The 142,277-nt window shown below is 43.0% G+C and overlaps 5 protein-coding genes and 1 long non-coding RNA gene across 10 annotated transcripts; 5 read left to right on the top strand and 1 right to left on the bottom strand.

The window, feature by feature from the left end:
- The first annotated feature begins 251 nt into the window (after nt 1-251).
- LOC109641056 (nuclear body protein SP140-like protein) lies at nt 252-5,497 on the top strand. Of its 2 annotated transcripts, XM_069524784.1 has the most exons (16): nt 252-560; nt 1,454-1,628; nt 1,782-2,018; nt 2,202-2,321; nt 2,459-2,592; nt 2,687-2,743; nt 2,834-2,864; nt 3,172-3,285; nt 3,363-3,476; nt 3,609-3,745; nt 3,850-3,918; nt 4,081-4,211; nt 4,542-4,653; nt 4,733-4,807; nt 4,914-5,057; nt 5,139-5,497. In XM_069524784.1, exons 1-16 carry the CDS (start codon nt 417-419, stop codon nt 5,229-5,231), a joined length of 1,887 nt encoding a protein of 628 aa, XP_069380885.1. In that variant the 5' UTR covers nt 252-416; the 3' UTR covers nt 5,232-5,497. The 2 variants fall into 2 exon arrangements, with proteins under 2 accessions (XP_069380885.1, XP_069380886.1); XM_069524785.1 differs by lacking the exon at nt 1,454-1,628 and having other exon boundaries at nt 259-560.
- A 551-nt stretch (nt 5,498-6,048) lies between these two features.
- On the top strand, nt 6,049-8,516 carry LOC109646333 (uncharacterized). The gene is made up of 4 exons (XM_020112068.2): nt 6,049-6,505; nt 6,653-6,721; nt 7,138-7,430; nt 7,550-8,516. Exons 1-4 carry the CDS (start codon nt 6,304-6,306, stop codon nt 8,420-8,422), a joined length of 1,437 nt encoding a protein of 478 aa, XP_019967627.2. The 5' UTR covers nt 6,049-6,303; the 3' UTR covers nt 8,423-8,516.
- A 1,574-nt stretch (nt 8,517-10,090) lies between these two features.
- On the bottom strand, nt 10,091-13,413 carry ccdc97 (coiled-coil domain containing 97). The gene is made up of 7 exons (XM_020112069.2): nt 12,134-13,413; nt 11,864-12,040; nt 11,428-11,587; nt 11,216-11,304; nt 10,931-11,126; nt 10,720-10,843; nt 10,091-10,324 (listed from the first exon to the last, which is right to left on the bottom strand). The coding sequence occupies exons 1-7, from the start codon at nt 12,299-12,301 to the stop codon at nt 10,216-10,218; spliced, it is 1,023 nt and encodes a 340-aa protein (XP_019967628.2). The 5' UTR covers nt 12,302-13,413; the 3' UTR covers nt 10,091-10,215.
- Nucleotides 13,414-13,541: 128 nt separating this feature from the next.
- Nucleotides 13,542-40,126, top strand: LOC109641051 (myocardin-related transcription factor A-like). 3 transcript variants are annotated; one of them, XM_020105359.2, is made up of 19 exons: nt 13,542-13,967; nt 15,047-15,198; nt 23,614-23,679; nt 27,834-27,889; nt 28,768-28,843; nt 28,965-29,123; nt 31,358-31,509; nt 31,730-31,846; nt 32,345-32,407; nt 32,873-33,075; nt 33,232-33,412; nt 33,731-33,992; nt 34,236-34,369; nt 34,587-35,489; nt 35,602-35,790; nt 36,916-37,065; nt 37,187-37,267; nt 37,722-37,770; nt 37,871-40,126. In XM_020105359.2, the coding sequence occupies exons 2-19, from the start codon at nt 15,072-15,074 to the stop codon at nt 38,431-38,433; spliced, it is 3,531 nt and encodes a 1,176-aa protein (XP_019960918.2). In that variant the 5' UTR covers nt 13,542-13,967; nt 15,047-15,071; the 3' UTR covers nt 38,434-40,126. The 3 variants fall into 3 exon arrangements, with proteins under 3 accessions (XP_019960918.2, XP_019960917.2, XP_069380884.1); XM_020105358.2 differs by lacking the exons at nt 13,542-13,967; nt 15,047-15,198 and adding an exon at nt 19,264-19,529; XM_069524783.1 differs by lacking the exons at nt 13,542-13,967; nt 15,047-15,198 and adding an exon at nt 23,319-23,381.
- A 12,008-nt stretch (nt 40,127-52,134) lies between these two features.
- LOC138407788 (uncharacterized) lies at nt 52,135-57,047 on the top strand. The gene is made up of 3 exons (XR_011241124.1): nt 52,135-52,609; nt 53,044-53,378; nt 56,437-57,047. It is a non-coding gene; the product is annotated as an uncharacterized lncRNA (long non-coding RNA).
- Nucleotides 57,048-66,937: 9,890 nt separating this feature from the next.
- LOC109643574 (protein shisa-8) lies at nt 66,938-142,071 on the top strand. 2 transcript variants are annotated; one of them, XM_069525163.1, is made up of 6 exons: nt 66,940-67,688; nt 67,883-68,997; nt 69,420-70,055; nt 99,781-99,896; nt 128,083-128,199; nt 135,980-142,071. In XM_069525163.1, the coding sequence occupies exons 3-6, from the start codon at nt 69,493-69,495 to the stop codon at nt 136,474-136,476; spliced, it is 1,293 nt and encodes a 430-aa protein (XP_069381264.1). In that variant the 5' UTR covers nt 66,940-67,688; nt 67,883-68,997; nt 69,420-69,492; the 3' UTR covers nt 136,477-142,071. The 2 variants fall into 2 exon arrangements, with proteins under 2 accessions (XP_069381265.1, XP_069381264.1); XM_069525164.1 differs by lacking the exon at nt 67,883-68,997 and having other exon boundaries at nt 66,938-67,688.
- Nucleotides 142,072-142,277: the final 206 nt, after the last annotated feature.

Raw genomic sequence — 142,277 nt, 5'->3', positions numbered from 1 at the left:
ACTTAGAATTAGGACTTAGAACTGTGTTTTCCTCTGGGCTGCCTGTCTTGTCTTGTGTCCCCTGAAAAATAACTTCAGCAGGAGCTTCCTGGTTGAATCCAGTTCAATAAAACTACGTTCTGTCAAAGTTTCTGAACTGTTGTTTACACGAGCTGCTTCCCTTTGATGAAAGCCTTTGAGGTGTGCTGTGAAGTAGTGCCCCCTGGCGCCTCTGACAGGAACTGCGACTTCACATCACCATTAAAAAAAGTACTTTCACTTTCCAAACGTCACTGGAAGACGGAAGTGGAGAAACCCTCCTGTGGGCACATCCTCAGGAGAAGATATGAAGCGCTGGATTCAATCTTCACACCCCCAGAGACTTTTGATCTGTCTCACATCTGGTTGCACATCTGGAGTTGTGGATTCCTTCAGTGATGGACCCGCTGTTCTTCCTGAATTCGGAGCAGCTGCTGCTCTTCTTCCACTGTCACAAAACCGAGATGTCGTGCATGGAAGACCCGGACACCTTCCTCCGGCAACTGCGAGACCACAACCTGCTCCCAGAGGACAAGTACACGGTGAGAGAGGCTGCACACACACACACACACACACACACACACACGCACACACACACACACACACACACACACACACACACACACACACACACACACACACACACACACACACACATACGGGTCCTGTTTGGATGAAACGCGCGCCCACTTGTGAGAGCGGGAGATATTATTATTAGCAGTAAAATCCAATAGAAGAAGAGGTGTGTGTGTTTGTCTTGTGTAGGTGTGGTTCAAAAACACTTCCCATAAGAACAAATGTATTGTGTTGACATAAATAGCTAAACATATGAAATGTATTTAGAACAGAAGTACAGTGTGTGGACACAGTATTTCAGGCCTCTATGGAGTCTTATATGCAATAGGGAAGTTTCCTATTTTCCCCAGTTGCTACGCCAATATATATTTTTTTACTGTATATCTTCTATCTCATGTACAAATAAAATGTCACAGACTTAAATTATTTCAGTCCCTGACCCATGTCTGATTTTTTTCATCAAGATTCATGAATTATATTGTGATAAATCAAGGACAATGTTGAGGTAAGTTAATGAAAGTTAGTGGAATCCTGCATCGGCCTCCTGATCCGGATCTGCATCAAAATGTAATGGATTCTTTCCAGACTCACACCACATCCTTCCACCAAGGTTTCATTTTAACCCATCCTGTAGTTTTTGTATAATCCTGCAAATTAAAACCAAACCAACAAAATCAAAGGAAAAGATAACAGAGGTAACTATGACCAACATTTAACTTGGACAACAACTAGTCACTTAACCCACAGTCTGCAAGTGGTTACTGTACATACACTAAGAATAGAAAAATATGAGTTTATGAAATATGAACTGATGCATTGCTATATCACAATTGAATCATATAATTGTGTGTGTGCGTAGAAATTCAATAGCGTGAGGAAAAAAGAAAACAAGAAGAAAGCCCTTTATGACATCCTGGACTGGTTGGAGAAGGAGCGATCACAGCACATCCGCCTGTTCTGGACATGTGTCTTCAAAGACATCATCCTGAACGTCTACCCAACCCTGCAACTATTGCGTAAAAGCCTTGTGGACGGTCAGACCCTCTTTGATTTATCTGTGGTCAGCGTGTCAATGTTCATGAACACATTCTATACATTGTCCCTGACTAATTACACCTTTTTATTTGTTTTTACAATTGTCCTTATTTGATTAAGGATTGATTATTTTACCTTTCATGGAATTGCAGGACCTTTCCAGTTTTACACGGAACTGCCCGAGAAGGAGGAGAAGGAAGAGACAGATGAAAGGAAAAGGAAGGAGCTTTCAGAAGATGAGGAGGAAGAGGAGGAGCAGGTGAGCTCAGTGAAAAAGAAGAGGAAGCTGTTGAGGAAGAGCTTGTGCGAGGATGATGACGAGCAGCAGCCCGGTCCTTCCTGTCAGCTGACTCCACGTCGGAGGAAAAAGTCCGGGAAAGTATGCCTCTGTAAGTCACCTCTCATGTATGTTTCACTTATAGTACCTGAAAGTCGACTGCTGTAGAGTGCACTTTGGGCCTCCTGCAAGAACAGGTTCATGTTCTTATCCTAAATTTCTCCCAAGTAGTTTTCGTACGGTGAGTTTGTACGAGTCAGATTCAACAAAGGTTTTCTGTGTTCAAATTCCTCAGATTCTCCCTTGAAGAAAGGAGAGAAAAGGGACATTTGGACTTGGCCCATTTTTAAGTCTCAGCTGCCCGTGACCTGTGGATCCCAGGAGGGGATCCTGAGCAGGGAGCGACTGGCGAAAGGTCAGAGGTTAAAAAGGAATAATTGGGGGAAAAAAGGGGGGTGGGGGTGGTTGATTGAGGACATGATTTCAATTTTTCTGACTGTTAACGATGACATATATTTCATGAACACATTTCCTTTCCTCTGTGTGTTTCAGGGGAGTCGTGCATTATGTTCCAGAAAAAGTGGTTTACTCCAGCTGGATTTGAGAAGTCTGCAGGGAAGGGAAGCTCAAAGAACTGGAAGTTCAGCATTAGGTGCATGGGTACCCCACTGGCAAGACTTATAGATGTTTGTTGAAAATAAATTATTTTTCTATATTAAACACAAATCACTTCACATGCTATTTGCGGTATAAAAAAAACCAAAACGTTTTTCTCTTCAGGAAGGGAACCTGACATCAGCAAACTACAGAAGAGGCAAAAAAGTGAAATCAAGACAGGTGAAAATATTATGAATCAAAAATTCAACATAATTCAGACTCAGTATCATCTTCTTATCACTTATCATCGGGGTTGTTTCTTCCTTGCAGGCCAAGAGATCCCTGTTTTCATCTGAGACAGGTTTGTATTAGTGCAAAACACTGATATTGAAAACTGTAGTATATTTATAGATACCAGAGCATCTGCTAATCTCAGGTAAAAAATTTAAATGTCATAATTTTATATTTGCATATGTATTTTTACCTGGGCTTAAATTTCGACTGTGGATTTCATGAAGTTCCTTATGAACTTTTGAGCTTCAAATATATTTATTTGAGAGAAGTACATATAAATATATATATATATATATATACAGGCAGAGTGAGCATCTGTATGTGACTGATATGTACATGTAAAAGTACCTCAAATTTGCTTTGTTCTTTTTTAGTGTCTGAGGAAGAAGAAGATGATGATGAAAATGAGGATGAGGAGGTGGAGGACCTGGAAAACCAGACGGACAATGTTTCTTATAGCGACAAAGAAAATTCTTCAGATGTCCCAGGTGCTTGTTTATATGAAGATACATTTATGCTAAGAAAAGTTTAAGTTTCTCAAACTCTCAGCATGTGTCCGCTGCAGATGAAGACAGAGAGACTGAGGAACAGACAGAGCAGGAGCCAGAAGTCCACAAAGTCTTCAAAGTGGCATGTGGAGATGCAACTGGGACTTTACACCAAAAACGATTTGGATCAGGTAACGTTCGCTGTGAATGAGGCGCTCGAGGAAGTTGTATTTGCTTTGTTTTTGTGATACTGTGAACATGTAATGCTGTGAACTAAACCGACCAAACCAACGTGTCCCATCTGATCTGTCTGTCTCCACCAGGGACTCGTGGGAAGTGTATTCGAACAGAGAGAAGCTGGTTGACCCCCATGGAGTTTTTGAAGGAGACATCAAGTCAGTCAGACTTATGGAGGAAAGAAATCATGTTTGAAGGACAACCACTCTGTGCTCTCATAGAGGTATAGTGTGTGTGTGTGTGTGTGTGTGATTTGTGTTTTGGATGGATGGAGCTCTGAACAAAGAAACAAAGAGGAAGACGATGTTGATTTATTTTTGATTTCAGGCGGAGGTCTTGAAGATCCACTCACTGCTGTGTAAGTGCAGACTGTGCAAACCAAATAAAAAAGATCTGGTAAGTTCCTTCATCCGTACAATTTCTCCACCTTTCATTGGCCTTTACTCTGCATGAAGAACACTCTAACTTTTTTATCTCGGTGGTCCAGCGGTTGTGAAGAAAGATGTAGTCGAGCTGCGTGTTAACAAACTTTCTGTCATGTGCTGTGTGTCCCGCCAGGAGGATCAGATAAACGACGATGAGTGTTGTGTGTGTAAAAGAGGAGAAGCCGACCTGGTGTTGTGTGATTCTTGCCCTTGTTCCTTCCACCAGAAATGTCACCTGCCGCATGTAGACGACAACCTTTTGAAGTAGGAGCAAATCCAGACATAAACACCCTTTAGAATCTGAAGTACCTGTCTTTATGTAATAGTGTTTACATTGTGATGCATACTAATTTACTCACATATACTTCATTTTATGCGATATCAATCAGTATTTTATTGACCGATACACATGCTTGACTAATCTCAAGTCCGTCTCAGCTGTCAAACGTGATGTTTCACCACGGTTTTATGGCATTAAATGACTAATTAAAACTGGATTTACCAGAAAAATTAACATCAGTGTGACATGAACTACCTACGATGACAATTTTTGAAAAAAATTTGTTTGACGTGTGTGTGTGTGTGTGTGTGCAGGGACAACAGACCGTGGATGTGTACGTTCTGTGTAACCTTTCAGGAGTGGCGGTTCGGTAATAAGCTGGAAATTACAGCAGCCCTGTCCCACCAGATCTCTGATCACATACTGGTGAGCTCACCGAGCAACTCTCTGTCTTTGTCCGTCTTCACGCCTGTGTCTCTCACTCATGCTTTTCTTCCATCAACAGGAATGTCAGTATCTCGTCCTGCATCTGTACAGTGCTGATGACCAACAAATATTCGGTATAAACCCAAGCCTCTCTGTAAGTACGCTATTTGATGTCCTCCTTCATGAAAAAGTAGTGTTAATCACTAAGTTTATGTGTGACTGTGTTGAGCATTTCTTTCATTTCTGCTTGACATCCACAGTTGGAAAATTACTCCACTTATGTCAAGACTCCGATGTGGCTGGAAAGATTAGCAGAGAAACTCCAGGGGAAAGAATACCGAACAGTTGGAGATTTTGTGTCTGACGTCCAACTCATATTCACCAACTTTGCCTCGTACAACCAAGTGAGAATCATGGAAGAACTCTTATGTAACATTAAGATTCATCACTATGTTAGTGACGGGAACTGTTCTGTTCTTTTACAGGCTAACCCTGATATCCTCGTCGTGGGTGACAGACTGAAGCAGTTATTTCACTCAGAGTTCAGAAGAGTGTTTAACATCAGCGAAGAGAGTTGACTGACGAACAGCGTCAAGTTTTCAAACTCTGCAGAAGTTACAGAGATGGAGTTTAGTTGGATTTAGTGACTTGTCCCTTTTATGAATTAAATATCTGACGTGTCTTGCAAATACCCGACTTGACTGGGGAAAGCATTTTAAAATGTAAATTGTTTTTTTTATCATTGTAATTGCACATTTTATTTAAAGTCACAGTAAACCTAATTTTCATGTAATGCCACTTCTTGTGAACGCTATCATGATATTCTACTAAAATTAAATCAAAAGAGTTTTTGTTTTATTTGATAGGTGCAGCAGCGCTTGTTACCATTTCGCCTTCACTTCAATGACCAATGTTTTCATGTTTATGTTTTCCTTCTGTGCAAAACTAAGTGACTTGCTCCTGATGTGTTTCTGGTGTAAATATATGTCATTTAAAATTAATTTGCATCCTGAATAATATCAGGATTTCCATGTCAAGCATCCACATGCTTTTATACAAGTATATGATGTATCTGTTTTTATATAGTGATTTGATCTCAAATGAAGTAGACGTGAATTATTTTGAACAAAATCTACAGTAAGAACATACGTATGTACTATGTAGTATGTATGTACTGGATGTGTGTGTGTGTGCTTCATGTGTGTATGTAGTTAATGTGTACATGTGTGTACTGTCAGTATGTATGCACTGGATGTGTGTTTGTATGTATGTACAGTATTTGTACTTTATGTATGCGTGTACCGTGTGCGTGTTGACGTCACAGTTGCCAGCAGCCTATCAGCGCGTGCAGCTGCGCAGTCGCTCTGCGCATTCGTCAGCTGCGGTGAACCGCGCAGCCATTTCTCTGCTCCCCATGAAAACACGCAGCGGACTCGGCTGGCGTGAGTCCATCACGCACGTTACCACGTCGCCGTGCGGGACTCGATCCTCGTAGCGGCGCGTATCGATGCAGAAGTCGGCTTCGGCTGCCTGAGACCCGCGGCCTCCAAACTTTGTCCACAGACCAACGCCTGCGCAGACGAAGCACGCGGCTCCTCCAGCGCTCAGGCCCATGTCGGTGCTCGGGTGTCCGCAGCAGCAGCAGCAGTCATGGAGGAGAACCTGCAGGGAGGCCTCATCACCACGCATGTGAAAACTGAAGCGGTGGATGAACACACATCTGCGCCGGTGCCGAGCAGCCAGGAGCCGCCTGTCTGCGGAGGAGCAGGAGGGGGAGGAGAGGGAGGAGGAGAGGATCAGACTGCGGAGGAGCTGCAGGAGGCAGCCGCCTCTAAAACCTCAGTGCTGCTGTGTGAGTGAGGAGCATCAGCATGTAGACGTGGCTCCATCTGTCTGTCTTCATGGTGCAAAGAGACTGAATAACATGTCACATTCACACTGTCACAAATGTTGGGATTGAAAATATATAAAACAATGACTCATGTTGTGTGGCCATCAGATCCTGTGAGCACTGAGCGCTTCTTCACCACATCAGGAGATGGAAAGACCTACCTGAAGATAGCTCCAGGTAATGAGACATCACGAGACCAGCATTTTACCATTGAGCTGCATCAACCACGTCACCATTACTGCCTGTGTTTATTTTATTTCATATTTTTGATATCTTGTCTTTTGTTTTAAGTTTTACTCTTTTACAGTTTTCACTTTAAAAAAAAAAACACTTACCACAAGTGTTTCTTAGTCTAATGCACAACTTTGTGTAGCTTCAGTTATTTACCTTTGAAAGTCTCAGCGAGACCTCGGTACCACAACTTCACTTCCTGTGCAGAGTCTGGCTCCAAAAGGACGTCATCAAAACAAGATGGCAGCGCCCGTGTCTGGGATATTTTGGCTTCATTTTCTAAACCAGTTTTAATGCTGTATTAATGTGTCGTTCTTCTCTGAGATCGTTTTTTAAACAGAATCCATTGTGTCCTCCCCCAGCTTCAGTGATGCCTCCGGCTCCGTCAGACAAGACGCTTCCCTCTGGCTCAGATTTCTCCTCCAAAGCTGTTCTGTGTCTGATCGAGGCCGTCGGGCGTCGCTGGGGTCTGTACGAGACCCGGGAACGCTCACAGCTCTTCCAGAGCGTCCAGGAGGAGATGGCCTCCAAGGGTCACGTGCTTCCTGTTGAGAAGATCCGTCGCAAGTGGAACAACCTCATTGTCACGTACAAGAGGGTTAAAGACCGCAGCCGGGAGACGGGACACGCGAAGACATCCTGGGAGTTCTTTGATGTGAGTCTAACATGTAAAAAAACACTGAGGATAGGTTTTTCAGTGTGCAAAGTTCCTCTGGGTAAATTCTGTCTATACATGTCTTCTTCTCATTGTTGTTGTATCGGTCTTTTCTCCAGTTGATGGATGCCACACTCTGCGACACTGTTGGAACTCAGATCAGCAACAACAAAAGACACAAAGGTGGCAACGCGGCCTCTACGCTTCCCTGTCCTTTGGCAAAAATCGCTGCAAAACCCCAGCCCCCCACCATTGTCTGCCCGAATGGTGACTTTGCCCTGCCTGGTGGTTTGGAGTCAGTGGGTCAGGGAGCCGCCACCAATCAAATCATCAGTAGCACGGGCACCATTACCTCAGTGGCTACAGCGACCATCAGCCCGACGAATGCTCCAGAGGTCAAGCCCCTGATCGTCCTCAACGGTGACATTGTTACAACCAGTATTCATCCCGCCACCATTGTGCCGTCTCCATCTTTTATCTCCTCGCCTCGTTTTACGGAAACGGCCTCGACTTCCCCCTCCCTTGGCTCGCCCAGTAGCACAGACCTCAGCGCGTCACACCTCGTAAGCCGCAAAGCTCCCTCCTTCTCGTCAGGCGTCATTCCTTTTCGTCTCAGTGCGGCGCCAGTCAGCAACAGTCAAAACCTCCTCGGCCTCTCGTCGTCTTTCTCCCCAATGTCCTCCTGCCTCATGTCCTCTGCCGCCACCTCATTGTCTGCAACAAGCCTGTCCGAAAGCGAAGCGCAGAACCAGAAAGGACACGAGGAGCAAAGCAGCATAGCTTTGCTCCAAGAGCTTCTGAAGCGGCAGGAGGAGCAGGCGCACATGGATCGAGTGGCTCGCCGCAAGGTTGATGCCAGAGAGAAGAGGCGTGAGAGGAGGGAGGTGCGGATGGCGGAGTCCCTCGGGAGGATAGCCACGGCCCTGGAGCTGCTCTCCTCCAAACAGGACACAGTCATCGCGCTCCTGCAGCGACTGGCTGACAGGAAGTGATGTCAGGTGAAAGGCCAGCAAACAGAAGCTCTCTAAAAAACCTTTGGTATCAAACGACCTCGTACTCGACATGATGGAAAACAACTTTTGTAAATTAAGAATAATTGAAGTGTAATGTTGCTGTGACATGACGTTCAGAGCATTCAAGGGATAGTTCACTGAAAAATGAAAATCCCCTCATTATCTCCTCACCACTGTGCAGATGGAGGCGTGGGGGAAGTGTTTGAGTCCACAAAACACTTTCAGGGGTAAACTCTGTTGCAGCAGAATCCAGAGAGTCCTTCTTCATACGTGATAAAACAGAAAAAACATATCCTGCCTCCATTCTGCTCCTGTGGTGTCATCAAGCGTCGGCAAGCCTCAGTATTCATATTCGACTCGAATCGACGTCATTTTTATCCTAAAAGTCTTCTGACATCTTCCTATCTTCACCGAGCATCGGACATGCTAACATCCACTAGCTTAGCACCTTCCGATGGACTGTTAGCTTAAAGCCTAGTTTATGCTTCTGCGTCGCATCGACGCCGTGGACCCCAACGCCGTAGCCTGACGCGCACCTCTCAGAAATCCTAACTACGCGTCGCATTGACACGGATCGCAAGTGCTGTGATTGGTTCGCTCAGAACTTAAGTTCCTGCAGTTGCTTTTTCCGGTCTTTCTTCCTCGTCGTAAAACCACCTCTGCAAACGTCTTGTCTGTCGCCTGCGCTTCAACATTTGCAATATAAGCATTTGTTCTTCAATATTGATGAGCTCCAACTCCAAATACAGCTGCTCCACCTCGGTCACCATTGTTTACTGTTTACTTTACGGATGAAAAAGCGAGGATTCGGCTATCACCACACAAACACACAGCCCAACATGGCGGTGAATTGCAGAGCAACACGTTCCCTCGACGCAGAACTTCGAATGCTCAACAACTGCGTGACACAGAAGCATAAACTAGGCTTTAGGCTAAAAACACGGTGTCATTCGCCTTGTTTCGATGTGAACCTCACTGTGGTGGTTTGCTAACCAAGTGTCTGCCTCTCACAGATTGTTTCATTTTCCTACATCCACTTCAACAATTAAAACCTTCACACATCACATGGTTGTGTCGTGTTCCCTGCTGGAAAGTAGCTGTGAATGAAACTCACACTGAGTCGTGGATTTATGAGACAACCTGGCTCTTTCCCTTCTGACAGTAACAAGATGTACTTTTGTACAAGTGTCAATCTCTGCAGTAAAGAAACGGTGATGCAGAAATCTTGGAGAGGAAATGTATCTTTTGAAATTGTGACATAAGCTTAAAATCTAATGATTTCAGAACATTTGTATTGGGACATTTTCAATGTAACAAAATGTGGAAAGATTTTCCTGTTGTGATACGATCCTCGTTCTTTGTTCTGCTTCGGTTGAAAATTGAAGATTATAAGAGAAATGCTCTGCACAGCTGCACATGTGATTAAGTATACTTAAGTTATACAAATGAAGAGCGGATACACTTGACCGACGCAGAAATTAACGGTAATGCAGCTTAGTTCAGCTCCAGTCTGATTCCCAGAGGAAAACCCCACGTGTCTCCTTCTGTCTCCAGGCTGAAGAGAAATCCAGGTGGTGTGTGAGACACATCGTAGTTTGAATCCATCGGATGTGTGCCGCCAATGAATTTCTCAAAATGCCAGAGAGCTACAAGCTAAGCTGTATTTATTACCAGCTGTGTTTGCATTCAGGTGAAACATTGAAAAACAGAATCGTTATTTTGTACATGTGTATTCACAGTTCAGTCCGAGAGGTGAAACACGACTGCAGCAGCTAGTCGGTCATATCCTCTTCATCATCGTCATCTTCATCAAAGTACTTTTCCTCAGCATCTCTGTTGACAATGTCCAAGTTGTCGTAGTCTGGGTTTTCATCCACTTCACTAAAATGGACAAAAACAAAAAATGCACAATTACTATACTGTACTATTAAGAGCTAATTCAAACACTCACAGAAGTTATAATATTCTGGACATGAAGACCAATTTAACATTCAACATCCCAATTAGATTCCAATTTAATTTGCAGACTTCTGCACACAGACATCTACAAACTGGATTTGACCAATTAGACTTAGCTTCCATTTGTTATCATTGAAAATTGAATTATAATAATATAATAATGACACAGCAGGCGCATATCAACCCTGTCAGGAAGGTTTTCATCAACGTTTCTTTGTTGAAGGATAAAACAACAACTATGAAAACCAGCAGCTTCTCTTTTATGTCCATGTGTAAATAGAGAATATAAAGGCCCAGTGTGTGGGGGTGTGGCTGACCTGTAGTTGAAATCTTTGTCTTTGCCGTCTAAGAAGCGCTGGTGCATCTGACTGATGAACTCCTCCCGGAGCAGAGCCTTCTCCTCAGCTGTTGGCTCCCTTTCACTCTCCTGGACTCTATTATCTTCAGTTTGAACACAGACACAAACACATGCTGACAAAAACCACAGAGGTAAAAGTAACTTCAGCACCAACTGTAGCCCACTCTCACCATCATCTTCCTCATCTTCCTCCTCCTCCTCCAGTGCACCCTCCTCTCTCTCCTGCTCCTCTTGCAGTCGATTCTGGATGAGACGCTCCTGGTAGGAGTTGAGGAGGAGGTGGGCGAGCCCTCCGGCGCCTCCTGCTGGGGCCCCTGGTCCCCCTGGTGCACCGTCCAACATGGCTTCCTGGGAGCGCTCCAGCACCTTAAGCAGATGACACTCACATTTTTATTTTATTTAGAGAAATTTCTTTAAACCTAAACTGAACAAAAATTTTACAGAATGAAACTCACCTCCTCATCTGTCAGGTACTGGCCAATATATTGCTCATACAGGAGCGGCTCCCTGATCCGCATCTGTTCTTCACTGAAATACTGACCCTCTACGAGAGGAGGTAGAGCAGGAGAAGAGATGAAGACAGTTTCAGTTCATCTATATCATCAGATCTATAATCTTTAGCCCAAAAAGTCTGCATGATACAACTGTGGGCGAGTGGAGCCCCTACCCTTCTGCAGGGCTCTGAGGGCTGCGTAGCGCTGGTTTCTGACCCTGGTTCTGTTCGTGCATTCTTCATCCCGTTTCTGTATCACGCTGCTGTAGTGTAGAGCTCGAGGGTCTGAGCAGACGTGGGCAAACGCTGACAGATCCTGAGGTTTCAGACACGCCTGGAAACAGAGTAAACAACGACACAATGAGATATATTTCATTCTGGTCATGTCGGCAGCAAGATGGATTTCTGTAGTGTGTTTAATCTTGGATTATCTTTTTGTTTCTAGCTCATTCTAATTGATTTTGCACTTTGATGGTGCGGCTGATGTGTATAAATGAGTGAACTTGTCCTCGATGACGCCGATAAGATTGTGAAAGCTTCTACATTAATGTGACGAGTGTGTGTGAGAAGGTGCTGCGTGAGTAAACATGGCTTTGCTTTGTGCACATACATGATACCTCTCCAGGAACACCAGCGGTCTGTGTGTGTACTGAAGCAGCAGCTCGTGGCGGCGCTGCTCCAGACTCAGCTCAGCGTCTCCGACCTGCTGACTCTTCACCAGGCTCCCGCTGGAGGCGACAGCTTCCAACATGGCGTTCACACAGGTGGACTCGGCGTGGCTCGAGAACTGGGAGGTGCAGACATGTTAGTAACAGAGAACAACACACACACACACACACACTCACACACCAGGGTTTGTATTAAAAGCTGCTGGTCTCACCGGGATGTCCGGCGGCGGCTGCTCGGTGTCTGTGCGGGGGGTTGATTCATATCTCCGGGGCAGTGTCACCGGCTCCTCCGGTGATCTGGTCGGTTCTTCCTCGCTCTCACGCGGACTCTGTTGTTGTTGTTTTGGTGTTTTTACCGGAGGTTCGATTTCCCCCCACATGCTTCTTTAGCTAACGTGTTTCCAGCGGTTTCCGGTAAATAACTGTGATTTCAAGCTTAATATCCGATGTCAAGTTTCCTCCACATTCGACGTGTTGTCGATATTGACACCGAAAGACTTTGCAGATTTAACTTTAACGTTCTCGCGAGAAAATGATGTAAAAAATTACATTACATTTGATTTGTTTAGTTTAACTTTTCGCCGCCGCCATGTTGGTCCGTCATGTTTTAGGATCCCCCTGCTTTTCCGCAACCGGAACATTGGTTCCGCCCTACTCACCTGGGCGCGTGATTTTGTCGCCCTCTGGTGGTAGAATCTTAGATTAAATTATACATTTTAAATGACATCAATTATTTGAAATTTATTCATCTCTGTGAATTAACTAATCAACAAAACATAATAATAATAATAATACATCTGTGTATTGTCATTACCTTTGTGCCTTAATTTATCTGATCATTTTATTACAGCTTCTGTCAAAGGTAGCGTGTTGTTGTGTTCTGTAACAAGTATTAATATTCTATAAAGACGTTTGATATCAGATGTAAGAATCAAAAAGAATAAAACACATCAACACATTTGATGTTAAACCAATAACAACATCACAAAACCAACAAACTTGATAAAAAGACTTTAAATAGTCAATAATTTTATGTACAATTGAAATCAAATTTAGATTCAAGAGATATAGATGGATCGATTGATTGATTGATTGATTGGCTGATTGATTGTCCTGCTCTGAACTGATCCCCCCTTTCCACCTTTAAATACGGAAGAGTAAAATTCATGATGGCGCCTCCCTGTGGAGAGATGGCCACACAGCAGCTTCCAGGTTCACTCGTGGGGGAAAAGCTGAACAGAAGTTAAATAACATAACATTAAACATAAGACTAAATAAAAGTTTTCACAGCGTCACAATTAACATGTTGAAAAAGAGCCACTGAATCATTAAGGGTTGTGTTTCACACTGAAGTAACGTGTAATAGATATCGTGTGAGTAGGCCGACAGTGTCACTACTGAGTATTTTAAACTCACTGAGGAGAGAACTACCATCGTTGCAGAAGGCGACACACGTATTTTACATATTTCACTGTTAATCCTTCAACTTCTCTGGATTTAGACAATAAAGATACGTTTGTATGAAACGAGGAAGTGAACGAGGAAGTAACTGAGGAAGTCACTTTTGAAAGGAAACCGCAGAGGCCTCACCTAAAAAAAAAAAAAAAATTCCAACTTCATAAACCAGCTGGTAAATGAAAAGAATCCAAATGTGTTCGGTCTTAGGTGCTTTTACATTGAGGTTTTATTAAGTTATTTACTGGCTTTTTAATGATCTTTCACTTTTAAAATATTTTATTATTATTATTTATAAATTATTTATTTTACGTTTTTGACTTTTTTTTTTATCTTGAAATGCTTAATTTTCTTTTTTAACACTTCACAAATAATACTTGACACTTTAGTTTGAAATGCTTTATTGACATTTTATTTTGAAATGTCCTCCTGACTTTTTATTTCCAGCAGCTCATTATTTAAATTCACCTCCTGTTTGCTCAGAGCCTTGGTGTCATCCAGAAACTCGAGCGGAGGATGAACCTGAACCTGTGAGTTTACTCATCTCGGCTCCTGTGAGAGGGAAGTTGTTGAACAGAAGATAAAGAGCAGGTATGTGACCACCTCTACATGTGTGTGTGTGTCTGTGTCTGTCTGTGTGTGTGTGTGTGTGTGTGTGTGGTTGTTGCTCTCCTGCTCATGAGTGTTTGCTTTGCTCCGAAGTTCTTTCCTTGAGTTTGTATAGGCGGCCCTCAATATGTTGTTATATGTTAACACAAACACTCTGGGATATTCTGGAGCTTCATTAAACCAACGCTCCCCCTCCTGTCCTGCAGCATAATGTCATATAAATATAGTTTGAAGCACAGTTCCCTGTGAGGAGGAGCCCCTGTCTGAGTTGCTGCGTTCATCTTCTGTAATCAGACTCGTGGCTGTGCTGTGGCCACGTTTATATTACCGCCACCAGCGAGGACCTGAAATGAGTCACAGACCTGCTGCCCAAAATAACTGCAGCGGCTTTTTAATGATACTGTCGCTTAAAGCCTGCGACTGTTTCTAATTTGGATCATTAGCTGCACCGTGTTGTTGGCAAACAAAGTGTTCCCCCGGGGGAAACACTGGGCTGAGACACGCTATCCTGTTTCAGATCCAAACTTATCCTCAGGTGAGAGAAATGGTTAAACAACTGCACCACAAGGAAGACGCGATTCAGAAAAAATGTTAGGATTCATTTGGGAGGATTTACTTTTTAGTTCATGTCTATCTGCTAACATGGAGGAGGCACCTATACTGCAGCCAGTCACCAGGTGGCGATCGAGATGCTTTGGCTTCACTTTTAGAGAACTGTCACGTCAAACGAATAACGGCTTCAATAACTTGTTAATTCAAGCGATTAACTGTTTGTGTATTACGTGTTTGTGTTCGGTCATCGAGGGGTTTCCTTGTTGTGCTGGTGTGGGTTTTTGTTTTCTGTGCTATGACTTCACTGTAAACTCAGGACTCACATAACTGTAGTGAGTCATTCAGACTGAGGGAGTGAGTTGGAGGGAAATGTTTAAAATGCATGTGATGGAGCAGCGAGAGGGAGCGGGGGAGGGAGAGAGAGGTAGAAGTCAATGGGGTAATACAATAAATGCCATTGGGTAACATCAGCACATTATTGAGAGTCGTGTTTTCTGTCCTCTTTGTAGGTCTGTCTCTGATACTCGGGTAACCATGGAGACCAAGTTTGGCGAGAGACCAGATGCCTCCAGTCCTCAGAGTGAAGCTGTAGCCAGTGAGCTGCAAGAGTTGTCCCTGCAGCCCGCCCCCAGCCTGCTGCCACTCACCGACAGGAGGGGGGGTGAGTCGAACCAAGAACCAAAAATAAAAATGCTGTTGCTTAAAAGGTTCAGTGTGAAACATTTAGTGGCAGAAATTCATTATGAATAATCCTGGTGACGTTTTCACTCGTGTGTTTCATCTGAATTGTAAGAATCATTGTTTTCTTCACCCTGGAATTAAACCTCTACATTTGAATCTACGGAGGCCACCATGCATGCAACTTCACCACTAGATGTCACTAAATTCTACACACTGAGCCTTTAAAAAAAATGTTTTCCTGTTGTGGACAAAGCTGCTGCGATGACAGTTCCTCTGTTAAACATCACGGTGAGCGTCTCTGTGTTTCAAGAGCACTGTGAGAAGATGTTTCAAGCAGAGGGGGTAAAGGTTTTAGAGTTTACATTTCAGACATACTAGGTCTCCCCTCACATGACCTCATTGTAAACAGCGTCTTCTCCAGGCATCGAATCCACTCAGACACGTTTCACACATTGTTCATGTTTCAGTGAAGTTTTGTGTGGATCAAAAGTTCAGAAGAGTTTATAAAGTACGATGCTTTGCTGTAAATTAAACAGACTAAACAATTGTTGTGAGAAAGTTCCACTAATTCAGCCTTTGTGATTTATTTTAGTCTTCACCCTCTGACCATCACAAGTACTGCAACCAGCATTTCTCTTTCAATAACACAGAAACAAATGTGAATCCACGATATCTGGTTGAACAGTTCAAGAAACAAGAGCATCTGATAGTTTTATCCAATATCAAATCCCATCAGCCTTGAATAACCCTTCTATACATAGCACTGTGTGTGTCCATGTGTGTGTTCATGTGTGTTTGCAACCCTAGACCCAGTGTGCGCAGATAAAGAGGTTCTGGATATAGCGGTGCAGCCAGCTGGTCCTGCTATTTAAACCAGGAAGAGTGAGAAGTTAAGAGGAAAGAGAGATATAATATCCGAGGAGAGGTTGGTCGGGGTGAGGGAGGTAAAGAACAAGTGTTGGCTGTAGATTTTCTCAATCAACAGATGATTAAGAAAATAAACGCTCTTTACAAAATGAAAGCTTTGGTCCAAGTTCATATTAAGTTGGTGTTATGTTTGTAAAATAACATTTTAGAGAGAACGTTTCTTCTTCTGAAATGCAGAAATAACAGTAAGGGCGTGACAACTCCACCAGGGGGCGTAGGAGTAAGAACATGAGATGATTTTGAGGCTTGTTTGCAGCTTTCTCTTGTTTTAAGAGGAGTGATGGAGCTAGAGACGAGGCACATATGGAACAGTGGGAAATATAAAAATGATAATTCAGTTATTATGAATCTAAATTTTCTCCGGCTAATTTTAATCTTTCTTCGCTGTAAAAATATAAAGGCGACAGTTTTTCAACCTTTTCATGTCCCATCTGCAAAACGTCCCAATGAATTGTCAAAACAGCTTCTCTGAAACACCCACACATGATATCAGACCCACGTCCTGAGTGTTAGAGATCATCTGTATCCAGCAGCCAGCAGCATAATGTCTTGAACTAAGGAAAACTAATCCTCTGCAGCCTCAGAGCCAAACTGTAATTTCCTCTCAGTACTGAGCAGAGGGTTGTTGAGTCAGGTTTTTTTAATGAACACACGCTGAGTTTAAAGCAGCTGCATTTGGCCGTGACCTTTCTCGACCTCCGCTCTCATCATGTGACATAACAGCGAATCCTTTTAATAGATCCGTGAGCTACGGCCACAACAGAGGACAGTGAGTATTGATGGAACCAGAGCCGCACTTAAAAAAAAAAAAAAAAACGAGGTTAAACACGAGGGTCCATCGGCGTCTCGGCAGAAACCGCTTCTGTTTTTAGGAGCTGAATGATTCAGACGCCGTGCTAGCTGCACAAACTCTGCACATATAGACACACACATTCTGAGAAGAAACAATCGCACACAAGCACATGCAGCAGAGCAGGATTATCTCTGCCAGCTCTTTGGTTATCTGCAGTAATGGTGGATCAGAGTCCTGATTCGTCTTTCCCCTCTCTCAGGCGTGATTTGCCCGGGGACACCACATCTTGCATATTAACACACTCGGGGCCGAGAACGCAGACACGTCATCCTGCACATTCATCACCAACACACAATCCTATTCCAGTCAGTCTCTGATCACGTAATTTGAACCCGACAAGCACCGTCGGTTCATTGTGACACTAACTGACAGCTGAGATGAGGGCGCTTGGATTTGTTCACCTTGAAAGGGCCCCCGCTCACCTTTTAACGTCATGTCATATTATCTGATGTCAGCCAGGACGCGGCCGCAATAATGGAGATGAATGAAAGTGTGTCTGGACGAGTGCAGGTGTCCTACACTGATATGCAGGCAGCCGGGGGGGGGGGGGGGGGGGACGGTCGAGCTGAAAGAGAGATAAAGGCTGTTTAAAGACGAGGTCACTGACTCACAGAGACACGCAGCTGCTGTTATTCATTTTATTTTCAATTAGAATCCACCATGGCCAGTTTATTAATGTTTACAAGATGCAGAGGTTTTCTTAGATACGTGTTTGCTTGACTGACAACTTCAGAAAAGAAGTTTGGTTGATTTATGAATTTAATTTGTCCATTAACGATGTGATTAAGTTTTTCAAAACAAGAGAAATATCATTCAAATTGAGGATAAGTGTTGAATTCCAATCTGGTTTTAAAACAATTCCTGAAAGATGAAGTCCGATTGTGACCAGACAAACAATAACATACAAAAACACAAAAAACATTAAAAGCTGTAAATAAATACTGTTTAGAATCAATCATCTGTTTGTGCCAGCACGTTCACTGCACATAAAGATTTTCACTATCCTGAAAAGAAGACGTCAAATTAAAATGGTTTGGGTCGATTTAGGTTATTATCACTCTGATGTTAGTTCAAGTATCATCAATTAGTTATTTGATGCTATAAAAAAACAGGGTGAAATGTTTCTACTGACAGCTGAGACTGACTGCTCAGACTCTGGCTACAAATGTGCAAGATGGCAGCATTCGCATCGGGGAATAATCTGGCTTCATTTCTGTCGTGGGAGGAAGTTGAGACGCGTCGGCCATCTTTATGTACAGTCTACGATCTGACTCGTGAATGTGAGCGTCGATTCTACTTGAACTGGTACAAATCCACGAAGAAGAAGAAGCTTTCAGCACATGGCTCGGACTGAGCTGCCCTCAGTTCATTCTAATGCTGAGCTGTTCGTGCACGAGTAGCTGCTGCCTATCAAATGTCAGCATCTATCTCTGTACAGCCATAAAACTCTGTAATTTCATGTTGCTGAATCAAGCTGCGTTCATTTCAGATGCCTTCCCGGGTCGTTCCTCGATGTCACGGTAAACAAATTATAATCCTGAGCTGTAATTGACAGGGTAAAACTCTGTAAATAGTTAGACAGGTGGGAAAAAGCCACACGGTGACAGCTGACAGACTCGATATCTGGTGCAGAGAGTCAGCAGGTGTTTTTTTCTGTGTGTGTGTGTGTCTGGATTTTAGGGCCTGAGGGCAGGATGGAGGAGAGCTGCTCACACAGGTGCATATCAACCGCACCACACTGAGCTCAGATCAGTGGTTTAAAGCAAGAGATGTGTGTGTGTGTGTGTGTGTGTGTGTGTGTGTGTGTGTGTGTGTGTGTGTGTGTGTGTGTGTGTGTGTGTGTGTGTGTGTGTGTGTGTGTGTGTGTGTGTGTGACTCGTGTGCGCCTGTTTGTGTCTGTCAACAGCTGAACGACTGAATGCAGCAACAGCTGTGACGGACTTGCTTGATCACGGATTTACGGACACTTGACACACACATGAACACACACACACACACGCGTGTCGGTCAGTCCTGTTGCCGCAGTTGAAGCTGAGCAGAAGCTCCGGCAGCTCTGAGGTCACACAGCGTTCCTTGTTTTACTATGTGATACTTTTACAGAGGACACTTGTTTTACTCTAATGAAGGAGTTTTTCTAAAAGTTGGGGTGGACGTGTCTGTGCTGATGAAAGAGAGAACTCTCCTTTAAGGGTCTTTGATTTTTACAAACTGCAGAACCCTTGAAGAATATTTCTTCATTTCTTTCAATATAACTGAATCCAACGACTCTCCTGCTTTCAAAGAGGAGTTCCTCGCTCTGCTCTGTGGATGTACCGACTGGTGACAGCTGCGGTCGACCACCGGCGTCTCGTTGCTATTTCATCAACGTCTCATTCAGAATAATTGCTTGATCGTGCTCGCCATGCTGGAGCAGCTGCCCTGCGTCTGCATCGAGCCTGCCCCGTTCAGGCCTCAGCCAATCAGCAGCAACATGGATGAGAGAGCCATTCGGTTTGAGTTAGAGCGACAGGCCTGTCAGAGCCTCAGACAAGGTGGGATACCTGCACACATGAACATTTACAGAATCACTATGTGGTAGTGTAAAGCAAAATTTAGCAAAATGTACATGCAAGTGATATTCACATGTTTCTGTCCATTTAAAAAAACTCATATATTGCACACTTCAGTGACTGCGTTCTAGTGTAAAGGTTAATTTTCTGGGCGGAGGTGTTAAGTGGATCGTATTCTCTGTAAATGGCTGAATTACAGCTGGGGCTCGGCCAGCCTGGGCACACACACATGAACCCACCAACCTGTTGACTGTAGCGCCAAGGACCTTGCACCAAAGTAGCTGGACAGATTTAGGAGATGTCAAACTCTGCGAACTCAAAGACACTTCACAAGGAGTCATAAAGTGTAATGACACAGTTTGAGCCAACCCCTTAAAAGTCATTCTTTATTATAATGTTTTAAAAACTTGGAATCGTAGAGGAAAGGCTTCCATGGCCTCAGGTATGTGTAGGTGACAGTATATGTATGTTTAAATTTAGATTTCTACATACAGCGTCTGTGGAGGTGAAGGGGCGGAGAGAGCACCTTCACCTCCACAGCGTCATTTTCTGTCTTTTAATTCAGCCTTTATTTTTTTTTATGATTTCATAGAGACATCTTATCACAGGATTGTTACAAACCTGAGCTTAAACTGTCAAACCAAATAAAGATTATGCACAAAGACGTCCCCCGGCTTCGGAAGGCAGGAGAGACTCATCTATGGTTCTGCAATGACTGAAGTTCTGCCAGTAAACGAATCCTGTGACAAAACAAACATGGACGACAACCTGCGGCGTGCACGACTTATATGTGGAGACGTTTGAGCTGCAAAGGTCAAAAGAGTAGTTTAAAAAAGGTTGGAGTTCTGATGAGCTGCAGGACGGAGAGGGAAGTGTAACTGTCAACAACAGTGTACAGAGGGAGAAGAAGATGAATGAACTTTGTAAAAGAAGCTGACGTCAGTGCACAAGAGACATCAGCGGTCGGCAAACATGTTTTCATGAGAATGACCGGCAGCAGCTGCATCTGAAGGTGTAACTTAGACATTGAGAGACATTTTCACACCTGAAGCTCTGAATCTTCAGGTGTGAAAATGCTTTGTTCCACTTTCTTGGTTTCACATTTTAAATTAGAGAGCGAGCACTAGTTTGAATGCACCCAATGAACGTCCTCAAGCAACACAGGCAACGATCCTGGGCAACCCATTTCTGGAGAGACCAAGAAGTTGATCGGCCAATTATCCTCAAAAGGAGTTTTCGCGCTGCAAACAAATCAAACCATGGTTCAGTCTGATCTGGACCCAGACCAGCTCTTAAGCTCTGGTCTGTGGTCAGAGGCACCTTTCACTCCTTTTATTTTCTATAGACTCAACAGAAAAGTCTGAAGGTCCGCACCAAACAAATCTCCCTTAGTTAATTGATCTGCTGACTGTCGGGACCTGACGACCCAGAGTGTCATGGTCCTTGTCCGTGTTAGTTCGTTCAGTCGTCACAGACAAATCAAGTGTGTATCCTCCGCCTTCAGAGGGAAATTGAATTCACACAGTAACTCTTGATGAGCTGGGACTGGTTAGATCTATCGACGTGCCATCCATATACAAGTCTCTTTCATTTCTGCACCACTTGAGCACGACTCTTTTCAACTGTCCTGTCTTTGCATGTCAGCAATTTACAGTCATGATCCTTTTTAATTCATCCGCCTGCCCAGAGAGATTCAGTTCCAAGCAGAGACTGGTGGAGAGAGAGGACGACCACAAGTTATAACATTGTTTGATATGTCTTGAGTTTACCAGTAATCCAAGATTTATTTCAAATGCGGCATGTTTGCATCTTGTAGGATCGTTACAGTCGCTCGTCATTTACTTTGCACTGCTGCTACACATGCTGTAGCAATGAGCACACGCTCCCAGAATAGATTCTGTATCAGCACATTGCATCACTGGCCTGTCATCTCTTGGCACACATCATCGCCCCAAAAACAAGTGTTTGTTTGTGTGCCGGTGCCTGTTTCATGATTATGTGCTTATTATCACACCAAGCTGCCACGAGTGTAGGCATTAAAATGCTTATTCACCGTGCGCTCCCGTGTATATTCCTGTTTCCAAATATTAGGTTATGCATGCTTTGTAATCGGTATCTGTGTTAGGGTTTGTTTTGTTTATCCGCCTGCAGGAGCCGGTTAAATCGCTCCTGCTGCCAAGGCGTGAAACTGCACCATCCTGCGTCAGCCGCATCCTCGTCGCCGATATCAAAGGAATGTGAATGTTTTTATCTCAGGACACAGAGAGGGGCTGTCTGCAGATTCTGCACCAGAGCCTGCTCTCAACATTTCCAATGCAGTGGCCTGGAAACGTGGGCAATGCTCAAACACTATAGGGCACATGCAGTGTTTTCAGTTGAGAGAGAGGCAGCAGCTTAAAAGATGTTTTGACAACAAGGATGAAGACGTTTGAGGCAAGATTGAAGCTAAAGCTGGGGGATACAGATTCCTATTCTGTCTGACACCTTTATTTATTCCATTTAACGTGATCTCAACCCTCTGAGTCACCGAGTCACCTTATTTCTTCACGTGTAGAAGAAAAAGTAAACCTCCAGTCGCTGTGAGTGGCTAAACTATTAAACAATATGACATTAAATCACATTTTATCCACCAAACCTTCAGACATAATGTGAAAGGAGTTGCACCTGGAAAAGATCGCACATCTTTGCATCTTTTTGCATCTTTCAGCTCATTGTTTATGTTTTCAGCCCTGAGATTCAAATGTTTTTGGAGACAGACTACATTAATGACTGGCTGGAGAACATAGTGAAGCATTTAGCAGGTAAAGAGTCACTAATTCTCCCAGGTGAAACCAAAACAGAGCAAAAAGTCTTCAGAAACATGCAAATAAATACCAGTGTTTTGTCTAATTAAAATGTAGCTTTAGATCTAATAATTACTTATTGATTTATGCTATAGTGGGACATTATCTGCATTTATTTACAAACTAAAACATTTTACACATTGTCCCGGAAGGTGTTTGTGTATCAAGCTGTTTTTCAAACTCAATCATATCAATCGTCAATTATGCAGATTTTTCGGGTTCAAGTCCTGAAAATAATCATGTGAAATATGACTTTGTTGGCTTTATGAACTGAACCTGACTGCTGATCAAATGACAACATCTGGGTTCTCGGCCCATGTCGCAGGAACGCTGCGCTGAGGAAAGATGAGCTACGGTTTGAATGTCATTTGGGTGGATGACTTCAGGCCACAGGGTCCAGCAGTAAATTCTGACTTAATGGATTTGTCCTTTTCACATCAGCTCTGATCAAACATAATGACCCGGCAATGAGGGAAGGAAGTTTGAACTTCTGTTCATCAAGACTTCGATAAATGAAGTTTGAACTGTGTTAGTAGGAACTGTCTTGTCGAATGTTGTTGTGAGCATGCAGCTCTTACGGTAGTTCACACTTAACGCCACCTCTGCCACAGCTCTGCAGTGCAGCGGCCCCTGGCTTTTCTGGACCGACTCCAAAATGTAAATGTCAGGTACCTAAAGAAGTTAAATATGTTGTGAAGAGCTTCCAGGTATGAATTATGAAAATTAATGTAAAGCAGGATAATTAAAGTCATCTTCAAATATGCATGTAAATGTCTTTCTGGTATCTCAAACTTTCCGACGTCTCTGCGGTGATGAGCTTTGCTGAATTCAGTTGTATTTGCAGTGTGACTTTATCAGATACTTGACACAGGAAACTGCGTCTGTCTCTGCGTGTTTCACTTCCCTCGTGAGGTGTGTGAGAGAACTTTTCAAGTGTTCTCACAGGGGACCAGACATTTGATCACCAGCAGCAAAGCAGAGCATCTTCAGTGTAACACTGCGCCATTATTACTTACTTTTATTGCCTCGATATTTCATTCACAGACGTTTTCCTTTTCTAAAACTTGCATCTAAGTTACGAGCATTGTTGACATTTTTGTAGCTTCCTGTGGATGGGACCTGATGGAGGGAAGATGTATTGTGGATTTGATTTGATGATGTAATGCTGCTCTCCATTCATTCTGCAGTGACTGACTTTCTTTCTTTCTTGTTTCTGTCTTCAGTTCTCCAACTAAAGCTGCAACAGAGAAGAACGAGAGAAGATTTGATCAACCAGGGAATCATGCCACGTAAGTCCACAGCCAAGTATTATTAAGAAAAATGTTATCATGTGAAATATATGTAAACGTTTAAAATCAATATTGATCCTGTACCCGAACTATTCATCAGTTCAGATCTGCACGATGACAAAAGCTTGTCCCTAAACATGACTCGGATATAGGACATGCACTTAATGGTTAAAACTGTTAAAACCAATATTTATTCCAAAATGAGGGGGGGTCACATTTACATGATTTAGCACATGAACTTGTCACCAAATTATAAAAACACCATCAACACTGTGCAGCGGACATTGATGTATTAACATTTTAAATGCAACGAACTATCAGGTCAATTCCAAAGGATATTAAAGTTTACAGAGAAATCAGTCAGGATTCAAACACTGAGTATGTCTGAATAGTTTTATTCAAGAATAAGGAACAGAAGAATATCCAACATGTAAAACGAGTAACCAACTGTAAAGAACATATAAAACTAAGTACATAGCACACTACAGATATAAACATTCAAACATAACGGTGTGTATTGCAAATGAGGATTTGTGATTTAGCTCTTTGAATGAACAAATCTGCAGTTTTAGCTTCATAACGACAAAATATTATAAACATCTCTCAGCATAATGATGATATTCAATATTATCCAAAATAACAATGAACGGAACACGTTGCCTTCATGAGGAGAGGATGTGTTTGCAGGGCTGCTGTGTAAAGATGTACCTGTAACCTAAACTGAGGTTTTTGGTTCTCGCCTGAGAATCTGTCGTGCCGCTCTAGTTTTAGCCTCATCGTTTGCCGCACAGCCGTTACAAAAGTGATTTGTGGTTCAGTCGGTGCTATCCTCTCAAGACAAACAGACAGTTTCAGTCTGCAAAGTAAAGTGAAGCGAGGTCAGATTTTCAACTGCCAGCGTAAACATCCGTTAGGTGCATTTTATCTGATTCAAAGATTTTCTATTGTACTATTGTCAAAGTTAAACTGTTTTAGTTGTGTTTACATCCCTGTGACCCAACATGAATTAAGTCAGTGTAACATGCTTTTCCACTCATGAGTACAAAATCTTAAGATCTGAATTTAAACGACAACCACAAAATCGATGTCAGTAATCCCTTGTTGTCTGGAGCTCATCACAGCACCAACAGTTTATTTCTATTCATTTATAGTGAATCACACAGCACACGACTCTCACGGGGTTTTCAGTTTCAACCGTTCCTATGTCCACACACAGTTAATGTTCTGTGCTGGGCATCTTATCTCCAGGTATAAGATCTGTTCTTGTCCTGAGTGCTTTAATAATCTGCCTTCACCAGGGTATTTGTGCTCTGCATCACAAATTCATACTTCCCCTTTCCTGTGTATATATAAATATATTTATTTATATAAATATATATATATAACCATTGCAATACAATAACAGGCTCTTATCTTTGTACACAGGCAGCTTGAATAATGAGCACGGTTCAGACCTCATCTGGCCACAGAGCTGCATTAGTATGAAAAGATGCGAAATAAAATCTACCTTGTCAACAATGAGGCTGTACTCTACCATTGAGTCTCTTATGTAAGAGAGAGAGAGAGGGACACTGAGAGGAGACTGAAAGTTGTTTCATTGAGTAAAAACTACCTCAACTGCTGAGCCCTGTGTGATTTACCTCTAATGACTCCAGCTAATATTTGTCATTTTCTCTCAGTCTCTTTTTTACTTGTGCTGTTGGCTTCAGTATATTTACTGTCTTCCATGTGTTCCTGCTCCTCTGTCCTCCTTTCATTGACAGTCCACCTCTCTCTCTATTTATTCTATATTAGTCTCTATATTTACCTCCCTGTCTCTTTACTCATTAACTTTCCTTCCATTCTTCCCATCCTCTGATGACTTTTGTAAAAGTAACGCTCCCTCAACTTTGAACGCTCTCCATTCCTCTTGCTCTCTCTTAAACTTTTGTCCCTCTTGCACTTCTTTGTGCATTTGTCGTCAGAGTTCGGCTCATGACACCACATCCTCTTCATTTCTTTAATAAAACTTCAGATGACACCTCAGAGGAAACTCCTGCCGCTCTAGTTTTGAAGCGTCTCACAAACCGTCACTATCTCTCTCTCTCTCTCTCTCTCTCTCTCTTTCTTTCTCACTCTGCCTCAATCTCTCTTCATCTCTTCAGCTCTTTTACACTTATTTGCTCTTTTATTTCCCTTCTCTAATCTGCTCAGCACAATTTCTGCTTGTTTGGAGCCTCTGATTCTTCTTCTCAGATGACACTGATAGAGCTGTGGAGTTTCTTTGTTCTTCATGATAATCATTCATAGTGCAAATTGTCGACTGTCATGCATGCATGTTTGGTTTCGTGAGGCTGTGGTTTGTGGTTGTGAACACAGTGTGACCCACGCCTTCTCAGAAAAACACAACGCATTAAGAAACATACTGATTGTATCACTTTAAACTTATGGTTACAATGGTTATGGTTTTTTGCCTTTACTTAAAGCCCCTAAAATAAACTTTAGGCAGAGCAGAACATTTTAAGCACAAGTAAAAGCACTTTTCAGTCGGGGACTAAACTTAAAAAGATGAGCACCACTGGAGGAAGTGATGCTGTTCCCAGTGTTTAAAGGCCGGCCATGCTGGTTAACTTTAGCTGGATGGCAAGAAGCCATGATGGAGCCACTCATGCACATAATGGGGTCTTTTCTCCCTGACCTCATCCCACCAATCTCTATTTCCTCCCCTTCATTTGCCCTTCGGCCCGTTGTTCCATTTTTCTTCCAGCTGCCTCTCTCCATTTATCTCTACTCCCTGTCTTCCCTAAATTCATTTTATGATTTTCCATCCTCTTCCTATCCATTTCAATCATTTTCACTTTTGCCCCAGCTTTCAAAAACCTTACTCTGTGCTCATCCACCCATCCATGCTCCCCCTCCATTCCACTGATCATTTCCTGTGTAACTGAGTGATAGGCAGGTTCTCGCACCCACAAGGAGGCCACATGACCCCGCTGTGGACGGGTGAGAGGTCTGGGGGGGGTGGATGTCCCCCCAGGGTGTGTAGGGGTGAGTGTGTACCAGCAGTGTGACAGTGCTCAGCGACGTGAACTGAGGCTTGAGCAGGTACCAGCAGTCTTGCCCCCGGGGTTACTAACCTAGTCACACCAGAGATGTGTATGTGCAGCCTCTGCATGTGTGTGTATGTGTAAATTTAGTTAAATGCAGTTCAGTCAAAGTGTTAAGACTGCGACACATATCTTCACCGGTCTGGTTTTCACTGCAGCCATGTTTGAACCTTGATTCTTTAAGGACCTTTGCCATAATTGAAGGACACCTATCCTTTACCTTGCTTCTGCATTTTGGTGCCACCTGAACACCTCGACCTTGCAGTCATCACCAGTTTGTTCAGTTTACCTCAGCGGTCCACCTGCCTCGTCCTCGCCGCTTCATTCAACGATTCAGAAAACCAGTCTAACCAGCCTCACTCGCCACATCTACCTTCACTCCATCTGAGTTTGTTAAAAATCCCTTTAAATCCTAAAATAAATAAAACAGGACACAAATCTACACACGAGGAAAACGTCTACAACAACAAGTGTTCAACAAAATCCAGAAAACTCTTCAGCTCAGCTCAGTGTCATGACAGATACAATCTTCAATGAAGTGCAGGCTCCACGGACATTTGTGTACTCGGCTCTCTGTGTTCTTACATATAGAATATATTATATAATGTCTGTATTGATATGCTGTATTTAATGCTGGTGTCCTTTAGGTTTTACGTTTCCAGAACCACTCATTCCTGGGCTTTTGCATTATCATAGGGCTACAGGAATATATTCCATAAATGTCTCTGGCTCATTGGACGGGAGTAACTCTCATTACTTTTCCTCCTTGACCTTGTGAGTTTCGACCCTTTTACAGTGTCTGGTGTGGGACCACTGCCCAGGCTGCTATGCATTTTATTCTAAGACGTACGAGCATGTGACACTGGAAACACACTCAAATGTGAGAAAGGAAAAGATTTGTCGATAAAAGAGCAATAATCCTCACCATCAGTAAAGCTATTCAAGCTGAACTGAAACTGAACTGTAGAAGCAAAGAACCATTCAAAGCCATTTTGCTCTCCATTTCCCCTCGATGGAGTGAATGTACACAGCCATTAATGCTCTCTCTCTCCATCTTTATTCCTTAAGCACTGAAAAGTTCAGCTGCCTTCCATGAACAGAGACGGAGCTTGGAACGAGCACGGGTGAGTATGTCACCCTCGAGTCAATCACGGGGTCAAAACTGAGAGAGTTTCAGCCGACAGTTGTCCGTGCAGGCCGTGTGTCATGACACACCATTACAGCGAGAGGGTGGCAAAGAGAAATAACAGCTGAAATTAAGACGTGCACTGAAGACGAATATATCAGACTGTAAGGTCACGTATAAAAGTTTTAACTACACCAGGGATTCCTTGTACTCCTCGGATATGAAGGGAGTAGAAAACTTTACCATGTTGGGAAAGATATGTACATTTCAAACGACGTCACCATCACTGCCCACATTAATCCATGTGTCCTTTTCGTTGACATACTTTTGCGATAATTAACTTTTTAAAGAAAGAGGCAGAAGTGATTGTGTTGAATAGTTGTCCAGGAGAAAACCCCAGCACGTAGGCCTACGTTCTCCCAGCACAGATTATATTTTAATACCAAGTCTTGTTTTGATCGTTTGCTCTGATCGTCCGTCCTCTCCTCCTGGGGCCAGGCTGCACATTACAGCACATACTGCGCTCGCTCGTCACACAAGAAGCCGGCAGAGCGAACGTCAGAACTTGAAAACATCAGAGCTGTCATAGCAGTCCTTTTTTTTCTGTCTAGGGGTTTTCTCCATCACGATCAGACAGTCAGACAAACAGATGGCAGAGAGCCAGGTGGATGTGAGGGAGAAAAATAGGTCATTAATTATTCTAAAGAAACTAGCTTATGGACTTTGTATTGTCTAATTTAAATTGAATTGTCCTAATCCACATTCTTACAAATAAATACCAGTTTAACCCCCAGGCAAAAGTAATGAATGTTAATGAGAAAACAGATTATGGCAAAAAGACAATGTATTTAAACGTCTATTTCTCTCATTCTCCAGACTGAGGACTATCTCAAGAGGAAGATCAAGAGTCGACCGAAGCGATCAGAGCTGATCAGGATGCACATCCTGGAGGGTGAGAGCTACAGAGCGCCCCCTGCTTGTTGGTTTTGCAGCTTTGGGTCAGTTTGACTAATAACATCTAATGAAACCAGCACGCTGTTAAACATTTCCCCATTCGTGTTATTTGCTTCCAGAGACGTCTGCAGAGCCGTCACTGCAGGTCAAGCAGCTGCAGCTGAAGAAAGCTCGTCTCGCTGATGATTTGAACGATAAGATCTCCCATCGGCCCGGGCCCATGGAGCTGATTCACAAAAACATCCTTCCTGTTCACTCCAGTATTAAACAGGCCATAGGTCAGTGCTGTTTCTCACATCTTTTCTGTGTTACTCATCTGCATGTTTTTTAGGGGGCTGCACACGGAAGCAAATTAAAATCCTCCCGTCAACGTGTATCAGCTGTAACAACAGCTGAATTCAGAGTAGACAGCTTATTTGTTGCTTTTTCTGCCCTCTAGTGGCCAATACATTCTGAATTCACCTTTAAATAAAATGCTCTCTGTATATACTGTATGCTGTAGAGGAGCTAAATAAATAATGTAATTCTAATGTGCAATATATCACAGCACACCCACACTTTGAGGCTCCTGACAGGAAGTCCCTCTTGGTCCTCTCCTCCAGCTTTTATGAACACACTGATGTTTCCTCTCTGATGCCTCAGCTGCACACCCCTCCCCCCCCACACACACACACATGCACCCACACAGCTGCATCATCACACACAGTTAACACACACACACATATTTACATCCAACATACACTGCAGCGTGAGTGTTCATGCTTCAAACCAGTCGCTGCTGTGGGTTTGGAAAGGTGAAAGTAGGATAAAGTAAATCATGCATGCCCTCTCATCTCTGCTTGACAGACGCACAGTTAAGACGTGTCTCCTTTCTCTGCTGTCAGCTTTAAATAGCCATGCTGGCTGCAACCAGAACACATTATCTTTCATTAGGACAATTACATACCTATTGACGAGTTGAGGGTCTAAATGAGAGAAAGTGATTTCTCTCTGATGTCATATTGTGACAGGTATAATGACATCATTTACACAAGGGACCAGTGCAAAGTAGGACATGTACATGGTTGTAATGTGCAACCAGAACTAACCTGATCAAATGTAAACAACGTAACGAAGAAGTGAATCTCGGTCCAAACTTTCAGGTGTGGAAACTTTCATTGCCCGACAGAGAGATCAGAGACGTTGAGTCCAGCTGCTTGATCGATGTTCAGAGGGAAGATTGCCGAGATTCAATAAACTACAGTGTCAGTGGATTATCCGTCACTGTCAGCGTGTCACAATAATAACCACAATTACATTATCACAACTCGTAGCAGGAGCTCCTGGGACACGAGTGTTACACAGAGTTAACATGCAGTGATACACACATGCAGACACACACTGGCGCAGCACATCAGTAGGGAAGTCATCACAGTACTAGATCAGAGGGTGTTAAATCTGCCCCATGTTGTCTTTTCATCATCGCCTGCTGATGGTAAATTAATGGCCAGTGGTGTATTTTACATAACTGTCTGCTGTGGCCCACAGCAGCTCCAACATCCAACAGCAAAAGTAAAGTCTTACTTCCAGTCCCGGGGATCCTAGCAGGTAGCTTCACTCCCTAATCCCTGTAAAGACTCATAAATCTGCATAGTAATGAATTGATTAAATCATATCCCTTTTGGGAAAATTATCAGGAGAACTATGCTTTGATTCTTTTCTATGCATATTTCTTTTTTGCATACTTTACTTATTGATGTATATTTTAATTTTAATTTCGGAACATTTTGTAGAAAAGAGAATAATTAGAAGCACAGGAGGCGCGGCTGGAATAAGCACAAAGAACAATGACTTAATGAAGAGTTAATGCACTCGCAGCATAAATGACACAACCCGTCCTCGCTGTTCGTTAGAGAGACGCCATCTGTCACGTAAAAACTTGGATGAATGAGGTGCTGGATTTATGTGGCGGCACTGAGAGTGAATGCAGATGAATGCAAGCGATCACAGAGATAAAGCTGGGCTTATCCAGGCCGCAGCATGGACGAAATAGAAGATATCATCTCATCCTGTGCACACTGACTTCCATGGGCATGATGTGAATGCAGACACAAGAAGTTTTTAAGTCTCTCTGCAGCTGCCGTCACACTCTGTTCAGGGATAAACGCTCTGGGTGACATTTCTGGAGCAGACACTGGAGAATAAGCTTGTGGTGTGAGAAGCTTGTTGTAGTATTTCACACAGTCAGAGAAGCATTAACACACACATGCAGGGACGTGTCGCTGGTTCTAATAGAGGAGGCGCTCAGGATCTTCTTTGTTGGCACAGTGCTGAAGGTTTGGATTCTCGATTCGACACCTGTTGTGTTGACCTGTCCCTGTCTTGTCTTGTCTTGTCTTTAAAATGAAATAAATGAGTCACTCACTATCAGTATTAACAATAAATATACCAATTCATTTGTAGCTGACAGTTGGACATATACATATAATTGTCCCCTCATTTAGAAAAATTCTTCCCTTTCTCCCTCTCTCAGAGACACAGTTTCCAAAGGCTTCGGGTGATAACCCATCATGTGATGTGGACAGCAGGGACAGTTTGTCTCCAGTAGGACAGGAGTCGCCTACGACCGTGGGAACCCCGCCCTCTCCTCCAGACACTGAGAGCTGCATCCCCTCTCCTACACAGGTATGAATCCTCTGGAGGGAAGGTGGCGATGAACTTGACATGCCGTGTGCCATGGATGCAACACTGGAGCAGTTTGGCTTGATTGAGTTCCAGGGGACGGTTGGGTCTTGGCAGAGCGTTGTGCTTTGTGACTGCCAGTCTTTGTAGAAGGGTGCTTTACTTGTCTCGTGAGGCTGTAGTAGTAGTAGACGGTTGAGCTCAGTCTGTATTCGTCCATCAGGACCCTCCTTCAGCTCCTCGACTACCGCTGCTCTCTGGACACAGACCCTCAACGAAGCTGACCAATGGGAAGACAACACCATCCTCCCACAGGATGGGAGTGGCCTCTCTGATCAGGGTAAGTGACGAACCAAACCTCACCAGACAGTGCTCAGATATAAAGATGGAGCAGTCTAATGTTTGTGTTACTAACAGAACAGATGAAGTGTGATGTGACGGGGGTGGCACAACCTGAGACTTGTGAAGCAGAGCATGAAACATTTGCATCAACTACAGAACATGAACAGCTGCTGCTCCCGTTGGCACCATGGGGCCAATTGTCATGGTTTTATTGTCAAGTCGTTTTCAGCTGCAGCTGAAGAGACAGAAAACTTTAGAGTCAAGAGATATAAAAATAAATGAAGAGCAGTATGTGCACATTTATCAGGTGGCCACACACACGACTTCAAATGCATTCAGCTTACAAACTTGTGTAGGTTGGATTGTGTTATTTGTGTAAACAGCTTGCTGCAGTGCCCTAAGTGGTAGAAATGTAATAAATACTGCTGTACTTTGTCATATTACAAACAAAAGTATACGTTTACAATTATCAACATCACTTCTTTTCTTGTTCCAGACTAAACCAAACTCTGACCGCTCCAGCCAGAGACACAAGAAACCCAAAGACAACCAGCCAAAGGTAGATTTCTGTTCCTGTGTTCAGACCATAGACTTTATATAAAGATGGACGATCTGACAGCATGCCCTGCCTCCTCCACGTCAGCAAATGGGACATGGGCCAAACTAAAAAGCCAAAGTACCTGTTTCTGTCAGTTTAGGTCATTCTAATCACATGTATGTTCAAGTGCTCATATTTGATGGTGAAATGTCATGACTGACAGCTGAGACGGACTCACGAAACGATAGAGCACGTGAATGGATGAGACCTCGGTACTTCTTGTCCACCCCCGATCGCTATACTGTGCAGATGGCACCGTTCAAATTTTGGCTTTATTTCTGGGCAGTGGGAGGAAGTGGAGATGAGTCGTTCATCTTTATTTCCAGTTTATAGTTTAGACTAGAAGAGGTAGTAAACACGAACAATAATGTTGTTATGAACCAGTTTATTGATTTGTGACGTTGGTCATGATGTGTTTCGTTCCAGATAAAGAAGTTAAAGTACCATCAGTACGTCCCTCCTGACCAGAAGGGAGATAAAGAGCCTCCTGCCCTACTCGACTCGTCTTATGCCAAAATCCTGCAGCAGCAGCAGCTCTTCCTGCAGCTCCAGATTCTCAATCAGCAGCAGCAGCAGCAGCAGCAGCAGCAGCACTTGAACTACCATGCCATCCTGCCCGCACCACCCAAGTGAGTGTGGAGTTGGATCTCAATGTAAAGAAAAAGAGCCACGCTGTACTCTTCAGTTTAAAATCAACTTGGTGGTGCAAAGGTTTTATTTGCATTTACCATTAATAGTGTAAAAATCACTATCTTCTTCCTGCCTCTGTATCTCCCCCCGAAAAGACCTCAGAAAAATCAGCAGCCGTCTTCCTCCTCCAACTTCATGACCAGCTCCTCCCCACCGCCGCCTCTCGCTGCCCCCTCAGCCGCCCTCTTTGTCCTGGGCCGTCACAGCGGTCAAAGTTCAGCTCCTTTAGCTGGGACCCAAGTGGCGTCTCTACCTCCAAACCTGGATGAGATGAAGGTTAGATCATATTTCTCCTCATGACATCACTTAAACTAATACATGTGTAGAATCAACAGGTCTCTGCTGTGAGGCGATAACAGGTGGATAGAACCTGAATTTGTAAAATATTCTTGTTGTCATAGCAAAGTGGCTCTTCAGCTCAGAGCTGACAAAGAGAGAGACAGTGACAGATTATTCCGTCTTTATTTTTGTCTCCTCTCCTCCTTTTTCTTTAATCCTTTTTCAATTTTCCTCTCATGTTTTATCCTCATCTCTTCACTACTTATCGCTCTTGTCCTTCATTCTCCATTTCTCTCTCACTCCATCTTCCGTCAGGTCGTGGAGCTGAAGTTCCAGCTGAAGCTGCGTAGCTTGCCCGTCTCTGGCACCAAAACAGACCTCATCGAGAGGCTGAAGGCCTACCAGGAGCTGAACGGAGGCAGTGGCACTACCTCCTCTCCAACAGCAGGGGGTAACACAGGGTCGGGGGCTGAAGGAGCAGGAAGATCCTCCCATCCTGCTGCAGCCGTCTCCGACAGCACATCACAGCAGCAACAGTTCCAGTGCTGCCAGGCATCCTCTCTGACAGATCAGCGAGGTGACTGCAGATGATTTCCACCGTGCCACACTTACAGTCACTGCATGTTTGTGTGGTTTTTAATGAAAAACAATCAGAATTATCAATGATGTATTAGTCGGAGGGGGGGGGGCTGCTCTGCTGAGTGTAAACTGCCTGTGGATAAACAAGTTATGAAAAATGAAATAGCAAACAATATCACCCTTTCATGATCGTGTGTCTGATGCGTGTAACCCCCCCCCCCCCACTTCACCTCACCTGCAGCCGCTGCTCAGCAGCTTATGACCTGCAGTGGTGCGGTGTCACCACCTCCCGTCTCCATCACCCTCTCTGACCGACTGTCGGCCACCAGCAGTCCAGAGGATTCCAGCATCAACAGTGATGCTTTGGAGGAAATGGTAAGGAACTGGTTCAATGTGATCTGTTGAATTAATTTTGTGTGAAACCCCAGAGGCATCTTTACATTTGTTTTTCATCTCACACACACACAACATGTATTTAGTGTTTGAGTAGTCGAGTGTAATTTAAGTGGGACTACTTAAGTTGGACTTAGGTGTTGAAGGTAACTTATTTAAAATGCATATGAACTGCCTTTATTTCTTATTTTCTGTCTAGATGAGGTCACCTCTCTCCCAGTCGAGTCTTCAGCCATGTTCAACTCCTCGGCTTCCAACGAGTATTAAAGAAGAGCCCTCATGTTTTGCCCCAGCTCCATGCCAGTTCTCTTTAAAGCCAGCGTCTCTGCAGAAACACTGCCCGGTCCCATCAGCTGTTCCCACAGCCACACGGACTCTTGACAAAGACAAGATGTTGCAGGAGAAAGACCAGCAGATAGAGGAGTTGACCAGGATGCTGAGGCAGAAGCAAAGGCTGGTGGAGGTGCTGAGGATGCAGCTGGAGCATGGGAACAGAGGAGCACAGGTTTCTGAGCCTGTGGTTCTCTTAAGAGTAAAACAGGAACCTCCTGATAACCCTGGTGTCCCCCTCAAGTCTGTCCATCCTCCATTCCCCCCTCAAACATCATCTGTTTCATGTGACACTGACACTGAAGTTACAATCAAACAGGAAGTCCCTGAGAGAGAAGAAGTTCAGTCACTAGCCTCCCGTGGATTACCGCAGTCTTACTTACAATCTCAGGAAGCCCAGGAGCAAATTCAGCTACACATGGAGCCACAGAAAAAACAAGAGCATCATGACTGTCTGCAGCAGAACGCTCTGCAGCACGTCGTGCACAAACTCCTGCTACAGCAGCAGCAGCAGCAAACCATCCACAACTGTAACCAGGCGCTGGAGAACCAACAGAAACTTTCTCTGGAGAAAAATAAGAAATCTCACAAACGGCAGCAGAAGCAACAGTCGAAACTCCATCAACAGATTCTAATGAAACAACAACTGAAGCCGCTGTTTCGACAGCCGACTAAACAGCCGCAGCAAATCCAGATACACACCAAGATACATCTGAAGCAACAACAGGTGCTAATACAAAAGAAACATCAGGTGCAGCAGCAGGCCCCACAGGTGAGGACGGGGTTCAGGGTTGAAGCTGTGTATAATATTTTGGACACCAAAGAAATAGAATGTGCTTCTTCCTCTAAAGGTTTTGTTTGTTCTGGTATTGTTTCTTGTGCAGGTGTCTCAAGAGTGCGTGAAGGAGCAGTCAGGCTCCGCCCTCTCTCTCCCGCCCTGGTCAGACTCCACCCCAGCCCTGCTCACAGACGGGGACGGCAACCACTTCCTGATCGCACTGAGCAATTGTGTCACTGAGAACCACAGAACTGACACACCCAAGGGAAAAGGGACCAATCACATCACTCTCCAGGTACATGACATCACTTTCAGATCCCAGTTCAGCAGGGGGGTTTCTGTGTATGTTATTCCTGTGTCTGTGGGGGTTTTCTCTGGGTAGCTTCCTCCCACAGTCCAAAGTCATGCAGATTGCGGATTCTGAGATTCTAAATTGACCGTGGGTGTAAATGTGTGTGAAGGGGCGTTTGTCATTGCATGTGTCCTGTGGGCGACCTCTCCAGGGTGAACCCCAACTAATGTCAGCTGGGATTGGCTCCAGTGTAGTGGGATGATGTGATTGTAAGATGATATAGACTTATGTTATCATTTTGCATGGATCCCTGTGATACTCCTCATCCTCAACCGAAGCCTGGAGCCTCCTTCCTCTTAAAAAGTGCAACATCAGCCTGCTCTGTTAGTGTGTCGTTAAAACAGAGACAGAAACATGAGTGAAAGAACTGCTCCAGTGAGTCTGTGAAAATTAATGACTTATGCTGTTTCACACAATGACAGCAGTCCTTGATAAGAGTGTCTGACTCAAGCCAGATGCTGATTATTATTGCTTTGCTAATTACTCTAACGACATCCTCCATTAATATGATTCATGTTGTTAACGGGGGAGGAACAAAGACTCCGTCGCATCTTGGCTAATTGAGATGTAGAGTATTTCTGGTGGAGCGCAGGTGTGCTGGCTCTCTTTGTCTGCGGGGTGAAGCCCGACCTCAAAACATGTCAAGATTTGTTGACTGCACATATCGCTCTTGGTGGTTGGCGTAAGTTTAATACAAGTATAAGAATATATCTGCAGGAGAGAGCTGTGGGGCGGTGATTCCCAACCCAGGGTACGCATCTCAGGGGGGTCGCTTTGAGGTTCATGGAGAAACTGTGGAACTCCTCAACCAAGTAAAAACAAACACTGAGTGAACGCCACATTTCAGAGTGTGTAAAAATGAATTATCAAGTGAAATGGTTATGTAATAGATGCTGAAGTTATTAAAGGTAATGGACGAGTGGTTGGAATACCCACGTGGATAAACAGAAATTATATATGGTTAATATATAGAAATATTTATGGATTAACATAAACCAAAATTGAGTTAAAAGCGATAAATACATTGCTACAACAAATTTCTTATTTTTACTTAACATCTGAAAACAGGTAAAGAACAGGGGACTTCATGTGTCAGTGGAGCGACCACAGCAGGAGGCCGCTCAGTGTTTGTCTGCACCGCCCAGTCTGCAGCCTCTCCTCCAGAACCAGGAGGTCGCTCCCTCAGGGGAAAACATCTCATCACCTTCCTCTCACGCTGTAAGTAATCTGCACACGACACTGGGAATCCTTCAAGGTGATCTGGAACTTTCCCAAAGACTTTTCCCATCATCTTTTCCTTGGAGAGTGAAACCTTTTTCTTCTCCTGTTCTGTTTCCAGCTCAGCTCCAGTCCGGAGGTTTTATTTAGTCCTCTGTCTCCAGCTTCTGTTCAGACAGCCGCCTCCTCGCCTGATAACAAAGTATGACGCACTGCATGCTCCAAATGTGTCATTGCACAAATCAGCTGTTTAATGCAGACCTTGACACACCAGCCAGCAAATGTTCAAAATCAGGATTTTATTGATCGTTGCCAGTTTGTTTATATTTATGGCTCCGCCCCTTCGACAGTCAGCGTTCCACAGGTGTCAAGTGTTTGTGTTGTCCATCCGTCCGTCACATTCTCCTTGGCACAGATGGCCTGAAGGAATTTATTTAAATTTGATTAATGCACAGTTGGACTCAACGATGAACTGATTAGGTCAAAAATCACCAAAAGTCAAAATCTCTGTGACCTCACCAAAAACATTTCTTGCCTTGTGAACATCTCACATCAAGTGCTCATGTCATGAAGTAACACAATGTGTGTGTGTGTGTGTGTGTGTGTGTGTGTGTGTGTGTGTGTGTGTGTGTGTGTGTGTGTGTGTGTGTCCTCAGCATACAGAGCATGAAGAGGATTTTATCGACATCATTTTGCAGACAGGAGGTGAGATGTAACATCGTTTGTTCTTAAACTTATCCGTCACACTCAGGTCCAGTTACCAACACATCAGTTTGAAATATTAACTTCCTCTTTCTCTTTGTAGAAATGTCGACCCCCTTCAACACAGCTCCAGACTCATCTCTGGATCGTCTCAATCCAAACTCCCCTGCCTCCTCCCCCTCTCCCTCCCCATTCCAGCTGATGCTATCTCCCCCCGTCGCCCCCAGCTGTGACTCCCCCCTGCGCTCCCCCTTGGTGCTCTCCGAGCTTCAGACTCTGGTCGACGCCACAGGAGAGGAACAGCTCTTCGGTAACACTGGAAGTGGACGCCTGGAGGACTTCCTGGAAAGCACCACGGGCAAGCCTCTCCTGGGGGTGGAGCCTGGAGGCCTGCTGACGCTGATTGACGACCTCCACAGCCAAATGCTGTGCACCCCCAGCATCCTGGACAACCCCCCGTCTCCCATGGACACCTTCGACATGGCACCAGAGGAGGAGGAGCACGGCCTGGACAGTATGGATTGGTTGGACCTCCCAATGGGAGTAGAGACAGGGGAGGAAAGCCCCACGTTTGCCCAGCTCGGCCCCCAAACTCCCCCTAGTATCTTCTCCACAGACTTCCTGGACAGTTGTGACCTGCAGATACACTGGGACTCCTGCCTGTAGGAAATATGTGCAGCGGTTAGTACACATACACAAACATGGAACTGAGAGCTGAGGCTTCAGTTTTTGATGAGAGCACTTTCTCTACATCTTCACACACACTGGGTTATTGACTCCTCAAGCACTTTGACCTTTATTTTACCTACACACTGAAGTATTGACTGTATACAAGTATTAGGCAGGTCCTACATATGTACTTACATAGTATATATATATATATATATATATATATACACTTACTTCTGTGGATTTGGACCCACTCTGTGCTGAGGCTCTTTATACTGGGCCATGCAGCTGTTCCGTACATAGAGACGAATCTACCCGCTGTCACAGACGTTGTGTTGTTGTGGAAAGTTCAATCGGTTTTTCTGACCTTTGTCTAATTAGAATGCAAACTCTTCCTTAGCTGCCTTTCGTAGTAAAGATAATCCATATTTGACCACTGCAGGAAAAGATACAGACAATCGATAAGATTCGGTCAAAGACTGATTTCCCGGCAATACAACTGTATATATAGGTTGTTTGAAGACAAGCTGCTCTCCATAGTTTTAAAATATTAAAACTATTCAGGAGTTTTTTTCCACTGAAAACGAGACATAACACAAGTGAGGGAAATGAAGCTAATTACTTTGCCTGACTTGATGTTAGTCTGGGGACAAAAGACATGAAGTATTTAAAGATGTGGTCTAATCAGAATCATTTATCATTTCATTCACAACTTCCTCCAAACAATTCTTATGCAAAACGTTTTCTGCAGCTGGCGACTCTCAGGTACTGAGGTGAGAGATGGTGACTCCTGCAGATAAGCACAACAAAATAAACTTGACTTGTCTTATTTTATTTGCAGAATTACAGAAAATGACATTGATATTTAAAATGTTTAGTGTTTTTAGAGTATTTGTCAAGTGTCTTAAGAGAATGGCACTTTAAAATGTTACAGGCGAAGCCAGCCGTATTCTGTGAACATTATAAACACGTACACACATTTTGTATTTATATATTTGATGTATGTATTTGCTATGATGCCCTCTGAATGTGGGACTAAGGTTTATGCACCTTATATGAACCATACAGCCGGATGTTGACTCTACATGTATCTTTAAAAACAGCCCCACTGTCGTTTCTCTCCCGTTCTGTTTGCACCTAATAGACAGATGCACATACAGGATAATATAAAGGGAAGGAAGTTGGTTTTAATGGTGATAATTGGCTGTGCTGTACTGTATCAGTACTATAGCCACTGAGGTTTTTATTTCCCTCTGAGATTTTACAGTGATGTTTAGGCACTAAGATTTATTATAAGACACATTTGTTTGTATATATGTTTTTAAATCTATACACCAGAGTGTAACACTCTGTATATAGGTTGGTGTGTACTGTGACTTATTACTATATTTTTTGACAGAGGCCTTACATACAGCTCTTCCTCAGTTGTCTTAAAGAGGAAATGAGTAGATGTCAGGGGTCAAAGGTCACATAAATCTAGAAGAAAGAACCAAATATGGCAACTGAAACTATACTGGTTTTCAAAGTGATGCAACCTCAGGGCAGTACCGAATGTTACTGGTTTTGTGAACATATGTAACGTCAAACCTGTGATAAATGGCTGTTTTACAGATCTACTTATTGAAATGATCATAAGACTCTGAACTGTGAATTAAGCTGGAAAATTTAGATTTAAAATAACTGAATAATGTCTCTCGAGGCCTTTGCTTTGTTTGATGCTGATGAAGCTGCTGACATTGAAACACAAAGCTGAACATAATTCTATGCTTCTGTGCAAAGTTTTGTTTATCGTCACACCCGCAACCTTGCTGCTTATCTTTAAAGATCTATAAAAAGCTCAAACACACACACGCAGACATACAAGCCGACGCTGTTATTAACCTACATAGGTACACAAGAACATACACAAGTACTTCAACACTGTCACATTGATTTACAAACCTTCAACCTTCAACATTGACCTTCACCTCTACTCTCACTCTAACCTTCAAGTCTTCACATTAAAATGTAATGATTTATCTTATGTGGATTTTTTAATCTGGTGACTGTTTAAACTTATTCATGGCTTCACAACATGAGTAATGCAACCACACACACACACACACACACACATTTGGGTGGGTAAAATGTGCTTTGAGCAAGAGGATGACAGAAATGACGATGCGGTTACAGCTCTGGGGCGAGGGAGCAAAACACACACGGACACACACACACACGAGTAAACGCAAACATATTTCTACATGTAATAAGGACTCAGCTCCCCCAGTTGTATTTTTGCCCGTTCTGTTTCAGAGAGAGCTGCGAGCCGGCGCCTGCTGGTTTTGACAGTGAGTTGTTCATGAATTCAAACAACTAGCGTGAGAGTACTGCTTCTTTTTCATGTTATTGTCACGATGCTGTTATTTAGCAATGATTTTTATTTTATGATAAAAATTGCTCCCTCGCAATCTGTAACAGCCCCGATAGTCACTGCACCCCGGCGCCACGCCTGTTCTCCTCTGATATCATCTCACAGATTATCACAAGTTATCCTTTACTCCTCAATCCAGCTGATTACGTCACATTTGCTTCATTTGTGCTTAGAAACGTCTTAAATCAGCTGTTTTGCACTTGAGGAAAAGTAGAGTTCAAGTTTTCATCTATTTTGATGAGATATCAAGTGTAAGATAAGGGCTACAAATAGTTGCATGCAAGCACTCGCATGTTCATTGATCTACACACACATACACACACACACACACACACACACACACACACACACACAAGAAATCGCATTTGCATTTCGACAGCCTGAAGTCATTCTGCAGAAACTTTGATGCAGCTGAACAGCGGGGGTCCTGCCTTTGGTGTGGAAGCAAATAGCAACATAAAGAAACGTGTACGTGCAATAATAAAACAGACATAAATATAGTTAAAAGATAAGAAGCAGGTTATTCATGCTGCAATCATTCATCTGGTCTATTGAGATATCCTCTGACGTTTTTACTTGTTTGTGTGAAGGAATAACGTTATTCACCGTTGCATCGTTAAAAGCTTTTGCCAGTTTGTATGTTCAGTAAAAACTTAAATTCACCTCTTCATACTTCTTTCTTCTCCTCTTTTATCTCCAAAGTGGTATTGACAACTTCCTCAGTAGTTGGATCTGAGGAAAGGTTCCTGTGTTCTCTCCGGTGTCTTGTTACTGCAGTGGCCCAACAATAATATAACAAACTCACCCAATTGGTCCGATACATCTGTACACATGTGATGTAATGTGACGTCATTCAGACTCTGGTGCCGAAAAAACAACCGAGTCCACCTTGAAACACACTACAACTACATTTCCCCTCTTCGGTGATGACTAAGCCAGGAAAAGCACGGATGTGAAAGCGCCCACAGAGTCGGGGCGTGTGACATCGGCTGTGGAGCTGCTGCTGTTCTTGATTAGATGTGACAGTCTTTTGAAAGCTCGGGTTATTTCAGACCGAACATCATGACACCTCCGCCGTGGATGGGAGAGTAAAATGAATTCATGGTTAGCAAGGGGGTGAGAATATCTGGCTCCCGTAGCATCATGTTTTCAAGCTGAGAGAAGAAACACATGTAGGATGAGAGGAGGAAGAGGAGAGAGGAAGAGCAGTGAAGAGGAGCACCACAACATATGTTCTTAGTGAAATCCACAAGGTCAAAGCAGCTTCAGTCCAGATGACAGATAATATTCTAAATCTGGAGCGTTCTAATGGAAACCTGCTGCGGTTGAGATGTTCATACTGACACACACATAAAAACACACATGACAGACTTCAGCTCCAGCTGCGCACACACTCTCAAATGCTGACAGAAGCTGTCAGATACACATGTGAATTTCAAAAACATGCCTGGATGTACATGGACACCCCCCCCCCCCCCCCCCCCCCCCCCTGTTGTTTTCTCTCTCTTAAGTTATGTTTGTTGGTTGGTTTGTTAGTTAGCAGGATTTAGTGGTGGTGTGTGGTTCAATTGATTCCTCAGATAATTATTTGTGGATCTTTATTTCTTTGCATCAGTCTGATGATTACGTTTGTGATCTGTATCTAAATGTGGTTTCACGAGGGGACCTCTTTGACTGTACTGTTTACGTCCTGTACGTCTTTCAGTGGCTTCTGGATTTTTCCCTCCAGTCTTTGTTAGAGGTCGTCAGTCACCTCAGTGGTACGGACGTGACGTCCACACTCTGCTTGTTATTACCTGTTTGTCTGTTTGCTCCGTCTGCCTGCGCCTCAGGTTAATTACCCAGCCTTCCTTGTAACCTGCCACATTCTGCTAAGTCCTTGTCTATCTGCCTGGTCTGGAATTTCATTTTTTTTTTTTTTTTTTGATCTGCCATCTGCCTGCATGGCTTCGCCAGTCAAATCCCTGTCTGCAGCCCAGCACCTCTGCCAGACCGCCCTCACATCATTTGTAAGTTTTACAGAAAATAACCTAAAACTTTCCGAGTCTGTATTCTCCCCTTAACAATGCAGCATTTACACATTATTTTTTGTGCTTCTTTTTTTATTTCCTGCATCCTTCCTCCTCAGTTTGTTTCTGTCTGTGTGTGTTTGCTGCCTCGTCCAGCTCAGTCATCATTTGTCGCCTGCCTTGAACCAGTTTCAGACCCTCTTCTGCTCCGCCGCCATCGCCAATCCTAATCTGGTTCCAGTACTTTCCCAAAAACCTCAAACACAGAACAAACAGTTATACTTCTTTAGTTTTTGTTCCAGACAATATTTTGGCTAATCTGTCTCTCTATCTCTATCAACTTCTGTCTCCATATAAATGCAGATACTGAATGTTTATCTGCAGGCAACCAAACCCTGCTCAAATGTAATCGGTCAAACTAGAAATGGAAAAAACCTGAAGGTAACCAGTCCCCAAATTCTTTCCCCTCGCCTACAGATTCTTCAGATTTACATGCAGAATCTGTTTATAGAGATTATGTCACCTACAAGTAAAAACAAACAAGTAGCACGGAGACTAACTTATTTTCTGGCTGCCAGAATAGACAGTAGAGGCTGTGACGTACATAACAAATGTAAACAAAGGCAGCAAATCCAGGAGTATAACCTCTCCCTCAAACCCTGAACAGAAGATTCACGTTTTTACCTTGTGTCTACCTTCCTCCCGCCACATGGAGGGACGGACTGAATAATGTAACAACACCGGAGGAAACGCTGACATCACGACAAATTCAACACACAAAGAGAACAAAGAAAATGTAGTTAAGAACAGTGAAACAGCGAGAGATAAGGTGTGAGAGCATTCAGGGGGAGGGGAAAGGGGAACGAGGGAAGAGAGCGGAGGATGTGTGTCAGGAAACAGGCGTGTGTGTGCTCTTTCCACCTGGACCAGAGCGAGAGGAAATATGTGAGCAGGAGACAGGGGAAGAGCGAGCGAGAGGAAGAAGACAGAGAGGTGAAGAGTTGGAGAATGGAGAACAGAAATAGCTGCACCCCATTATCATCACCTCTACCTGTCTGACTGTCGCACCTCTAATTACTGCTGCCACAATGCTGCAAATGGCACACAATGAGAGAATTGTGTGTGTGCGTGCATGTGTGTGTCCTTGTGTAGATGGAATGTGTACAGTATATATTCATATGATGTTTTTTTTCACGTTTTCACCTTTACGAGACACGTTTCTGCACGAGCTGCTATGTTTCCTTGCCTAGAGCTGTATTTGTGTGTGTGTGTGTGTGTGTGTGTGTGTGTGTGTGTGTGTGTGTGTCCGTACATGCATGTGTGTGGGGATTATTACTCTCCTGTTAACCACCTGGAGAGAGGCAGCCTGGTGAGAGAAGCTTAAGGAGAATCTAATCCTTGCCTTAATGTGACAGCTGCATTTTCTGTGAAACTACCATCATTATTAAAACTGGTTAGCCTCAGTGTGCGTGTGTGTGTGTGTGTGTGTGTGTGTGTGTGTGTGTGCATGTGTGTGTAGGTGTGTTTGAGCAGACTAAACGCAAGCAGACACACACACATGCTGTTGAACGCAGACATTTAGCAGAAAGACACAGTCAGTGTGACTTCATGTGTCATCTTAAGCAAACTGTGAGCAGTCGATGTAGGTCAGGCACATTGCAAACTGAGCGTCTGACTGTTCCCTGACTTATGCTTGAAACCAAATGCTACCGGGGGGATTATACAGAGACAGTGGCAAGACACAGACACACACACACACACACACACACATATTAATGTGCACACAAACATAAAGGGTCTTTTAAATCTAGGTCAGTGTTGAGACGGGACTGACCTTCTCCAGCACACACGTTACCTCACAAATACTACAGGTATGAAAAAGATCCACAAGGAGGTTAAAAATAAGTCAAATCCAGTTTCACCTTGTGTTTTTGTGTTTGCCTTCAACCCTCAAGCGTCCTCCACCACAGCTCTTTCCGTCTGCATGTCCTTGCCATCAATCTCCCGCTCCATCTTTGTCTGTAAACTGCAGAGGCAGCATCATATGGCCCCTGACAGCTTCCATACTTTCTTCCCCTGCTGAACCGTTGCCAGAGAGAAAGAGCGAGTGACAGAAACAGAGACCGGCAGCTCCTCGTCCAGATTTCCCATCTGTTTACAACGATGCACAATTTTCCTGCCAGGGTCTCTGTCGCGTTCATGTGTTTAAACTCATAAATCGCTGCATCCATCTGTCCTATGGCTGAGCAGTAGGTGGCTTCAGCGATGTGTGTTACTACACCATAACGTGTGTTGCATGAAGTAGTCGAAAGTACCGATAAATACATTTGAAAATCCGACATTTATGAGTCAAAGTCCTGCATTTCAAAATACTTCATTACCAAATATTTTTCATATTTGTATTTTTGTTTACACACTGTCCCCAGTCAGAATATAACAAGTGTAGTTTCACACAATGTTGAGTTGAGTGAATATACTTGACTTAAACGAAGCATGAGAGTAATTTGCACATCGGACACACAACAAACGGATCTTCAGTGCAGCCATGTGTGAGGTGGGATGTTCCCCGGAGCTCCACCTTGTGATGAATGTTTCTTTGAGCAGGTGCATTCCTCTGTAGAAATCCTGCTCAAAGCAGCTTTAAATTTAACTTGAACTTTATTAGATTATGCAGCTCTCTGTCTTTTCGGAGCCACCGTGTATTCCCTCCACCTTCCAATCTGTAAAGTGACGACAGTTGTAAGATGTACGACTCTGATGCAGGTGTTTCCTGACCTGACTTTATTTGGGAAAAACACATGACCCCAAATTTACAAGAGGCAGAAGGAGGGCGGAGGAAGAGAAGAGCGGAAAATGCCATCAAGTGACTTCAGCAGCCAGAGTGGTGGATTTATTCACACTTTACTTGAGGAAAGGAAAGACAAAGAGGAGCAGAATGTCTTTCCACTGAGTGAGGAAGCTGATGAACATACAAACTCCACACATAAAGGCCCCGGCGAACTGGGATTCGAACCAACAACCTTATGCTGTGAGGCCACAGTGCTAGTCCTCACCACGCTGCCAGCAATCGTTCAGCTGCTGGTGATGTAGGCAGGACATAAAACTTTGGCCTGTGGGAGTCGGAGGACATCAGACAATATGAAGAGTTGAACTCCACCCTCCATCTGTCGTCAGGGGAAATGTGCGGTTGCTGAACAGGAGGAGGACGAGCTGTCCGCCTTGATCTTCATCCTTCTCTGGGAATATCACAAAGGCCTCCTAATGTGCTCGACTGAGGATACACGAGGAAAGTAACTGACTCATTGATCGTGCCGCAGGGTTTTCAAACCGTGTGGGCAGGCAGGTCTGGCTTCTGTGATTACTTCTCATGGTGGACTCTGGGGAAACGGCGAAGGTGCTGCCACAGGAGAAAGTGAGGATGTGGTCAGCAGGATGTTGAGGTATCAACTCAAGGCTTAGGGGAAGGGTGAGGGTTTTCCTGCACAACATAGGATAAGGTGGAAGCTATGTTTGTTAATTCCCCTCAAGAGATTGACGCCAACAACACATTTATTGCATGTGTGTGTGTGTAAGTGGGAGTTTGTCCTCTTGGGAAAAGGGAAAGCAAAAGGTCAAGCAGCGGAGTAATGAGGTCAGCTTCACACATGATCACAAACACAGCACCGGTTCAACTCCGCAGCTCAAATCGTCACTTTGTGCACGTCTCTCTCTCTCACACTCTTTTCCTCGCTCTACATTTAAACCTGATTTCACTCTGAGGCCGAAGAGGATCCTCTGCTGCAGATTATCTTACTTCCTTAATAGTTTTTATTTATAGAGGACATTTGTTATGATGCAGCAACGTCCAAGTTTCAGTGCATCGTTCACTCACATCTCTGGTGCTTTCACTTTTGTTATGTCTCTGTCATCATTCGTCGGTTTCTACTGATGGATTATTTAGTTGTCTGATGTTTGAGTGAGTTGAATGTTTCTGTCTCTGCAGCTGGTTTATCACCATCTGGCTCGAGGAGGGCACAGACCAGCCTGAGTCGTGAGTGAAGCACAAAGTCTCTTCTTAAATTTCCCCTTTTTAATCATTTCCTCCACATCTACCATTTAAAATGACCTTGTTTCATGATACAGAGTCGTTATCTACATGTATGTTCTCGGTCTCCCTCTTAATGTCATTATCACCACCTCTACAGCCTCATTTCCACTCTTTCACCCGGCGTTCCTGTTATCTTTTGGTAAAACCGAAAAAAATGAGTCCATCGCTAACAGGCAGGTTCCACAACAACTCAAAAAATATTATGTAGAATTCTAATAATATGAGGCGGATTTAAAATGGGATGAGAGCAATGAGAAGAAAATAAGAGCAATGAGAAGAAAATAAAGAAAAAACTCATATTAAGGTTACAACAGTTCTTTTTTGCAGCTGCCTTTTTTATATTTTTTCCACAGTTGTATGTTTCCACACGTGACGTTAACTGATACGGCCTCATCATAAGTCCCACTCAGTGGCGCTAATTCAAATCCTTCAGTTGGAGATTAGACAGAATAATACTGTCAGTGCTGGGAAAGAACGGCCGGCTTGATGAGGGGGGGGGGTGGAAGCATTAGCAAATCAAAACTCAGCGGGGTCAGTGTAATGGTGCCGGATCACGCCAGAGTTAACTCACTTGGATATGAGTGAGAATTACCTAATTAGAGACATGGGAAAATCTGAGGTTTAGTCTCTGCATGAAGAGGCCTCGTGAACACACACACACACACACACACACACACACACCCACACACCCAGTGGTTTTGACACAGAGTGTTTCCAGATAAAAAAGAAAGGGATGCAAATGTTTATGAAAGCCTACAGTAAAGAAATTGGATTTGGAGAAGGAAGATTTTGTGAAAGAGCACAAGAGCAGGGATGCCACACTAGAAGGAACGGACATCGGAGAAAAAACAGAGATACTTTCCAGCTGGAGAGGGAATATGTCTTCACCGAAGATCTTCGTGCTTCTATCACAGAAGAGATGCTGTGTGAGGACTGGGGACAGTAAGGCCATTGAGATGGACGTAAAGACGAAGGAAAAGATGAAGAAAACCGTGTTTCAGGAAAACACGGACATCCAGCTGTCAGCTGCCAGAATGTCAGACTGTTCATCTCTCAGCTCCACTTCAGTTTGGACCAGTAGAGAGGAACATGGCAACTGTAGCTGGGACCTGACCTTTTTGCACCCAAACTTTCCCGAATGTGAAGGACACCAAAAAATGGAAATTTCTGATGACCCCTCCAAAGCTTGTAGATGAATTTGCCTGCAGGCCATCGTAGATGTAATGTAATGCTTCCAGACTCTTTGCAAAAAGCAATGTGGACTGGACTGTCACAGTTACCAGCCACTGCTATTCATTCACATAGGACCCAGTTTGAAACAAAAACCCAGATCGCAGCTGTTATAGTTTAAGTTTAAGTTCTTGGCTCTTGGATTTTTTTGTATAACAAGTCAGTCGAAATTCTCCAACAGCAGGTGTAGTTCTGACAGGTGAAAATGTCTGGGAGGAGAATTTACTTGAGTGAGAGCATTACGAAATCTGAACGTGAAATCAATAAATCCTGCTCTGTAACTGGAAAACTCTGCTGCATATCTCTATTTCTAAGAGATCAATTGCATTTTACAAACTTCCTCTTTGTAATGTGGAGATAAAGTAACACTGCTCACTTACCATTTACTTCCTGAAATACAGTAAATTATTGATTCGTGCAGAATTTATAATCACTGCACTGATTTCAAATTCCAGCCGCAGTCTTTACCTCCTCAGCACGTGAGGCAGAGACACTGGAAAGCCCCACTGCAGTGCTGTCGGTCTGTCTGTGTGGTTCGCCTGCACAGAATTGATTTCCAATACATGCGTCAGCAGAGGAGGAGGGAGGAGGGGGGGGTTCTGTGCCAGGCAGCGTGCTGTTTAACGAGCGAGCACATTGTCAGCTCTATACAACAGATACATACAGTAAGAGCGTGTGAATATGATGCTGCACATTAGCAGGAGATGAAATGTAGCGTCTGGTTTGAGAACAGTGTGTTTCAGAGGGTTTCAAACATCAATTATCCCCCCCCCCCCCCTCGTCTTCTCTCTGCTTTTCTCCTCCTCCTCGTTATCCTGATTACCTCCACGACTTCGAAATACTGCGAATATACTGTCCTGAAAAACTGCTGCAGTCATGTTATAAATGGGGGAAGTTTATGCCTACGAGGAAAGAGATAAAACGGAATGAATAAACATGACCCGTCAGCATCTCAGTGTTGGTTTTACCTCATTCGTGCAATAACACGACACGTTGCCGTGAACATTTGATATTATGTCTCTCTAGGTTGAGCTTTCTTTCTCTCCGTGCGTTGCCATTTAAACACGTCCTCTCTCTCTGTTACGCTCCGTCGACTGAATGAATCACATCTAAAGCCACTTGACGGCAAAGAAAAAGTTCATGTTTCGTACTTAACAAAATTTCACATTTTAACGGAGCCTGACAGTCTGTCCTCGTTTCACTCCTTGTGCCTTTGTTCACGTTAATAGAAAACTATGTTGTTCATGCTGTTTACCGACATGTGGTAATTGCCTTGCAGACGGGGGTGCTGTTATTCTAGAAGAATCTCTGCTAAGTAGATAAACATGGCGACGGGGTGATGACATCCATTTCACCCAAAATATCTCAACAATGCGAGGAGGGCATCAAATCAGTGGAGTTGGCAGCAGTTTATAAAATAGTTTGGGCCGGACAGCGGAACGACAATCAAGCCATTACTTTCTGCAACAATACTATGATAATAGAGGAATCCCACAGATTACTGACAAAACAACGCTCTTCAGGAATGAGTGAATTCTGCAGCAGCTTCAATTGTTAACACGTAGACGGATATTGAAAGGCGTTAAAAAGTCTGTACTGTGTCAAAGTATTCATACTAGTTCTTAAATACGTTCGAATAGGTCTTATTTTAACTTCCATTCTGTGCTTCTTCTGCTTTAAAATGATTTTATTTTTGAAGATGAATGTTCTTTAACGATACAGATATTATTATTGGGTCTAAAATGAAATATATTATAGTCTTGAAAAGTCTTATATGGAACTTGTTGAATCAGACACAAGCCCTGGTTGCATCATTGACATGATCGTGTTCATAAACCCAACGTCAGCTGGGATTGACTCCAGCTCGTCCAGCGGACACAAATAATTCAGTTGTTGCCTTTTGAAATTGTTCATTCTCACCTCAGTCCATGGTTACACAAAGAAACTGAGGCAATGAGACTCCACCAATGAGAAAAGACACTGCCCTATTTTTTATTTGGTTGCTCTGGATTTTTGTCTCATGACCAATAATCAACACTGAACACTTCTACACAACAGACACAGATTCAACAGACAGATTCAACAGACACAAAGCAAAGTGCAAATGATATGCGGGTGAATCACCGCACAACCGACAAGCAATAAAACTGATCACACACACACACGCATGCTTTTCACCTGCAGATGCCAATGCGGCACACAGACGGAGGAAACTGCTGACACAGTGTGTGGTAGTGAGGGGGGGAGTATGTGTAGCAACGTGGAAACACTCATCAAAGCTATTAGCATCAGTGTGACCCCATTGGCTGCTGTGACAACTGAAGCTGAGCTTGCAATGATCTCAGCTCTGCACAAAGAGAGAAGAGAAGAAACGGCAGCATGTGGTTACAACCAGGGAACACGCGTTAACATGCAAATGACATGTAAGCATGGCTGCAGCATGCTCGGGGGGTTCACACATGACGGTCAATCATCCTGCTGCTAATAATAATAATAATAGAAATGGTAATAATAGTAATAATATCAGAGTTACAAGGTTCTATTACAAGTTCTATATGAGAAAGTGAAGGCGAACAATAGGAAACAAGTAGAAGAAATTAGAAGATCCCGCAGCATCAGAGCATTAATGCAAAAATACACGTGAGAAGAGTAAAAACCAGATTAAATAAAATATTGTAGTTGATCGGATTAGAATTTCAGAAGATGAACGATAGGATTTAATGTATGGTTGTTGTTTTTTTCAATCTATCTTTTAAATGTCTGGCTCTTACTGTTAAAAAAGGGGTGTGGTGTCTCGTCGTCATGAACCAAAGCGACGGATGTGTGAAACGATGAGTCGGCAAATCCCAGAAGTCATTAGGATTTATCCTGTTGTGATACCACAGACATTGACCCAAATTTCACGGCAGCCCGAAGGATGGTGGATGAAAGCGATGGATCCACAGACCCTGAGCTGGGTCTCTGGAAAGATGAGACTGCGAGGAAGCATCAGGAGGAGCTGTGTAACATGTTAGAGAGATGAGGGAGTGTGTTTGGGAGGAGGTGGGAGAGAAGGGTGAGGTGCAGACTTTCTATAATTAGCGGAGGAGGTATTGTTTACTGGCTTGTGAGGCTTGAGGTGTGTAGGGTGGTAAAGGCAGAATCTCTCCTAGTAAACCGAACAGCACAGTTACTCATACAGATGCACCAGACCCTCCACACACACATGTACGCGTGCGTGTGTGTGTGTGCGTGCGTGCGTGCGTGCGTGCGTGCGTGCGTGCGTGCGTGCGTGCGTGCGTGCGTGCGTGCGTGCGTGCGTGCGAGAGCACCCCCTCTAACCATTTTACGCCCAAGCAATGTCCGCTAGCTCCGTCTCCTGGCTGGAACTCATCACATTATTATGATCATTATTCAGCAGCTGACCTTATCAGTGTGTGATTTATTGCTGACTCCACCACAGTATTATTATCACCCCCCCAATCTCACAGATTTGGTGTCCTGGCACCTCTGTGTCTCTTCAGCCGTATTTAATGAGGATCCCCAGACTGCATATAAACAACATTGGAATGGGATATTGCAGAGTGTGTGTGTGTGAGTGTGTGTGTGTGTGTGTGTGTGTGTGTGTGTGTGTGTGTGTGTGTGTGTGTGTGAGACATATTGCTTGCTGTAAATGGTATCCTGAACAGGTTTCCTTGTAAACTTTAAAGCTGCTTTCAGACATGCACTGGATGTGTGAACGCAAATGTCCGAGTGAGACGCTCCACGGTTTCTACGAACTTTATTCACCTGACCTCATCGTATAAAGATCGTAGAAATCCAGAAGAACACAGCAGGGAATCTTTTAGCGAAAATAAAAATAACATAAAGAAAACAAATATCTTCAGGTTAAAATGAGGTGTCACGCAGACAAAGTCAGAGAACCTCAGAGGTCATGTCTGAAACAGCTTAAATGGCAAAAGTGTTATGTTTAACTAAATTGTTTTTATGCAAACGTTCGTTGGACTAACTACACTGACCAGTAGTGCAACAGTGCTACCGACTATGTAACCTGACACCTTAAAGAACATCAGTCTGTGTGTTGTGTTTAACAGAGTCCCGGGATCAGGAGACGTCTAAGCAGGATTCCCTGGAGTCCTCCCCTGACGTGTTGTGGTTGTGTTGCACATGCAGTGTCATTAGCGTTGATGAGAGGCTGCTGATGCTGATGGCTGGGTGGCAGCTGTGTGAGGATGAGCACCGCGCAGTCAGCCGGAAGACTTCATGGTCGACTCACAGGAATTCCCCACTGCTGCCCCAGGAGGCTTTTTTTTGATTTGATCAGTGTCGTGTGTTGAAGTAGCTCTAATGAGAGAATCAATGACAACTGAAGCCCCTTAACTTTGCTATATTTGTCTTTCCTCTTAGAAATTTGAGCTGCAAGCAGAGGGAGCGAGTGAGTGAACCACTGAGCTGCTGGTGAGCTACAGAAATGTTGTGTTTTTTCACATAGGACCCCGTCAGACCTGAGCTTAACATTCGTCTCGAGAGGTCTGATCATACATGGTTGTCACTAACACCAGGTCTGAACATTGTCATTGTGACTATGATAAAGAGGAAAAATACACAAAACACACTTCACTTATTAAGCAAGAATAATGCAGCATTATGCCTCGAGGCAGGAAGTGTATTAGAAGTACTTGTTTACAACTTGTAGCCTGAGGCCGAAGTTAAGCTGCACGCAGAGAAGCTGTCAGTGAATTCAACATTCTAAAATTATCATTTTAAAATCACAGTGATTGAACACATTACTTTTTCATCTACAGATTTAATTTGGGTCATTGGCAAAAATTGAAGAAGATAAAACCGTCGAGGGAAATAATAGTTTCATGATTGTACTTGTTTCCTCTTAGAATGCTGGTTTCATCATCCTCCTCTATATTGTCTTGGTTTCCATGGAGATGACTGTACCGTGACTTGAGGGCCACCAACCACGTCCCGGTGCAAAGGGCAGAGGGTGCCCCGCCCCCTCAGGTTGAGTCAGGAAGAGAAGAAGAAAACAGAACATGACGTCGGCCCTCACATGGATGATGCTTCACATGCTTTTCTCTATTCTTTTTTTTTTTACTCTGCAGGGCCAAGTTGGGCCAAATAGAATAATCATCAAGAAATACACCGGAAAAAAAAAAAAAAGACTTTGAGAGGAGAAGAGCTGAAGGCGAAAGAATGAAGAGGAATAAATCGCAGAGTAAGTGGACCTTAAAATGTCAGACAACTGCTGCAACACAAAATAATGTACATACTTTGACAAATAAACAAATGTTAGAGGCTGTCATGAGTTTGACTGAAGCATCATTATATAACTGCACCGGAGAGCGGATCAGCAGAGTGTGAAGAAAACTGGCTGCTGTAGTTCTTGTATATTTCTCCTGCATCCAGCAGGACTTTCTGACTGATGACACAAAATCAATCAAAGTTGGTATTTCTGTTCTGAATCTTCAGGAAAAATAAACATCCAACGTCTTTGCCGCTGAGATCATCCGATGACAGGAGCTTCTCTCTTTCCCTCAAAGGGATTAAAACGACGATTCACTCATTTTACAAGTCTGATATTATATCAGTACTGCACCCTCAGCAGATCAACATGTTTTTTGGAGATAATATTGTGAATAATTTGATATGAAATATCTCATAAACTAAAGAATTGACTGATGTCAGCTGGGATTCGCTCAGAATAAGAGCATGAATGATGGGTGGACGTTCAGATGACTTTTCCTGTAGCACCACCATGAACGTGGCATTGGTAGTTTTGAGAAGAATCTTAAGTGAAGTGACAGCCATGAAATTTGGCTTGAACACAGACGCTGCTGTAAATCACTGCCCTCCATGTTGCTTTTTGACTGAAGTATGATATTCAGCACCGTCTTAACGCCACACAGGCACCTGGATTATTGACCTCTTTGTATTTTTCATTTGCTTCCTGTCAAAATCATTATTTATAATTTGAAACATGCTTCGGAAATTCACCTCCTTTTATTTTGATCATTCCCATCAGCTGTGTGTTGTCATAGCATTGACAGGGTTAAAAAAAATATATGTCCATTTAATATGTCTCCTTATTGAAATGTGCATCGCTTGTCCGATCGATTCCACATTGCTCCATACGGCACGATGAGTTGCCAAGAGAAAATAGAAGAGGAGGGAGAGATGTGATAAAGAAGCAACACATTTTTACAGCAGTGTCTTTATGAGGGATCACCGTCGGTGTGGAGCAGCCCCGCGATGCTCGTTCAGCGCACTGTTTTCAAGCACATAAATTGAAGTGATTGCACAGTCTGTGTTGTCGATACCTGCAGGTGTGTGTGTGTGTGTGTGTGTGTTAGAAAACTAAAGCACAAACCACTTTCTGAACGAGCCTGTCTCATGTGCACTGACCCATTCGCTCACACCAACCGGGTTATGTTGGCTGTAAAGCAGCCGGGAGAAGGCACCGCAGAGTGAGAGCATGGGAAATGAGATGGCTTTAAAAAAATCAATGAGAATATCAAAGAGCCCCCTATTTCTCCCCAGTCTGCACTCCAATCTAAAGACAGAAATACCGAAAAACCCTAGAAACTTTTTATTGGTGTGTGTGTGTGTGTGTGTGTGTGTGTGTGTGTGTGTGTGTGTTTGGGGGGGGAGCCTCGGGGTAACAGTTTTTAAAATGACGTGGAAGAACAACAATGAACAAATGTGTAACACCGCTGCAAGACCAAAGACGACTTCTACTGTAAATAGCAGCGGGAGGTTTGCATTGCTGTCTCTTGATGTTGTGGAGGAGACAATACAGAGACACGAAGAATAGATAGAAGAAGAACAAATAGAGAGATTCATAGAATGGGGAATTCAGGAAGCATTTAATTGCTAATTAATAGGATCATGGTTGGGCTGTAACAAACTGTAAAGCCTTATGGGACCTCTCCAGTGGTTCCTTATGGCGCTGCCTTTAAACTGCCTTTGGAACACTAATTAATTCACACCCTGCTGCTAATTAATTTGCCACCGCTAATTAAACCGAAAGGCACCTTCTTTTCACCCAGTCCTCTCCGTCCCGCAGCTCCGCTCCTCTTTGCAAGTTTTTCCAATCTTTGTGTTTTCTTTTTTTTGTTTTTTTTATTCCCTTGATTCAACAGCCTCATCCAACAAGCCGAACGCTCTCGTTCCCCACAGTCTCTTCACGGCTGACAGCTGATGCTATTATTGTGTTAGATGCCCCGAGCTAAGAGTGAAACATCTTGCTATTTGTACCTTTAAATGGTTTCACCAGCAGGGGGATTGTTAGCAGGATGTCAAATATAATCACTCTCTAAATCCCAGCACCACATTGGGCTGATGGGATTCACCCCATGTCTCCCACACAGTAACATCTGCAGTGTTCGTGGCAAATGGCCCTCACACAATTATGCATTTATATAATCACGCAATGCTTTTAATTTTGTCCTTAATAATGAAAAACACTGCTAATCTCTTGCCTTCAAATACACAGCTGGTTCAGAGGAAATAACCACAACGGGCTTTACGTTCAGGCTTGTAATCATATTGTCAGACAACAGCGCCGGATATCTTGCTCTGAAATGCACCAGAGGCCCCACAGTCGTTGAACTGCGGGGGTCGGGACGGAGAGAGAGAGAGAGAACCTTGCAGAGGAACCTTGAATCTCCGCTGCTGATTTGTGCCGGTGCCGTACGTTGACTGATGAGTCAGGAGGCAGATGTGTGGGAATGATGTGTGATCCCGTCCTCGCACGGATGAGCTCAGTGTGAGTTCAGTTCCCTGTGTGCACACGCTGGCCTCATGACCCCTCCACCATAACTCTGTCATGGAAATGTATTGCATGTCAATTTGACCGTGGCCCCACATCCACACCGGGAACTATAATGTGCTCGACAGTTCAATCTCATGTCAACTCAGACAGACTTGTTTTTTCTACAGAATTGAATTTAGTGCGAGCTATGCACAGCAGCATGGTTCCCATTATAACCAGTTAGGAATTATTGATATACAGTATATTGAGCAGCCATAGAGTGTCTCATTAGCCTGAGGTTATCTTAACCCGGGGTTAATGGCTGGCTCAGGGGTTTGACACACAGACATTAATCCATGGTTAACTGTCATTTCCGGTCAAACGATTCCCACGGGCACATAGTTGTTCTTGTTTCTTTTCATGATCTGTGTTAATTATGACCAATAGAATACTACTCTGAGTAAGAAGTACCTATAAGACTTTCACTCTTGAAATATACTTTTTTATTCGAATGTGATTTCAGGTGTCAAATGCTGCGACCCAGAAGCTCCTGAGTCCTGGAGCTGTGGCTCAGGCCTTGGGAGTGTGTCGTCACCTATTTGGCAGATCAGTGGTTCGATCCCCAGCTCCTTCAGTTTGCATGTGGAAATGGCCTTGGGCAAGATACTGAACACCAAATTGTACCAGATGGCTGTACGGGCAGTGTAAAGATTAGATGTGTGACCGATGGAGAAATGTTTTATATGTAGGGGTGCTGCTGTCTATCTATCCATCTATCTATCTATCCGTCTATCTATCTATCATCTACTATCATGTATCTGTTGCTTAAAGAATCTTAGCTGTTTTGTCGGGAAGCTTCTGGGGACAATGTCTAGAGCTTCTTTTAGAGCCACAAAAGACTTGACATGAAACTAAATAAATGAGCTACAGCGTCACCAACTGAAACATGCAGTTAGCCTCAGGTCCACATATCTAAAGTGAAGATAAAGTTACACATATGTTTTACAGAACTGGACTGAAAACCCAGTTCCATTATAACCAGTCCTATGACGAGTGTGCATTTCCTCCTTTCTTAAATTAAATGACTAAATTGATTTTGCCAATAATTTGCCGCCTTCAATTTAAATTAAACTCACCAACCAAATCTAATTTTCGTGCGACAGTTCCTTCTCTTTGTGCGGCTCAGACACGTTTAACTTCTCTTTGACCCAAAGAAATCAAGACACAACATTGCCACAGTTTGTTCAGCCATGTAATTGAAACAGTTCTTGGAGCAGATCTTCAAAGTAAGTGATCTTCCAGTGTGTGTGTGTGTGTGTGTGTGTGTGTGTGTGTGTGTGTGTGTGTGTGTGTGTGTGTGTGTGTGTGTCTCCACTGCTTCCCTGTGCTTTAAATATCCATCCACTTACATCAGCAACAATTATGCTGATGAGTATGATGATAGAGGCTTGTGCCCCAGTTCTCTTGCACAACGATGTGATTATATTACCAATGACAAAGATAATGAAAGTCATACACTATTGATTACAGCTGATATAAACATTTACGGCAGTGGTGTAAAATTTAAGGCTCCCCTCTCTGCATCACTCTTACAGAGAGGGTGTGTGTCTGAGTGTGTGTGTGTGTGTCTGACTGTGTGTGTGTGCTTGTGCTTGTAAAGTTATTGGGGTCAATTTTGGTTCAGTACCATCACTGTGAGGACATTTTCAAGTTCGTCACTAATTCAAAGTGCTGTTTGAGGGTTAAGACTTAGTTATAGGATTAGGATGAGGTCAAGGTTAGGTATCAGTTGTGATGGTTAAGGTTAGGGTAAGGGGCTAGAGAATGCATTATGTCAATGAGTCTATAGAGAGACGTGTGTGTGAGTGTATTTTAGTAGTAAAATTAAGAGTATTCCGTATATATATATATATATATATATATATATATATATATATATATATATTTAGAAACATCGCTGTGTTTGAGCATCTCTGTACGAGTGTGAAAACTGAGAGACGCCATGTGTAATCAGATAATGAGTATTTAGGGATGTGTCAAGTACTTTACTATACATGAGGTCACGTGGTATTCAAACTTACTTACAGCTGTAGGACAGAAGTGAAGCTTCTAATAAAGTTCATCTCATCAAGTCAGGCTTTCCCAACCATTACAACACTTAAGCTCAACACCTTATCAGTTATTAGATTAAATGTAAAAACTATGCTGACCGTACTTTTCTTCTCTGGAGAGAAAGGAAACTGTTCATTCATTAAAGCAGGTGTTCCTTTTGAATGGAGCAAGTAACCAGAGTAACTAAAGACTGTGACAGAGTAGAATCAGAGTGTATAACACAGAAAGTACACAGAATGGCCTCAGCAGCTACGATAATGGAACCTGATAGGTATTTGTCCTATGGTGCAGAGTAAATGGACTCTTGAACTGTAACTTTACACAAACCTGTGTGTGAGGTAACGGACAGAGGCGGCAGATTGAATGTCTCGGTGCAGCTGTGTTAGCAGGTCAATTACAGCTTCACGTGAAGGTTCAGTGTCACAGTCCTGCTCTGAAAGAGAAATCCACTCACACTGGAAGTCTTAGAAATAAGCAGAACAACGCATTTGGGTTTTAAAGCTGAGAAAAATCATGTTTGAAATATAATTAGATCACTGATCGCTGAATTATTCTGGCACCTTTGAGCTCGTAATGTTAAAAATGACAGTAATTGTTCGTGAACTAAACCTAAAGAGTGGTAAAGATCTATTTTCCTTCCCTGGCCTCCACAGGATGATTCTCCTTTGGATTCAGAACGTCTGAGATCGTTGGAGACAGATCTGGTGATGAGCTCATTTCAGGAGCTCTTTGAAATTTGAAATGGATAATGAGGTAACTGCGGCGGGCTTTGATGATGGCGAGAAAAACATTTCTGTCGCGCTTTCAGGGCTTTTATAAGTGAGCTCTGACGGCTGACACCTTTTGGAACATAAAGAGAAAAGAAAACTAACCCTTGTTGGAGTTTAATTCGGTTAACTCCTCTTTTCAAAGATTCTTATCTGTTGGATTAAGGAAGGTAGAAGGAAGTGGTAAATGTCTAGATCAGGGATTTATCAGAATAATATGTCAGTATCTTTTGGAACAAGTACAGAATCCAGATCTACCACTCTTCAATTATAATTATCACTTTTATTATTTGGAACAATATCATCTCAGTGTTTATATTATTAATTGGGGTAAGGATTAGTGGGGTTTATACTTTGAGGGCCAAACTTCCAATGTAGAGCCTGGAGATATGTAGAGATCAGGTGTTACACAAATAAAAGTTCATTTAATTAAATACATTAACACCGAATGTGAAAATTAGTAAGATAATTGTTGACCAATGGCTGTACAGTGTAAAAATTAGGCTAAAGTATAACTTACCTCAGACACACTGCTGCTCCTGAGACGCTGCAGCAGCCTCTCCACTCAGAGTTTAATGTCCCCTTTAGATCCTGAATATGGAACCAGGGCCGTGGAAGAGCTTCAGCTCCGGTAAGAGGCAGTGAATCTCTCCTTCTCTTTCTCTACCTTCTAAAATGGAAAAGCTTCTCCTGTTTTATCAAGTGAAGAGGGAGACGAGATCACTGGATGTTTTGTGAATCCATCATTCTTTTATTAAGAAGGAGCTGGCACAAATCTATCCAAGCCTTTGAGTGAACAAGTGTTGGAAGTGCCAGAAATGTGTATCGCTGCCAGTAAGAAGAGTTTTGTTAATATTTTTTTTGTGTGAAGGCCTTTATGTCCTCACAGCACAGAGCATTCAACTGCTCTTTATCATTTCTGAACAATAATAAGCAGCCATGCTTCAGCTGCCGCTGCTCACTGACTCTGCAAAGCAGGTCCAGAATGTCTCATTATGCACATATGGTCACTAAGTCAGGGCCTATCTGACTGAATTATGAATGTCGGTTCTCTCAAAATAAATATTTGAATGGATATTATGAATTATTTTGGTTAATTCTGAATATTTCAGTGTTCAAATTATAAAATAAACCATTAAACATTCTCACATTTCCCTCCTCGGAGGATTCAGTAAATCAAGCATCTCCATAAGCCTCCATGGCTCAACTTTTGCTTTGAAGGAGTTTAGAGAATCAAAGAGGAAGCCCTGACTTTGATACTGCCATCTCAGCGTGAACATTTTAGATTAAATCAGGAGAAATATCCTCCCAGAAGCAATCTGCTCTCCAATATATGTCACGTATTTACACGCTATGAAATATACAGGCTTTTATCCCGTTTACAGCCCTTTGCGGAAGCTAAATGCTGCTCCTGGGCTCTTCATGGCATGTAGGTAATCAACTGCACAAGTTAGAATGTGTTTCTGTGAGTGTGATACGATGATAAATATAGAGTCGGATAAACAGCTCCAGGCAGAGGCACTGTGAGATGTATGGTGATGTCATCAGCGCTACTGGACCAAATATGACTCATCCACAAGTTTAGGATCCTCGGTGATGAAAACATCCGCCCTAAAGTAGGTTAATCCACTGACATCCACAGATTCAAACTGCTCACACATATATGTACAAATCTCTAAAAATGAACATATGTATGTAATACCACATGTGTTTAGTTTATAAACTGTGCACTGTGCAGCTTATTAAACCCTCAAACTTTAAGAATCTACACTTCCATGCGTGTGTGTGTGTGTGTGCACGCCCAAATCACTGAGCTGCAATAAAAAGTCGACTGGATTTTACAAATCCGCTTTGTGTCAAAAAACTTGAGCGGGAGGAGAAAGAAGGAGTAGACGAGGGTTAGTCAGGGAGTGTCTGAGCATGAAGGTCCCCTCAGTGCAACGCTACACAGCTCTGCTTCTCCGTTTGTCCTCTATCGCTCGCTCCTCTTCAGCGTTAATCTTTATTTTACAGACCGTCCAGGGGCCGAGTGGGTCAAGGGGCCGGCGTCAAAATATCAGTTAAAAGACAGAAAAAGCAAAAGGAGTCCAAAGAGACGCAAAATGACATATGCAGGACAACTACTAAGAAATATGAACTGACAATAAAGACGCTAAACGACAAGGAGGCTAATAATTGAAAACACACTGACAACCGCAAAAAGATGTAAAGGCACAAAGAATGACGACAAAGACAAAAGATTTACGACAAACACGCAAAAACAACCACAAAGGAACGTGATGCAACAACACACAAAACTATGAACAAGAGACGCACAACGAAAACAGAACAACACAAAACAACAACAACAATAATTCCTGGGTCTTCTCCCTGAGGGTTTGTTTCAGAATCCATCCACACATGATGTTTATACGCCTCCTTACGTACCTTCTAATGTTTCCCATTTCACCACCTCCGCCTCTGCTTGTTCACCTTCGGGTGACCTTTCTGTCTATCTTCCTCTCGCACACACACGCACACACACACACTCACTCTTCCTATATCTCTCTCCAACCTGTCTCGCTTTCTGGGCCACAAGTGAGGACAGATCTCATCCCTGACTGGCTGATTGAGTTACTGTGGCTCGTTCTTGTTGACACACACACACACACACACAAACATACAGACACACACAGTAGATAGCTTTGCGGGGGGAACTGGGACCGCATTAGGATGAAACTGAGACAGACAGTTGATAAAACCATAGACCTCCCACAGAGCCGCGGTGGGATAATCCTCTATTGACGTCGACTGGATGACTGCACGATTACTTAGCTGGTGGCATCACCTTGGGCCGATGGTGCTTCGGTTCGTTGATTGGTCGCTGCCTCTCAAGATTTTCTGCAGTCATGATACCACATGTAGCACATTTTCAAACGAGTAGTTTCTCATCTATAGGAATTAGTAACTTGCTTCTGTGCACTTTGATCACCATAAACTGACAGATGTCCACTTCCTCATCAAGCCAAAATGTCCTGCATACAAACTCTGCCATCTTGTGCCTTTGGAGCCAGGGTCTGTGCAGCATCGAGCCAATCAACCGAAGCACTAACTCCCAATCGCCCCTCTAGTTTCCACTTCTACTTGTTTTTGTTGCCTTAAAAGAGACGGATACAAAAACCTCTCTCTGCACATCCCTGTCTCTGCCTGTCTCTGCCAAGGATCACCGACTCTCTTGTCATTTCACACCCTATCACTCCTGCTGCAGTAACCACAGCCCTTTCTCACCTCCCGGCCGCCCGTTCCTCATTGCCCCCTTAACTTCCTGAAATACATCCTGGTCTATTTGCACAAACATTCTACCAGAGTGGTTCCCAGCTGCAGCTTTCCACTCTCTTCCTTCACGTCCCTGTTTTTGTCTTCATATTTTGACGTCCTGCTTGCCGTGTCTCCCTGTTGCTCCGTCTGCACCGTCAGTCTGGAAAGCCTGAATACAGGTGAACTGTTTTTGACCTATTTGTGCATCTGAGTCCTTAATGGGATTACGCCGAAGCCCCCATACCGTCAAGCTTCAAGGAGCAACTTTCTACCTGACAATTCAGAATGGGATCATGAGCGGCCCGGAGTCTCGAAAACATAACATTTTTGGGCTTAATGGCTGATGTGTTAAGCTGAAATGTTGCCAGATAAACTTACAATCATCAAACTAAATGTCTGTTTGCATCGCTGGCTGGAAAAACTGGATACGCTGGTTAACAATCGGCTAAAAGGAGCCATCAATATTTAAGTACATTAGCATGGGTCATCGATCTGCCCCTGGAAGGCTGTTTAGTGTGGAAAAACAAATGGACACAGGGAAACGAGACATAATATGCATCGCATAGATTCACAGAGTATAACATCACTCCAAAGTTATCCAGTCCAAAATAAACCTGAAATGTCTCCAACAGGAAATCCGAGACTCCCAGTAGATTATTTTTTTCTGTCTCATTCAAGCTGACCCATATTGTCTTACAGCGAGGTTAGAGCCCGGCTCTCCTTTCACTACAGGGCTTTTTCTGTTTTGCACTGATGTGAGGAAGAGACAGGGTGAGCGCTCTGTGTACTTTTGGACTGAAGAAGACGGAAAGTCGAGAAGGTTACAGACAAAGAGGGATCACAGTGTAGAAAGGGAATTAGACCCAGATGAGGTGGAGTGGGGTTTATCCGCAAATGAAACTTTCTATATAAAGAGAGCTGAAAAACAATGACAGTTGGGGGACATCTTTAAACCACCGGTGAGAGAGTGTCACTTTCAAGAACTTTCTGTTTTTATATTTCGCCTTTATGAAAAGATCAGACTCAAATCTGCATCTGTAGATTCAGGTCACAGTGGATTGAAAAAACATGTGTTTGGCCTGTTAAACATGATGGTTCAAGTCTGCTTTTAGGGAATTTCTTTAAATTTTGACCTGATTAGATTTCAGCGGTCAAAGGTCAAAGGTCGCGGCGAACTATAGTCTGTAAAACGAAACAAATATGGCTGCTATAGTTGGCGGAGGTAAACAACCTCAGGGCAGTTATTCTAGTTTCTTGCTCAGCTGTAGAGTTTTGTCTTTAGGGCAAACAACTCAGCAACCAAAGAAAAACCTGTGTTCCTGCAGTACAGCCGTGCCCAGGTGTGGATGAAGGTGTGTGTGTGTGTGTGTGCGTGTGTGTGTGTGTGTGTGCGTGTGTGTGTGTGTACGTTCAGTCAATAGCAGAGAGATGATGTTTTTTCTCTGCAGTCAAGGATGAGGTTGTACAGATGCAGTGTCTCAGGAAGGTGCTGAACCGTGAATGAGAAATGTCTCTTTATTTAACTTGTTTGACTTCGTCTTCATTTATATTTATTTATTTTGAAGTTTACTGTTCACCCCCTTCCTCCTCTGAGTTCTGTCATGGCCTTGTCTGACGTGCACACCTTTTTTTTTTCCTCCACCCTGAACTAATCTATAGTGAGCGACAGTCAGAGAGCAAAGGAACCACGAGCTGCTATAGCAAACGAAAGGAAGTGAAAGGGTGCGAGAAAAAGCCACGAGGCAAAATGGAGCCGGAGTGACAGGCGTGGTGTGGTGTGGCACAGACGCTGTGATCTGAGAGACACACGTGAGATAGTTTGATGAGAGGATTCCAAGATGAGGGGAGAAATGTAGACAGACAGAGGAAAGGATGGAGCGAAGGTAAAGAGGGGATGCGATTGAAGGAGGCAGCAGGTGACGGAGATGGAAACAAAGAATGAGGCTGACTTTGAGGAAAACGTTTCTACCCTCCTTGAGTTTTCTAGTAAAATTGAATGCAAGACGATTGAGTCGGAGGTAAAGAGAGGAAGTCCAGATGAGAGGACGCAGATAAGAAGAAAAGAGGCGAGTGCCAGGGTGGAGCAGTTCATTCTCAGAGAGTTTAAAGTGGATGAAGGAACACATGTAATGTAACGACAGATTTCTATTGGTGAGCGGCACAAATTTACAGTCAGTCGCCATCAAGGTTGAATCCCACACCAAAAATATATATAAAGGAAAAACACTAATCATGGAAATTCTATTAGAAGAACTAAATGACCACAGACCATTAAATGGTTGTGTCAATTAAATTAATCTGAACCCTTAAAAAGCAAAATGATAAGAGGCCTAATTGGTAATAGAACACTATTCAGTCTAGACTGTTGATGTAAGTCCACTTGGCTGAAGAAAGCAAGAGGAGAGGAGAGGAGTGGGGAGGAGAGGAGAGGAGAGGTGAAGAGTTGGGAGGAGAGGAGAGGAGAGGAGAGGAGTTGGGAGGAGAGGAGAGGAGAGGCGAGGAGAGGCGAGGAGAGGAGAGGAGAGGAGAGGAGAGGAGAGGAGAGGAGAGGAGAGGAGAGGAGAGGAGAGGAGAGGAGAGGAGAGGCGAGGAGTTGGGAGGAGAGGAGAGGAGAGGATGTGTGCTAGAGAGAAAGAGGAGATTGAAATGATTTAAGACAGATCTCCCATTCAATCTGTTCTCTCCCCCAGGACTTCTCCTCCCATCCCTTTCTGCCTCTCCATCTTTTTCATCCCTCCCTTCCTTCCCATTTCGCTTTTCAGCCAACACCCTCTGCTCCCATGTCGCACCACACGCCTTCCTGAGCACTGAGATGCGGCGACTTGTGCGTTTGATGGTACATAGACCTGTCTTCATTCACAGCAACTTTGATATCTTTTTTTTTCTTTTCTCAACGAATGGCCTATTTTCTGTTGGAGAAAATGTGCCTCTTTAATGTCAGACTGGGGCGAAAAGGGAGGAGGGGGGGAGGGATTAGCTCATTTGTGGCGCATGGCATAACTGTGGTGTGAAGTGTGTATTTCACACACGCGTTTGCATGTTGTAAACGTGCACGTATGTGTTTTCTTGACACAAGTCCTGACGCACTGTGCCAGAGAATTTAGCCTGAGAGGTTTGGACAGAGTACAAACAGTGAGCAAAGAGGAGCCGCAGGAAAAATACCACAACAAAAGAAATGTGGCTCAGACACACACAGGATCGTATTGTGTGTGTGTGTGTGTGTGTGAGAGAGAGAGTGAGAGAGAGAGAGAGAGAGAGTAGAGAGAGATTAAAAAGAGAGATGGTGGCAGAGAAAGGAAAAACATTTAAGCTTTCATGCAAAAAAAATGAGAATATAATTTCCGCCACTTTAAAACAGAATGAAATACATGAACAAAGCAGCTCTATTTTCTCATGAATGCCCAGGTCATAGTCAGACCCAAAGGCACTACTCCTTATTGTTGCCAAGGAGGATGATTTTGTTTGTTTGATTGTCAGCAGGATTATGCAAAAACCACTCGATCTGTGGATACTGGAGTGATATGATTGTGTGCAATTTGGTGCAGCTTGATTGGATTTAACGGGACCGTGGGGTCTTGGCAGACTTGGTGATATTCTGGTGATCTTGGTGTTTGATTTGTAGGAAAGGTGAAATGTAAAAACTGAACATTGTTGTGTTACATGTACATAATACATCAGTCCGTTTTTAAAATGCAGTTCATTTTCAGCATATTATTCCAAACTCATCATTGCCCTTATCTCTCTTAATTTTATTTTGGAATTCCAACTCTCTCTCTTACTCTCTCTCATGCGTTTCTCTCTGAATAATAATCCCTCCCTTCTCTGTGTTAGACCTCTGTAGGTCTAATATGTCACTTTCCTCTCAGAAAGCTTTTCTTTATTTTCCTCCATATTGTCGTCTCTTACTTATTATCTCTTATCACTTCCTACTACCCCTCCGTCACTTCCCATTCCACTTGCTATCCTTATGTTTCTTAATCCCTCCTCCCTTCCCTGCGATAACTCTCCTCTTTCCCTCTCCCTGCTCCTCTCTGTCAAGCGCCCTCTCTTTCTCCCCCTCTATTTGGCAGGCGCTCCGCTGTCCTCTCCTCCCCTCCCCTGCCTCTCTTCCTCCTTCCCTCTTCCTCTCCATCCATCCATCCATCCCTTTACTCTCTCTCTCTTTCCCTCCCTCAATCAGCACTGCAGCACCACACATGTTCCAGACACGCTCACACACACAAAGACAAAGACGTGCAGGGGAATTAGCTCGGTAATTACACACAAGCAAAAATAGAAGACACACACCCACATGCATGTACAAAAAACATGCATCACACATGCTACATGCTACTGCTGTGTCAGCACTAATGCTCTCATTTGTGGGGCTGACTGGCATTTTGGGATTGAAGCACAGAAGAGCTGGAAGCCGAGAATCAGGGAGAGGATGAAAAGATGAGATGAGAAGAGGATAAAAACTCACAAATAATGGCAGAGCTGAAAAAAAGACAGGGGAGGCAGCCAAAGAAAACTGAAAAGGTTAGACAGACAGGACATAAACAGAAATGAACAGATAAAAAAAAAAGTAAGAACCGGGGTTGGAGATGGAGAGAATAGGAAGGAACAAGGACAGGGAGACATCATGAGGAGCCAAAACAGAAAACACGCAAACGTGGGACAAAACTGAGCGGAGAGAGTGTCAGTGACACATGATGATGGAGAGAGGAGGAGAGTGAAAGCGAGAGTCAGCAAGTGCTCATTTACCCACAAAGGATGAGTGTGTGAGAGGAAGAGAAAGGGAGGAGTGAGCGAGAGAGGGAGGAGTGAGCTGGGAGAGGGAGGGAAGAGAGAGAGAGAGTGTGTGTATGTGTGAGAGAGAGACATTGTCATCCAGTCCTGCCGGAGAACAGCAGCAGCAGCAGCGAGAGCAGCAGCAGGAGCCGATGAGATTCAAACGCACTGAGCAGAGCGAGGAAATACGGGAATACACACTGAGGAAGAAGCAGCAACAAAGGGGGAGGATGGAATAAAAAAAGAAAAAGCATTTTACTGCTTCTCTTTGTTCTTCCCTCTTCTGTTTGGAGCATCCCACAAGCAGAGCACCAGTGAAAACACATACATATGATATATATATAAAATTCCTATACATATATATCAAATTATGCCTGTTTTCAAAGAAGCTGCAGCCGGACAAGGACTGAATTGACAGCAGAGTGAATCCATTGCAAAAATTGAGAGATAATATGCAGCATTTGCCTAAAAACTGTTGCATATTAATGCTTTGAGATTTTTTCTTGGTTTTTTAAGCTAAAACTGGCAAGTGAGTTGTTGAAGCAACATCATCAACAACAACAACAACAAAGAGCAGCTGCTGCAGACAGTCCCACGTTTCCAAAAGGGGGCTTCTTTTGAAAAACAGGACATTTTTTGATCTGCCCTCGGTGCCACACTGCTGCGTGGCTGTCGCATCTCCACTTGTCTCTGTCGTCCGCTCGGGCTCGGGGAGCATTATTCCCGCTATAGGCTTGTGCAAGTGCATCGCTGAAAGTGCAGAGGGCAATCCACAGGCACTCTGACCCCCGAGCTGATATTTCCTCAGGGCATGAGAGCAGAGGGTGAGGTAAGTAGAAAAAGAGGCAGGGAGCTCAAAGAGAGGATAGATAGGGATTGAGATCATAGTGTAAACAAAGAGATATCATAAAAAGCCAAAAGCAAAGCCGAGGAAAGAGAAATAGAACCATCACAGAACAATCCGTTAAATGGGACCCTCCACTCTGGTTCAGTAATTCCAGCGCTTTTCTCTTTTTTTTACAGCTTCTGTTGGATGCAGCAGCACCAAGACATTTAGATTAGAGATTCAGTATCAGCACATCAGCCCTCCCCTTCCTCTCTCTTTCTCCTCCCCTCAGTCTTCTGAGCACTTGTGGGGCAGGACTGAGCAGGGTGATAGACAGAGAGCCCGGCTGGTGTCCTGGGTCCACTCGAGACCCCGGGATCCACAGGGGGAGAGGAGGGGGTTTCAGTGGAGTGTGCACGGAGCGGCGGCAGCAGCAGCAGGAGCCCTGCAAACGCAGAGCAAAAAATACCCATTGGACTCATTGGGTGTTGCTTAAAACCTGCAGAGTGACACTGGCAGAGTACTGGGGTCGGAGCTGATTGTGTGAGAGTGTGTGTGGTGTGTGTGTGCGCATGCATATGAGAAAACAAGGTGCATGAGGAGACGCTTTTGGACTGGAATAGGACCTCTGGAGTCTGGAGTTGTGTTTTAAAGAGTCCTGAGCAGCTGGTTTACCTGTTGGCTGGAATTAGGAAGGAACTGTCCAACATAACCTTTTCAAAATAAAAGCAGAATATTAAATATCACTCACAAAGACCTCAGGAGCTGAGAGACTTGGATCCAAACTTCTCAAAGAGGGAGTCACATTCACCAAAGTGGACCAAGGTGGCGGTGAAAAGATGCCCACCACCAAAATAAAAAAGCCTACTCTGAACAGTGACACGGAGAGTAGGAGGATGATAGATGCAAGTTAAACTCTGAGAGGGAGAAGAGGAAAACACTGCACACTGGTTCAAGTGTTTTCTTTTTTCTTACCTGGACTTATTTGACTCCAGACTTGAGCATTAGAGTTGTGATCCACTCAGGAATATGAGTCCGTCTGCAGAGTCAAAAGCCTTTCATGTGGGAGCCTGTGACAATCTGTGAGTTTGAGAGGAATCTGCTTTCTTTCTCTGCCGTCAGGAACCCAGAGTTCTCTCTTTTCACGGATTATTCATCCACTCAGCATGGGAGCTTATTGCTAGAAATGCCAGAGGCAAGTCCATTCGTAGGTAACACGCCCTCCTAAACTGCGTTTCCCTCCAAGCCAGAGGATTTGGATTTGTCTACAGCTGCCTCCGCTGTCTGCTTGTGACATATGGCTTTGTGAAAGGTGACATTTCCTGAATTTAAGAATATTTAATGGCTTTGTAACACACACACACATATTCAGTCACACACACATAAATTGCCAGGGACTGTGATGTGTCTGTGCATGTGAGCTCCTGCCCACAAGGGACTCATTCACTCCCATTAGAAGCATGTTGAGATGAGAGATTGATTTCTTTCACTCACTTGTTTCTCTGCCCTTGGACGACAATTCACTTTTCTGTAACTGTGCAGTAATAATTCCCACAGCACTAATTAAACGCTGTTTTATTTCTCTTCCAGGCATGAATATAGACTAAGCTCCCTCTATTTGACCTCACTGTTATCTCAGTGTTTTCTAACAACCTAAAGATTGATTGAATGAATATAATTTGAAGCTCTGGGCGTATTTAACTTTCTCTTTCTTTGTTGTCTTCTCTAACCTAGGATCTTTAATTTGGGCCTCTAATTAACAATTACACATCGGCTCTGAGCCACGAGACACTGGAGTAAGTTCAAGATGGCCACCTCCATGCATCCACTTTTGATGAACGTGTTGCTGGCCGTTCTCCTGGGTTTGACCTCTCTGGGTGGACTGAGCTCTCGGTCGTCTGGTCAGGCTTTGGCCCAGGTCTCCGCCAACAACCAGACTGAGTCTTCTATGTTGTCAGAGGCCGCCCTGGCTACGCCCACACCAGAAACCGAGGACCAAACAGCTCCGAGCAACGGCAACAGATGCTGGGGTTACTACGATGTCATGGGCCAGTGGGACCCTCCCTTCAACTGTAACGCGGGTATCTACCTGTTCTGTTGCGGCTCCTGCTTCTACCGCTTCTGCTGCCAGTTCAAAATTCACAGTTTGGACCAGACGTCCTGTTCCAACTATGACACACCTGTGTGGGCTAACACCGGGAAACCGGTGGCACCCGTCACGGAGGTCCACGAGGAGCCAGACCGGGATCGGACCCACATGATCGTGTATATTATCTGCGGAGTGGTGGCCATCATGGTGTTGGTCGGGATTTTCACCAAGCTGGGGCTGGAGAAGAGTCAAGGAGGACAGACTGACATGACCAACTCCAGGTAGGAACTGAGAGTGGATGATATTGATCTAGGGTTTGGAAGGGAGGGATCCTTAACAGGCAAATAATGGGTGCGATTGTCATAGTTTAGCTTTGCATAAAGACTGGAAGCAGGAGTAAAAGCCTGGCTCTCCCCGCGTACTGTATTGTATACGTCACTAAAACTACTCATGTTTCATTTTTAACATGTTGGTTAACCCGGTAGTTGTTTCCCTGCTTCCAGTCATAATCCCAAAATCTACTAATCTGCTAATTCAAGACTATACAGAAGTACGGCTAATATAAAATACTCAACCAGATGAACACAAACCAGCCTCACCAGCTGCCTCTGCCTTCTCTTTCGCATTAACGTGATTTGATTGGTTGGTGCCACCGTTTCAGCGTGAACAATTGAGCTCTGCTGAATTCATGCAGCGCGAGCAACGCAAAGGAACCACAATGCAGTTCGGCCCTGTCCGATTGGCAAACCGATGAATGCATAAAAATACCTGTATATTTGGTCGTGGTAAAAGAAGGAAGGTGATCCTTGTACGGATCAATGAGCTAATTTGAAAACAAACGTATGAAGCTGATTTCAAGCTTCACTTTTCTGACCAGCTACTAAATGATGAAGATGAGGGGAGGACAAGTAACCTAACAATTCAATTACTCATCTAAAGTAATTCACCACTCACTCAACAGCAAACGTAATCTGTTCTTTATTAAATAACTTTTAATAAAGCATCAAGCTTCATGTTCATCCCGGTGACGGTACGCACTGTAAAATGTGTTTGTCAGCTGTTCATCACCTGTGTGTGTGTGTGTGTGCACGTACGTGTGTGTGTGTGTGAACGTACGTGTGTGCAAGAACTCTTGTATGCTTGTCTGCATATGTGCCAGAGGGTCTCCGGCTGAGTAAGGAATCAAGTGTCTGAATCACAGTGAGGTGATAATGGCTGTGATGTCTGTTTGAAACCATGGGGGAGGGATGGACAGAGAGGAGGAGAAGGAGCGAGGAGCGGATGGAGGTCAGGAGGGAGGATGGAGATACAAATGGGCAGATGTCAGGTGATAGTAAGGGAGGAGTTTTTCGATGGGGGTGATGTTACAGCAGTGTTGTGCTGTGTTTTCTCTGTATTGGTGTAGGCTGTTTCACATTGATGGGTGATTGATTGCTGTGACACAACTCTGACTTTGGCAACGTGCTGCCTCCAGTGAGCAGTGAGAAGGCAGAGGGTGGTTTTTGGTAGGGTGGGATATTGAGCGGATCTCACTGGAGTGCGGCCAGTGGCTAATTCTAGTGCAGAGTGTGTGTGTGTGTGTGTGTGTGTGTGTGTGTGTGTGTGTGTGTGCGTGTGAGAAAGAGTGGGGGTGAGGGAGTGTGTGACTGGCCAGACCAGTGGGTGTTAAGAACCGGGAAATCTCCTTTAAAATCCTGTTATTGCTGGAGCTCCACTCACGCTTCCAGGGAAGGAGGAAGAGGAGGAGGAGGAGGAGGAAGAGGATAGCCCTGGACATCAGCGCTCATTAATGTTACCACTCTGAGTCAACCATAGCAGAATGAAAGCTGTCAGATCTTGGGACATTTTATTCCCTGAATCAAACAAATGTGTGAATTGAAAAACCAGAATCCAACATTTGCTCAGGAGACGTTCCTGAGTTGTAGTTGTCAGAAGAAATGTTCGTTTGTTCTGAAGTTTCCCGGGGGTGAGATGTGTTTGTCTCCAATCAGCACCTGTCCTCCTGGAGCACGACACTGAAACTTCACCTGGTTACTTTGACCTACTTGGATGATGAACAGTTTTTTAAATATGAAATAAACAATGATACTGATATAAGTTTGAAATGATGTAAAATAATTGGAGTATTGTGCACGTAAACATACTGACATTGACAAGACCTAATTTTTTCATTTGAGAAGTGGAACAAATATATGCACTCTAAGTAAGTGACATTCACACATATTTTTCATTGCATTATATTTATATTTTATAATTAAAGTGGCTGCATGAGAGAAGAAACAAAGACAACAGCACTTGGTCTAGCCACTGTGGTCATGTGATGAGAGCACAGCGACCTGGGAAAGGACAGTTCGCTGAAGCATTATGAAGCGAGAGATACAAGGATGAAGGGAGAAACTTATACAAGAGAGTAGAAGGTGGCGATGAGTGAAAGGCTGTTACAATTCTGCTGAATCGCTACCGAGAGCTGCGGATGGCCGGTTAGCTCCGTGATCACACTGCATGGATAATGATTGTCTGAACAAGTCTATTGTTTATTATTTAATTGCCTGGAATGTGAATGACCCTAAAATAAGATGATTACCTCTGACAGGTTGTGTTCCAGCCCGGGTCTCCGTTGGTTTGTTTGTCGCAATGATTCCACAAAAACTGCAGATTTCCACAAACCTTGGTCAGAAGACCTCTTTTATTCAGGATTCTCAATTTCTTTATAACATTGCAAATCTTGCAATTTTGGGACATTTTCATAGATTTCCAAGAGAATAAGTTGTGGATGTTGATGAAAACAATTAGGGGACTGATTTCTATAAAAGGCAGAAACACGATGACCATTAGTCTCAGCGTTCCCTCAGGTTCAGCCTGTATCGTTGATTACAATCCCAAAACTCTTTATGACACTAAGGCCCACAACTGAATTTAAATCACGAACATCCGCTAGTGTCCGCTAACACCTGCTAACACCTGCTAACACCTGCTAACATCTACTGGTAGTTGGTAACTTAAATTGTGCAGCGGAGCTTCAAACGTACAAGTGATATTCACCATCTGTCTTATATTCTTACATGACTGGGTGCAATTTGCTGCAGCCTGATTGAATTTAAGGGGACTGTTGGGGTTTGGCAGAGATCTGGAATGTCTTTATTTGCTTATTATATGTCCACTTTGTGTCTCTGTGAATGAGCCCAGGTAAAAATAGTTTCTCACAACAAATTAATGACATCACGTTTTTCAATTCATTCTCAACCTGCATACATTTGACAGTGGGACACATTCACCCGGCTGTGAGCGGTAAAATGACTTGTGAGTCTATGTGCAGTCGTGTGTGTGTGCGTGTGTGCGTGTGTGTGTGTGTGTGTGTATGCGCACTCAACAAATAAATCCAACCAGAAAGCTGCTAAGGTGGTAATGCACTGAAACCTTGGGTCAGGCAATCACAACAGGCACAATGATACATAGCACACATGTGCATGCACACGCACGAACCCATCATTATGCACCCACGCCCCCTCCATCACACTGCTTCTCATCTCACAAGTAACTGTTTGTGTTGTGCGCTCAGTCTGTCTGTGGAAACCACTGCAAAGCTAAATTAAAAATGAATTATATCCTTTGAAACATGACACAGCCGTGGAAATGAATGTGGCAAATCCAGTTTTTTAGAGCTTGGCTCATGTTGTTGCTGACTGCATCTTCTCTGAAGGTGAAGATGGAGGTAAAAAGGAAGAGGATGTACAGAAGAACGGGTTTGGAGCACAGCAGTTAAATGCTGACATTTTGCATCAGTGAGTTTGCAAACCATATAGAAATGAACATCGCTAAATCTCTCTAACGCACCAGCATGATCCGAGACGCCCCTGCTGTGAAACAACCGTGCACACTGCAGCGGTAATAAACAGAACCAGGGTAATTAAGGTGTTGGTCAATAAATATTCTGCACATAAAGCTCTATAGAACATATTTGTAGAGCATTACTGCAAACACAGCTACTGATGCATTAAGCACTTTTAAAGACGATAAAAAAATACTATATAGCCAAAAACACAAACATTAAAATGCCAGGCATGAATTAATTAAAGTGTTAGAAGAGTGAGCATCAAGCAAGCACAGTTTAAATAATCAGATAACGTTTTCTTCTGATTGAATTGAATCTGCACACATGAGCACAACTAAATACTCAAGGACGGTGGATAAGCCTTTTGCAAAATGTACTGCTGGCAAGTACTCTGTGCAGCCTGCACTGTGCCGTAGAGAAGGGTAAGAAGGGTTGGCCTATCAGAGGAGGAGTAGGATTAAAGGTAGGATTGGTAAATGCTTAAAATATGTGAAACCATTGGGCAGCCTCGTCAAATCCAAGTTGTTTGTGATCAGTGTTGCGTGTTATTGTTTGTGAGCGAAGAAGAGAATTGCTTTTATGAGCATATTAACATTGTCTATAGTAGTATAACTGTTTTCACCTTCCCTGTCCTTAGCCACCCAAGTAAACAATACATATTAATTAATATATCGCTCATCACTGTCGGGGACTGAATTACTATTAATACAAAATGAAGAAATGTTTCTGGTATAAAGCTTTATGTTGATGAAGAACAAACAAAACAATAACTATAAGATGTGGTGAAGTTAAACCAATGCAACTCATATGATATAATAATATAATGTTTGTTATCTTCCTCAGTGACCTTTCTAAACACAACAGTTTGTTATTTCAGAGAGATCATGATGAGACACTAGGCAGCTCAAGTGCTTTTGTTTTGGTGGAACGAGTGACCACTTCATGCCTAAATCTATTTCATCTAACACACACAGACACACACACACACGCACACACACACACACACACACACACACACACACACACACCTTCAGCATCTCGTCCCTCTCATTCCCTTTAACAGCATTGTACCACTTATCATAAGTTATTCCTCTGAAGGGCCATGTGCTCAAGGGCAAAAACGATTGAATGACCCACCAGGGATCTAAACAACCATTTCTATCGTCCATTCTATTCCTCCACTGTATTATGTTTCATCAACAGCGCTCCTCTGTTTCCACTATTGTTCAGCCACGGTGGCGCTTTTCATCATCGCTCGTGACAGGTGTTTAGAGCCAAGAGATAAACATGTGCACACAGTGTCGCATTTTCTCAAACCGTTAAAGCGGTGGCGGCCAAATGAACATTTCTTTGTGAGCTTTGAAGTCAGAATAAAGGCTATTTGTGTGTATATGTGTGTGTGTGTGTGTGTGTGTGTGTGTGTGTGTGTGTTTCTGCCATGTCATTACTTCAATAATTTTCATCTAGAACAGAAAATGTCAATACCTGCTGATTAAAACGATCAAATACAAAGTGAAGCAAATAACTTAAAAAAACACATCAAACTATTCCTCAAATTGACTTTGCACTTCACAAAGAAACTCATCACTAATGTAAAATGCGTCTTCAGGCGTCAGCGCTGATTTCACCTCTATTGTTCGAGCCGTTGCTTTTCTCACCTCCCTTTAACGAGAGCTTTAACACGAGTCTCATTTGCCCTGTTGATTTAACTTCCTCAATCTGAACCCAAAATAAACTCTTTGATGCTACAGCGGGTTGAGAAAATAGACTCCCGAAGTGCAGCGTTAACTTAAACCAGCGAGTAATTATAATTCCTCCAGTGTTGCTCTTCGTGCCGTTCATTAGTCTCATATATTTCGGCTTAGAGAGATAATTGTGACTGTTTTTTAACCTGGGCCTTGATTTTGTGCCATCTCTCACATTTCAGTTTTTAAAACTTTGTGTGATCTTTGGCACTTGGACTTTTTAAATACACATTTTCACACACACACACACACACACACACACACACACACACACACACACACACACACACACAAACACACACACAAACACACACAAACACACACACACAGTAAGCAGAGTGTTGGATTTCGGCCAGATAACCAGCCTGAGAGTTTTCTTCAACGCATTTTACTTTTTGGCATGTGCACATCCAAATGATGGATTTAAAAAGTTTTAACGGGCACAGTTAAAACTTTACCTGTAAACAACTCAGAGGAGCGGGACCACACTGTCGGATGATGACAGGTCTCACGTCACTCACGTGACATCTTTACGTCACTAAAAGGAGCCTACGTTGCGCACAGGTTGCGCACCACAGTAAACAGACCTCCTCTGGGGGTTTGTGTTTGCCAGGCTGCAAATGAGTTCGTGTTGAAAGTTAGTTAAAAGTAAGGACAGTTTTATTGCGGATCGCTTTGTGCGTGAATCAGAGAGGGACACGGGAGGTCTGGCACAGTTTGTTCGGAGCGCAGAGGTGTAACTTCTCCAGACGCACCGCGCGCGCACGGTTTCTACCTGGTTATTGAACCTGGAAGAGTCTGAGCCTCAAACAAACGTCTGCAGCCAGGTGAGTCTTAAGCGCTGTGTGTGTGTGTGTGTGTGTGTGTGTGTGTGTGTGTGTGTGTGTGTGTGTGTGTGTGTGTGTGTGTGTGTGTGTGTGTGTGTGTGTGTGTGTGTGTGTGTGTGTGTGTGTGTTGTTTAGAAGTATTCTACTGACATCTTTACAACTTCTTGTCTTGGATGTGTCATTTTTTTGTGAAACTACACAACCGAGTACAAAATAACAAACACTGCAAATTAAGAGTAATAATACTTCAGTTATGTCATGGAGACCTGCCTGGTGAGTAGGTTTACTTTTAATTACTTTTAAAGTACTAGTGTATGGAAACAGGCTAAATACTCAAAGCGAGGGGATCGGGTGCAGGTACTCAGGTACGAGAGAGATCAGTATCTTGCCCAAGGACACTTCGGCACATGGAACAGGAAATAGCGAGCCACAGCCAATCTGGTAGAGTGCGTCTAACCAGCTAACCAAACCTGACCAGAACCTCACAAGCATTCTGTTTTTTGTGTCCGAACCTGAACACACTAGTACTGCAAATACTTATGCAAGATGTTGTATTTTTTACATTTAATATACTTTAATTTAAAAGATCCCAATATGTCCTCCACCACTGGATGTCTTTTTACACGCTTGTCCAACAGAGGCGGCGGTATCAGTTGTTGTGATTGTAACTCCACACCACACCTCAGTGCAGCACAGCTCAGAGAGACAGATTGCTGCAGAGCTTTTGAGTTCCTCGGCTCAACTGTTGCTACAGTGGCTCCACATCAGCTGATCTCCACACACTCCTGCTGTGCCCTGCTTCTATTTCCTCCTTATTTCCTCCTGTCTTATATCCTATCGTCTCCTCTCCTCTTTATTCACCTCCATTCTCCTTTGTTGTCTTCTGGTTTCCCTTTGCACGATAACACAGCATCTGCCAAAACTCTGCATGACAGATGGTCAAATACAAATCACAACGCCCTGATTTCATTAATATTCCTAAAGTGTTTGTATGATCCCTGTGGACATTTTATGCACATTATTAAAACAGTCAACATTTGTTGGAAAATAGTTTTTTTAAATGTGTGAACTAAAAAAACGATCAAAACAATACAAATGGTAATACATGCACATGTATGTACTTTATCATATGTATTTTAATTGTAATTTGAAAAGCTGAACTCCACCAGTAGTACTTGTAAGCATAATAGAGTGATGGCTCATTGTGAGACGAAAGAAGATGGGACGTCTTACATCTCCCGTTTGCTTTGATATTTTAATGTCAAAATTGTATAGAATTTAGCTCATGAGGGTTTTTAGAGTTTACAAGAATCCTGAATAGAGAAACTTCAAGCAAAGAGTCATTGTTACTGCTCAATGTAAAATGATTATGTTCTCGGTCTCCCTATTATTAGTTGTCTTCAACAAAAGCACAAGATATTCTTTAAACCTTTCTCACAACTTCCCTTTCTTTGCAGTAATGTCAATGAAATGTAAATGAAAATACAGCAGCCAGGTGAACTTTCTGTGTTCTCAGCCTCTGTTTTTGACTTTCATTTATTTTCATACCGAAAAAATCCTAAAAGTTGTGGCTCGTCTTCCTCGACATCATCATTTCTTCTTTTCTTCGGGTCATGTTATTATTACATCATCCAATCAAGGATTCTATTAAGATCAAATCTAATGAAACACCCCACACAGCTGTCAATATCAATGTGGGCTGTGAACAAACATCTGTGTCACTTCTGACTTTGTCATGTGGAGGCTTTGTGGGAGGCACCATTGTTAAAATGTATTGCCAGTCAATCAAAGCTTTGCCATCTCCTGGGGAAATTGTGTGTGTGTGTGTTGCATTGTGGCTCTCCGTGTGTAAAGTGTGTGTAAACTTTGGCTGTGTATAAGTCTATAGTCTACTGTACATTGAGTTTGGGTACAAGCCGTCAACCGTGGACTCCATTTTCACTCCAGTGATCGTGGTAATGGTCTTGTCCCAGTGTAGATTGACGCTGGCTCCAAGTCTCCCTGACAGAAAATCAACTGCTTACATGTAACTGTTTGCTGGAGCGCGCACAGTAACAAGCATCACCACTGTAGCTGGTCTTCTCTCTTTCTCCTCGTCCGCTAACACTCATCTCTCTCCTATCTGTCTGTCTCTCTGTCTGTCCGCCTCATTTTTATTCATCACCATCTCACCACTCCCAGCTATAACCCGTCTCCTAATTTCTTTGCTATCTGCCCTTCGACTTCCTGGTTCCTTCTCGGCTTTTAATATCTTTCACTCTGTGGAGGGAAGAAAGCTGCAAAATATCCCCCGCAGGTAAAACAGCTGCCACCTGAAGAATGAGTATTCAAAAAACTAGTGTTTGGAAATGAATGTATTCATTCATGCATGTCTAAATGTTTTATGATTTAATGATTGATATGAATGTCTTGATATATATACAATCACTTTATTTATAGTATTAGTAACCAATCAAAGGTAAATGCTTGAGAAAAATAAATACACATTCTATATCAGTCTGTTGAAATGCAGAGTACTAAACAAAATATTTTGATATATGGAACTTTACTGACAAAGTCTAACACAATGCTGTCACCATCAGATTATAGTTTTGGTAACAGTACAGTGTGAATACAACTGTCACTCATTAGTCTACACAGTTATATCTTTAAATTAGTATTATCAGTCTTTTCCTCCCTTTTCCATTCTACCTAGCGAAACTAATACGTCGTGTTTCTTATGTTTTTCACAGTTTCACTCTCGTGTTGTCGTTGCCACTCTCTTCCCTCGCCTACATTTGCCCGTCACGGCTGTGCCTCTCTGCTCTTATCTCTGAACACCATCATATCTGAAAGGGCTTATACTTCACACGCAGATTAAACAAGAAGAATAAGGATTTTCCTACCATCCATCCTCCTTCCCTTTTACCCATCGTCCAAAAAATAATTAAATGCTAGCTTGTTTTGCCCAAACCTGGGGGAACCTGAGGGATTCTTTTTTTTACTCTTGCTCTTGACTTTCATCCCTTACTGTTCTTCTTCTGTTTGCTCTTTCTACATTGGAAGGCTTGTGCTCCTCTCTTTCCTTTGTCTGTCTCATGGCTCTTTCTCCCACTCAGTGCCATTTATTTATTTAATATTATATATTAAAGACTGCCGCCAAAGCCAAGAGACACAGCGATGTGACGTCAAATATCACCCGCAATCTCCTGCGTTTGGGAGCAGTCAAAATATTCCCAACTTACATGATTGTCAGAACGTATATTTACATACTGTATGTTACTTGATTTATTTTTTGCAACATTTGGGTTTAGAAAACTCAAGTTTAAAATGTTTACACAGCAGTAGAACGTAGTTAGTTTGGCTTCAAGGCTCCGACTTCATCACTTCACCAGATATTATTCCATTGATATAACAGGGAGTTGTAGGAAATATCTTTACCCCTCCTGTTGGAGCCTACAGGTGGATGCTGGGGTGGTGGAGACACTGAAAATAGACGGCCACATTGGGAAGGTGTATATGATGGAGGTCACGTGATTGGAGCAGTGCAGCTCGGGGATGGGGCGCTTGAACTAGCTTGCAATTCGTCGCTGCATTTATCGTAAATGGTCACATTTTTCTGGGGCTGGTCTTTATGTCACTCTCTTTTCAACCTTTCCCTCACCAGCACACTGACTCTCTCTCTCGTCTATGCACTCGGTTACACACACACAAACTTGTGTCGACAGGCTGCACAGGGCAGTTCCTGCGTTAGGCCAAAAAAACTGTTATTTATCTTTCATACAGACAGAGAGGGAGAAATGAGAAAATGTGCATGTTTTTCTAGTTGGTTCTCTAACAGTAACAAAGTAACCTGCAGCGCTCAGATACAGGTCTGCACACCTTTTCACAAAGAATGTGAATTAATTTTTTTCTAATGCCCAGTTTCTACTATTATTTTCTGTCCCTGGTTTGTATTTTTCCTCCTTTGTAAATTCAAGATTTCTGCTCTGTTCAATGATAATTCAGTGATACAAGAGAAAGGTTTTTCTTCACACAGTGTGTTGTTACTGTTCCCTGGCAGCTAAGCGGTGGTTTATTCTGTATGTTGGTGGTGTAACATGTCATATAATTGATGACACGGGACTCTGGGGAGGGAACAAGGCCCATAGTCGATAAAACCAGGATGATTTTGTCTTCTGCTCGACTCCCATTAACCTCCCCCCACCCAACCCATACACACACACACACACACACACACACACACACACACACACACACACACACAGACACACACACACACACACACACATACACACACACAGAATCACACACACCCTATTCAACAAAGCAGCATTAACGGCAGCACAGAGCTGTGCTCGCAATTCACACATTTGCGGTCTCAAAATAGACGTTTTTACACTTTTATAAAAGGCGGCAGTCGCTTCAAAACAGAGAAGAGAACAAGATGTTTTCAGGGAATTGATGCTTTTGCAAAATAACAAACATGTATCTGATTAACACTCGCTCGCCCTCTCTCTCCTACTTTCTCTCACACACACAAAAACACGCAGAAACAAACCTGCTCTTTCACTGTGCCTTCAAAATTGTCTGTTTTTGTTTCCGCTAGATTTTATCTCAAGAAAAAAAAGGCCTGTCCACCATGCGCCCCGTCTCTCTCTCTCTCTCTCTCTCTCACATACTGCAGTTATCTTTATGAGGACTTTGCATTGACTTCCATTCCCTAACTTTAACCACAACACACACACAAACTTATATTTACATTCATTATGTGGCCTCATGACACCAGACTCTTGTCTCTGTTGTGGCAGTTTAAGTGTTTTATGATACGAAGACACTAAGAAAACACCCGGTGTGCTTTACAGAGGGAGCAACAGCGTGTATCTCTACTATCTGTGTGCTGAACAGGATTGTGTTTGTTCTTTGTACTCAGGATTAATAATACTGCGTTTGAGCTATAATGAAAATCAATCAGGTTTCAGCCCTGCAGTTACAACGCATCATGACACTATCATAGTACACAAGAGCTGCTGCTGTGCTGGAGGAGTTGTAATGTCGCTGCTCTGTCTGTGGAGGAAAACGGAAACCCAAATTAAACTCAATAATGTTTCCTACCTGCAACTTCTGAGTACTTAGAAAGCCTCTAATTATCACCGGAGGCTCACACAGTTTTTAAATTCTCTGTAAACTCTCTCCAATTTTTATTTTCATGTTATTCTGCTGTCAGTGTTGCCAACGTGGTGTGCAGCGCTGTCCGCAATTAAAGTTTTTTTTACTCAAGTAAATGATGCTCTTTTGTTGTATTATCATTCCAGCAATTATGGAATAACACCAATTAAAACAGAATAATAATGAGGCACTCAAGAGTTTTTTAATGTTAAAAAACAGGGATGTCCTTTGTTAGTGAAAGAATCGGATCAAATTTAACATTTAAATGACTAAGAGTCGCATATGCTGGAAAAAAAGGATTTTGCTCAGGGTCAAAAACCGGCTTTATTTTGTATTTGAAACACACACACACACAATCACACTCAAACAAACGCACACTCACACTTGGCAGCAGTGAAGCAGTCGATATGTGTGTTCTAATTATACTGATGTTGTATTAGCGTTTCAATGTCAGGGTGACGCAACACTGACGCTGGCCGAGGGAACCCTGTCACTGCGAGGAAGAAAGGAAGAAGGAGAGAATAACGAGCAAATAGATGGACAAGGGAGCAAGTGAAGAACCAGAGAGAGAAAGAGATTTTGATGTCTTGCCCTTGAGCCGGAGTGGAAAACAATACAGGACGGCTGTGAAATAACACAGAGTGGATGGAAAATGACAGGGGGAACCTAGATTCCTCATCGCTACATGACAGCCCTGATGGTCAAAATACAGCTCACCTTATCCATCCATTCCTCCCCCTCTCCAGGCATTAGTCTCTCAATCCATCTCCGTCAAACTCTCCCTCCCCCATTATCTTGGTTATTAACCTGAAGAGCTGTGATCCAGTAATATTTTCATACAGCCACAAATGCTGACACACCCTGTGGCTCCAACTCACTGGCCGTGTGTTTTCAGCACATATCCTGGTCTAAGTGCCAGAATGAAGCGGTTTCATCCAGATGTGTGCAGCTAAGTAAACCGATGACCCTGCTGATTAGGGAGACCACCCTCCGAATGATCATCTCTTCTGCTCCGTCGGCCTGCGGTTCTCTGGCAGGCCGCTCTGAGGGTCGCAATCGTAGATATTACAAGCTGCGTCTTCTGCAAATCCTCGCCTGAAAACATTCAAAAGGCCAACACTGGAGGACTGAAGGGCTGTACACGAAACATAATCTTCAAAGAGCATGTCTGGAACATACTCGGGCTGCTGAGTATTAAGCCGTTTGAAAAGAGTTGGCGAGCAGAGTCGGAAATGTTTTTCAGGCTCCATGTCCTCGTTTTAAAACAAATAAGCATTTTAGTTCGATATCCGTCTTTATTAAAATACATAAAAACACATGTTCATTTGTGCACAGAGCAAATACGAAGCAGATTGTCATGTTTAGTTGCCTGGCTGCAGTAAATACTACAAATGAGGAGCAGCAAGCGTGGACAGAAAGACTGGGGGTTTCTTTTCTTGAACCGGTGACGAGGTGGAACTGTCACAGACACTGATTGGTTCTTATCAGTCACGTCTTGACTACCAGTGGTGAATGTGACAGAGTCTGTTTTAGTTGCTTAAAAACTCCAGAGTAGTGTGGAGCTGTTGGTCTAAACGTAGCAAAAGTGAAAAGTTTGAACCAAAAAGTATTAGATGTTTTTAATATCTTTCTCAATTAATCAAATCTTTTATGTTTTTACTAATATTCAGTCTTAACGAGCTTCATGAATTACTTAAACTGGCTCAGTTAATTGGGAACGTCCTTCCTGTAGACCAGATTTTCAATGAGCCTCATTTAGTTCTAACAATGCAACATGAAAGACGAAAGTTGATATGAATTTTTGTTTTTACCTCAATTCGGTAATAATCTGTACGTAAAGTTCCCATCATACTTTGGGTGTTTATGTGGATTCCTTTGAGTTAGATACTGAAGAAAACACAGAACATATGATTCTCAGGCAGGATCTGGAATTAGTTTCTCTGAGAAGAAGCAGGATTTCTGAAGCAGTTAGTGGCAATCAGGTGTTAAGTGTTTTAAAGTGCCTTAAATACCACTGTTGCTGTTCCAACGGGTGTTTGTGTTCATAAACAAATTATTCTGCAGTTACTGTTTTTAAGACATTCTCGATTGTGTTTATGGGAAACTTTGCAGCAGTAACCACACTGAAGAACATGAAGTCAAATATGATGAGAGCCGGTCAGGTTTTTCAGAGGCTGATGTGAAACAAGCACTTTAGAGTTCAGCTACCGCTCCAGGAAACAAGGTCACTTCATGCGCACTGTTCGTCTTTGCCCTCCCTCCTTTGTCCTCAGCGATGGAATAAAAACACCGGTTACCATTAGTCCTTACAACCAACAACCCCAGCCCTGTTTCCCAGTGTTCAGCTGCATTGTTTAACCATAGAGGCTCCTCGCACCCCCCTACGAAAAGTGGAGCACGAAGGCGCAGAAACGTGGTTATATAACGCAGCACAAGAGAAGAGAGTGTGAGAGCGAGACAGTTTGGGGAAAAACAGAAATGGAGAGGAGGGAAAGCAGAGAGCAAGAAATGGATGGGAAGGAAATGTGAGATAAGCTTTCAGATATAAAAAGAGAACAAGGGAAATGGGAGGTGTGTGTATAAGACAGAAGACCAATCAAACCTGTGGCAACAAGAACAGAACAAGAACAACACTAAAGCAGTGTTGACAATTTATATCGATGAGATTAAAATAAAATATATGAAATAAACATTCACAAACAAGAACTTGATGAAACCTCTGTGGAACTTCACCGAATACATTACAATTTTCTACACAGAATAAATCGAATTTCTTCTTCTCCTCTCTCGTTTCCATGTTCATAACCTTCTTATCTCCTCTCCCCTCTTCTTTTGTACCTCATCCATTCATTCCCCCGTTCACTCGTTTGTCAGTCAATTCCTCTCCCCCTCCATTTGCTGTGTTGATCAGTGTGAGATGTATAAGAGACATTTACATTCCAGCCACATGGTTCCTCTCCTCCACACTTTTGTACAAATGAGTGCAATAAATCTTAAGAGAGGGGAGGACCGCTGTATGTGCTGCATACATAAATGTGGTGGAAAGGCGCAAGTGGAGAAACCAGATGTTCAGTGTTTTCGAACCGTTTTAAACAGTGAACGCTGACAGTTCTGGATGAAATAGCCACTTAGCTCACTCACCGTACGTGATGACATGAGTTTAATATAGAATTCACACTGGAAGCTGAACAATCTAATGAAATTGTGGCTTTTTTTGTATAATATGATTGAAGGCTGATGGAGGGTGGCACAGTGGGGAAGGTTCTGGTTCAGATCCTCCCACAGTTTAAGTCCTGTGATGGACTAACAACCTGTCTATGCCTCTTGCCCAAATGGTTTCATTTTTAAAAGGGTAAGCAGTATAGATAATGGAAGTGTGATGAAAACCGATAGTGGAAAGTGACAAAGAGGAGAATGACATGATATCAAGGTTTAAAGATAAGAGTCCAGTCAGGAAATAAGATGCATGTAGGCCTACGTACATTTTGCATGTGTATTAAGTTCCAACTAATATTTTAGCTCCTTCCCAGATCCTTTTTAAATTCATGGCTTTACTTTGCTGTTTGCAAAAACCGAATACTTTGTCCTGACGATAAAAGTCTGTTGTCATTGTGGGTGTTTGTGTTAGAGTGCGGGGCACGGAGCGGTTCAGCGAATCAATAACAGCTCTACACCGAAGTAAGATTTTACTCATCTGAAATATATGTATAAAAATAGAAAATCAATGTGAGGCAATCAAACTTGATATTGTGGTGGGCTGCCACGAATAAATTGATTTTTGGGAAATTATGGGAAAAGTAAAACTGTAGCTAAAAACTGAAACTGTAGTTGAGAAGAGGGTCTGTCAATGTGGCCGAGGACACATTTGCAATCCCACTGCTGACATCCCACATGTGGGACGCTGTGGTTTGAAGCAACGAATCTAAAGTGACGACACAATTCAAACTGTAGCTAACTCTGGACTATAAATAAAGAAATGTAGAGGTGTATTTGATGTGACTTCTTAGTGTATTCCATGTCCTTTCCACTAACATGAAGGAGGCAGGATTTATGACAGCCAGCCACCAGGGGGCGACAAAGACACTTTGTCTATAGCTCTCATGTCGTCCGTCTTTATACAGAGTCTATGACTGGGAGATAAAATACATTCGGTTAAGCTTGGTTGTGATAATTCATCCATTACGTCTGATTCTGTTCAGCCGGTATCGTTAGAGTTTGTTCCAGAATGCAAACTGAAAATGCTTCTGTGGCTACAATCAGAAAACAACTCTCTACTTTCTAACTGACATGTCTCATCCCTTCACTCTCTCTTCTGTCTACAGCGATGGAAGATGCTTAAAAAAAAAGAAGAAAAAAAAGAGGTGCTTGTGCCCTTTTGACAGCCCTCCAACACCTCGAAGAGAAAGAGCATCCTGCATTACGCTCGTAACGCCACACATCTGAAGTGTTGCACTTGCACTCCGCTCACATAACATACCTGCTGCTGTGAGAGAGCGGGGACGATGGTTACGCACTTTAAAAAGGCCCTAAACGCGAGCAGGGCAGGGACGGGGCGGGCAGAATAACTCAATGTGCCACAGTGAAGTGAGAGGAGGAGGATATCACATGGAGCACAGCGTGCACATGTACACACACACACACAGAGAGTTGGCAGCGCAGGCAGGGATGGTCATTACACGCTGTGGCAGTCCAAAGATCTCATGCTAATAAGTAAGAAGAGAGCTTATAGCCAAATATCACACTGCAGCCTGTTCTGTGTTTGTTTTCACGTATGAAATGATCCAAAGCGGAAACCTTCAGTGTACAACTTGATTATTGCGAGTGAATTACGGTTCATGACTATTGCAACGATATCCCAGGGTTGTACAACCGTTTTTCCCAACAATTACCATATCATTTTTGAATACCATTGTAATTAGTAAACATATATAGCACACTGACTTCTATAATGTGATGGCAGGAGCTGTCTGGCTTTGGCGATGATGCCACTTACAGCCAGATTTAGCCGAAACACATAGTTACAAAAAGTATTTGTTGTTTCCTGTTTTATCAAAGCTCAGAAATAAAGACTGACATTTTCTTTGTACCATAACTGTTGTACTTTGTCTGGAATTCTTTCAGCTCTGCGGCAGCAACAAGGCTCCTCCACAAATTCTCCTCCTGAATGAGGTTTCAGCCTCTCGGTTGTTTGCTCTTTCACAACAAAACTCTTGTGAAAGCTGCTTGTTGGGCCCCAACTCCTCCCGAACAGAGTTAACTTGATCCCAGCACATTTGTCCTCGCAGCTCGTTGTTTAGCTGCACGTTTCCTGCTGTAACGATGCTTGAGATTTGCATTTTTCATCACGTCCCAAAACAATATCGTCCATTTCTCTTATCGGCCTGAAGAGGTTGCTTGCATGACATGTTTCCTTCACCCTGACCATGACCTGGCAGGTATAAAGCCAGTCGGGGACCACCCTGAAGGACATCAGTCAACCGCTGCACTTTATTGTCTTTTACCAAATAAAACACTGTAGCTTTAAAGAGGTTTATATACGGCCTGCTCCGCTGTATCAGTCAGTCAATTAGTGAGTGAAAATAGACGAGCGGTAAATCCTGGGTTTTACATTTTGTTCTGGTTCATGTGTCAGGAGACCACAGGTTGTCTGTGCAGCCACCTCATCTGTATGTGTATAGTTATAACGCATCAGCACTCTGTATATAATTAACTACTTTGTGTTGTTTACATCCCTCCTGTAAGTGTGTCTGTAGTCTGCCTCCATCTCAAAGTGATGAGCATCCCGCCGGCTTAGCTCATGCTAGTATCTCCAGTCATTAAGTGGATTTATGACCCTTCTTTTCTCTGAGAGCTATAGGAACCTTTCAAAGACAACCAATCAATGCACGTTCTCTCCCGACATATCTGCCCACCCTGATTTCATTATGGGGGGGGGCAACAGGGAAGTGAGCAAAGCACACACATGCATCGTGGTCGTTTCATAGCAAGAAAAGCAATTTTGGTTTAATATAAATCTGTTCAACATATTAAAAAGGTATTTCATAATGAATTCATTTATGTAGATTTAATTATCTTTAAAAAAACACTGCGGCTGATGTAGTATATTATTATTTTCACCCCCATAAGATTCAAATATCAGCCAGTAGCGGAGAATGGCAGCAGTAGACTTCATTTATTTGTGCGGCGATTGTAACTCCCGCAAATTAACGTTGCACTTAGATTTAGTTCAGTGACAACGTCTCTCTGTCGAATATGTTACAAACATAAATATTTGCAACGCTTCCTGTGGTACTCCAGCGTTTCTGTTGACTGAATTCATTCATTTTAACAAGGTTTTTATTGGTATTGTTGCTGGAACAGAAGATGCTCCGCTTCAGTCTGTAGAGTCCTGGAGTTAAGCTGAGAAAATAACCCAACTTTTTTTTAGAGGAAATGCAGAGATTATACCAGAAACCCCTCGTGCAATGTGCTGCACACGCTCCCACAGTGAGAGTCAGGTTCTAAACCCGTTATACAAGACATGTTCGAAAATGGTTATTGTGAAAAATAAATTGATTTTCATGGGCGTGGCGTGCCCATTTAACTCATACCTCGGAATACCAGTGTCCCAATGCAGAAACTTTAAAATCTTTGTATCATAAGATTGAGACTTTTCTTTCACATCCATTAAGAATTTGTTGTATCAATTAAGTTGATTTACTATTCAACAATAGATTTTCCTCATGTTCTGTCTGGAGGCACCGGATCATCTACATCCTACAATCAGTCCGGGGGCACGTGCATTATTTTCTTGTCTGTCTACACATCTTAGTGCGGTAACGGTACGTTCCTTTTAGTGTTGGTATAAAGACAGGCCTGCAGGTAACTGCAAGTGTGCATGAACACAAAGCAATAAGCCAGAGAGAGGATAGGAGGATGAAAGAAGGGATAGTGGGATGAAAGAGGGGTGGGGTGGTGAAGGTGGGAGGGGAAGATGCTACAAGTGTGTGTGTGCACTTATATATGTGTGTGTCTGTGTGCGTGTAAGTGAATCAGAGGGCAGTTTGTCATGTTGCTGCTCCACAGCCCTGATCCAAGCTGACAGGTGAAGCTAAGCGCAGCTAAACAGCACACGTAACAGAGGGCGAGAGAGAAGGGGGGGCAGTCAGGAGGCAGTGGAGATAAGGAGAGACCATTAGACCAAAAAAGAGAGAGAGGGACATGAGGAAAGGGGGATGGACATGACATTGGGGGGAGTGAAAGAAATGGAGGGATGGGGGAGATAGTCTTCAGAGTACAAAGAGACGTAAGGAAAAGCGGAAAGAGGGAGTGAATTTGAGCAAAATGGAAAGCTCGGAAAATGTAGGAGTTTAGATTAACTGGTGAAAGAAATTGAGTAATTGGCATTTAAATAAAAACAGACAAGTGAGCAAGTAAGTTTTTCAAACCATCACTTCATTAATCTGTCCCTCCCTCCGCTCGGTACGCCATTGTGCATGTGGGAAATGACTTAATGTTAAAGTGTGAGGTTTTTTTTTAATGATTAACATGAATCATTGTCTGCTGATTATTAAGAGATTGCGGGGGAACAGCAAAAAAAAAAAAAAGAAAAGTGGAAATGATGTAGACGAGAGGAAGTACACCAACTCAGCACATACTCAATATTAATACAATTATATTTATAACTACAAAAGTTAAAATTGTGGGGGGAAAAATGGATGGGCAAGTGTTTTATTATTATAAATACAAGGTAAATATAGGTTAAGAATAAAAGTAAAAGGGCCCTAGTGAAACAGAATGATTCAACACCTTCGAGGAAAATCTCGACATACCAAAAAGACGATGTGTAAGAAGACAGCGGTGGAGAGAATGAGAAGGAGGAGCAGAGGAGACGCAGAGGAAGAGAAGGAAAGAGAGAGAGAGAAGTGTGTGTGTGGATGGAATTAGAAGCAGTCAAGCCAGACAGGTTGATAGATTAGAGTCATTGATGTGATCCATCCTGTAGGTATATGCACTCACTCACGTGAAGGGAAAAGCCGAGCTCAGGCTCATCGTCTGTGTGTGTGTGTGCACATGCGGGCGTTTGATTTCATGACAAATGAGGAAGTGAATGCCAGAGTTGCTTATACATTACGATATTATACTGCGAATGTGTCCTTGCACTCTCTCAGCCTGTGTGAGTGTGTGTGTGTGTAAATGCTGTGACACACTACATATTGTGCACAGCTTTGGTGTGTGTGTGTCTGTGTGTGTGTATATGAGGCTGAACTTTGAGCTGAATGCAGTATGAAGGGATTATCTGTGCATGTGTGAATATATGTGAGCTAAACACAGGTTGACACCTGGCTCCCACTTATGCTGCGCTGCATCGCTAAGCCTTTTTTTGAGTGTGTGTGTGTGTGTTGCTTTCTGTTGCATTCATTGCATTGCGTCAATGTGTTGCACTGCATATGCTGATGAATGAATTGGATTTTCATCATCATCACAGGAGCAATTAACACATCACAAAAGATGAGCTGAAATGCATCAAATTAGTAAAAAAATCATGTATTTGCACTCACCGTTAATTTCCACGGGGTTTTAAATAACATCTTAAGACCTGAGTGTAGGAGCTGAGCTAAATGAACCAGGGAGAAGATGATACTGAATATTCCAACCACAGTTTCATGTCCTTTATGGGAGTCTGTTTATGCGTAGTCTGATTATGACTCATGTCAACATTACGTTCTTTATGTTATACGCCCCCTGTTCCCATTACCTTTTTGAAAATATCAACATTGCAATGTTTGCGCCGAAACTTCATATTGTTAATTTCCATTAAAACATGTAGCAACATTTGAGGCACATCTCATCAATGTGACTTCTTCTAAGTTCTTGCCATCTTGTTTAAAACTTCGTTCGTCAAAATCGCAAAATGCTGTAAAGTCTCCAACGGCATCATAATGTGATGGAAACTTCTGCACGTCTAGATAATGTGACTAAATCGGGAATATTCCACATATCTTAAAGTGATTATTGTTTATTCTGAGTATGACCTTGTACAGTTTTTATAGACATGCAGAATGCATGCAGTGCCTTATTCAGACTTTTGTCTTAATCTGGTTAATATTGGAATATCTGTGTCTGTGTTAACATAGTCATGTATACGATTATATATTGGGATGATCTGAAATATTTTCAAGTATCGTAAAATTCATCTCTGAAGTAAGTAAGTTAATTCAAGTCCAAGTCAAAATGGGAACACTTCAGCTATGAGTCATAAAAATGTATATGCACGACAAAATAAAAGAAGTTGCAGCAAAAGTTCAAACCTCTGCACACTCAGCTACATAAAGTTTGATTTATTCACAGCTGCATGAAAGCGACTGTATTCTATTCTATTCTGTTTGATTAAGAGCTCTAACGACTTCTCCTGCACGCAGAGTCGCTCCAGCTGTTTTGACAGTAAAAGATATCTAATAAAATAGATCAATAACTTTCTGTCCATCTGGGTGTGATGATGGATGATGGTGAGATCAGAGCATACTGAGTAATTCTATGAAATCAATAACGTCCAAGGCTTCACCGGGTGATGGATATTTAGCAGACCAATGTGTGTGTGTCTGTGTGTGTAGGTGTATTCATGCATGGGTTATGTGTGCGTCACACCGATGACTGTTTGAGAACAAATCCCTTGAGGAGAATTAATATGTGTGTGTGTGTGTGTTTCGTTGTTTCTAAAATAAAGACAGCCCAAAATAATGAGTGCAGGCGGTGACTCAGAGGTTGACATATGGTATTTTTCTGTGACATCATCCGCAGCAGCTCCACAGCCTTAGCACCGAGATCCTGCCAGGGACCGGTTTCTGCTTCTTCCAACATGCTGGCTTTGATTTATTTATTTTCTATTAGGTTGCCTGTTTATTGCACCATCCACGTATCATGACACGTAATATTTGAGATTTAACGATTTGTCGATAAATCGATGTATCAAGTGTTTTGATAATTGTTTGTTTTAACCAGAAAAATGTGAAAAACTATGATTTTTGCTTCTCATACGAAAAACGTTTGTTGCTTTTCTTTGTTACATCATGGTATTGTGTGGATCAGAGATGTATTCATAAACCTAAGAGCTGTAAGTGCTTCATAGACAAGTAACCCCTTTTCATGATCCCATAAATTTGATTATGAAGGATCGGTGCCAACAGGTTATGATCTGAGTGAAATATTTTTTTTTGTTCAGAGCATTTTCAGGAACAAACAAATTCCGACAACTTACATTTCTTCCTTCATATACCAGGGGCCGTCCATGAAGACCAGTTTAAAGCATTGATCAATAGATATTTCATAATAATTGAGTATTTGTTTAACGTATCTGAGTCTGGGCTGTCATGTGATAGCTTGTGTTGTTAGCATGAGGTAACATGATTGTCTGCACTGTGTTTGTGGATGTGTAAAATTTGCTGATTTAGTTGCTTGGTGTTGAAATTACATTTGGTTCCATCTCATCGTGAAGTTCAACAGACCCCACAATCCAGACTTTAACTGAAAAGTCTGAATAATCTCCAACGTTCTCTGTGACCTCAACTCTTAATAACAAGTACTGAGACACCATTTTGTTCCAAATTTTTTAAGTGAAACTCCTCTAATGTGAGGTTACACACATGCAAACGCACACAATGAGACTCTGAATAAACACACGCAGGCCCTGGCATGGCAGGCACTGGGCCATGCCAAGGGACATTATTTGGCAGCTGTCAGCTCTAATCGGAGTAAGGCAGGGCGGGAGACAGATCCAGGCTCTGTACCAAGCCTACAAGGGTGCACTATCTGGCAGCTAAAACATATCAGCATGTCCGCTCCGTGTGTGTGTTTGTGTGTGAGCATGTATCAGTGCACGGATGTTTATGTGTCAGAGTGACTGGTGTATCAGATCCCCTCTGAGAAGATGCATGCCACCACTTGTGCCACTACAGTGCCCATTTAGCCTACTGTCTGTGTGTGTGTGTGTGAGTGTGAGTGTGTGTGTGTTAGTGTGCTTCAGTGGATTACTGATAAAATGAGATTTCAAGTGTTGAGTCTGTCATTTCACAACGCCACAAGACACAAGACGAGAAGCGAGCGCGATAAAGAGATAGATAAACTAAAACAGAATGCACACACACACACACACACACACACACACGCACACACACACACACACACACACACACACACACACACACACACACACACACACACACACACACACACACTATCTCTCTCTGGTTTCTCCTCTTACCCACAAAAGCTTTACTTCACATTCCGGTTCAAACATCCCATTCAGAGGCAACAGTTTTATAACAATAACTATGAACTTCAGCTTCATTTACATAACAATCACAGAGTTTCGAGAAGCTGCTCATTGTAGCCGACATGAAGTGAGTGTGGAAATCCTACTTAATCCTGCAAAGTATTTTCCCCAAGTATAAAAACAAAACACATAAGCACATGAGTAATATTCCCTAAGTGGGCGGATGATCACATCATTTGGTCGTGAAGCGATAATGGATTTTTGTTGTTTTCTCATTTGCAATCTCACATTTTTAATCAAAGAGGGACAAATAGAAAACACCTTACAAACTCTCATACGTCCTCCTGCTTATTTTGAAATCCACGCTCCCTTCCCTGGAGGACCCTCAGGCAAACACACAGACACCCATACCCGTACACCGCCCACCCACTGTAACCTCTCCAAATTACCACCCATGAGAGTGAAAGGGTGAGTCACATCCGTGTGGCATCAATTAGCTCCCTCTAGGCACAACTGTAGGTAGGGGGCCAGCGGCTGTGTGTATCAGTGGTTGGCAATGTGTGAGCAGTGATGTGTATTTTCTTTTGTTTGTGTAGGCTGCTCGGGTGGCAACAAGCAGCGCTACTCACAATTATACAGCATCAGTGTTTGAAAACAGCAGGGTCGTATCTGTGTGCTCCTCACTTGGTTACAGGCCCCTAGAATCATCCGTGGGGTGCCTCGTAATGTAAACTAACCTGCTGTGACAGTGAAGAGTGATTCAGCTACAAAGCACTGTGTTATAGACCCGGGGGTGTGACTGTGTTTGTGTGTTTGTGTGTGTGGACAACAGTCGTGAATGTCTTTAAACGTGACCGTGGAGTCTTTTCTCACTTTAACTTTTAACGCTCTTTGACAATCAGAAAACAAAAGTACACGTTGCCACCGCAAAACACAAACGACGGATGCAGCGATTTGGTTTCAGAGTTTGACTTCACATCAATTTTAAATTTGACCATGAAAAAAAATGGCCGTCCTATTTGGGATGTGGTGAAGCAAAATGTATTTGGACCAACTTCCTCAAAAAGTTTGTCGAATACTGAATAAGTGAGTTATGTGTCAATCATATACAACTTTATTGAAAGAAAAACAATATGCAAACATGCACAAAATCTATAAACTATAAAACGACACATAAAAACACTTAAAGGTAAAATCACTTTTTTGATGACTGTCGTGATGTGAAAAAACAATTTGACTAAGTATAAAAGTTTTAATTTGTATAATATGTGTTATTAATATATATAAAAAAAACATTTATTTCAAACAATTAAATATCAGAGATTAAAATCTGTCAGGGAGGTAAAATTACCTGAGAACTTTACCACAGAACTCTCTCTCTGCTTCAGTCCATTTAAAATGAGAGGACTCAATATGAAAGTTCCTCTGTGGCATATTCAGAAATGTTATTAAAACGCACTGTCCCTGTCAAAAAAGTAATAAAATAAAGTAATAAAGTCTTTCTTGGATTGTCACAATCCAATCGAGCGCCACATGTTAAGCAGGTTCACGCTCACTGAATATCAGAGCAGCTTTCAGAAGCTAATTGTTTTTCCCACGGACGTCTGAATGATCGCTAATTGCGCCCGACTGAAAAGATTCGGCGGTGGTAGATGGCCGACTCCATTTGAAGCAATTACCACACATATTAAACAGCTTCACTTTGAAAACGCACTCGTGCTCAGTCAGTGGGCTCATGAGTTTTTAATTTGTCACTGTTATCAGTCGGAGCAGCACCGTGGCTGCTGGCTTCTTTTTAAGTTTTCATGTTTCATCAGATCAGGTTGTGGGGGGACACGAGGAGCAGCTTGTAGTGTTTTGTGTTTTCTCACTCCACGATGTTTCGGTCGGGATAAAGCTGAACGTGTGGCGTCTGTCAAATCGTCTGGAGATGAGTTTTCCAGAAGTTCCACCGATCCTCACACAGATAAAACTCTCTGTGGTGGATATTTACGTCCCCCTGTTGAATATTCTTTGTTTGAGAGTTTTGAAAAGTACTTTTCATTTATCATTTCATTCATATCCTGTCTTGCATTAGAGGGGAAATCCAGTTTGTAGTAAATTAACTGGAAATGAGGCTGATCCATGGCTTAGTGTGAATGCAGACTTCGTGAAATTCATTACACTCATTCCAGCTTTTTATATTTGTCGGGACTCCACTGATTCACAGTTCACAGCCCTTATTTATCTCAAACTGCCTGTTGTGCAGCCCCTCTGACTGAAAGAGGCCATATTAGCTCCAGCCTTCAGAGGCCTCCTTAACAGCCCACTTTTTAACTGATTGGCGGAGGATCTGAACGCCCGCTGAGCGGACCCGGCGCCCGAGAGCTCCGCTTCATCCTCTCTCTGGTGCGGACTGTTTGAAGGCAAATTGTGAAACTCCTTAATCACTGACAAAAACTAAGTAACGGAGTCTTGTAGATTATTCTCATGAAGTACACAGAGAGGCAGATGTGCAGTGGAAGGGTCTGTTTATTCCAGAAAGGACTACAGCTCTTATACTCCTTGATAATAATATTGCTGCCAGTGCTGACGTGTGCACGTGCAGGCCACACTTCCAGTCACTGGCCCACTAGTGTGTGTGTGACGGACTTTCTTATTGTTGATCCAATTGTATGTGCACATTTGTGTTTTCTTCCAGATAAAGTTACAACTGGGGATAGTTTTTTTTTTATCCTTGTATACAACAGCCAAGCTTGGTGAACAGGTTGTATAACACAGGTCATTTAAAGGTCGAGCTACACACAATAGGAGCGTAATTGCTTGGAAATGGCAACATCTCCGCTTCATCCGTACACGGTCGAACCCAAATGTGACGTGGAATGTGATGTGGAAAGCTTCAACATCTGCAGCCAACAGATAACCGTAGGACGCCTGTTCAGTAACATGATGCAACTGACCTGCTCATTATGAGACACGTCTGTGGACTTAGTCTTTTCTTTACAGTCGGTGGATAACTTTTTTCTATTTATGCCCCTGGAACATGTTGGAAATGGTACATTTAAAGAGGAATGTCGTATCCACAGTAGCCATTGAGTTAACAGCATTCTGTACTGTCCTCATTCATATATGAGTATGTGTTGTTTGAAGCGACACTCGCTGCTTCACCTCTTATCATGAATGAGCCAGACTTGCCTCGGCACATAGACTGAATGGATGCTATTCTCGTGTGGGTTTCACACTGTATTCCAATTTCTCTGCAACTTAAGTGTTTGCGTCTTTGACTCATGCAACTGAATGAGGATGGAGGTTGAGGTCACCAACTCTGCAGATCGCTAAGAGTTAGAAAAAAAAGCAATCATGGGCCCCCAGAAGCATCAGGTGCAAAGCTGGTGGAGGTAAAAGTTTTTTTTTTAAATGTTATTTGTGACTTTCCATATGTTTTGAGTTATTCAAGCTATTTGAAGACAACTCCAGAAAATGTTCCAGACAGTTTGTCCTCCCGTCTCACAGGAAGTGGTGTTTGGGCTGAGTAGCAGGGGGAAATGTCAACGACCCAGACATTTGTATTCTCTCTCTCTCTCTCTCTCTCTCTCTCTCTCTCTCTCTCTCTCTCTCTCTCTCTCTCTATGTGCGTGTGCTGTGCTGTGCTGTGCTGTGCTCTGCTGTGCTCTGCTCTGATGTCATAATATTGCTCTCCATCATTTCAATAATACTAATAATGCCAGTTGGAATAGTTTATGTAATAGTTTCCTGCAGGAAGGGAAGATAAATGAGAGAGGGAGGCTTGGAGAATACTATGGAGTGAAGAAAGAAAGAAAGAAATGAGGGTGAGACACTGAGAGACGGACCAGACGCACTGATGAGCGAGCGAGTGAGTGCAAGTGCGGCAGAATCGGAGGCCTGAGAGGAGAAGAAAGGCAGAGAGGCAGAGTTGAGAAAGCGATAACAGGGAAAGATAAAAGGCTCGTAGCATCGAAAATGACAAAGGGCAAGAGATAACAGTGGGGGGGGGGTGGAGTCAGACAGAAAGTTTAGAAGATAAGACAGGCAGGATCAGAAGAGGAGAGGAAGAAAGAGAAGTTGTTTCCAGGGCGATGGATGGTGGAGAGAACGACAAATATGCAACCATGGCGCTCTTACACATTCTGCAGGGGACGGGAGTGAGAGACACAGAGTGGCTGGGGGGGGGGGATAGCTTCAGCTCACTTTATTACCCACAGAATGAGATGGGGGGGGGAGGCGGGGGGGGGGAGGGAGAGTGGAAGACAAATGAAGTGGTGGCATAGACGTGGACAGATATTAATGAGATGAGAGAGAGAAAATGGATTGGCCAGCAGGCAGAAAATGCAAAGGTCAATTGAGATGCATGTGTGTGGACAGGACGTGTGTTTCTTACTCTCCATGTTTGCACAGCCGATGTACGGTGGCACTGAACACACAGCAACCTGTCAGGAAACAGCCAATCGCATTACACAACAGTAAATTACATTGCACAAAAGCAAATCATAAAACGCCCCAAAAAACAATCGCAACAAAACACAGTAACATTAATTTCAACGACAAAGCTCTTCATTGTGTTTTTTGGTTTGTTGTCATGTTTTTTTATTGTTAACCATAACCCTGTAGTCATGAGTTGCACTTGAGCCACCATATGTATATAAATACATTTTCCTGTGGAAATAAAAAATAGAAATCTCATAGTTTGTGTTTTTACCGTGAGAATAAATTACATTACTGACCTTTCACAGATTAACATTTCTTTGGGGGGAGACAGAAGAGATTACTTATCATTCCCATCAGGAGACTAATTTCAAAAAGACTTTTTTCCCTAACATTAGTTTGTGCAGGAGAGTTTCTGCTGAGCTAAAAGCTTTTCAGCAACACCCTGTTTCACACAGACACCAGGGAGCTGCCCAGAGTACAACCACAGACGACTGACATGTCGCTGTGCAGCTCCACTGGAGCGGCTGGATATTGCTTAATGGCACCTTCGCTGCGAGAACTGTGTCGAGGGAAAAAAGAAAAAAACGAAATACCAGTTTAATTTTATTTTTTTCCCTGTCTGATACTTTTGATTTTGTGCTGCACAGTTACTTAAAGTCTGACTGGTAAAAGCGGACATGGCCGGTTTCTATCACATCGTAGCGTCTAAATTTAATCTGAGATAAATCCTAATCACCGACAGCTGTTCTTCCAGAGTGAGATTGACTTCTCATGCTGAGCAGATGAGTTTTGATAAGTATATACTGACATTGCCATAACCGTCATCAGTCATGAACTCCAGAGGATGTCCGCACATTCGGGTCCAGACTTTCTCACATAGAAATCTCCAGAGCGTTCAGGCAAAGGCAAGATGTAACAAATGAATTCTGCTGCGGAGACCACGTGTTTTTCTTGACAGCACATTGACGCTGGACTCTGTCCTCATGACATCTTCATCAGCCTCTACTTTGTTGGCATCCGGGGACATCTGTATGTGTTTTATCTTTTTTAAGACATTTGGACATTATCTGGAGTTTTTGGAGACAGGAAAAACTCCAGCTTCGGAGTCTGGAGCCTCACGCTCTGACACATACAGTCCCTCCAGAGAATGTCAGCGGTTGATGGAGTTACTATAGACATGTGCCAAAAGTCATCACAGCAAAGTCAGTGCTAAACATTTAGTGCCTTCATTTGGGGGAAAAAATCACACAAACAAAATAAAATAAAAATCACAAATTTGGCCACGTATTAAATCCTTTATCCCTGTTGCAGATCTGCTGCTTCACATTGTGCTGGTGTTCATGTTTTTTTATGCTTACTGCTCTCGTTACCACAGGCAGTCGTTTCGCAGCGGGCTAATAAAAAAGACAATTGCTCCATTGCATTCTCGAAGGTTGTGCCAAGGTTTCAACGGCGAGATTAACGGTGAGGAAATATTCATGGGTCTCTCGATAGCGGCTCTCGGGTCACAGCTGATTTGTTGACGATGTTGCTGTAATTTCCTTGTCAACGGTGACGTGTTGATGCTGAGCCCTCACTTTTGGTTCTCGTTAATATGTGCAAACGCTGCAGAGTTTATGGAGCCAATTAGAGAGTTTGAGGTCAACAGAGGAAATCAAATCAAACTTTTCACATGAGTGGAGCTGTGTACAGGATTTTAGCTTTTGTTTGTGGTACTGGGTGTTTTCAATCCGTCGTGGATTCATCTTGGCGTGTTGGCGGGGGGGGGGGGGTAGGGTCAGGACCATGTGGGATTGTAAAACTTTAAAATGACAGTAGAAGTTTAACATCTCTCCGAGTGCATTTCTAGTTTTTATTCTTTTGGCTTAAGGAGCGGAACTGACACTCTAAAATAAGTAGAAGTAATTTCCTTGTGGTTTCCATCTGGGATGTTTATTGCAGCAGTTGAAATGTGATCACTCATACAGCAGCGAAGCAGCCTCGTTTGAGACAAATCAGATTAACATGGCTGACTTGTATAAATAGTCTGTTTCTCCATTGAAACATCAGAATTTCAGCATCCACCACCAAATATATTCATCAGTTCAACAGTCAGAAACCTTTAATGGCAAATATAAAGTATAATAAAATGATGGAAAAGGAAACATAAGTGACCCTGCTTCTATTTCAACTTACTGAAGGTTTGTGCCTTTCTCTGGTTTAATTGTGTTAGCCAACAGAAGTGATGACAACGTGACAAAAGTCTGTAGCACGTTCCCTTAATTACAACATCAAACCAGTTAACTGTTTAAATAAGTTCTCAACATTTCAAAACCTTTAACAGGGTCTGTGTGCTCCTGAAGAGTTAAGTCTTCGTGCTGGAAGGCTGCTTCCTGCCCATGTTCCAGTTTTCAGGAGGCATCAAACAATAAAAGATGGCAAGAGGGGAAGTCGTTTTCTTTTTATAAATGATTGACGCGACCAGTTGGGAAACATCCAGAGACTCTTCTTGTTATCCTCGATTCCACTGCCTCGGATTTTACTCCGAGCGTCTCTGTCTGGTTTTGTTTTTGTGGGCACGATCTTCAATGATCACAATCTTGTTTCAAACCCGTTTTTTATCCTCACTCTATCCCAACTCTGACGCACATCTAATGCTCTCCCCTCAGCCCTTCTCCTCTTTCCTTGCCTCTTTCCTGTGTGTTGAGTACACATGTGAGAATACACAACGTTTAAAGTCGTGTTTTCTTCTCAGTTTGTTTGCAGGAAGCTGTAAATGTGAATTTTCTCTCCCTCCAGGACTCTGACAGAGCTTCTGAAGCAGCCAGGAGAGGCAGGAGTGGTGGACGGAACCGGGGTTCATCATCCGATAGGCACCAACGGCATCTCCGCCAGGGCACTGCGCGCCAACAACGGTCAGTCTCCTGTGCAGGTCTTCGTATCTTTACACAACAGCTCGCACACAAGCGAACTGAGCGGATGTAAAATCACTGACAACAGAGTTTCAGCAGTTGCGTCGGAAAAACTACTAGTTTTTCTTTATTTTGAGATTTTGTCAGGTTTTATCATGTTTTTATATATTTACTGTAATTAATAATATTCTATTTATTAACTTTTTACTCTTTGTTTATTACTTGAATATTTCAACTGTTAATCCATTAATTTGAAGACTTTCTTTTTTAAATTCACATTTCACTTCTTTTTTTTTCTTCCTCAAACATCCACTCTCCGCCAGCGCTCTTCCTGTCACACACACTCACGCGGTCTAACACTCATTTGCTGTCTCTCTGTCATAAACACACGTGCACTCTCTCACACACAAACACACACACACACAAGCTCACATGTGTCATCCATGGACGAGGAGGCGCAGGGACAGGTCATTTTTAATCAGGATGTAATTAGCCGTGCTCCAGCTCCAAAACCACTGAGGGAACACTGTGTGACCCATCTGTCCCGCTCTTCCTCTGGATGCTCTGACCACACACACACACACACACACACACACACACACACATGCATGCATGCTCAACACAATCCTGTGCGTCTTAAGTGGATTGAGACTCAAATTAGTGGGCGTACAGTATTTCCTGGGGGCTCATTTGTGTTGAGAGCGATGGCCTGTTTTCAAGGACAGAGGTCCCTGTTGCCTCACAATTTTATGCTCGTCATTAGGCTTAGCAGAAAACTGCGAGTCGTGCTCTGGTCCTGTTGTATCCCTAACCAGGTTGACTCGTGTGACTGTGCAGTAGATGAAGGAGTTCATTGTAAACCACTTAAGATCAAGTTAATCATCAGTTCAGCCGAATCCAGAAAGTCGATCAATTATCATTCACCATGTGCTCTGGTTCCTAAATGAATCATTCAAGTGCAGTTTTTTATTTCACGCTCTTAAACACACACATGCACTTGCACTTGCAGCATTTACAGACAAAAGGGAAATTGCTGAGGCTGATCCCTTCACTTTCATCTTTCCACAATTGCAATAAACAAGTTTTTGGCCTCTTTTTCACCCTGCGTTCTGCTTATTAGCACTTTGTTGTTTTCTGCACTGCTTTCCCTCGCTCCCTCCATTTCTTCCACAGCCATTAAATCCTCCCTTTTCACCTCCTCTGCTTTCTCACATTGCTTTGTCTCTGACATTTTTTGTCGTCTTCCAAATGATTATATAATCAGACTCTGAAATATGCACATGCATTTCAATACATATGGAATAAATTATAACAGCATTTTTCTTTGTCCTTAATGTAAATGTGTACGTGGAATAATTATCTTTTATTTAATGAATCATTCCTGAGCTTTAAATCAGTGAGAAACATGAGTTATAACTGCAAAGGATACGTTGGTAACATTAGAAAAAGGAAATGACAGTGAGAGAGGTGTTAAATCAGGAATAAACCAGGCAGACATATGGAGGAGAAAGTCTCAGTGTGTGTTGGGGGTTTGAACGGGGGTACAGGGCGATGACAGTCGGGACAATGGGATGAAGCCATCCTGATCCTGCTGTGTCAGCCGTCTACACATAATCACCTCTTAATTAAACACATTTAATCCTCCAGGCCAATTAGAGAGAGAGAGAGAAAGGAGAAACGGAGATGAGGGTGAGTGAGCGAGACAGACAGGAAGAAGACAGCACGGTAAACAGATGGTTATAAATGTAGATGAATGTTTATAACTTCACAGTGTAGATTTAAAAAAGTTTTCAGGGGAGATTTGTGGTTGAATCTCTTCTCTTTCTCCGTGAGTTGAATTTCTGGGTTTATCAAAAAGACTTGGGATTCAAACTCACAGTAAAACTTCTAAAGAAAATGACATGTAGTAAATGTATTGTGTTTACATAATGATATTGTTGTTGCCTGTAAATGGGGAAACTATAAATTGAATGACTAAAGTAAAAGCTTAGAAATAGATTCTGTGCCGTAGCAGTTTTATAAAATGTCTGTTTGGTGTATATTGATTGAGACTGAAAAAACAACTCTTATTCCATTCGTTTTTTAAGATTCATGGTCGCCAGAGGATGATCCCACTGGGTTTGGAGATCCCTAAATACTGAGCACTACTGAATGTATTACAATGAAATGTGGTAAAGATTATCATGGCTCCCAGAGGACAAATCCAACTGACTTTGGTGATCACTTGTTCCCTTTAGCTGCGACAGTGAGAAATATTAACTTTCACATTCGTCACTTACATCATCACCCTCAGCTGAAAAATGTTTCTATGCTAATACAAGGCAGCGTTTTCCTCCAAGCCTCAACGATAACTTACTTTAGATCTGTGGCTTAAACAAGAGCATGATTATGGTTTTCTTTGTTACTTCAGTCATGTGGGACACCTGAACTTAATTGGCACATCAATTAAGGAGCAGAAGACGTACAATATGCACACTGTGTCCCATATATAATTATCATAAGTTAATTTATGACAAAACTGTGACAAATACGATTATGCACAAAATAATTCTGATCTTAAACTAATATGATAAACTCAGATGATGGTAAACATCATACTGTTCCTGCTGATCCTCAGATTAATAACATTATGACCATGGTAGCACAATGACATCAATGTTTTGAAGTGGTGCAGCATTGCATCTTAAACACCTTGTGGTTCCCTTCATGCTCAATTACTTTTTCTATTCTTCCCCTGTTTTTTTTCCCGTTCCTATCCAGTGGATTTTGAAACAAAAGGAACATTTCTAGCACATTGTTAAATAGTAACTGTTATTCACAACATGCATATTTAACACTTTTCTTCCACTTATCTTCTTCATTTGTCCAAATGCTGTCTTCAGTGCTCTGTGGCTGTCGCTGCACAAGTTAGAGAGCAGTGAGAGGCGTGAGCTGATTAGGATGGAAATAGACTGAACAAGTTCTGAGCCCTTTCCCTAATGAAGACAGCAGCCAAATCCTCGTGTTTCCTCTCTGGGAAAAGAGTGATCTGCCTTCCCAATCCTCTCCTGCTCTGATATCCAAGGCAGATATATTTTTAATTCCATGTAAGAGTATGTATGAACCAAGGCACAAAAAACGTGGTATGATGTGAAGTCTAAAGCTGGAAAGGGGAGAAAAAGGGAAGGAGGAGAAGTATTGAGGTCATATGACAGTTACAATGACGAATCAGTGAGACGAGAAGACAAGAGATTCTTTTGTGGTTACACAAGACGGGTGATATGGAGAGAAGAGGGAGGAAGAGGGGTTGGCAGACGGATGTTATTGAGCACAGTTGTAGGATGAGGTTACGGGGGAGAAGAGGGAGACAGGAGGGATGAGATGAGAAGGAGATGAGGTTGAATTAGACAAGTGACAAAAGTGATGTGTGGAATGGGAGGCACAGCAAGTGAGACGGGTGGGAGGTCAAGATAGAGAAGGATGATGATGGTCTATGGAGGGAGGGTCTGTCCAAGCTGAGAGGCTGAGGTGATTGAGGACTAAAAGACTGGAGTCTGAGGAATAAGAGGGAGGAAAAAAAAAAACAAAGAGAGGGGCGAGAGAGGGGGAACGAACAAAGAATAAAAGGGTGAGAGAGAGCTGGATAAATTAAAATAAGATGGGAATAGAGAGAATGGATAGAGGACATAACATGCTGCTAGCTGCGAGGAGGACAGCTGGTCAGATGCTGCTCGGCTCCGTTCTGGTGTGGAGAGCTGGCCTCAGGACAGTCAGGGCACGCCACACACACACACACACACACACACACACACACACACACACACACACACACACCGTATGCAGATGGTTGCATGTATGAAAAATTGCCTGTGTCACCTGAGTTCAACACAGGCTGGGACACATGGATAGAGAGCAGAGACCGGGGGAGTGTGTGTGATATTACCGCTGATGTCAGACATGCAAACATTGCATCTCATTGAGGCAACGACTGCTGCAGAGAGAGCGACACAGAAACTTTCTTTGTGTAGTCAAATCTCCGTCAGGTGAGTTCAGCCCCACTGACGGCAGCAGGGAATGGAGTCCCTCTGTTGACTTTGCCTGCGTAGCATCAGAGAGGAAAACCTCAATCCAAGTCAACTTTAACAAAAATCCTCTGAGGACGCGTGAGATGTCTAATGAGATGAAATGATCGTGTTAAGACTCGTTCATGAGACAAAACTTTTAGCCACATTTTTGTCACAGAAAAGTTTTAGCCTTCGCACACAAAAGCCTCCAATTGGCTTTGATCAGAAGTCGCCAATCACTGCGAGTGAACTCTTCAGACTCATAGATCATAGCACAGGATGTGGTGAAGGTACATGAAGTTGTGAGATGCCTCCTGAACTTATTCATTCATAATCGAACTAAAATCAACTTCCAAAAATCATTATTTACATTCCCGATTATTATTTTTAGCATTTTAAGTTGCAAACGACAAAAGGAACTGGTCTACTAGATCTACAAGTTTGGCAACTTAACTGAAAACTGTCACAGTTGAAAGTAGCAGCGTCTTGCATCTGCTTAAAACTGTTAATGCAACCTTCATGCTAACAAAGTATAATTCAAAGTTGTCCCCCCTTTTAACTGCTTTTTATTCATGCACACACATACATGAATAATGCAAGACGGGTGCAGAGTACAGTGCCGGAGCTGCCGAGGACCGAGCGGGTGTTGAAACAGCATAAACAAGAAGTGAGGTTTAGTGGGACACTAACACGAGCGAGCACAACTAAATCGCTTCCACTCAGGATGCAGAAGCTCAGCAGCCAAGCTGGTAAGCTCCTGATTTCCAAGTGGAATACAGACCCAACAGCACAATGCTCAGTGCTGTAAAGGAACAAAACCTGTACACAATCAACGCTTTGTGCGTTTGCTGACTACGGGGGAAAATCCATCTTGTATCCATATTTCTAGGCTACATGACGATGATGTCTCCCGTCAGTAGACATGGAAATTGATAGCTGGAAGTCAAAGTGTTATCCTTTGTAAAACAATACAGTTTATATTTCCTTACACAGAAAGAGAAGTGACATTTTAATTCTGACCATGAAGAAATATCATGTTCTCATATCATCTGTTAGCTGATTCATTTGATGACTACATGCGGTAAATGTACACTAACAAACACCTACATGGATTATTATGCAAATACAACTACACAAATCTCCATTTTACACACACGCTGAATAACAATGCATCAGTCTGTGTCAATAATGTAGGACTTTCTTCAGGAGCTCTCACAGGTAGCGTTCAAACAAGCGATGGCCCACTGTCAGGGAAGGAAAAAGGATTGAGGGGAGGTAAGTATCTGAGCGGGGCGGACTACACTGGAGGTCTCCTCTGATAGGGAAGGATTTGCATTTGTGGGGCATAATTTGCATGTTGCTGGCCTGCGAGAGAGAGAGAGAGAGGAAACCAAGAGAAATATAAACATCAGAGCACGAGAGGGAGGAAGGGAAGCTGAGAGGGAGGGAAGTGAAAGTGGTGGAGCGGGAAGAAAAAGAGAGACAAAGAAGAGGGAGAGAGAGAGGGAGAAATAATGTCTGTTTGGTGCAGAGAGAGAGAGAGAGAGAGAGCAGAGGAGGGAGATAGGATCAGTGTGACATTGGAATCAAAACAAGGAAATGAGTATCATGGGAGCCTGCAGGACGAGTGTTAAGTGAAAAGACGTACTACAGGCAGGGGGTTGGTGTGTGCCTGTGTGTGTCAGGAGTGTGAGAGAGAGAGTGTTTGTTTACATCTGTGCGTCCTTGATTTCTGTGGCTCGTCACTACAGTGCCACATGGGGCCGGCGCCAATTATATCTGCATTGACACTCCACCAGAGACTGAGCGAGGGAGGGTGAGAGAGAGAGAGAGAGAGAAGAAAATGTAAGTGTGTATGTATGAGTGTGTGTTCATACAAGCATGAAAACGCGCTGAACCGTGAACGAACTGTACATTCTGTACATCAGGTGGCCCACTTGTCCTCTAATTCAGATTGGCCGATGGGACTCTGCACCAATCAGCTCGTCGTTTTATGGTGTGTGTGTGTGTGTGTGTGGGAACCAGAAGTGGTGTCAGTGGCTCTCTGACGGACTCCCTGTGCCCTTTGACTGACCCTCGGCTGCTGGCCTCATCCAACCAGATTTCTCATTGCGGAGTAACACATTTCATGGGATCACAGGAATGTGCTGAAGCAGACTTGGCAGCTGAAATACGTCAACACAGATGCCAGTGTGCGACGCGGTGCCAGCGCTCATTTGCCTTAATGTCACTGTAAACAAGTCGGAGCCACCCAGAATGAGGGCGAGCGACCGGCGCAGGAGAGCAAATGTCAGGGGGGATGTTTATCTGACCATCTGATATGGTTTTGTTATGTGTTAACCACATTGACTCGACCCAACAAGCTGAATCTCTTTCTCATAATCTCCGTTTCCTTTTCTTTCCATTTCCCGTTTTGAATGTTGCAGACCTTTGTGTATTCTCACTCGCTTTTTTTCCGGTTGACTTGAGTTTCTTTCCTCTGGGTCTTTGTTCCTTTCTCTCGACCTTCACAACGGAGGAGAAATGTGAGTGTGCATTTCCCTCCTCAACTTCAAACTTCTCTTTCTCTCTCTTACTCTCCCTGCTCCATCTCAACTATTGACTGAACCACCAACACACCCCAAACCCCCATCACTCAAACAGTACTACCCACAGTACCGTAAATGCCCTATCATGGCATATCATAGCAGTGTTTGGCTTTTAAAATCAAATTCCGTCCAGAGTTTCATCATGTACAAAAATAAAATGTGCACTTCTCATAATGACGTTAGGGCGTTTGGATTTGTCACAGCATTGTATAGCTATCGTCCATAATGTTGTGACTGTCCACGCAGACAGGCAAACCTCAGAGAAAGTGAAACACAATTCACAATTTTGTCCAGTAGTTTTTGCGTAATCCTGCCATTTAAAAATACAAACAAACGCAGATGAGAATAAATCCTCCTTGGTGGAGTTTATAAAATCTGTTGCAGATATTTTCATGAATTTGTTGTGATGATCTCCTCGTTGTCGTTTTCTCTTCTATACCCAACGTGAATGTTTTTTTTTTTTCTGTCTCTGAAGTGGCAACACATTTTTCGCCCCCACTTCTCCAGATACACAGATATAGCAGATGTAAGATATACAGCAGCAGGGAGATGTCCTCACTGATAGTCGGTCGGTAAATCTGTTGCAAACTCTGCTGATAATTCTGCAGCGCATCACAGCCGTTACTTCCACCGTCACATCCTCTCCAGTTCCCTCTCATTAGCCGCCAATATCTTCTTATCTTCTGCCCTCTGTCTGCTTACGGCCCTGCCTCCCTCGAGGTCTCTCTCTGTCACTCCCTCCACTATTTTTTTTCTGCGATCCCCCTGTACCCTCCCCTTCCATCTCTCCTCTTCTCCCTTTCATTCTCTAAATCATAGCCTGAGTGTCTGCAGACAGAGCTGTCTGATCCCTCGTTTTTCTGACTGAACTGTAAAGCCATCCAGAAATGATCACAGAGCTGCAGCAAATAGACCTGATGTTCCTTTTGGTGGTTTTAGGAGTTCAAGAGTTGAGTTCCCCGAGTGGAAAGCAAACTTTTGCAGCTACAGGGACAAAAACCCGAGGGCAGAATGATGCAGATACAATGAGAAAAAGAAAGCACCAAAATAAATTGTAGAGCAAATAAACTTTTGATAAACAATATTTGACCTCATTTCATATTAATAGAAAGAAAATTGATGTAGAATGTAGATAAAATAATATGAAACAGATTATTTCTTGAAAATGTTGTACAAAATAGAATCTAGAAATTCTCCTTTTAAAACACAATTCACGGACATTTAAATACAGCAAGCACGGATGGTTCCATTCTATTCATCCTAGTTCTGTGAGGATCCGTAGTTGCTGCTGAAAGTCAGCCGGCTCCGCAGAGGGGAAATATCCAGAATAGTCTTGTTAATAAGCCGGGGCAGCAGCAGATTACAGCTTCAGTGAGCCGCCACAACAATGACGGAGGATAACAAACCGTCAGACACAAAAGGAAGAGGGTCGGTGACTTGATTGGAAACATACTGCAAAGTGAGAAACATGTCTTTAGCTGTTCTAATGCCCAGTGAGGCTAAATGCTAACATGGTTACAGAGTGTCCTGACCCTTATCACATCCTTCCACCAGGTTTCATAGAGATCTGTTGAGTTGTTTTTGTGTGATCTTGCTCACAAACACAACGTATAAGGGGTAAACACATAACCATAAGGTAATTATGGGATCATTAAAGTTAAAACAGTTCAGTCTTATATGAATATCCATCAACAGACCATCAGAAACATACAAATCCACGTCGTGGTGACAGTAAAGGAAAAGTCAGAAGGATTCATCCAACAAACCAACATGTGCGTCACTGGTGGGCTTTTTATTCTGGTGTCAGTGTTCTGTGACAGTGACAAATGAAAAATTTAATGTGTTTGGACAAAAAATAAATTGTCACCAGGGTACCTCACCGTCCTTCAAAGCAATGAAAAATCAATGCAGGAGTATTTGTAAAGAGTTTGACTCAGTAACACACACTGATATACAAAATTCCTCATAGACACTGTCCAACAGCCTTTTTTCTGCTGGTTGATCTTCGTATAATAATTTTGAAGGTTTTCCAGGATCATCTCAGGGATTGCTTTGCGCCGTCGGGGGGTGAAGTTAATGTTTTCTTACACTCGACCCCTGAAGGTGCTGCAGAGGACATTTGTGTTGACAAATGTATACAGCCTGCATACGGGAGGGCAGAGTGTCTTCAGGCATATTGTGTACTGTGTCTAGATGTGTGTTTGTGTGCTTGCATGTGCGTGGGTGTGCATTGATCCTGCGCGGTGTGGGGGATATTTTCTCTAAGTCATTTGAAGGACACCAGACGTGGCTCTGCAGCCCCACCATTCATGACAGCCCCGCTACACAAACACGGACACACACACACAGAGCAATGACAGCCATAGCGGATAGTGTTGACAGGCGACTTAAATAAATTGCAGCTCAATAGAGACAAATGACGGCGCACTTTGGCTAGACGTTGCCCCTGTGTCGACTTTGTGTGTTTGTGTGTGTGTTTGTTGATCCGCATGTATTGGAGATGTCGAGAGAAGCTGTGTGGAGGCTTGTTCTGTGTCACCTCCTGTGCCTCCGACCCCCCCGAGGGTCAAACAGTATGGATTGACACATTTTTAAGCATTTGACCTTAAAAAAATACAGATGTGTGAAAGAGTGAGCGGAAATGTGGGCGTGCTGCTGCATGTGAGGATTTGATTGCTTTCAGTACTTTTTGTTGCGTGTATGTGTGTGTGTGTGTGTGTGTGTGTGTGTTTGTGTGTGTGTTTGTGTGTGTGTAGCCTAAAGATCTGAGATCGTCCATATCGTCCTTTATTATTCCGAGCACTACTATGAGAGAGCAGAGGGTGCATGGCATTATGTGTAAGAAGCAGTGAGCAGTGGCAGTTCAAAGGGAGAATGTGGATTTCCATGGATGTGAAGAGCGTGTGTGTGTGTATTTGTGTGTGTGTCTGTTGGATACTGATATGAGCTGCTGCTGAGCCCCTGAGTGAGGTGCAGTGTGTGGCTATACATTAAATGGCCAGGATTAGCCCCGGCTGCTGCGTACTCGCTGATAGTATTACTGTTATGGAGCGACTGGGAGGGATCGGGCTCCATTTTGGCTCCGTTATTCTGTCATAATGAGGCATAACCCCTCTCACAGAGGACTAAGTGGTTTCCAGGTTAAAGCGTCTGGCCAAAGTTATAGCTCTTGTGCTGACTACCAGGGTGGGAAATGTAGAGGGTTTAAGAGGGAGACGCAGAAAAAAAATACTTTCAGCAGCAGCAAACTAACTTCTGCTCATAAGCAGAATATTATTTCTACGACTTCAAACATTTGCCTGCCTCTCAGGTTGAATCACTACGATAGAATATTAAAATGTTTTCATAGATCATTTTTAAACAGAGAGTTTATTTCTGTCTGTTGTTAATATTGTTTTCTTTTTTTTTTATCTATTGTTGGGTTATTGAGCCAAAATTAAATATATTAATGATTTGTGACAGAGAATCGTGATCTCAATCCAGAATCGTCCGGCCCTAACGAGAAGTTATTTTTCTACATGGAACCTTTAAAACTGTCATTGTTAGTTGTACAAAATGTGTTCATAACAGCAAAGAATACACATATTAACAACCAAACGTTTATGAGCTCTAGTTTATTATATGTAATATAACCCCACAGTAATGTAAGATAACAACACTGCGTGTAAACAGTGCTGCGTAAATCCATTTTTTTAATTGTGTTATATTGACTGTAGTTGGCTCAGTGATTTTTACTGTGGAAGATAAATATAGGATGAAGATGCAGCTCAGTGTAACAGCGACGCCTTCAAACGTCCCCCCCCCCCCCCCGACGGTCTGTACATCTGTCCTGTCATGTTCTCTGTCAACTCCAGCAAAGTCCTACAATCTCATAGTCACAGGTTTAAAGATGAGATCAGATTGAGGAAACATCTTGTATCTCCACGATGGTCCTGAAGTGACGCGTTGTAAGTGAAGTTTTCTAATTTCATACGTCGTGAGTCTTAGTCCTGCAGTCGTGAAGTGCTCTGTTAAAGATCTAACAGCAGATTAAAGGTGGCAGGTTTTCACAGGACACGACTGATTCATTAGCTCGGATTCACACGGGAAAGAAATGTGAAATAACGGACGAGGATTTACAGTGTGTCCTTGTGCCTGTGAAGGTTGCCTCCACTGTGACAGTGTGTGCATGCGTGTGTCTAAATGAAGCCAAACAATAGTATCTGATTAAAATCAGTCTTGGAAAGCAGAATTGTCTGTAACACACACAGAAGAAGAAGAAGTGTGCGGCACACACCTCAAGAGTCACAGACACACAAACTCTCGGCTGCACACGGCACAGAAAATGACAACAAGTAAGAATGACACACTTACAGTACATTCACTTTCTTTTTTCCCTGTCTGTACACACACACACACACACTCACACACACACACACACACACACACACACACACACACACACACACACCATACGATGCCACATCACATCACGTCACTTCAGAGAGCGTGTTTAACCTAATCACACTCAACCATGCGTGAGCCTCAGAGGGAGAGTCAGGTCTGTTATGACAGCCGATGTGCTGTGTGACGGCCATGGGGGTTTGGAGAGCACCGACCAGCAGTCTGCTTTTAATACACACACACACACACACACACACGTATGACAAAGACCTGTGCAGGATGAGAGGTGGACATGTGGACAGACAGGGAGGAAGCCAAACAGACGAGACTGCGAGGCAGACCGGGTGACTAACAGTACGGTTCATTTCCATATCACTAACCTGCAGACGCACATCAGAGCTGCGGCGCTGACGTCTGATCAGATTTGTCCCATTAAACCTTACAGGTTGTATTCAGTGTCGTTCAGTGTTTACCTGTGGGGAGATAAGAGGTTTGAGATGGAAGCCTGTATGAATGAGTCACATTTACCATTTGAGAGTGAGAAAAATAATTGTGTAGAAAAAAGATCCACATCAAATAGATAGAAAATATCACATCACCTATTTTAACAATAAAAAAAAAAAAACGTGTGTGTGTGTGTGTGTGTGTGTGTGTGTGTGTGTGTGTGTGTCAGTCAAAGGTGAGATTGTCATGTAACAAAGTGAAGCCATATACTTCTGCCAGTAGACTGCTGTGTAGGTGACAGGTAACATTTATCTAGCAACAGCGTTCAACTCGGTGGGCAGGGGGGGGGGGGGAGTCATCCTCATTCCAACACTCTCGCCATATGTTGAGCAGCGCTGTTTTGATCCCAGGTCGCCAATTACAGATCTGCAACGCAAGAAGGAATCAATACATCATTTATACCTCACTTTAAACTGATCTGTGTTTGGATGCTATCTGGATAATTAGCTATTTGAAAGGGTCCTTGTGTTCACACCTGGAAATGAGACACATAATGCTGCCATTCTGTCCGTGTTGTGATTCTCAACACGGGTTATTTGTTTGTGTCCTCACCTCACTGCTGCTGATCATGTAGTTCATCTGCTCTGAGACACCTGTGTCTGTCCCCCTACATGTTGCAGCTCCGGGGACAAGAGTTGCTCCATTGTGTTGTGAGCAGAGGCAGCGACCATCAATTAACCCCTTTGTTAATGAGATTTCATAAAACTTAAATTGAAAAGAGGGAACTTAATTTTAAATCTTAAAACAGATTATTCATGAAAGTATGTGTCTGATCTTCTGAAACAGACTTTCTGCAAATACCTATTGAACTCTGGATGCTGAGACAGTCGGACACAAAAAGGACTTAAAATGAAAATAGTATTGTTTATTGCCGTTATTTCTGGGACAATATATCGTCCCAATAAAAACAGTTATCGTGACGGGCCTACGACTAACTGTAGCTATTTCAAGGTGTGAATTGAATCTTTTACACATGTTTAAATAGAACATTCATATCATATGTATCCTTCTATAGCTGGATCATAGACTGTTTACAGATCAACTTATCTCCATTTTCTTCCTCTATCAAGAGTTGAAACCAAAATATCCAGGATTCAAACAAACATCCCATCTTGGGCATTTGTAGCCAGAGTCTGCACAGAAGTGATCGGGGGATGGAGCTGCGGTAGCGAGATCCTGCCGTTACACATGCTCGACCATCAGCCTCAGCTGTCAATCACGTAGCTTTACCCTGCTTTTATAGCATCAAATCCCCGTGGCAATTTTTGTGCTGCCACAAAATAGGTGGTAGCGGTTGAGGGAAAAGAAAACCACCTGTAAACACACACTTATCCAATTGAACTCTGTTCTCGTCGCACTTACCCGCAGCAGTCACACAAAATAAAAAACAGCACTGTTGCTGCTGGAACACTGAGACTGAATATTTGTTAATTTTTTATAATACGACCATATTTAATGTGCATTGAGGCATTTCCTGCCTGTGCGTGTGAGACAGGGAAAGAGAGGGAAGCAGACAGAAAAAGACAATAAATAAATCACAGAAAGACAGATGACAAGATAGCAAGAGAAGGCGCAGTGCACAGGGTGGAAAAGGTTGCAGGAAGTGACAGAGAGATAACAGAGGTTGGAAAAAAGAAAAGATGTTGGAGAATAGTGAGGGAATGAGATAATCAGACAGACGGAGAGAGAGGAGAAAGACAAACAGAGGAAACAGTTCCCTGGTGACACGGTGATATTGATCTTAGCTTGTTGCAGAGAGAGTTTCTTTGCGACCAGGGTGAGTGCTGACACAGCCATCACAGTGCATTATGGGGGATCAAAGAGGGGCCAGTGTTGGTCACTGTGCAGAAGCTGATGCCTGAGGGCAAGGAGGAGAGAGGAAGAAAGAAAGGGAGAGGACAAAAAACAGGAGGAGGGAACGCACACTGCTAAACAGGATTTTCAATCACCACCTGTCATTCAATCGCATCTCAATCGTTCACCGTGGCGCAGCAGGGACGGAGGGGAAGGAGGATAAGAGGTGGCGACAGCGCAAACATTGTGAGGGGAAAGAATTCGGGCACAAGCAGCAAAGGAGTGATATCAAAGATTTAAAAAATAAAGACATATCTGAGTGTGTGTGTGTGTGTGTGTGTGTGTGTGTGTGTGTTGGTGCACACAGGCGACAGATGGAGGCAATAGGGTGACGATGAGGTGAGAAACATGGTGGGACTCGGGGAGTGAAACTTGAAAGAGAGAGTGAGAAGGATGTGAGTGCAGTTGCTTCCAATAAACAACAGTCTGAGTGTTTTATGCACTGAAGTAAAACCTGTTTAAAGTCTCCATCACTTCTTCTTCTTCTTCATCTTCTTCTTTTCCTCCGTCTATTGTTCTCATTTCCATCTGTATATTCTGCTGCGTCTCTCTCTATCTCTCCATGCGCTGTGTGAAATGTCACTGGACAGCCTACATGTGCTGGCTGCAGAGTGAGAGAAATGTCAAGCCTGACAAAACTGCTGATGCATATTATTACATGCAGCATCTCAGTACAATACATGGTGTAATTACAGTGTCATGGAGATAGAGGTGAGTTACATGAACATTGTGTAGTTAGAATTTTGAGTTATAGCATTAAGGTTAAATGAATGGGTCCTCACATGTACCTCACATTTCATGAATGTGTAATTTGTTGCCTGCCTGCATGCGTGTGTGTGTGTGTGCGTGCGTGTGTGTGTGTGTACATCTGAGCTCAGTGCAGCCACGTGGCCCAATGCAAGTGTGTTTTATAGCACACCCTGAGGTGGTACACTTCACCCAGCCTGGCTGAATCACAAATGTCAGCATCGTGACCTTGGCATATGAAGTCACTTCTCCTCCTCATAGACTCGCCAGGATATTTTGAGTGCTGACAATCACTATTTTATTATTTATATTATTATTATTATTATTATTCTATTTCCACATGGAGGAAGCAACATGTTAGAAGTATCAACAATCAGACCAGTGGGGAAAGTGAGGCCAGCGATAGTGCGGCTGCAGCGGAGAAACACAAGTCACTTGACCTCCACTTGTTCCGCCGCGGCTGATCCCTGCCCACACTGTTTGTGCTGGGCGGCTCTCAGGAGAGACTGCACCAAACCTTGTGAATGAAAATGAGCAGGAAGCTGGAAAAGATGGTCACAGAGGTTACACAGAGGTTGGCGACGTCAGGAGCAGGTCACCGAGCTCAGCTTGTGTTGAATCATGTCAACATGGTTTGACACTTAAGTTTACACGTCAGTTTCAAATAAAGCTCTGTCTGTGGATGATTTCCTTATGTGGTGCAAACACTGGCTCAATGCGATGGTTTACAAGGGATCATTGCTGCTGCAGGAAGTCAGAGGTCGCCTGTCAGTCACTAGAAGGGAAAGACATAGTTTAGAGCCACTACAGAAAAGGATTTATGGTTATAATGAGAATAAAGATGGACGACTTTCTATCCAGAAAGCCAAAATATCCCAAATAGGAACGCTGCCATCCTCCACATTTAGATCCAGAGTCTGAGCAGCAGCCACGACAGTTCTCCTCATTTTTATGGCATCAAATGACTGATTAAAAACGTAAAATGACAGAAAACATCTTTGAGAAAAGATTATTTGGGGTGAACTTTTCTTCTTGTCCATGCCCCATCCACTAACCTGGGGTTTATGAGCTGTACCCAGACACCAGGTGGCGCTTAAGGACGCTCTGGCATTCATCAGTAACTTACAGTCATTTGCAAAGTGTAGCTTTGAAAATGTAAACTGGGGATTCTCTGAGTTCTGTACTGACACCTCATGAAATTAATTACTGAGGTTAAGTGTTCTGAGCAAAGAGCAAAATCCAGTTGTAGCTCAAGAAGCCTGACACGTTTACAAAACTCTGACAAAAGAGGACAAAAGACCCTCTGACGTTCCATTGCAGTGAAGGAACTTTTTTAAAAAGTGGAATAGAAACAAAGAGAACACATCATGATGTAGAAACGCGTGCTGCATATTTGTCACTCAAGCTTCTGCTCCTCTGAGGAGACATAAGATGGCGGCTGCAAAAAGAAAAACAACCATCAGATCTGTGCAGAGCGACGAGGAGACATTCTTCAAATTTAAACACGAGACAAACCGATGCCGGATGTCCATGATGTTTGTTTTCTCCTTTGTTTTCTGTCATTCAAGCCTTGACTGGTGCTCTTTTAATTACCTCACCTCATTACTCCCTATTCTTCCTTAATGGTTTCATTCACCTGTGAGATAATTAGCGCCACAAACTGTGCGTCTCCACTCACTCAGTGGTGGATCGTTTGAGCTAAATTTAGGCCTCGTCTTCTCTAGTGCGGATGTTTTTTGAATGGATATTTTCGCTCCTGTTTAAAAAAATAAATATTTTAAAATCGAGACGACCTCCGTTTTTACAAATTATCTCAATAACACAAAAACAACTACAAAACACTAAGCATGTTGGACCAGTAGGTGGACATCGAGTCAATAATCTTCAAAGACCAGTGAAGGACGCTGTGTTCCAAGTAATTGTGATCGAGGCCGAAGGCTGTGAATGTTGGTAATGTGGTGCAATGATGCTAAATTTAGCTGCAAACTTCCAATTCGACCTAGCAGTGCTAACCTATGGGTATAGGTAAACGTATATACAGCTGCCATCGCTGTTGTTGTTTCTGGCGCATTCTCATTACACCAAACGCTCTGTTTTGCATGAACACACCGATACACAGAATCCAGAGTTTTTGAAAATCTGCACGTTGGAAGGCGTTTGTAAAAATATCCGTTTTAACGAAAGAGAGGAAAAAAAATATTCTGCAAAATATCTGCATGACTCTGGACAACGCATGATCCAGATGTGAAGCAAATATCGAAGGGGTCAAAGTTCACCAAAGTCGATTGCGGCTGAAACATCTGGAATCATAACTACGTGTTTGTTTCACCTGGTTTACTGATGGATGGAAGAAGTCATTCATAAAAGTGGAAAAGCAGTCCGGCTTATTTTTAGTGTGGTGGCCTACATTTCACACCACCTAAAGGGTGACAGCGCAGGGAGAGAGAGGACGTGTAATTATTCGGAGGTGGAGAGACCCTCGCGTCCTCTCATCTTCTCTCTCCCTTTCTCACCTCTCTCATTTCTCCTTCTCTCTCTCTCTGTCTCTTATCTCCCTTTCCTCCCCTTCTGCTCCCCTCTTTCTCTCTCTCTAAGGGGATCAGGATCCAGCTGTGACAGAATTCACAAATCACTGGCCCGGGGGAGCAAAAAGTGGGGTAGGGATGGATAGAGGGAGGAAGAGGGGAGGAAGAGGGGAGGGGAGCAACTGATATCATGGATAATGTTTCTAAATTAAAGGTGGAACATTGAATATAATAGGAAGCTTTTGGATAGTGTTGATGCTTAATGGATTGTTTTCTAACTTTCTTAAGTGATGAGAGGACGAGTGAAGTTGACTGAAGACGTGAGTCCAACATTAAAAAGGGGGCAGATTGCTTCTCTGCGACACAAAACAGCAGCTGGGTGCAGCAATGTCGACTTCTTTTCTTTTGTCACACTCGTGTCATCCGTTTCTCTTCCCGAGCCATCTGCTCCCTCCGTTTCTCTTCATGTGCCGCCTCCCTCTCTCTCCTTTTTTCTTTCTGTCTCCCTCACGCCATCACACCTCCATCCCAGCATAAATCATGGACCTTCTCTTCCTTTTCTTCCATCTCATCTTAGCTCCTCTCTCCATCATTTTCCTCCCACCTCCTCTCTGCATCCTCTCCTCCCTTTGTTCCACCCTCTCCGCAGGGTATATAACAGCCAATTAGCAGTCTGTGCAGAACATGCTAACAGCCCTCACCCATCTCAGCTCCGCATCCCAGCTCCACATCCCAGCGCCGCATCCCAGGTGGCCCCTTGCCGCACTGACCCAGTCCACCATGTTAATCAGGTATTGGTCAGAAACGGCTAAGATGGAGGCACAAGCTGGGAGGTTGGGAGGTGATGGCGGTGGTGGTAATGTGGGTTGTTTGGGTGGAGGGTGATTTGAAGGTCAAACACAAGAGTGCACGCAGCAACACACGCACGCACTGAGTCTGTCGGGGAGTGCGTCTGCGGAGCATCAATCACTGTTAGACATGGTGGGTGGACACACCAGCAAAAGATTCACGCTTTAGGAAACACAAGAGAGGAGCTGGCTCCTGATACGACAAGACAAAGGGGCCGAGGGAAGGAGTGGCTCAGTGTGTGCGTGTGAGTGAATGCACATACTGATTAGGAGCAACTTGTGTGTGTTTGTGTGTGTGTTGTGCATTCCTCTCAGGCACGCCACGGGACCAAGGTGTTTGTGTTTAGTTGCTTCTGAAGAATGTGGCAGAGGAGTAAAAAAGCCACCGTATAAAAACAAGCTTGTTCGAGTGCAAAGTGTCTCGTGACTGTGGCCATTGTGTTCCACTGTCCCAAGGTGAACTGATCATCAAGTGTAGATAAGTTTACTTCTTAATTAGTCAGTGTTTCCCAATGAATCCTCTAATTCTAATTTGTCCTGCACAGTTTCACAATGAAACTAAATATGTGTTTTTACACACTGGAAAAAATCAGTTTTTGTTTTGGAGAGAGTCTGTGCTTGTGTCTTTATTTCACCTTCAGTTTAATCGTCAGACATCACAAACATTAGATGAAACAAGTATTTGTTTACTTTCAGCATCGATGCTTAATTTTTCCTGCACTTTCGAGAGTTAATGAGAAACTCGCAGAACAGGTGCAGGAGAAAAGCTGGGTCGGTGCGTCTCTGATGGTTTCATCTGTGAGGAGATGATAAACAATGCCCCTCGTATCCACACGTCTTTACACAAACATTATTCTGCAGCATCTTTCTCCCATTACAGGTTTGCAGTTGATATTCTTGATCAGTCGCCTCTTGCCAAGTGGTGTAATGAGAGCTGTGAGTGAAGGACAGCGCTGGTTGGCTGCTGCGTGTTTATGGTGTGAAGTCAGTGAGCTGAGCGACTCCAGTGCTGCTGCAGCTGCCCGGAGAATATGGATGAGATCGTTCCTACACACACAAACAGGACACACAAACAAAAGGGCTGAGACATACCTGTATATTAATTTGTGTACATACAAGTCCACTGAGGAAAGTGTTTGACCTTTACACACACACAGAGGGATTAACATGATGTATATGCCTGTGTGCCTACAGAGAGTAGCCAGGCTCTAACCTCCACAATCACATTACAGGCCTGCCAATTAGTCTGAAACCCCCAGAGCTGAGAGGAGACACACACACACACACACATATATGTGCATGTGTGTGTGGAATACAGATGAATTTGCAATTTTTACAGGGTTCCCTCTTAACATACTTAAATATCTTGTACATTATTTTTACAATTAGTTTATTTATTGTGTGTGAGTGTGCACACGTACATGTGTGTTAACCTATTTGCTCTGTGTCGATGGTTGTCCAGTAAATGAAGAGTTGCCCGCTAACGAGTAGAGAGTCAGTCAACTCTGTGTAAAACCCTAAACACACGCACACACACACACACAGACACACACACATCATTGAGTATCACTATCATCAAGAGTTACACATCCAATTACATCACAAGAGATCACATTCACTGCAGCAACCAAAACTATTAAAGTGACACAGAGCAAAGGCAGCTCTTGTGTAATAATGGCCTTCAAACATGTACAGCATCTACACACACACACACACACACACACGTGTATGTACTCTTTTCTTCACTGTGCATCACTTTCACATGACTTACCCTTTACCTCCGTATCTCCTCTGCTCTCTCATCCCTTTGGCTGCATCAAAGCTCTATTCAGTAATATGTCATAATGCAAACCCCGTGCCCTGACTTCCTGTCTGGATGCATACATACATACATAATGAAGTCCACGCTTGATCTTCTTTTTTCACAAAACATGAAAGTGACTGTGTGTCCATATGTCAAATTGTGTATTTGTGTGTGTGTGTGTGTGTGTGTGTTCTCTTCATCTTTCAACCTGCATTTACAAGTAAAAGCCACACGCTGATACTGTACATACTCTTATGGTCGTGTAGAAACTATCACACATTAGAAGTTCATTAAGTTTTAATCATCACTAACTTTAAGGGCATGCTGTGATTTAACCATAAGAAGAAACTTATAATAAATTTAGGGGACTGATATTTATGAGTGTGTGCGATTTGGTGCAGATCCAGATAAATAATTCATATCGTGTATAACATATTATTTGCCTGAATAAGTTGAATGTATGACACATTTCTTGACACTGATATTCACCTCACCTGCATTTCTTATAATTGGGTCCTAACCTGCACCTAATGAAACAAAGGGTTTACAGTTTTATTGCCCTCGGACACTGGTTAAATCAATGAAAAGAGACGTGGCCCCCACAGTGACAAAAACATTTACGAAATTAGATTTAATGATTTAATGTAAAACATATTAAATCATTTCCCCTCACCTCTGTTATGGAGACAACATTAGCCCCAGGCTGCAAGTAAAGTGGTTTTATGGATGAGGAGGAATAAGCTTTAAATCTCCTTTTATCAGGCCTGACACCGGCTGTGATTTATGCTCCTGTACAAAAGATCACAGAACAATAAATGGAACAAATTGTGTCTTTTTCAGAAAACAGAGACGGGTGAAAAGAAGGTGGAAAAAAGATTCAAACATAATTAGAGTTAAACAAAACAGTAAAAAGGTAAAAAAAAAAATTCCATTAGAGGTGATAAATGATTGATGGTGATCGTCCTCAGGCTGCATATAAAACCTCCAGCAGGTAAAGCAGACTCTGCAGTCTGAATGGTAAACCTCAGGGTGGGGGGGGCAGTTTCCTGCACTGCTCGCCTCTTCTGATTTCACACAAGTTGACTCAGATGAGTGTATCTTATCCACTCGGATCACCTGGATGATGGTAGCCGAACAGACAGAGGTCACTGTTTACAGAGGAGTGTGTGTGTGTGTGTGTATCAGTACTGCGGCAGCAATGCATAAATTGCACATTTTTCTGAAAAGTAAATCAAGTGTCATTTGAGCACTGAAAGGCCGTTATGGTTTGGTCCTCTTGCCGTAAGCCTGTGAGATGAGTTTTAGAGATTTGTGAGTGTAGAGGTGAAGCCCTGGGAGACGCTCGGCCTCTGTCAAGAAGGGTCTTGTTCAACACCCAGATTAGCTCAATAATTCTCTAGTTAACCAGGTACAGGGGGAAACAGTCTGTATGCACACTGTAGTGACACAGATAAGAAGGTACACACATCCACACACTGTTTTTTATTATTTCAGCTTAAACAATTAAGTTACAGTTTAGGTTTTTATTCTGGTAAATAGCTTTTTTTTAACTTAAATATTAAGTGATTCTCAACTCAGACAGAGAAGCAGCTGCCAGGCTGTCGATCAGACGTCAACAGGGAGGACTTAGTTCCCAACCACTTTACCCAGCACAGACATGTGTTTTTAATGAAACCCAGTGCTGCTTTCAATGTGCCACCAGACTGTCGCCTCCAAAAACAGCATCAGTCGTTTCAGAAAATGCCACAAAATTCTGTTTGCCTTCAAGTGGCTGAAGTCCTTTAGTGGTCGTGCTAAAGTCTGTGTACAGAGAACATCAGACTTCAACTGTTCATTTTGTGTTTCTTCATGGTTCTTATTTTATTTATTTATTTTGCCGTAAATCCCTGTACTGCAGCCAGCCACCAGGGGGCGGTCAAGAGGACTGGGAGGAGGGTTCACTTTTAGAGAGTTCTATATTTACAGTTACACCTCAGCAAATGTTAAACTGCTGTGTAACAGTGCTCACTCCTGAAACAACTTCATACTGTGTATTAGTCCTTTAACACTGACAACAAACATGATACTTCACCTCACTACCTTACATCGTATCACTACACCAGCCCTTAGCCACACACACATTACAGTGTGCACCACATTTTTAAAGATGCTCAGTCATCCAGGTCGTGGTATCTTCAGGGGGGGTACATCAACTCCTGAAGATAACGTGCACTGTATGACCCAAAAGCCCACATATCAGTTTCAGGTGTGAAAAAGATGGATTGTGTTGTGAGTTTTATATTTTTTTTCATGAAAGATTCATTCAGGCAAACTAGCTTAATACACTGCATGAGACCCAGTTTGAGTCCTATTGCATAACAAGGTTTTTACCTCTCCAAATATCTGCAGCTGTTAGGGGGAGCTGGAGATGATTATGCAACACACACACATAGACACACAAAGTGCAGATGTACTGATGCACACAGGTACAAGTTTGTTCACAGACACAAACATAAAGAACAAAAACAAGGACACACAGAAAACATCAGTAAATGTCTGTGGGTTAGCGAGTGAGTTCTAGATGACTGCAGCATAATTAACGCTTTTGAATAATTGAATCCTCAGAAGTTGAGAAGCGCTGGCCAGGGGTTTGCTTTGTTGTTCCTTGAAGAGAAATTAGACAGAGAGAAGGAGGAGGGAGAGAGAGAATGAGTCATGGTGACTTTGAGGGGGGCCGGTGGGATATAAGAGGCCTGTCAGAGTTAAAACAGCTTCTTTGTAGATAATGAAAAATGAGGCATTCACTCATTTTGTACACACACTCACTCACACTCACACACACACACTTACAACTACACTGAAAAATTGGACATGTTTTTATTTGCAAGTTTCAGTCATTGATTCACTGATTTTAATGTGTTATTGAAACTTACATGTATTTTTAAATGTTAAATTACAGAAAAATAAGTGCAATCAACTTCAATAATATGCACAATAAACTTAAAATATATATCTTATATAATAATAATAATATTTATTTTGTGAAACAACTTGACATAATGAAATTTAGTAAATTCAACCGAACATGTTTTTGCAGTGTGTACACAAAGTCTTTGTTTATATAAACAGTGTTATAATGGTCCATATTCCTACATTAGCGAATGAAGGATGGACAGAATCAGGAAAAAAGGAGCGTGGAAACCAAAACATTTACTCTTTGTATTAAATTGTATTAAAGAGGACAGAGTATTGTGTATAAATAGGCTTCCCACGTGTTTAGTGTCGCTCTGTACAGTAAAATCTGTCCCGTAAAGTTTGTACTTTAAATAATAAGTGGTGTGTTTGATATACAGCGGAATTACTCTGTCCATGGTGCTGAAAACAGCTGATCTACACTCAGGGAACGATTCAGACCAAGAGGGACGTTCTCAGCTGTTTATTATCTCTCTCTCTATATTTCCTTCATCTGTCTTCTGTCTGTCCATCTCTCCCTCCATCTCCCCTGTATCTTAATTCTGTCAGCTTTTAATGAGAGAACATTTTCTTTGTCTATATGAATTACATTTTTCTGGCTATTCGACTGAGTTCTTGTTTTTCCTGTAACATTCATAAATACTTACTTAAAGATGAAATAATCAATATTTTGATGTTTTGAATTCAGTTTGACTGATTTGCAGCAACAGACAGTGACCAATATTTTTGGATGTATCCATAAAAGTCACAACATTTGATATGAAAACACAGAGATTTGTCATCCAACTCTGTTCCCATCAGCTCTCGAGAGCGTCAACTCTTTCAGGTCATCACAACTTCACTGTTTTGATTGATCACTGTTGTTGTCCTTGTTTCCGACCAAAACACATAAATTAAAAGAAAACCTCTGATAAATCTACTGTACCATTTCTGCCCAGCACCAAATGACAGATTGTTAAGTTTTATTGGGTATTTACAGCGACCGTTGTAAGACCTTAAAGAATGTCCTCAAGAAATAACACTCCTTATTGTAATTTACTTCGTACGTAATATTTCTGTGACCTTGCTGGTGTTAACATCATTATACAATTCTTTATGTCCTCCCGGCTCCCTTCCACACCACAGCCTCTTCTACCATCTCTCCAGTGGGAATGTTTTAAAAGGAAAAGGCTCTGTCATTCCCATGTTTATCACCAGTGTGAACTTTGTGTGTGTGTGTCTGTGTGTGTGTGTGTGTAGATGTATGGCCGTCCACTGAATTATGTAAAATGCTGAGCAGACAGAGAGCCAGAGTTCAATGCATTCAATGTGTGGGCTAAAGGCAGAAAATAATGGTGTCATCCTGGGATAAGCCTTCGTTTACCCTGCAAATAGAGTGTGTGAGAGGCAGAAAGGGGGAGGGGGAGGGGGGGTGTCCGTCCACACTGGATGCAGTGTACTGAAATGACTCCATTTAACACACACAGACAAGAGAGACTTAAGTGAGAGAGAAGCATGTAAGAGGGAGATTATTAAATGAGCAGGCGAGCCTGGTGCTGTTACTCTTTCTGGTCATTTCATCATTCATCTTTGTTAACGTGCCTGTTTGCATTAAATAATCCCAATCACTGTAAAACAACATTTACATTTAATGTCAACAGTGAGTGGGAGGTTGCTGTTAGTGTTTGTAGCTTACTACAAAATGAACTACAGTGATAGAGGTGCTACAGGTCATTATATTAATTTACTTATTTATTTAATCCTTCAAACAAACAAGTTGTCCAAACTGAAATTTAATTTGTCTGTACCCTCTGATAGGATTATACATTTCCTGTACACTAAGGTATTCTCATCACTAAATTTGTGAAAAATACACTGAGCACTTTTCATCCTCATCTGATGAGCATCCACTATAATACAAGTCAAAATAAGAACTAAAGGTGAATAAGTTAACACTGCCTCCGACTGAGGTGTAGAGAACAAAAGAGTAAGACGAGGAGAGTTACAGGAAGAAGCAGGTCACCAAATGGAAGGAGGAGGGAGGGAGTAAGAAAGGAACAGCTACTGAAGCAGGAAGAGGCACGTGACACTTACCTGTGGTGTCCCTCAAGGTTCTGTTCTGGGACCTATACCCTACACTCCAGCTAGAGAGCTGACGTCAGACACGCTGCTCCTGGATGTGAAACTCATAATCAGAGGCGATTGAACCTTTGCAGTAGCCGCCCCAAACTTGTGGAACAGCTCACCACTCCATATTAGTTCTGCCCCCTCTCTCCAACAATTCAAATCAATGTTAAGGACACATCTCTTCTCTTTGGCCTTCCTTTCGATTTTTTTCCCCAGCAGATTTTATTATCATTATTATGATATATATTAATTTGTTGTTTTCTTGTGCACTTTTTACTTTGAGAAAAGGCTGAGATATGGATAAGTAGTAACATGGAGAGAGAATAGGAGGAGGAGGAGAGAGAAAGGATGGAAACAGCATCTGCTCCTCCTCCTGTGTTTGCGTGATTTAGAGGGACTACAGCATGTTGTACTCCACAACACCTCAAACAAATGTTGGCGTGTATTTATTCTGCTGTAGCACGTTGAGATAATAATGGAGGACCATATGTCGCACACATGCCCCCCCACTGAAAGCTTTAACATGCAACACTTCTACACTTAGCTCACATGTTTTATGTTAATGACTCATTTTCATTATGTTCTGTATCGCAGCAGCTAAAAGTGAAGATTAAACAATAAAGATATTTTAGAATCACGAGTGGCAGTGAGCTGTGTTAATACTGATACAATTTTTAGGCCAGGCTAGCTGCTTCCCCCTGCTGCAAGTCTTTATGCTAAGCTATGCTAACCAGCTGCCGGGTCTAGCATCTGCATATTTAGCGTAGAGACATGAAGGTGGACTTGATCTCTTGATCTAACTATGGGCAAGAAAGATAATACGCCCTCAAATGTTGAACAAAGTCTTTAAAATAAAATTACTAAATCAGAATTATATTCTTTAAAAAGGCTTTTCGGGTAATACTGGTTGGATGCAGTGAGTGTGTATGATTCAGTAGCTTCTGCTCTAATAGTTTAATGTGCACGTAGGCAAACATGCAGACCAGCCTCATAAACAGCTGGTGCATTTTATGTTACATGCTCAGTATAGAAAATGTTCTATCCCGAGTAGAAATCAGAGCACAGTTTCCCAGTATGTGTCATAAAGTAAACTTGCCCGCTGACCTGTCCTGCCCTCTCAGTCCTTGCTTTTTACTTCCCTCTGCTTCTCCGCTACACTCACATGAAACGATGTGACATAGACGCCACTTGGCTGTTCATCCAGTGTGCCCTACAGTTCCATAAGTGCACTCGTGTTGGCCTAGTGTGGCTCGCAGGACTTAAACTTGCAGTGCTCTGTGCATCAAACAGTTGAGGTAGAGGGAGATGCAAGTTTGAGTTGAGTTTGATTTATGCTCCATGCATTAAACAACACAAGCCTCTGCTCCCCACGCTGCTGCATCCCCCCCCTCTCTCTCACTCTCTCTCTGTGTGTGTATGTGTGTGTGTGAGAGAGAGAGAGAGAGAGAGAGAGACAGTGCTCATGTCAGAGTAGGGCTGGCTGAAGCCCTTGCAGCAGTCAGCCTCTTTGATGTTGAGCCCTGCTGAATTAGGCCATCACCCAGCGGTGCTCTGCTGCCTGCCTGCAAACACACACACACACACATGCATACGTACAAAAACAAATGCATGCTGGCAGGAAAGCATGGGCATGCAAAATAAAGTACACATGCTGCTTCTCACACTGTGATAGTGGACACACACAAACACACACATGCAGCCCTAGATAATATATTCACTGAAACAGGTCCACAAACATTTCCTATTAGGAGTCCCACAGTTCCCGTCACTGTTTCTGTCTCAGACACACACACACACACACACACACACACACACACACATTGTGAATCACATTCATACACTTCGTTTCCGCTTCTCTTTAATAAACATACATTTGAATTCTTATGAGTGCTTCTCCTTTGAGGCCTCTATACTACACAATAAAGAAATATGCACACGCTGAACCACACACACACACACACACACACACACACACACACATATAAACACAAACACACAGACACACAGAGCAAAAAATGTAGGACATTCAGAGGAAATGTATTCAAGAATGCAGGGAAGATTTTTTTTCTCTCTTTCAGTCTCCTCTCTACCAATTTGACAGTTTCCTGGGATTGATAGAACGAAGGCAGGAAGAAAAAAATACACATTAGTGACCTTAGATATCATCAAGTGAATATTATTTCTTAAAATGCAAACATTTCATTATAGCTGATTTCAGAGGATATAGATGTAGCATGTATTTGTTTACGGTTGAACATGTAGCCAGGTTGATGTTAGCAATGCTTAATTTGCTATGCTAGCATGAACTACTGTTTCACTGAGAAATTTCATTTTTACAGTTTTGCAGTTTTCTTCTTTCCAGTAAAATCAACTCCCACTCCTCCACATCCAATATTCCAATACCTCGTCCAAAGGCTCGTTACTACCGATCGTCACCTCCACTGAGGAGGTTCTGCTCTCATGGCTGTTTCTGTGTTTGATCTGGTTTACATGATAACAACTATGAACTGAAACTTGGTGGAATGGTGGGACGTGAGCCGAGGAAGAACCCAACAGCCTTCTGGAGCAGATTCTTTGACACAATCAGTCATACTCAGAGAACCGATACTATGAGTGTGTGCAATTTGATTTGGTGCATGTTGACCGAACTTGAATGGACTGGAGATAGGCGCTTGACTGAGTGACATTCTGGTTAAGAATAAAAAAGACAACAATATAATAACACATTACAAAATCCCTCTCTCTTTCTCTCCATCACTATCTCTCTCTCTCTCTCTCTGATGGCCAGGAACAGCCCTGTGGTCAAACTGGAGGCCGGCCAGAGATCTTTCCATCAATTAGTTGATTTTTTCCCCCCCCTGTCTATCTCTGCCTTTAACTCTCACTCGAGTTGATCACGCTTGAGAACATGGCATCCAAACATAGGGCACATAAAAGAGCAGCGTCTGCATTTTTTTTTTTTTTTTTAAAACAACTTACAGGCAGTTTTCAATTCGTCTTGTGTGCGTCTGTGTGTTTGTTTATGTGGTTGATTGAAGGTTGCGCACCATCACATTTCTATTGTCCTGGTGGTGATGAGTGAGTGAGGAGAGCAGGTGGGACCAGAACTTCACATAAGACAATAACAATTTTACACACACATGCATCTACACAGGAATAAAATTACAAATGCACAGTTGTGCTTCCCCGCGCTCCACGCAGCACACAGCGTGTCACCACTGCATATCAATTACACGGGGAAGTGAAGATCTATTTCTAATTCAATCACTCAGCACTGGTGTCACATCCCTCGCTCTCCAGCTTCATCCCTGCATCGCCCGCTCTCCCCGCCTCACTCTCCCATTTTCTCCTCGCTTGATTCTTACTGATGCGTCTCAGTCATCGTGGGGCTGGTGGACGCGGGTATCAGGTGTGTGTGTTTGTTTCTTTGTGTGTGTGTGTGTGTGTGTGTGTGTGTGTGTATGTGTGTGTGTGTGTGTGTGTGTGTTTATGTGTGTTCTTGTACTCCCCTGTGAAAACGGTTTAACTTTTGGAATTCTGGAAAGACGACGTTAGAGAAGTGAAGTAATCCTGTCCTGACCTTGTTTCTTCAGAGCTCGGAGGTTTTTATTCTTAAATTAAAACTTGGAACATTTTTTTCCACATTGGTGAAAAGTTCTTTAACTTTTAACCCTTGTTAAAAATAAAATAAAAACTATGGACAGTGTGTCAGTTTTTTTCAAAAGCTTATTTTCATTTAAATTTTTTTGTAAAAAGATGAGCTCAACCTGCAATTTACATTAACTTTTCATATCTGTGTTTCATATTTGTTTCTCTGTCTGTCTCTCTCCTGTAGATCATAACCATTTGAACAACGCAGCTTTGTCTCCCCTGGGTCCGGCCATGGCCTTGTCTCACCCTCATAACAACCTGGGAATCGGTTTCAACAAGTACACCTCGCTCAAGGCTGTGGGTGAGTAGGTTCACTTACACACACAAACACACACACACACACACACACACACAGAGGCATCCAGATTGTTTTGTCTCCATGACTTCAGGGCTTATTCTAACCATAACCACAGTACTAACCCCAAACTTTTCCTTGTTAAGTCCCCACAATACATCAGTATTAGCTGGACTTAACAGACACACATAAACCACAGACTGTAAGTAAAGATGGTTTACTGGCAATGGTAAACTTGATGTCTCTCCAATAGTGAAGCCAAGAAGTGTTGAACGCCACCTGGTGGCTGGAGTAGTGTTAGAGTCTTCAAGTTTAGTTTGGTCTGAATTTGTTATTTGATGCTATAGAAACAGGATGAAACGTCACTGTTGAAAGCTGAGACTGATTCAGGATTGGTCTAGTGCGTTTATCGATGAGACCTTGCTACGGTGACTCAGTCCCCCAATCGCTACCGTGCAGACACCGGCTCCAAACGTGCAAGATGGGGGTGTTTGTATACAGGATATTTTGGCAGCATGTCGTCCATCTTCATATACATTTCATGTCACACACACACACACACACACACACACACACACACTGCATGCTGACATACACTTTTAACAGTCTGATTAAACCACATGTGGATATAACAAGACAGATCCAAAACACAAGCCTAGTGTTTAGAGGTCAATGAGGACAATTACTGCACAGTATTATAGAAAATACAACATATCCACATACTGAGTGGGAAAGTGTTTGAAGGGGGCAAGCACCCATTAAGATAATGCATTTTTTATGAGTTTGACTCTGATCCTGCTACGTTGGATCATGATTCACGTTTGAGTGCGGTGCTTTATTCCTGATTTATGCAACCTCAGTGTACAGTAACTACACTACGGCTTAATCTAAATACTGCGACCAGGCTATGCTGCTCACAAAAAAGACAAGATTTGAACAATCACTCCTTCGCAAATAATGTTTGTGTTTGTGTGTGGATATATCTCCGAGATCCAGCGAGAAAAAATACTGCAGGTGTTTGAAGGGGAGGAAAAGAAATGGGCAAACAGCCACAATGTGAAGAACAGTGTTGCAGCAGATGCATAGATGCTAATTGAGCTACATAAATACAATAGTAGAAAATGGCTGATCTTATCTCACAAAATTGCACGAGGGTAAATTGTTTGTCCGTTTGACTTAATTAACTCTCAAAAACTGAAATAGAATGGGGAAGATCAAAGGCTTTAGGTCTTTGATACTCTCCTTGACATTGACTGCAGCTCTCCACTCAGTTAGGGTTAGGTGAATAGGAAGGGCTTTATCGTCAGAACAGGGGGTACAATGAAATTATAGATACTTCAACTAGAGACAAACAGCGAGATTTTTCCTGGTTCACATTGATTTTACAAAGGAAGGACTGGTTCGACCACCATGCTGGACAATAGAGGAACCACTGGACTGGTTGCAGAGATAGATGAGGACTGGATGGAGTGCAGGGCACTGCGGCGAGAGGTCAAAGATCTTACACAGCGGTTGGACAGAGAGAGGGTCCGCAATCGTAAACAACAGCGGTGCAGAATCCAGCTTTGCTATCAGCTGGACAAGTACAAAGAAAAGTTGGCGGAACTACAGACTCTAGAAATAATGAACAGTGATCTTGAGGATTGTGAGGTGGAAGCCTACTGTGAAGAGGACATCTGGTACAAACAACATGAGGAGGCTCGTAAATTCTCACATCAGAGTCTGAGGGCGAATCTGCGGACTGAGAGGCAGAAAAACGAGGCTCTCCATAAAGAACTGGAGAGACTTAGAGCTTCACATTGGGACGTTAGAAATAGTTATGAAGCTGACATCCTCACAGTCAAGCAGCAGGCCGACAACTCGAAGTCTCAGTTTGAAAAAGTGTTCAAGTCTCTGATGGAAAAGTTCGCAGCTGATCAGATTGCCCAGCGTCAAAAACTGGAGGAGCTGATAATTATTTTCCCGAAAAGTGCTGCTGCGCAGAAAATTGATCTGCGGAACGAGGTGCGCGCTCTCATGACTGAACTCAATGTTCGGCTCTCACTGAAGAGGAGAGAGGGCCCCATGTACCAGGGGCAGCAGGAGGAGAGGCAGGAGGAGGAGCAGGAGGAGAGGCAGGAGGAGGAGCAGGAAGAGAGGCAGGAGGAGGAGCACGAGAAGCAGGAGGATCAAAATGAGAATAAACCTGCAGATAAAACAGTGATAAATAATCAGCAGGAGTCCCTCCCTGATGCTCTCCCTGCTTCAGAGTCTTTGGAGCCTGAGGCTTCCCGAAAAAAAAAAAAAAAAAAAGGAAAAAACAAAAAGTTCATACCTATAGTCCATGTCAAAACCTTCTGGGGCTGAGGAGGATGAAGAAACCAAATGACCCTTCACCTAACAGTTGATTCACCCCTGACTTCTGTCCTGGAATATATAGCCTAATATTTCATATTCCAAGTGTATTATATATGAAGTATCGCATTAGTTCATGCAGGACACAGTCATGTGCTCAGCTGTCAGCTACCGATAGGTTACAGGTGCTCATCAGCCACCCACCAATCACAGCTTGAATACGACCTCATCCTCACTGATCCCTGCTCAGCTACACTGTCACCCATTTTCTTTTATTTTGTGAAAGTTCGTGTGTTATTAGAGTCAAGTTTTTAAAGAATTAGTTGTCACATGTCACTGTTGGAACAAACGCCTGACATGTGAATATGTTTGACTGAATATACTAAAACATTGATCACAAAAACTGTATCAAGTATTATTTACTGTAAAAATACACTATATATATATATATACTGAATATATATATATATATATATATATAAGAGAATAGAGAAGAATTTCAGACGATGGGAGAAAAACTGCGGTCTGCAAAATGAGCGAAGGGAACATTCTAAAGAGGAGAGAACCATGGCGGAGAGGAGCTCATTTCATTATTCTGCTCAGTGAGTGAGAAACATAGGCTGATTGCCGCAGCAGCGTCCCCACAAACACTGAACAATGAGCGTCGGCCAAACACTTGAAACTAACAAATCTCTCACACACTGAGGGGCGACGCTCCTCCTCAGCCGACATCTACATATTCATCTCTGCCTCTGAGTGATGATACACAGGCGAGGAACTGCTCCTCTGTTTGGTATCTGCTCTGTTTCAGTTTCTCTGTCTCTATCACAAACGTGTACACAAAACATCTTGATCTTTGCATTTTTCCAAAAAGTTTTTTTAAAACTAGATATTTGATGCTATAAAAAAGGAGATACAACATCCTGATTGACAGCTGAGACTGACTCATGATTGGTCGAGCACGTGTATCAACAGAAACATAAATGTACTCTCCGTCCAATCATCTTTTGTTGGGTAATAAACAAGCTACTGGGTCCAGAGATCCCGGCTGTGTGGACAAAGTCATGGCTAGGACACACAGCAGCTTGGATGCTGCCGACTATTTTCCGGATGAAACAGCAGGTATCTGGACCAGGCTGATTTGAAATCTTGAACACGTTGCAATTGAGAGCAAAAAAGGGTGTGAAAGGACGATAGGACTCCAGGTTCTGGTCCAAGGAAGCCTTAAGTCTTTAATTAAAATCTAATGAACCAATCTAATGAACAGTTTGAGCAATATTGGAGATACTATGGAAATAACTGCTTGGAAATTAAATAATATTTACAAAATGTGTAAAAGGTCATATACATAATCTTTATTTTAGGTGATAAGTAAACTTTGCAAGCATGATAATAATATTGAGATTGTCATGGAAACAGTAGATAAGGTTTGAAAGTGTTTTAGGAAAAAAATAACTTTTCCACCCCATGAGAGTTTATTTATTAAATTTGTCTTTAATTAAAATCCAATGATCCAACAGTCTGAGTAATATTGGAGAAACTGTTGAAAACAATGTCTGGGAAATTTAATAATGTTCATTATTTGTTCATGCAAGATCATTAAGGACAATTTTAAAAGGTACACACAATATTTTTGATTAGATATTTCTTTTGAAATAATGGTATTTTCATGGAAACATAATTTAGACATAAATCGTTTTTTAACTTGTTTCAGGGAAGAAAACAAAATTGAGTTTGAGAGTGTAGATAATTAAATATGTCTTTAGTGTGGTTGCTGCATTTTATAAAGAACTTAAGGTCAATGAATAGATGAAATACGAGTCAAGAGACGACATGAATTGGAGTGATTCTCCCCAAAAAGAGATGACTTTGAAGATGAAGGCGCTCCTCCAACCTCCTCAGGTTCAAAGTTTTATGTTCAGTACTTCAGAGTGAGGTTCCTTTACAGGCAGTGATCAGTGGAGTACCTGTGGAGACTAATGAGGTAAAGCAGAGCAGTGAGGTTCTTGAATTTTACTTTTACTGAGGTGGAAACATTTGTAAGTTGTCTCGTCAGAAGTGAGAGTTCGCTGCTGGGAATTTTGCTACAGCACCATAACTATAAAATATAGATATTATACATCTTACTACCAGATCTATAACGTGCTGCCATGCATCGCTCAGAATCCACGGAGCTTGATTTTCATTTGCTGTGGACTCAAATTTCCAAAAGTACAAAATATACGAGTTAACATGAAAATGTGCATCAAGTGGTGCAGTGCTTTCTTATGTAATGGTTTAAACTATAAGAACATGGCATCTGGGGTTTAAATATTTTATTCATTGTAAGACATCATATGGCTGCATTGCATAATTAAACAAGCAGAAGAAACTGTCATCAAACACATGGGCAAACCAGGGTTTCTGCAGGGTATTTAAAAATGCAATTAGCTGAATTTTAGGCCTTAAACAGTCTTTAATGGATTTAAATGTTACCTCTGTTGTGCATTAAAATTAGTTTTAAAAGACTCAAAGGATAATTATTTTGTCACAACTGATCCCAGTCAGAATTTATCTCAGTACACTGGGCTTGTCTGTGAGAAAGACTATAGATACCTACTGTCTCTGCCTCCTAGCAAGATAACAACATATGCTATTGATGGTTATTCTCTACTATAGCGTTATTCTGCTATTTCCCCTTGTCTTCAATTATGAGGAAGTGTATGTAATTCTTGGACTCCGATATTCCTTTACATCTGTAATATTTAAAATAAGTCTTAAATGATTTAATTGAATTCTTTAAGGTTTTAAGAAACTCTGGCAAACTGTTTTTATTAAGAGGTTAATACTGCACTTTGACATGTGATCACATATTAATGCAAAGGTCAGAAAAATCGTCTTTAAAGTCCATAGAATGCTCGTGAATTTGTAACTGGAGGATTTAAAAACGCACAGAGAAGCTATGAAATGGACAAAAGATAATGTGACAGGCCACATGCACAAAAGAACCAGCAGGTATAGATTACTTGAGAATTACATGTTAGTTCTCATTTCATTGTGATGTGTGTTGAAATGCTTTATACTGAGCAGGTTCCCCCAGAAAAACTGCTTCAACATTATCAAATGGTATTAAAAATAGACTAAATAGAATATGTTGTCAAATTCTGAAATCCTTCAGAGGGCCCAGCTTATGCAGTTATAATGCGGTGGCCCAGATTGGGCCCACGGGCCTCGCTTTAGGCTGTGGCTCAAAAGAAAGCAAGAGCTGATGTTGTTGGAGAGCATGAGAAAAATGCAACATAGGAGGAAAGAATGGAAAACAGGAGAGAGGGAGAGAAAGAGAGAGAGAGCAGATGGAGAGTGTGTGAAACGGAGAGGAAGGCACATGATACTGTCACAGAGGACTCTGCTGTCAGGTGCTCCTGCTGGCAACCTGTGTGGAAACACTCAAATGGACAGCAACAGCAGTTGTTGAGGGACAGAAATGTGTGTTTAATTCATTTGTTTTGCCCCAGATTCGCCCCTGTTCAGAGATTTAGACCAATTCAGCGTCAAAGTCCGTCGCTTTACTGTAGCTTCAGTGTGCTTTGAATCAAAAAACTCGTACAGCAGTCTGCAAATACAACCTGTCTAACTGTTGTAATACTGCTGACGTTGAATCAGTGTCCCCGTGTCCCTGTGACAAACATGCAGCCTCTCTCCACTGCCAAAAGCATGTGATGCACTTTACTGCACACTGTGCACAGACACGTATGTATCATGCAGCTCTTTCTCTTTTCAGTCAGTGAAGAACGTATGTAAATTTGTTCTTTGTTGCACAATGCAAGAAGTTGCACACACATGCATTGCAGGCAAACATATGAAACCATAGACACACACATACACACTAATCCTCAACTCGTTTCTATCTTGCAAAATTTAAATGAAAGCAAATCGGTTTTTCTATTCATTCCCTCGTTCTCCTACTCCCCGATATTGTGACACTTTATTGCTTCTTGCAGAATAAATTCGTCTAAAATAGGTTTTGTGATCGACAACAATTGTTCGCACAATAGGCCTTGTGTTATTCTGATTGTTGGCCCCACTAAATCCTCGGACCAGCGTGAGGTGAATTTTACAGAGGGACAGAATGATTACCAGCAACTCTGTCTCCCTCCTCAGCAGCTGCTGCTGAAGTGCTTTGGAGTTACACAATGAAGGGTTCAATAAGCAATTACCGGACTGTGAGGGCGCTGGACAGTGTTCTGACACGTGTGAATGTGAGACTTCTCCTTCAATTGTTTTCTGGAAATACAAATATAAGAAGGCGTCAGTCAATCTAGATTTTATTCTTGAAATAAATAAAAAGATTATGACGTCTGTTTTGCTGTGTTTATCTGAATATCGCCGCAAAACTAGTACCTCTCCTTGTAAACGGCTGAAGTGTACAGGAGGTTAAACAGCGAGTGGTGCAGACATCGACCCAAACATGCCGTCAAGTGCAGATTGTCTTGAGTTGAGCTGCGTTCAAGTTTCATAATTAAAGAAAAAACACATGCACTCAAACACACATTGAAGAGTAAACAGCCACTAACAGCGATTGACATTTATTACAACAGATTAAACTCCACTGGTCATTCATCCTCACACCAGACTATTGACATAACCCTATTATGTTCCTGTTTGGAGTGTAATAATGATAAGATCAGTTACACACACACACACACACACACACACTGGCATCACAACACAGTGCTGCCTGATAGCAGCTGTGTCCGGTTATGTTATGAAGATATTGAAAGATCCCCTCGTCTCAGAGGAAGACAAACGGCACTGAAGATACAAACAGTGACGCAGGGAGAGAAAGATGGCTCTTGTTTCTCTCCAGGAAAAAAAGGGGGCCCACGCAAACAAGGTTATTAGTGTCTTTCGGGCAGAGTGTGTGTGTGTGTGTTGGGGTGGGGGGGGCAGTGGTTATGACCGTACAACAGAGTCGAGTTCCACTCAGGGAGCTCGGGCTAATCTGACTCGACATGCTCTATTTTTACTCCCTACAAATCTCCCATTTTGCTCTCTCTCTCTCTCTCTTTCTCTCTCTCTCTCGCACAAACACAAACACACACACACACACACACACACACACACACAATGCTTCTCCCATTATTTTGCCGGTTGTTTCCTCCTCGGTGCTGTTGATATTTTTAACACTGCAGAAAACCCAACAGTCCCCTTATCCACATATAGCACACACACTTAATGTACCAGATTGTTGTCATTATCATCCATGAATTGTGTTGTGAGAAATCCATGAAAATATTGCAAAACTGCTAAATAACAAACAAAAAATCTTCTTTATCATTATTATATTGTTTTTAGTTTTATATCCACAAACACGACTGATGCTTTTATCACTAATTGTCCCATCATTAATTAACAATGTCCCTGTCTTGCTGTCCCCTCCTCCCCTGTCTCTCTGCCCCCATTCTTCATCCAGACACAACCACGAGAGACTACTACAAGAGCTACCCGATGGTAGACTACACCCACCGCCAGTCCCCTCCCACTTTCCAGCCAATCAACTTCCATCCCAAGGACAAGCCCTTCCTCCCGCCGCCCGACATCCACGCGCCACTGGCCATCACCATCAACACCTCCCAGATCCCCAAGCCCAAGATCTCCAAGACCAACACCCATCCGCTCACCTCCAGCTCGGCCTTCAAAGTATGGGACCCCAGTAAGAGCCACGCCCCCCACCCGGTGGCCTCCCACATGGTGCTCCAGGGGCAGCAGCATCACCCCATCCAGCAGCTGCAGCATCAGCCGCTGCACCAGCAGAACAGCCGGCGCCAGGCCTACTCCAACAAGAGGCAGTTCAGCATCGAGACGCTGCCCGAGCTCTTCTCGCAGCCGCTGGGCTACGGCCACTCGCCGCGCATGCACCCCAAGCACAAGGGACTGCCCACCAACAGCAAGACAGAGGTCACTGTCTGAACATGGGGGCGAATGGGCGAATAGAAGGGGAGACAAAAGAAACCAAGCTGAGTTGTAAGGGAAATCTTCAGATGTCTTTTATATCCACAGCCCTAACGGCAAGATGAGGGCGAGAAATATCGTATCTGGAAGTTTTTCCTCATTATTGTTGACAATACTAATAATGACGTGAGTGATGTCTGTGTACTCTTTAAGACCAGTGGGTCAAAACAGCAGCAGCAGCAGCAGATGAGCTGTGAAGGTGGTGGGTTGTGACTCTTTGAACCCGACGGCTCTTCTGAATAATTGAGTGGCCTCTCAGTGTGTTGGCACAGCTCTGTCCCCCCCACCCCCCCTTCAACTCAATGACACCACTCGCACATGTTCAGATCACACGCACAAGACACTATTTACTCCCCAAACTAACCTCCAAGACTCCGAGGCTGTCAGCAAAGGCCCCTCAGACTCTGGCTTCCAATCAGCCCAGACAATGCCACTGGGGGCAGCAAATGAGATGAGGATGATCTGCACACACACAGACACACACACACACACACACACACAAACACACACTTGTCAACAATTACAGAAGGTTCCCAGCATTGCAGAGACCACTGACGCACACAAACAGACACACACGCTTGTCTCTCTCTTGTCGCAGCGGTTTGTTGAGCAGCTAATTCCAGCCACCGTCTATTGTGGTGCTGTGGATGTTTACCTCTAAAGAAACCCCAGGATGTGTCACCATCCCTGGAAAATAAGGGCAAAAGAGCCCCTGTATCCAGAAAGGTCATTATAAAGTCAGTACATCCTCCCTCTGTCTGTCGCGCTGCTCCACACTGAGTTTCACAAATGAGACTTTGTTTGTGTCGGAGAAATGTCAGCCAACGCTGCGTGCTGGCACAGACAATTGTTTATACCAAGAAGTGAAGTTACAATATGTGAATATATATCATGCACATCCTCCGACATCCACTTCACTGTTTTCTGGCTGCAGCGTCATTTGTTTGCAAAGAAATGATTTCATAATCAGTTGCTAATGGATAACCCCACGGTGTGCGTCTGGCTGTGCGGAGAGAAAAGCAGCGATGCATTATGGGGACACTGTTTCCCACTATGGCCATTGCTAAACACAGCTGTGTGATGTATGTGTTTACTGCTGCGATGCTAACACAATCTGAGAGGCTGGAACCACTTGTCAGCGCACTGCAATTTACTCCACTCCCTGTTAATGAAGTGCTCCAGCCCCCACAATGACTGCCAGCAAACAAAGAGCAGGTGCCGAAGTGAGTCAAATGCAGCTTGTTCCAGGACGGAATCTTTTTATTTTGAGACAGGACACAAAATATAATTTATTTACTTTGTTCAACACTGTGCAGTAGTGTGATAATGTTTTCCTTTTTACGAATAATATAAGGGACTAAAGAGTATTTTGCATGCTTCTTGTGGCAGGGACAGACACCCCTGCAAATCTCTTTAAACCTTACGTTCTTCATAGCTAATAGCAAAAAGGTTCCTGGTTCAAATCCCGGTTTTTCTCCAACCTCGTCCCACAGTCCAAAGACATGCCTACTGGGGTTTGGTTAACTGGACACTCTAAATTGGCTGTAGGTGTGAGTTTGAATGTTTGTTTGTCGCTGTAAGTCGACCCTGTGGCGACCTGTCCAGGGTGAACCCTTAAAGAGTTTAGATAATGAATGGATGGATCAAACTATTTCTTCTGTCCTCTTCTGTAGTGTGCTTTCAGTAGATTTGTCTTTAGCACCCACTAGTGTCAGGGGTCACTCCACAGACCGCAGTGGGAGCTTAACGTTATATTTCAAGCTGACGTATTTCAGTGACCACGGTAACGCCACCAGTGTTTTTCACGAGAACACGATTTTCTTTGAGTCTACCTCTTTTGATCGAGTCCTGTTAGTGTCCAGCTCAGCATCAACGTGACGTGATTTAATCCTCCTCATGGTCGTCCATGCGGTAATCTGCCATTGCATGTAGAATATGCAGATGTTTAGGTCAGCCAGTGTCCCCTTGTCGATAATGCGTATTTGTTGTTTTGCATGCGTTCTTGGGAAATGGCAAATGTAACCATAGAGTCAAATTTCCTGGAAATACACCTGAAATATACTGGAATCCCACTTTAAAGGCAAATTAGCCAGAGCTGGGCTGAGAAACACAAGTAGTGTTATGAGTTGTGAAAGCAATAACCGCTGCTGAATAGTATTTAGTAATTACCTGATGAATATATTACATTTTCAGCTTGTCCAGCAGTGATTATTGATGGCTTCAGTTTAGAAATTCAGTTTTGCTTTCAGCCTTCGCAGCACATAGTCTCATCTCCGCTCTACAGAGCAGCACAGAACAGACCCACTGATTCAATTCACCTTCATTTGTTATCATGAGGACACCAGATATGCCGCAGTGCATATGCCTGGCACATGCTCCAGCACATCAGACAGGTGGTGGAACCTAATCAAACAGTAGCGTTTACCAGTCACACACTATTTAGCACTTTTTCTCGCTCAATCGCTCTCTCTCGCTCTGTCTCTCTTTCTTTTGCTCTCTCTCACTTTCTCTGCTCCCTAACAGACTGTCATCTGCCCCCCAACCTCCCTCTGAGCATCCATCTCCGCAGAGGGTTGAGCGATGGGTACGAGGCACTTGTCTGGCTTTTGGTACCCAGTGCTCTGTGCGATTCTCACCAGGTCCTCTCGTTGTGTGTCTGTGTGTGGGTGTGTGTGTGTGTGTGTGTGTGTTGGTGGGGCCCGGGAGTATAATTAATGACAGAGTCAGTCACAGAATGGCAGCCTCCAGATTTCCTTCCCCGCCACACCATCGCACTCACACACATGAAATCACTCACAGAAACTCGAGCAGGATTCACACTGGATACACACACAGACACGAACGCAGCCTGGGACATGAGTGACCAGATGCTTTGTGATACATTATTCACATTTGGAGATTTTCCCGTACCAACATGCTACCTTTAAATGAACCATGCGTACTTTCTTTGCAAGCAGAAATGTCAGTCAGCCAATTTCCCCAATTTGCATCTCAATTTAATGGAGCTGTGCATGTACACAAGCAGATAAAATGAGCAACGGAGTAAAACTTTAATGAGAGAATAAATTAGCAATATAATTCGTGTTCGTAATGCCGCAATGGCTTCTCCACTTTACCTCTCCAAGATGTGAAAAACCTGTTTAGCAAGCTGTTGGATTGGTGCACGGAGCTGCTGGCACGCCTTTGTAATAAGGGATCAGCGGAGAATGGGGATCATGAATACAAAAGCATCAATGGGATATGCATGGTGTGAATATGCATCAAACGCATCTGCGCTTATGCTCTCGCCAGCGCTGCACAGTATATGTAATGTACCGTGTTGCAGGAGGTTTCACTGTCTCTTTGACTTTAATCCCCGTGAGGTGGCACACGCTCAGTGGGTCACTTCATATGAAAAGCTTCCTGGCCTCTAAAAGCCTGACCAAAATATTCTCTGGGGTCTGTCCTTAATCACTCGAAATGCATTAGAGGTTGAGAGCAAATGAGGAATGACAGCGAGTAAACAAGCAATATGCGTCAGTAAAGCAATAAGCGCCCAACCGTCCTCACACTATCCGTACGTCTCTGTCCGTCCGTCGATCTGCAGCCCTTCGCAGAGTTTAGGAGTGAGAGTGCTAATGAGGATGCAGGTGTTAGAACCAAGGAGAACGCTGAGCAAAAGAATGGGGGAGGAACTGCAGAGGGCTTAGGAAGCAGATGAAGGAGATGAAGCTGGAAAGAGGAATGGTGTTGCATGGACTCCGCAGATATGGCAGTGGTTGTTTTTCATTCAGATTTGTCGTCTAAAAAAATGAACATTGATTCTTGGTTCTATCTCTCTGATGTTCTCTAGCTCTTCCCAAAGTATTCTGAGACTTTAGCTGAAAGGGAAAGTCAGTCTTTACTATGATTTGCACAGTTCAAAGTTATTGTTGTGTTTGGGTCTTGAAGCGGGAGCCGCTGATACTCCTCAAACAAACACTGGCCTCTGTGGACGTAAAGCTACAAACAGAACTGGATGTTTAACACAACGGCCGCACTGGAACCAGGATTTACAGTCAAGGATCGGAGTCTTCGGGATAAACCGAGTCTGAGGACCAGCACAGACAAAGACTTTTTCTCAACCTGTTTGTTGACGCCGCTCACGACTGGGCAGCAGAGTTTTAACATGCACTGTGAGTGGCTGATTCTTCTTGATGCCACAATCATGCAAAGAAATCATGCTGATGTGCCGGGAAACAGTGACACCTTCTCTTGGTAATTTCCCCCACAGTCGGACGTCCTGGACCCAGGATGTATTTTTTTCCTTCAGTCCTGGATGGACTTCCTCCAGGCAAAGTGAAGTCTGGAAAAACCAGCTGGTGAAGCTGAATAAATCAGACTGAGAAAAAGCCTCTGATGAGCCACAGTTTTGCCTCTGTCATGGATGATGTACATACTTGAACACATGCACAAAACACTCTTGCACACACACAGGAAACAAGGAGCCACAGAGGTGTAATACTAATTATATCTTCCATACAATGTCCACAGATTTGTGGTATGAAACGGGACCAAAAGCCTTGAATCAGGAGAAACTGAGTACACCTAACTGACGCTTCAACTTCCAAAACCGTCAGACTGCTGAGGCGGCTTTGGACCGTCAGCTTAGAGTGCATTTACTCAATCTCTCCTGATTATTAACAGACTATGGCGTCGCTTGCTCATCTCTGAGCTAACTGACTGTTGTTTGTAAAACTTCCTCTATATTAAAGAAACGATGCAAGTATTCTACCGCAGGTTATCTGAATGCAACCTGGTAGACATACTTGGGCTCCATGATCCTTAGCAATATATAGATTATTGTGTATGGTTCAGTTGTTTCTTTGTTTCCTGTTGGTTTGTTTTTTGTACTGTTTTTATTTTTTTAAAGGATTAATCTCCTGTCAAAAACAGAAAAAAAAAAGTTCATTTGACCAATGGAAAGTTTAAAGTGCTTCCAGATTTTTTGACTCCAGCTTCCCCTCCCTCCCCGACTCACCCTCCCCCCCCCACCAGAGGATGTCATACATTTGAAGCTTGTGATCGTTTGAGTTACATCGTATGGTATACATGCATACATGTATTTAATGTTAAAAGATATTGCATTGTATCCAAGTGCTTTGCCAACACGTTTGCTGAAAGACGGAAGGATTCAGTGATTTCTTGTACAGCTTTTGCATCTGCAAAAAATTGAAAAAAAAAAAAAAATCATGCGTTGTTTCATGATAATTTGTAAGAGGCAGCAATAGGCTGCTTTGGATTGCTATGTACTACTTGTGTATATATGTATGCTGTACCACTTGTCTGCTGTGAAATTTGTTGACTACTCAGCTTATATAAGGGCTTTTTATAGATATAAAAAAAGCAGACTGGGCAATCTCACGTCACTCTGTAACTCGAGAGGAGTTGTTTTTCGAGACAAACTGAATTTTCATGCATTCGAAATTGCTATTTAAATAAAGTTTTGACTGACTAACTGGCTGAAACGTCTATAGGCACTCATACAACATTGGCCCATGTGTCCTGTTTGAATAAATCTTTCAAGAAATACAAGCCGCCGTTGTTAATCGTACTTTTGTGTTCTGACTGTTTCTGTTCACCGGTGGCAACATGTGAAGGAATCCATAGAGAAAGTGAATTGATACGCAGATGAATGGTTAAATGTTGAGTTGAAAGAAAACGATGATGCCAGTCTAATGTTTGTACGAGAAATATGAAGTTGCAGCAACTTAGCTTAGCTTCAAAACTGGAAGTAGGGG

The sequence above is a fragment of the Paralichthys olivaceus genome, chromosome 5 (assembly GCF_024713975.1).
Source record: "Paralichthys olivaceus isolate ysfri-2021 chromosome 5, ASM2471397v2, whole genome shotgun sequence".
NCBI lineage: Eukaryota > Metazoa > Chordata > Actinopteri > Pleuronectiformes > Paralichthyidae > Paralichthys > Paralichthys olivaceus.
The sequence above is the reverse complement of the archived record's forward strand: the minus strand, read 5'-3'. Positions and strand labels throughout refer to the sequence as shown.

Excerpts from the sequence above, each read along its gene's own strand:
- LOC109641056 (XM_069524784.1), top strand. The coding sequence starts at position 417 with ATGGACCCGCTGTTCTTCCTGAATTCGGAGCAGCTGCTGCTCTTCTTC. Across the intron at positions 2,593-2,686 it reads CACTGGCAAGACTTATAGAT|GAAGGGAACCTGACATCAGC; the intron begins GTTTGTTGAAAA and ends TTTTCTCTTCAG. Across the intron at positions 4,654-4,732 it reads AGATCTCTGATCACATACTG|GAATGTCAGTATCTCGTCCT; the intron begins GTGAGCTCACCG and ends TTCCATCAACAG.
- LOC109646333 (XM_020112068.2), top strand. The coding sequence starts at position 6,304 with ATGGAGGAGAACCTGCAGGGAGGCCTCATCACCACGCATGTGAAAACT. Across the intron at positions 6,722-7,137 it reads CTACCTGAAGATAGCTCCAG|CTTCAGTGATGCCTCCGGCT; the intron begins GTAATGAGACAT and ends GTCCTCCCCCAG. Across the intron at positions 7,431-7,549 it reads CATCCTGGGAGTTCTTTGAT|TTGATGGATGCCACACTCTG; the intron begins GTGAGTCTAACA and ends TCTTTTCTCCAG.
- ccdc97 (XM_020112069.2), bottom strand. The coding sequence starts at position 12,301 with ATGTGGGGGGAAATCGAACCTCCGGTAAAAACACCAAAACAACAACAA. Across the intron at positions 11,588-11,863 it reads TGTTCCTGGAGAGGTATCAT|GCGTGTCTGAAACCTCAGGA; the intron begins GTATGTGCACAA and ends CTCTGTTTCCAG. Across the intron at positions 10,844-10,930 it reads GGAAGATGAGGAAGATGATG|ATAATAGAGTCCAGGAGAGT; the intron begins GTGAGAGTGGGC and ends TTCAAACTGAAG.
- LOC109641051 (XM_020105358.2), top strand. The coding sequence starts at position 19,400 with ATGCTGGAGCAGCTGCCCTGCGTCTGCATCGAGCCTGCCCCGTTCAGG. Across the intron at positions 31,847-32,344 it reads GAGTGGCCTCTCTGATCAGG|ACTAAACCAAACTCTGACCG; the intron begins GTAAGTGACGAA and ends TTCTTGTTCCAG. Across the intron at positions 33,076-33,231 it reads ATCCTGCCCGCACCACCCAA|ACCTCAGAAAAATCAGCAGC; the intron begins GTGAGTGTGGAG and ends CCCCCCGAAAAG.
- LOC109643574 (XM_069525164.1), top strand. The coding sequence starts at position 69,493 with ATGGCCACCTCCATGCATCCACTTTTGATGAACGTGTTGCTGGCCGTT. Across the intron at positions 99,897-128,082 it reads GGCACTGCGCGCCAACAACG|ATCATAACCATTTGAACAAC; the intron begins GTCAGTCTCCTG and ends TCTCTCCTGTAG. Across the intron at positions 128,200-135,979 it reads CACCTCGCTCAAGGCTGTGG|ACACAACCACGAGAGACTAC; the intron begins GTGAGTAGGTTC and ends TTCTTCATCCAG.